General features: G+C 32.6%; 5 protein-coding genes and 2 long non-coding RNA genes across 10 annotated transcripts; 4 read left to right on the top strand and 3 right to left on the bottom strand.

The window, feature by feature from the left end:
• The first annotated feature begins 6,217 nt into the window (after positions 1 to 6,217).
• LOC114165828 (beta-glucuronosyltransferase GlcAT14C) lies at positions 6,218 to 12,925 on the top strand. Its single transcript, XM_028050422.1, has 4 exons — positions 6,218 to 6,971; positions 11,125 to 11,200; positions 11,285 to 11,400; positions 12,342 to 12,925. Exons 1-4 carry the CDS (start codon positions 6,416 to 6,418, stop codon positions 12,854 to 12,856), a joined length of 1,263 nt encoding a protein of 420 aa, XP_027906223.1. The 5' UTR covers positions 6,218 to 6,415; the 3' UTR covers positions 12,857 to 12,925.
• A 2,446-nt stretch (positions 12,926 to 15,371) lies between these two features.
• LOC114165191 (vinorine synthase-like) lies at positions 15,372 to 21,068 on the top strand. The gene is made up of 4 exons (XM_028049854.1): positions 15,372 to 15,554; positions 19,259 to 19,854; positions 19,974 to 20,756; positions 20,898 to 21,068. Exons 1-3 carry the CDS (start codon positions 15,372 to 15,374, stop codon positions 20,743 to 20,745), a joined length of 1,551 nt encoding a protein of 516 aa, XP_027905655.1. The 3' UTR covers positions 20,746 to 20,756; positions 20,898 to 21,068.
• A 21,087-nt stretch (positions 21,069 to 42,155) lies between these two features.
• On the bottom strand, positions 42,156 to 42,731 carry LOC114165190. Its single transcript, XM_028049853.1, has one exon. It carries the CDS (start codon positions 42,729 to 42,731, stop codon positions 42,156 to 42,158), a length of 576 nt encoding a protein of 191 aa, XP_027905654.1.
• An 18,714-nt stretch (positions 42,732 to 61,445) lies between these two features.
• LOC114165897 (uncharacterized protein At4g13200, chloroplastic) lies at positions 61,446 to 67,010 on the bottom strand. The gene is made up of 3 exons (XM_028050520.1): positions 66,722 to 67,010; positions 65,768 to 65,928; positions 61,446 to 61,826 (listed from the first exon to the last, which is right to left on the bottom strand). The coding sequence occupies exons 1-3, from the start codon at positions 66,909 to 66,911 to the stop codon at positions 61,620 to 61,622; spliced, it is 558 nt and encodes a 185-aa protein (XP_027906321.1). The 5' UTR covers positions 66,912 to 67,010; the 3' UTR covers positions 61,446 to 61,619.
• A 12,753-nt stretch (positions 67,011 to 79,763) lies between these two features.
• Positions 79,764 to 80,172, top strand: LOC114166553. Its single transcript, XR_003599955.1, has 3 exons — positions 79,764 to 79,844; positions 80,000 to 80,081; positions 80,163 to 80,172. It is a non-coding gene; the product is annotated as an uncharacterized LOC114166553 (long non-coding RNA).
• A 1,892-nt stretch (positions 80,173 to 82,064) lies between these two features.
• On the bottom strand, positions 82,065 to 83,657 carry LOC114165189 (vinorine synthase-like). The gene is made up of 2 exons (XM_028049852.1): positions 83,080 to 83,657; positions 82,065 to 82,984 (listed from the first exon to the last, which is right to left on the bottom strand). Exons 1-2 carry the CDS (start codon positions 83,640 to 83,642, stop codon positions 82,213 to 82,215), a joined length of 1,335 nt encoding a protein of 444 aa, XP_027905653.1. The 5' UTR covers positions 83,643 to 83,657; the 3' UTR covers positions 82,065 to 82,212.
• Positions 83,658 to 94,448: 10,791 nt separating this feature from the next.
• Positions 94,449 to 98,956, top strand: LOC114166590. 4 transcript variants are annotated; one of them, XR_003599965.1, is made up of 9 exons: positions 94,449 to 94,611; positions 95,101 to 95,213; positions 95,324 to 95,420; positions 95,558 to 95,696; positions 95,833 to 95,901; positions 95,975 to 96,121; positions 97,142 to 97,197; positions 98,587 to 98,694; positions 98,780 to 98,956. It is a non-coding gene; the product is annotated as an uncharacterized LOC114166590 (long non-coding RNA). The 4 variants fall into 4 exon arrangements; XR_003599968.1 differs by having other exon boundaries at positions 95,312 to 95,420; XR_003599966.1 differs by having other exon boundaries at positions 94,460 to 94,611; positions 94,984 to 95,213.
• The last annotated feature ends 13,833 nt before the right edge of the window (positions 98,957 to 112,789 follow it).

The raw sequence follows: 112,789 nt of genomic DNA, 5'->3' as shown, positions 1-112,789 counted from the left end.
CCTTGTTTATGTTAGGCAAAGGTTCCATTAATAAAATCTAGGTTTTGACATTATTGATTTTGACAAGAAGACTCTAGGAAGATCACACTTACAAACTGCACATACAATTTGGTATGGGCACAGGAAGTTCAACTCTTCCCATATCTTCTTTAACATAGTGAAGAATTGAGTTATGGTTCTTTCTCCTTGAGTTATGGCCCTAACCGAAACGTATTCGACCAAGTTAACTCTAACTGAATGTGATTGAGTCACCCCAATTGAAATTTAGCCTATTTCGTCGAGTCGACCCAAGTCGAAACATGATCGACTTTGCACGACTTGGCCTTGGTCGAAATATGGCCAAATTCGTCCGAGTCAACATTGGCCGAAATACGGTCGAATTCATCTGAGTCGACCCCATCGAACTTTTGTCGAATTCGGTTGAGGCGACCCTACTGAAATTTGTTCGAATTTGAGCTAGTCAGTCCTTGTTGAAATTTGGTCGAATTCAGCCTAGGTGGTTCGATTGAAACTTTGTCAAATTCAGTTTAGGCGGTGTAACATCCATACTTTTAAATAACTATATTATTTATTTTATCCTTATCTTTAAAAATAAGATTTATAAAATCTTTTATGTTTAATGTTTCATATTTTATGTAAATGTAGTTTGAACATTAAAAATAATAATAATAATAATAAATAAAGTAGCTTTAAAAAAATATTATAACTATGTAATAATGAAAATAAATGATATTAGAAAAAGAAAAAAAGAAAGAAAAGATAGAGAAAGAGATATAATTCTTCATTAATGAAAGAAATCTTATCTTAATACATGATAACATTACATTTAATGAATGCATTCATTACTTGGCACATGCATGACTTGTAAATGGATGAATGAAATGGATGATGAAGGATAGATGAGATAAGATGATATAATGCACATGCATTACATTTAATGTAATGATTACTTTACAAAATTTTGGTTTATAAATAGGTTTCATGTGATAGGAATGTGAAATAGTGAAGAGAATGTGAGAGTTACGCTAGAAAAAAAAAGATATAAGGCTTATCTCTTCATTAATGAAGAGAATCTTTGCATTAATTACATGTTATCATAAGTGTACACATGGTTTGCTTATAAAAGAATGGAGTGAAAGAGAAAAAGAAAAGAAAAAGAAAGAAGATAAAGAGATCAGAAGGAATAATGTGCATTTAAGGCAAATGTGATCATGCAATTAATGCATATGTATGCATTTTTGCACTTTGGCTTTGGCTTATAAATATAGGTGAAATGGGAAAATTTACTTTAGAAAGGTGAGAAAGAAAGAAGGAAAGAAGAGAGAGAGAGAGATGGAGAAAATATAGAGAAAAAAGAGTGAGAAAGTTTGGATCAAAAGATTCGAAGAGATCCTAGCTCTCTTAAACTATTACTCGTGTGTTCTTCAATTAATAAGGTAAGGAGGAGTGAGGTTAAACTTTTTCTAAATTAATCTTGATAAACTCATGTGTGTTATATTAACCTTTTTTATTTATTTTAAATTATATATTATTTTATTTACTTCCAATTAACTTATTTTTATTTATTATCCTCTTTATTTATTTATATTTATATTATTTAACTTATGTCCAATTAAGTACTGGTCCTATTTATTTATTTATTTCCAGTTATGCACTGGTCATATTTATTTATGACATTTAATTTTATCGATAGTTATGCATTGTGTAACACCCCATTTAAATATTAACCTAATCAAATGGAATATTACACAAGATAACATAAAGGGTCAATTTGCGGAGTATCAAGTCACTCCTTACAAATATTCAAGGTACTTAAAAATGAAATACTAGGGCACACCACGATGCCAATAACTAGACAGAGAAAATAGTTCGGACAGTGTTTAAAATAAATACTTAGAGAGCAGATAATACATGGGCCATAGCCCTAAAGTAAACTCTGAAAAGCGAGATCTGTCCAAACACGAACTAAGCAACGAAACCTCCATCACCCTGATGACCACGGGGAGTTCTCGCATCTTCTCTTGATGATCATCATAAAAAGAGAAAACCACACACATAACAATCAAACAAACAAAGGGTAAGCTAGAGTAGAAAACAGTTTATCATGCAATCACATGCTATTACACAATCCAAGTAGTATATGTCATCCAAACATGTTATGACTCCTCAAGCAATACACTAGACTCGACACGACTCATCCGGATACATATAATCTAGTCAAATTCAGTGGATGCTTGCACTTGTGGTGGAAACCTCTGCTCACCCCCGAGCTAAGTGTTACAAGTGTTACAATGTCTCAATCCCCCCCCACACAAGGTTAGTCCTTGATGAGTTTCAGGCCTCCTGCTACTCTCACCACAAGAGTCAATCCGCTCTAAGTGAGACTAACTGACTCCTTAGAGTGTCAGGATGCAACCTTACCTTGAATCCTTACCAAATTATATAGATGGGGCACCACCATGAACTCCCACTAACAGGGGTCATAGAATTACGTCCCGACCACTGAAGCACTATCATGAGGTCTCACCTAGAGGCTCATGGAATTACCCACTGACACAGACCAAACATACTCAATCAATAAAGTAATATTTATCATGCACATAACTCTCATGCCAACCTTTATAACCAAATCCTCATTCATATTCCATGTTGAATCCATTCCAACTCATCCTTCCCAATCCATGAATATAGAATTTCACCTCATACTAATACCATTCCATTTTGATACCAACCATTTCATTGAAATCACATGCCAAGATTTATCCAAGCTCATCATTCACAACTCATACACCCTCTTACTCATGCATATTCACTCATCTCATGCTTTAACATAGCAATCCAACTTAACATCACATTATGCAAACGATTTAGGGATTTTAGAAATAAAACTACAGCTTGTGTAAAGCTCAAAAGTCTTTTGTATTTATATTCAAATTAAATATGATTGAATAAAGAACCAAATGAAACAAGAACCAACTTAATTGAATAACTATAAAGAAAGTTGTAAACCAAACAAGCAACAAAGGTCAATGTTGTCAACAACTAAACTACAGTGATCTTGCGATAAAAACTGCTCTACCTATAGAGATCCGATTCAAGATCAGACCAGTCAAAGTTAAAAACTATGTGTTAAGGGTCATCTATTAAAATATCAGCTCGATCCAATGGTTAACGAAGTAGTAACTTTCATTTTACGAAAAGTGTGCAGTGTTGTCAACAACTAAACTACAGTGACCTTGAGATAAAAACTGCTCTCACTACAGAGCTCGGATTAAAGATCCGACCGGTCAAAGTCAAGAATTTTGTGTTAAAGATCAACTGTTAAAATTTCAGCTCGATCCAACGGTTAACGCAGTAGGAATCTTCAGTTTACGAAAAGTGTGCAATGTAGAAAAAGAGTAGCGCCACATCAATCAAACATACTCGCACACCATACATTTTTATTCGACCAACAACCTCATTCAAGCATCACAGCCATACAAACAGACCAAAAATCGGCAAAATAACTTTAAATACATAGACCCTAGCTTCCCTTACCTGGAAAAAGATAGCAGAATATCTCGACACCCAAGCAAGTGAGTACAACCGACCACAGAGCAGATTTACGATCTGTAAAACAGTGGAATAGATTCAAAATGGGTTACCATGGTGAACCCTAGTTAGAATCATGATGGCAGAGCTGGGAATGAAAAAGGTACGGTGGAGAATCAACTTACATGGATTGAAGAATGGGGTTGAGTTAATGCAAAGAAGGGTAAGACCCAAACCCTAGCAGAGCTTCTGTGGAAAGAAAAGGGAAGAGCGAGAGCACTGATTTCGGCAAGTGAGTGCAGAATGAGGGACCTTGGCCGCTTTAGGGGCCTTGTCACCCTATGGGTCAGCCTTTAGGCCCAACTGATCAGGGACAACCCTTAAAAATAAGAGCAGAAAATAATTGAGCCTTACACATTGGTCATGTTTATTTATTTCATTTAATTTATCTTCAGTTACACACGGATACTATTTATTTATTTCATTTAATTTATCTCCAATTACGCACAGATTCTGTTAATTTATTTCATTTTATTTTATTTCTAGTTATGCACTAGTCCTACTTAATTATTTCTCTTAATTTAGCTTGATTTATCTCTAGTTATGCACTGGTCATATTTATTTATTTCATTTAATTTATCTCTAATTAAAAATATAGATAATCTTCTATTCTGATATATAGAATTCTTAATATTATACAAAATACATATTTTTGTAATATTTCATTTAATTTCATATATATATATATATATATATATATATATATATGAAATTATGTTATTCTTAGTGTTTCTCTCAAGGAAAATCTTATTATACAAAAGAAAAAAAAATCTATCTTTTATCAAATAATAATAGTAGTCAGGGCGTCACAAGTTGCGTCGACCGAAATTTGGCCAAATTTGGCCAAGTCAGTCTCGACAGCTTCAACCAAATTCAACCAAGTCGACACCAATCGAAACTCAACCAAATTCAACTTAGTTTACTACGCTCAAAACTTGGTCGAGTTGGCACCAATCGAAACTCGGTCAAATTCAACTTAGCTATGATTAAAACTCAATTGTATTCGATCAAGCTGGCTCCAACCAAAATTTGGCTGAGTCGGTCCCTGCCAAAATTCTGTTGAAAAACGTGCAAAAGAATGATTAGCGTTTGGACAAAAACCAAGAGGAGCATGAATTGGGTTCTTAATAAAAAATGTGCTTTTAAAATTTTTTCCTTTTAATATCAAAGTTCAATTAAATTTTTTTTTATTTTAATAAACACAATAAAATAAAGAGAGTAGGGAAGCGAAATTTGCAAAAAGTATTTATTCTGGTTTAGATCAAAGGACCCTATGTCCAGTTGTTAATCTCTTAAAAGTGAGATTAACTCAATCACTAAAATAAACCAAACTTACAATCAATGATAAGAAAGATTAAGGTTTAGAAAACACATCTCTTGAATCACACAAGAGATGAAGACACCTCCCTTGAAATCCACAAGGGATGAAAATACCTTCCTTGAATCACACAAGGAATGAACACCTCCTTTGAATCACACAAAGGATGATCGACTTTTCCTAGCAACAACAATAATACTCAATCACTCAAGATCCCACTTGATGAAAGTTATCGCTCTACCCACACTAGATTTTTCAAAGCCTTCTCACAGAGAGTTCTCAAATACTTAGACTTCTCTAACTTCTGTGTTTTTCAAATGAAAGCCTACCACTTTATTTATAAAAGCCTATTTAGAAATTAGATTAAAAATATGAAAAGTTAAGTCATCTGCCATAGATAATCGATTATCATAAGTGATAATTGATTATCACAGAAACTTTTATAAAAACATTTTTCTTGTTGTGACAATCTATTATCAGCCAGGATAATCTATTATCAGCAGGTGATAATCAATTATCACAGAAGCTTTTATCAAAAAATCAGTTTTAACTAAGATAATCGATTATCACTAAGAATAATCAATTTTTCTAGTGAGTTTTGCAAATAAATACAATTCTCTTGGTGCTCTACTGCTTGGGTTTTGCCTTTTTGTTAAATAGGAAACAATTTAAATGATTTTTTTTCCTCTCAACATTTGTTTGATTTTTTTTTATAATAGGTATCACCTCTCTAGGGTCTTTAACTTCTTCTTTTGAAAGTTGTATTGTATTTTTTATTATGAGTTTGGTTAGTCCCTCATGATTCATTATTCTATTTTTTTTCTTTTAATATTATTTTTTCAATGACAAATAATAGATGTGTTTTCTAGATAAGAATATAACTTAAATGTCAAAAACATATTTATATCTAACATGAGTTTTTGACTAAAAAAATATTAATATAATGATAAAAAACTAATTTTTACTTTAAGTATTAAAATTTTTTTCAAGTTAAATGTTTAATAATTTAAAAATGTTGGTTTAAATATCTCATTTCTTTTTGTCAATTCTATTATCAATGTATCTACTATTTATAATAATAAAAAATTATTATAATAAAAAAATAGGGATCATAAAAAAATTTAAAGTTTTTTAGAAACTAGTTAAAAACAGTGAATATAATAATAAGCAATAATAGAGATGAAATAATAAAATGTTTTTCTAAGAAATTAAACTGACAAATTATAACTTATAATTTAAAAAAATTTGGATACTATTAAAAATATGAAATATGGACAATGTTTATACTTGAGTTGGCAGAGACATAAGAACGAAAAGCAGGGCGGAGACAGTACCAGTAGATAGTGGGTCTCCCTTACAATTTGACAGAAAATCCCACAACTGAACCCACCCTACCCCACCCAATTTCAAGGCCAATTTCAACCACCGTTGGAGCCGACAAAAAACATAACATAACACGAAGAAACCCAACAAACAACAGCTAAGAAGTTTCGCACACCCAAAAACATGAAACGAAACCATAATTCCCACAACAACCACCACCACCACCACTCCTTCCGACCACGCAAATGGATGATGATGATCACCGTCATCGTAACAATATGCATTATCCTCCTGCTTCTTACCCTCACCAAACCCTCTTCTTCTTCTTCCTCTTCTGCAACATGGTCTTCTTCTTCTTCATCGCTCAATTTAACGGAAGAAGTAGGAGTGGGTCTTCCGAGATTGGCGTACATGTTGACGGGCACAAAGGGGGAGGGAGCGCAGCTGAAGAGGGTTCTTCAGGCAGTGTATCATCCCAGGAACTTCTACCTGCTTCATCTCGATCTAGAAGCTTCTGATGAGGAAAGGTTCGAGCTTGCCAAGTACGTCAAGTTCGAGGCTGTGTTTGCGGCCTTTGGGAACGTCATGGTCGTGGGTAAGTCTGATTTGGTCACCTACAAGGGCCCCACCATGGTCGCTTCCACTCTCCACGGCATTGCTCTGTTGCTCAAGAGGATTCCCCAATGGGACTGGTTTCTCAATCTCAGTGCCTCTGATTATCCTCTCATCTCCCAAGATGGTGTGTTGTCACTCTTCTTTGTTCTTTAAATCTCTAGTGTTGCAGTTTTCAAAATAGATTGCACATTCACCCAAATAATCTACACACGGGAAACAACTAGAATTGACTCCTAGTACAAACCTAAATTCTAGGATTCTACTAGAATTTCTCTTGTTGGTTGCTCTCAAGCATTTCCAATTGAAGTTGTACTAACATAGGATCCTTTAAAATTGAAGAGAGTTAAAGCAACTCTATTCAATTTTGAAGAATTTATGTTTACATGGCCATATTGATAAAGAAAAACTATAGTGAACAACTGGAGATGCTCTCTTAAGCATATATGACCAGCCATTATTATGGCATTATTGAACCATCTCGAGAGGTCGAACCTCCCCGTCCCCAACATGAGGGTGTGTGTTGTTGATTGCATGTTGACCAATACTGTAGTTAAAATAGTGTATACTCCCTCCACCCCACAATGACTTCAGTCTTAGACTTTTAACGTATCACTTTTTAATAAAATATTGATCTTTATATGTCTAATTTGTCCCCAAATTAATTACCTTGTCTTTCTCAATAAAAGTAATACGTTTATTGAGAAAATTGGATTATTTTAGTAAAATTGTTTTGAAAAGTGGTATATTTATTGTTATTCTTAATATAGTGCAAAAACGAAACTTTAAATTGCAGTAAATGTGGGATGGAAGGATGAAAAATTATGGATGTATATCAATGAATAGCAGAATGGGGAACAAACTCAAAGAAGTAGTATCAGTGAGTGGAATTTAAAACTATAATTGGCTATAACGGAGTAACTATAGTGACTGTAGAATCAAGTTGTCAATGATCACAATCACACCAACAACCTGGTAGAGAAAGAATTAGAGCAATCATGGAGATTGAGAAGTATGAGCCCAGAGATGAGAGAGAAGAATCAAAGGAAATTGGGCCAAACCACATGGATACCCTCTCATTCTCCAAAGACTTCCGATATAATATTCCTCCTCCTCCTCAGTCTTGTGCTTCTTCTTGTGTCCCTTTCTCCTGGATCATTGGACATGTGTCTCCTTGGTATAACTAACTTTTCCACTTTTTCCATGTGATTTGACTGCTTAATTTCATTTTCACTTTTGGGTTATTTTGGCTCCATGTTACATAGGAGTATAAAAGTAGGAGTTAGTCCTCAACCTATAAGCTGGATTTTAGGGTTGAGTTAAGCTCAAATTTAAGTTCTAAGACGGTAATGGTAGCTATTAACTCAAGAGTGATGAATGATACATAAATTTAAATCTCAATCTCTAGTGTTGCAGTTTTCAAAATAGATTGCAGTCTCTCTTCTACTTATTCTGTTTTTGTGCATAATCCTGCATATGGAAAGGATTTTTTTCCTATTATAAACATTGATTTCACAACATTAATTTCTGTTTGTTAATATGCTTCTACAAAGTAGCAGGAAAAAGAATATTTTTCTACGTTTGGATAATCCTAGAGGAGAAGTTTATGGTCCACTGTTTTCTGTTTATGATGGATACGTATCTAACAAGCAGCCCATAGCAAGCCCTGTGGCCTAAAATGAGAATTCTGACGTTTATCCCCTATCTTCTATAAAACTCTAAAATACTGCTGCGCTGTATTAAGTTAAGCTATTTTACAATTTTTACCTTCTCTCGGGGATATTTCTTATCTTTTACTGAGCTGTAATTGTTATTGTTAGCGTTGGTTGTTAAATTCTTCCTGCATTACATTCTGATAATTAATGAATTTAGCATTCTCAAAGTAATCCCTATTTGGTAGTCGTTACCTTTGGTTCCGTTCTCCCTTGTATCCTAATTTGTGTTATGGTATCAAAACTCTCATCTGGAGCTTTGTTGATACGCCTTTATATCCATGTCTTCATCATCAAACCATTAACAATCATGAGATAAATACACCTGACCTAAGGCAAAACCCCTCGAGTCCTTGTTACATCCATTCAAGTGAGAATCCTTCTTCAGTCATTATCACACTAATCTTATACGGAAACTACTATCACTTTTAGTCACGCTCCTTCTGAATGGCACTAATCTTTAAAAGCAATAAGGTGCTGACTTCATTCCTATTACACAACCCACCAACCTGTTGTATCCAGTGTGGAAATGTTGTAACAATTTGATCATATCATGGATCTTAAACTCCTTGTCTCAATCTATCTCTCAAAGCATTCTTTACTTTGATCATGCAGATGCCATTTGGAATGACCTAAAGAAATGCTTCTCTCAAAATGACATGTTGCATATTGTTAGGCAGGGAAGTTAGGAACAAATTTAAAGATAAAAGTAGTAAAATTGTTAGTTGCTAGAAGGGTGAGACTTTCTAGGAAAGTCTATACATTTTTATCTTATGGGATGTTGAAGGGGAGATTTTGGAATTGTTGTTTGTGATAGGGAGAACCCTACGAGAAAGGAAAGCAGTTTTCCTTTGGAAACTTTGGTTTTTACTGTGTAAAGTGAATAATACAATGCAAGACTATGTCTTCTCTTCTTTTCTGTCTAGTCTCTTTTAGTTTCCTTTCTTGGGCACGTAACAATTTGGTCCGACTTGCTAGATCTGTTAAAGGACAGTCTTGGAAATTAGAGTCAGTGCTTTGGATAGATTGGCCAGTGAGAAAGGAAAGGTGATTACAAAAATGAAGATAGATCTGTCTATTATCAAAGATCCCCTAGAGGACATGAAGTAGATTAAAGACTTTCTTCAAGACATCAAGGAAGGAGAGAATTTTCAGATGGAGGAAAAAATTCAATCAATCGGGATGAGAAAAGAGAAGAGAATGTCATTGACAGTAATGGATTTAATAAAGATGAGGAATAACCACTTTGCCCTTCGGTTAAAAGGGTGGAGTTGCCCAAATTTGAAGGGAATGGCCCCCAAGGTTAGATAGCAAGGGCAACAAATGTTTTTGATTGGAACATCAAAGGATCAACAAAAGTACACCTAACTTTCGTTAGCATGGAAGTAAATGCAGGCTAGGGATTCAAAATCTGGCAGCAAAAATCCAAGAACTCTTCTTGGGAAGATCTTGCAACAACACTACTATGGATAGCGGGAGGCAACATGGGAAGCATATTATTTGATAGTTTGCTAGCAGTAACACAGTCTGGGAGTGTGAAAAATTTCATCCAAGAATTCAAGATATTGGTGTCACAAGCAAATCAAATATCGAAAAATTGGTTGAGGGAGTATTTCTTTGCAAAGCTACAGGCCCTCTGCAAGAAGAACAAGATTCAGACATGCTTAATTACATTATTATTCATAATGTTGTTTGTATTTCTAAATTATTTCTTAACCTTATTTCCATTTCTAAAGTAATTTCCATGCTTAATTACACACTCACCTTCTCTAATGATGTTTTCAAGATTCAAGAAATGAACTCTTTGAAAATGACTAGTGTGACTAAATTGAAAGAAGGGTTCTATCATCTAGTTTAGGTAGTTATTTAAGTTGATTGGTTGAAGAAAGCATTTAAATGAGAGGAAAGGTGAAGGAAGAGATTATTTCACTTACCTGTGAGGATTGAGACCTTTGGACATTGGGTGAAAGTTTACAAGCTAAGTATTATATTCAATGGAGAATCCCTTATTTTTTCTTTTAAGATGCCACGTTTCTATTAGTATATGGATAGGAAGGAAATGTTTCAAGTTCTCATTTGATCATTCTCATTTAATTTTGTTATCATGTGTAACAAGTACTTTCCTTTAGTGGTTTTTGCTTTTTATTCTTAAACGAACGGAGTTTAAGTCTAACTAAACTTGACATAACTGAATTGTAAGGTGAGGTTTTCATCCACTTACATACTATGACTTGATCATATCTCTAGTCGATATGAGATCTTCAACAGACGCTCTCATGTCAAGGACTAAACATCTTGAGGATGAGACTAGGGTGTTACCTGATAGTGGGGGATATGATAGGCCTTACAAACTTGGCTAGGATAGGCTCTTATATCATCTTAAGAAAGTGGAATTTAAACCTCACTTCACCATACCAAAACTACACTTATAAGGTAATGTTTAACCCATTTATATACTATAATTTTGTCATATATCTAGTAGATGTGAGATCTATGTGAATCCTAGTCCGTTTCACAAATGTAAATTATGTTTACTTTGCTGACTTTTTTCCATGTAACTTGCTTCAGATCTCTTGCACATCTTTTCATTCTTGCCCAGGGATCTCAATTTCATTGAGCATACAAGTAATATTGGTTGGAAAGAGTATGTACATTATCTATCCTTTGATATTTTCTCAATTTGTTGCTAAACTATTTGTTCATAATTTTGCAATAACTGTGGCATCAGGCATCAAAGAGCTAGACCGATCATTATAGATCCAGGCTTATATCATTTGAAGAAATCTGGTGTTTACTGGGCTAAAGAGAAGAGATCTGTTCCTTCATCGTTCAAATTATTCACAGGTATTAAATATGCAGCATTTCTGAAGCTTTGTCGTATTCTCTTCTAGGTCCTAACATATCCCTGTTCTTTGCTCTTCTCATTTTTCTTTATAAATATATGCTGCTTAAGTCTCTCTTATGCATCTCATATTCTATCTTTTGTGTTTTTGTTTCATTGTCTTAAACATGAATAGGGGACGAACCCTGGGGTAACAGTAATGTTCCACCTTCGCGACCAGTTGGTCATGGGCTTTAATTCAGAAACAGTCTCTTTGCATATGTTGAAGACTGCTTACAGTTACCCTCCCTCATACCTCGTTGAAAAGAGGATCTATGGCACTAGAGAACCTTAGTTTTTTTATTGTCATAAAGATGAGCATGGCAGAGTAACAATGTCTTCGGCATGCATGATTGGCTCTGCACATGCTGCTATTTCTTATTAACCGCAGCTCAATATAATAGATGATTAAGAAATCATTCTAATGAGATGTGTCATTACATGAATTTAATGTTCTAACTAGCCAAAGACATCTAAAACATTATTGGAAAAGTAGTTTGGTTAGCATAATTGTGTTGTCTTTCTATACAAAGGATTCGAATGAATGCTCGGCCATTTCATTGACCAAATGATTGAAGTTTGTTTGGGTATATTCTTATAAAATAAATTGACCCCAAGTAAATTTACTTGATACCCTATGCGAAAGCTGAGTCATCAAACATACAAGTTTCTTTAGAAGAATTGAATGGAGTTCTCTTATTAGCTTAGAGCTATATTTCTGGAAAAACATCAAAGGTTTTGCTGTTGCTCTTATTTTTGTTATTACATAGAGCATTTGTATAACATAGAACACAAATCATTTGGGTGCAGATGTTATTTTTAATTTGAGAGGAACTTCATTTTACTTGATATTTTGGTGAAGTCTTAGTTGTTTTACCTAATGGTATTTGTGTCTTTCAACCAGGTTCTCCGTGGATTGTGCTGACAAAGTCGTTTCTGGAGTTTTGTGTTTTGGGTTGGGATAATCTTCCTCGCACTCTCCTTATGTATTACACGAATTTTCTTTCATCCCCTGAGGGCTACTTCCATACGGTCATTTGCAATCATAAGGATTATCAAAACACGACCATTAACCATGATTTACGTTATATAAGGTGGGACAACCCGCCAAAACAGCATCCATTGTTCTTGAAGTTGGAGCATTTTGATGACATGGTACGTAGTGGTATTCCTTTTGCTCGGAAGTTTGCAAAGGATGACCCAGTTCTTGACAAAATTGACAAGGAACTTCTGGGAAGATCAAAGGGTCACTTTACACCTGGAGGCTGGTGTTTTGGCAGTCCTCTTTTGGGAAAAGACTCTTGCACAGTTTATGGAAATCCAATTGTAGTTAAACCTACTTTACGATCAAAGAAGCTTGAAAAACTATTGGTGAAACTGTTGGATTCTGAAAATTTTAGGCCCAAACAGTGTAAATAGTCGTCACTGCAACTTGAAATCTCTATTCACGATTCTATTGCCATTTTTATTGCATCTGTTCAAATTTAACCCTGAATTGCTGTGAAACGTGTTTTTTTTCTTGTGGCATATGAACGTAAAGTAGGTCTTATCAATTGATGCCGTAAATGAACCTTTGATTTCAAGAGAAACTTTTGCTTCTTTTGAAACATAATGCAGTGGTATTGGACAAAGGAACATTCGTAGACCTGGCAATTTGACCATCTCACATTGTTTGACCTTGGTTCATACGGATTGAGGCAAAAACACAAAAAAACTCGCAGATCAACAACTCCTCCATTGAAAAGGTTCAAAAAAATAAAAATACTCATAAAAGCTCTGTTAATAAGGACCAGTCCATGATCTTCTTTTGAACAAGAAAAAAATATTAGTTCTAAATGCAAGAGTCATGTCAATTTTTTGTGCCTCAGATATTGTAGAGGTTCCATCCTCAGCATAAGAATAGGTTATTAGAAAAACAAGAATTCAGTAAAATCTCTTTTATATCCTTATATCCTAATATCATAAAGAGATTCCATTTTGGTTCTTTAATATATTAAGGGTTAAATATGTTTTTTGTCCCTTAAGTTTTAGTGTAAATTAGAATTAATTTCTTTTTAAAACTTTCGTCCAACTTAGTTCATCAATTTAAGAATCGTATGAATTTAGTTATTGTAACTAAATTTTTCTAAATTTATTTGACATTTTCAAACACGTTTTTCACTATAGTATTTAAGTTGTTTACATTGTTTAACACATTTCTGCTTTAATGTTAGCTGAGAAAAGTTGAGAAACGTGTTTAAAACGTCAAATAAACTTAACAAAATATGGTTAAAAGGATTAAATCCACACACACATGTCTTCCTAAGATTGAGGGTTAATTGGGTCAAAGTTTAAAAAATGAATTAATTTCAATTTTCACCAAAAGTTAAAAGATAAAAACATATTTAACCCATACATTTAGAACAATAAAAAGAAAATTTCACTCAATATCAATGACATTACGTAATCTCACATAATATTACGTAAGTCACATAATATCAATCGAACAACGTTGAACACACTGAAACTAGTGTACGCATGCACGAGGAACCAAGATTTTAGAAGAATCCATTTTCTTCTTTTTCTTCCTAACTTTGTCTCATCATGTGATACGTTCCACCATGGTCTCGATGACATACAACAACACTCTAGCTCTAGCAAGAATCTGTTCCCATAATGATAATACTCTTGTAGAAGGTCAACTGTTCGTTTAACGTTGACAGAGAAAAGGGGATTCACAAGGAGTTTGGACGGTATGGATTGTTGGAGTGAAAGAATCCAAGAGTGCATGATGTGTGCTGCAATGGTTTCAAAGGAGGTGCCCTTGAGGTAAGGAACACACTGTTTCTTGAAGCGAAGGACGTAAGAAGGGGGAGGGTGAACCCTGTCCTAACCTACATAAGCCTTTTGGAGCTGAGGGGCTTTCAAAAAGCCCCCGTCAATAAAATATGTGGTTTAAAATGACAACTCTGAACATACAACACAAAAACAAGTTCTTATTTTATGGTCCATTTGTTGATCAAGGCATTTTACAAATGTAGAAATGTGTAATTTAATATTATGTCCTCTCTTTTTTAACTCACTATAAAAGATAGGTAATGATTTAAATTTACATATTGACCCAATCCTATGACCTATTATGCATAGATACTTCAATTATATTTGATACTTTAGAATACTTTATTAATACTTTCAATAAAGTATCAAATCCATAAAACAATAGAATTTTTATGATGACAATAATTTATAAATTTTATTTTGACAATGTTTAATACATATGATTTTAATTTGGATTTACATAATAACAAACATATATTTATAGAATGTATCGAAAGGTCTCTCCCTCACCCTTAACTCATTATTATTCTCCCTTCACAACCTTTATTTTAATGGCTTTAATGATTCAAACGAAATTTTCATTAACAAAGAGCTTTATGACCATTGAATTATTGTTTTATGATGGTTTTCCAGCCCTTTTGACTACCCCCTTTGACGACTAGGGTTTCTGACCTTTCTTATCCATGCCAAAAATAATTTTAACAAAAAGAAAGCCTAATTCTTGTTTAATAAGATTTGAACACACAACCATCCAATTCCAAAGCAAGTGCACAACCAATTCAACCAATTCATGTTTCATGATAATTCCTACAAATTTAGGATTATATTATCACTCATCATGATCCATCATATTATTATTAAAATAATAACCACTTAAAATAACATACAAATGGCATTCACAAGACTTGAACACAAGTCCTCTAAACACAATCAAGTACTCTCAATTATTTGAGCTAGTACTTTTCCACATCATAAAAGTCAGCATTAAGTGTCATAAAGACTCCCTCTACCCACATTTATTAATTAATTAATTATTTAATTAATTAAATTTTTCGGGTCTTATAGTGGTGGGGAAGGCCTTGCACATAACAGCATCTTCACTAGTGTACAAGCTGACATGGGTGACATAGATTTTGACGTGCTCGTTAAGGTCCATGTCACCACAATAGCATTCCAGCGTGAAGGCTTTCCATTGGCTAGGGAGAGGGGTTTTGGTGATGTCGTCGATGAAGGGATGACGGCGTTTGTGTGGGTATGTTGGTATGGGATGTCTAATAGCAGTTGGGAAGGTGGTGGTTTGGTAATTTGGGGGGATATGTGTATGGTGGGTTGGGAGGGTAGGTGTATGGTGGGTTGGTGAAGGTATGAGGGGTCAGGTTATATTCGCTTTCTTGACACACAAGAGTTTTGGACTCCACTTGGACTTCCTTTTCCTTGCCCTTTTGTGTGGCATCCATCTTTATTTTCCTTCAAAGGCGAGAATTTTCTTACTTCAAGGGCTCCATTAGCACTTCGTTTCTTGAAGTCTGCAAACTCTTGTTGCATCTTAGCTTGCCCTTCAAGGATGGCGGCTAGGTCAACCTGGTTTATGAAGACATCCTTGGATCTTGCTTTAGCCTCTTTTGAGACGCCAACTTTGTTGCGGGTGGAAACCATCTTCAGAGATTCTTTGATTGGCAAAGTGTTATTCGTGCCCACAGTTGGCGCCAATTGTTCCTGCAGAACAATAGCAGATTATCATGAGAAATAAATCTTGCCTTACCCAATCTTCGAACCTCTCAGACAGATACTCTACGATTTTGCTTGGTATGTCTTCTTATCTAGCTATCGGATGGGACATTTGGGAGGTTACCTACAGAAAGGACTCTAACGATCAAGTCAGCGAGAGCTCTCAAAGTCAAATCTCAATTTCTCAAATTTTAGTATTAATGAATTGAATACCTTTAATTATTGTAGTCCACTTATATTTATAGAGTATTAATCAAAGTTTACCTTGTTTATATGACCTTTACTTGGGTTCTTATGGACTTGGTTCAAGACCCAAGCTTCATGTTTGGCACATGGATCTGGGTGGTTTAGCTGTTTCATTTAAGTTATAGCAGGCGACCTTTTTCATAGGTATACGACTTAGAGTAAGAGTCCTAAGTAAATCCTTGAGTAGGCGGCTTTCTTTAATTAAAAGTATTGCAAGATCTATGTGTTTTAGTTGCTAATCATTAGTAACTTTAATTTACGGTCAAGTTCAAGTATTATTTCATTATTTCATGCCGATTTTTTCCGAGTTCTGTATAATACAGAAATAAACATGATTTAGAATTTAACATGCATAGGTCAGACTGGAGTAGCTTATATAAAAGTCTTAACGTTCAAACTCCTTTTCCACATTATTGTTAAAAAAAATTATTTATATTTTATATGAAGAATAATTAACGAAATTGTTTTCCATGATATTATGTACAGGTATCGACCGACAATATTGATTTATAAAATATCCAAATTATATTCTTAATATCTGAAATAGATACACAATCCTAGTTTTTATTTTATTTTGTAAAACAAAAATCTAACAAAATTTGTTATGCCTATACTTTTATCCTACGCACAAGTGGCAAATAATAATTTATTTAAAAGTTTTATATTCAAACTTCTTGTGAACATTATATTGTTTATAAAAATAGGTATATATTTATACACTAAAAAAAACTCTTAAATAATACAAATTTTAGTAATAAGAAATATGTTTAGAAGATAATTTAGAATTTTATTTTTTTAATTAGAGACCAATTCTTTTAATAACAAAAATTTTGATAGTCAAAATCTTGATAGTTCGAGTTAGTGACCAGTTTATAGATCAACTCATAATATAAAGTATTTTAATTATCAATTTATAAACTAATTATAACTTTTTGAAACTATTTTAGTTACCAACAATTTTTAATTTATAAATTAGTATATATAAATTGATAAGTATAGTGACTAATTATTTTTAATCACATTATTCAAATTTTTTTTAGTGATATATAGAGATAATTAAGAATATAATTCAAAGAAATAATTGCAATTCCTACCCTACTCCTTGTGAACATTATTTATTTCTTTTGTTTTTTAGTTTATTACTATATGATCAACATAAACTTGTATAAGTTTTTCATTTAGTCATGAAAAATGAAATTTAAATATCTTTGATAAGTTTTCTATTCCAAGTGATATAAGTAATCGTAGGTAAGTTCCCAATTTCCTACAACATTAGAATGTGTTGTGTTGTTTTCTTTAATATAAATTTAATTATAACCGTAATATCCATATAAGAGATTCAATATTTCACTACCCACTACAAAATCAACCAACATATCAACTATAGGTATTGGATATTCATCTTTAGGAGTAGTTGCGTTTAAATCTCTATAATAAAAAATTTCATCTTGCCATTTTTCTTAATTATAGGCATAATATTAGCAATTATGCAATCCTTTGAAGATTTTATTTAATTGACTTTCTTCCTTTTTCGAATAAAGAGTCAATGCTCAACTGGTTGATAGAGGACCATTTGAATTAGGCCAATAACAAGGTTTACAACTAACTGTATAAAAGAAGATAAAACTTCAAAGAAGAAGACTCTACTACTTTTGGAAGTAAAATATTAAACATTTTCTATGTTTTTCTTAGTCTCGTAAAACTTTTATAGCTGCAAATATTTCCTTATAATTTTAAGATTTTATAGAGATATCTTGGAGCCTCCATTGCCTCACATCTAAGTACAAAATAGGTGACATCTCAAAATAAGAAAAAAAAAAAAACTTAAAAGAAATCTCACATCATTTAGAGGAAACTAGTCCCACTTATTTTGAACAATCATATTCCAAGTGACATCTCTTATATGTAAGGGTAACTATATCATTTTATAAATAACATTCCTAATGTAAAAATCACTTTTAAATGGTTTAAATGGTATATATATATATATATATATATATATTCTTTTGTTAAATTTTTTTCTAATTCGATTGTTTCAAAGTTATTTAAGGAAAACTTTTTTTACTTAATTTTTTCTTCAATTAATTTTTTTTGAAAAAAGAGTAAACTAAGTTTGTTAAGGAATTTGGTGAATTTAAGATGTATTTTTTATCTTCCACGAAGTTTGTACCCTATGGATGGAAAGCAAAGTCATACACTACACAAAATATCTCATTAAAATTCAATTATAAAAAACTATTATAGTAACCGTTTTAGATACTAATTTATAAAATAAAAATAATCATTATAATAAATAAAAAGTTAAAATTGATCACTAAATTAGTCATTAATCAATTAGAAACTAATATAAAAACTAATTTTTTTGGTAACAAAAATCTTAATATTTAGCAACTAATGTTTTTTTTTTGTAGTTAAAACCTTTATAATTAAATTTTAAAAATCAATTTAGAAATCAATTATAATTTATAATTTTTTATTCATAATAATAATTATTTAAATAATTAATAATTTTGTATCTTATAAATTGATATCTAAATTAATTATTAGAGTAGCTAACAACTTTAAGATGACTAAGTTATTTTAAATCCTTTTAAACGATAAGTTATGCAAATTCGAACAAACAAAAGTTGATCATGTTCAGTTTAAGTTATACTTCTCTTGTCTAACCTGAATATTTTTCCTATTTTTTTATTAAATTTATATTATCTATAATCATAAATCATGTTAAATATTATTATATTGTGTAAGAAAAATAAAATGTACCAAAATTGATGTTCTGCCAATACACTTCTTATATTCTTGGGTCATAATACATATCTTGATTGTTTAATTTATTTTTTCACCCAGTACACAGCTTTTAAATTATTGTTTTGTTATATCGTAATATTTATTATAATTTACTAATACAATATTTTAACGTGCACGATTTCATATCTTAGATTCATACTCTCGTGAGTATTTGCTCTTAAAATACGTTATTTATACTTTACATACAGAGATGATTAAGGCAAGATTTTTCCCTATATAAAGGCAAGAAATGAATACCAGAGTCTCATATTATATTATATTATACATAGCAATAGCTTGCTTCAGTTGAGAGAAATGGAAGTGAAAGCAGAGATTGTATCTAAGAGCACAATAAAGCCATCTTCAACAACACCCAATAAGCTTCGACACTTCAAACTCTCTCTCATCGATCAATTGGCTCCTCCGTTCTACGTCCCTATTCTCCTCTTTTACTCTGCTTCCGACGCCACAAACACCAAAACAATATCTCAAAAATTGAAGGCTTCACTATCAGAAGTCCTCACTCTCTATTACCCCTTTTGCGGAACCCTCAGAGGCAACTCAACCGTCGAGTGCAACGATGAGGGCGTTGTTTTCACCGAGTGTAGAGTCCCCATGGAACTCTCAAGCCTTCTCAAAGACCCTGACCTTCATCAGATCAACCACCTTTTCCCATGCGATCCCTTCAACCCTGCAAGAGAAACTCTGACTGGGAACATGGCAGTTCAGTTGAACCAGTTCACGTGTGGAGGTCTTGCGCTTGGCGTCTGCTTCTCACACAAGATCACTGATGCTTCCACTGCATCATCCTTCCTCACTTCTTGGGCTGCAACATCAAGGTATATTGGTCATACATTTCAAATCCCAGTGATTTTATAAACTTGAGTTAAACTTATATAATCCCGTTCTTAAGATTTGAATGTTCATTTTATAATATGATTAATTTTAATTTTTGCAGAGGAGAAGGCAACAAACTGATACTACCTCAACTGGAAGAAGCGGCGCTGGTTTTTCCGCCGAGGAAGATAGAAATGAGCTTGATTCGCGGCATGATGGGCCACAAAAACATTGTGACAAAGAGGTTCGTGTTTAACAGAACCAACATATCTAGACTGAAGCAAAAGTTGGGGAGCTTCGACTTCACTCCCACCAGTGTTGAAGCCGTGACAGCACTCATATGGAAATCATCACTGGAAGCTGCGAAAGCAAATTCAGAGGAAGGAAAAATTCCGGCGTCTATGATATCCCACGCGGTGAACATTCGCAGCCGAATGGCCCAAACCTTTTCGGAGCATTCCATGGGAAATCTGTGGCAACAGGCGGTGTCTCCGGTGGTGGAGGTGGAAGGAGAAGTGGGGCTGCGCGATTTGGGTGAGAGAGTGAGGGAAACGATAAGAAAAGTTGATGGAAAATATTTGAGTATGGTTCAGGGTGATGAGTTTTATAAGGTGATGGAGTGTTTGAAGGAAGCAAGAACAATGGTCGCAGAAAAGGGTGTTCCTTGTTATAGCTTTAGCAGTTGGGTGAGGTTTGGGTTCTATGAAACGGATTTCGGATGGGGAAAACCAAGTTACGTGCGCACTATCGGAGTGCCTATAAAAAACGTGGTCATTTTTATGGCTACTAAGGTTGGTGATGGCATTGAGGCATGGATAACCTTGACTTCGCGTGACATGGTCCATTTTGAGAAAAATCCAGAACTTCTCCAGTTTGTCTCGTTTGATTCTTAATGAGAAACAAGGTTTTTTTTTTTTTTTTTCTTTTCTTTTTTCAAACACTATCTAGATTCGTATCTCTAAAATTGAATTGAGATTCTTAATATATTATAATTTCATTATTTATTTTTTATAATGATGAATTAGAGTAATTTTTTTGTATGTAGATGAACAATGGACAAAGCTTCAGCAAGTGAAGATTCTGCCGCGTCAAGGATGAAAACCAAATATCATTGATATATGAATGCAATGTTGTTATCTTTTGTTTTCTAACTGTATTTTATATTTTGTTACGTGACTCAATGTTTATTGGACTTTGTATTTAAATTTAATATTTTTATTCGAATTTTATTTAATTTAAAAACACCTTAAAGTGTATTAGAATTATTTTTAATTATATTTTGATGGCTGTAGACACTATTGTATCATCCGTGGGTTTTAGAAGAAGAGTACAATTTATTAGAATTAAAATTAATTTAAGATCCGTGGACTATTTTTAATAGAAATTAGAGCCTAGATATGGGTTTTTTATTTCAGGTTGTTTAAAACTCAGAGTCTTTTGACTTGTGAATCAGGAGGACGAAGTCAATAAGATTGATGATGACATTAAAACTCAAGTTATCATCATATAAATCGATTTTAGTGCATCAGACAAATAAAGTCGTCAGGATTTATAACGACTCCGTATTTTTTTAAACGTCCCAATTATATATATATATATATATATATATATATATATATATATATATATATATATATATATATATATATTAATTGTTTTTAACACTATAGATTTTCTTTTTTAATTTTAGTTGATTGGTAAATAAATTAACATAATTAATTGGTAAAATTTTGTAAATGGTAGATACAATTAGTTAGATTTAACAATATTTTTCATTAAATTAAATATATTAAGATCATTACATTAAAATCACATAATAAAATACATTGAAAGATTGGATAAAGCTTCATCCAATTAAGAAAATATTTAATTACACTTAAAAAAATTAATTTAAAAAAAAAACATTGAACTGAAATCGTCTTTAAGTCTTGGGCGACTCTATTTTCTTTTACACTTAGACTGGTTTGCATTATAACAACTTTACTTTTATAAAAGAAAATCGACATATATCATAACGACTTCAATCTTAATTTTATTACGAGTTCTTATGACTTCACCCTATTTAAAAATAAAAAAAATCAACTGAACTACGTTTACGACTTCGAGTTCAAAATAACCATGTATGTATGTTTAAACAAACCCCAACGGCTTATTTAGCTCTAATATTAATAAATCTGCACAAATTTTATCAAATTAATTGCATGTAAAAATCTTTAAGGCTATGTTCACTTGGTAGGATAGATTTAAGAGAGAGTCTGATGGATTTGTGTTGATTTGAGTAGATGAATATGTGTGTTTTTTTGAATGGATTTAGAGAATAACAAGAGTGGATTTGGAGATGAATTTTAAAAAAGTTAGTGAGTGATTTGATTGATGTAATAGATTAAAAAAAGTTTTAATAGATAAAAATTTGAAAATTATTAAAATATTTTTGAAGGTAAAAATAAAATTAAATGATTATTAAATGAATTAAAAATATTAAAATTTAACAATATAGTAATTATCATTAATTATTATAAATATTTATATATATTTTTTATTATTATTAATTAATTATAAAAATTATTATACATATTATTATATACAAATATATTATTAGTTAATGCATATATTATTAATTATATATAATATAAAAAGGACATAAAAGTAAAATGGGTTTATATTTGTTCAAATTCACTCAAATATGAGTGAATGGATTTTGTCAAGAATCGCGCAAATCCATCTCTGCTGTTGCGCTTGAATTATTTAATAAGAACATGAAAAATATTTTTTCATCCATCTTTGTAAATCAGTGCTTTGTTACTATCTATTCAAACGAACAGAGCCTAAATATCTAAATGATTACATTAGTAACGGTTGATCTAAAAGCATTAGTTACTTTTAGAACCAAATTCAAATTTTTATTAAATGGAAAATACTAAAAGGTTTTGGATAACAATTTTAATAGAGCTAATTTGGAGTTTCCAAAAATGTATATATCTCATGTTTAGTGAAATAGGTTTTTTCTTTTACGGGGCCACATGTTTAGGCTATCTTTGTTTCTACTTGCTGAAAGTATTACAATTGGCCTCATAAGTATTTTTGTTATTTACAATTTAGCTGTTCGTATATTAAATTGTAAAAGGTTAAACAAAGTTGTGGTTACCAGTGTTTTTCTTTAAGTTTAAAGTTGTCAAATTAATTTTTTACCTTATCAATCTGAAATTTAAATAAAATTTTCATGATATTTAAAAGAGTTGTTCAATTTTAAAATTGCTAACGGATATCATGTTTGAAAATAGATAAGAAAAGCCTGTCACATTATCGGTTTGGCGCTTTAGCCAAATTTAGCCTTACTTCCCACATGATCGGTTTGGCACTCTAGCCAAATTTAACCTTCCGTCCCAAAATTGATAAAAATAGCATAGCATTTTAAGAGAACAATTATGATATTTTGATAATTAAATTTTAATATTTTTTATAATATAAAATGATACTTTTTAAGTGATTTTAAAATATTAAAAAATAAAAAAATAAAAAGTTATTTAAAAATGTTATCTTATGTATGAGAAAATATATTTCTTAAGAGAAATAGAAATTATCGAGAGAAGTTGGACATATATTTCTGCAAATCTTCAACGCAGAAAACCTTGAAAATTTCCTCAACCGCCTACAATGTATTTTTTACAATGAGTAAGTTATATATTTTGTTTTCACAAAAATATTATTTATTAGTATTAAAATTTGAAATTTAGTTCTGATAAAACTTCTTTTAATTTTCATTTGAAAAATAAGATCTAAACTTACTATTTTTTTACAATTTATATTCACATAATCACGTATAAATGAATAAAAAATATTTTAGAGATGTTACATGTAACATCCAATTTAATAGAATAAATCTAATAAAATAAAACGTCACATGTTTATAGTATAAAATAGAGTACCGACAGAAAATATATAAGAATTAATCATTATAGTTATCCATAATATACCGGAAGGAATACCCAAAGGCACAATACAATACCTTAAACATAGACTAAACATGAAACAGTTAACAAAAAAGAGTTGCTCACAAACACCTCTACCAAGATCACGAGCACCGAAAGTCTCCATGTCTGCTCACACCAAGGATTTGGTGATCATCGCAAATATAAAAAGCCAAACAAAGAACACAAATACAGATAAAAAGGGTAAGCTAGTGAAATTAATTTTTAACACTTAAATAAACAAGTTATGAAACACAAGCAACATACAATCAAGGAATAATTCACATACTTATCTTCATCTAAACAATTAATGGACTCTCGACTCGATTATCCGGATTATGCACTTGATATAGACTTCTAAAGGAAGTATGCAGTTGTGTTGGTTTCTAAACTCTGTAGAGTCCAAACACAAGGGGTTATCACCCAACCACACATAAGGTTAATCCCATTATGCCTTGGGCCCAAACATGTCCTAAGACTAGAATCTTCTGCCACTCTCACCACATAATTTATTCTACTCTATATGAGTGTGAACGATTATTAGAGTTCATAATACATTCATTTATCTAGACATCTCCTATATCAAGACATACACTAACCACACCATCACCAAGAATTTCCCTTGAAACTCTTTCATCATCAACATTCCACATGTTATCTCAGAATAATTATCATCCCAAGCTAAACACATCAAGTACAGGTCAAAAAATGTCACATAATTCATGCATAACTTCATACATCATAATTTTAACTTTAACTCACTCAATCACAAGTTAAAATAAGAAATTAAAATTCTGCAGCAATTCTCGCTTAAGCTAGAATGATCTCACTTAAGTTAGACTAGTCTTGCTTGTTAGTTTTGAAATGGTTGAAATGTCAAGAAGGGGGGGGGTGAATTGGCTAGTTAAAAATTTAGGCTATCTTTGAAAGCTAAAAACCACCATTTATTTGAATCAATTAGATCACCAAGTTAGGATGCAAAAGCTATTTTTTTGTATACTTTCAATCGGTCAAAATCAGAGTTAATCGATTGATTTTACTAAACAGATTCTGTTATGGTATAATCAACCGATTGAAACAGAAAAACAATCGACTGAAATACTGGAAAAATGAATAAATGCATATTCGAGTTTTAAACCATGAACAATGCACAAGAATGATCAAGACAAGTTCTGAATGATTATGCAAAGATGCTTAATGCTGCAGATGTCATGAAAACATGCAAGAACACGAAAAAGATGATTAAAACACAAGTTCTTTAAACTTTAAATGATTATGCAAGAAAGAATGATTAGAGAAAAGATGAGGTTACAAGATTTTTATACTGGTTCACTCAAACCTGAGCTACATCCAGTTTGTCAAGGCAACTTGAGCTTGACTTTGCACTATTTCAAAAGATTTACAAAGTGTCCACTCTTACACTTTCAAAATATGTAAAAACCACACAAAAGACTCTTAAATCACACACGAATCACATCAGCACAGCAGGAACCCTCTTGCAGACCTGGAAAACCACCAGGCACACACACAAAGCTTGAGAAAGATCAAACCTCAGTGGTAGCATAGCTCATCCTACCACAAACCACTTTTTCCAAGCTTCAAACTCAAGCCAAAGGCTCCAAGAATTGATCCAAGATCAATCTTCAACTACTACAGTCTGAATGATCACGAAAGAGAGAGTTTCCACAAGTTTCTAGAATAATTTCGTGCTAAAAAATGATCGGAATACCTCTCCTTCGAAAATCATAGCTCTTATTATCAAACTGTTACGAAATTCAACAGGTTGATCTCCAAATCAATCGGTTAATTTCACTTGACTTAAGTGAAATCAGTCGACTAAAAAATAAATCAACTTATTGAATTAGTTACAGTTTAAGACTATTGCAGCCAACCTTTTAACCTGTTGAAAAACCATTCAATAAATTAAAAGAGACATTTTAACCTGTTGAAAAACCATTCAACAGATTAAAAAACACAACAAAGACCAAAAACATCGAATTAATGCTACAAGGTCTACAATATGAATTACAAACTTCAAATACACTTTCTAAATGATGTAACCATGTGGAGAGCACACGTTTCAGCCTTGATCACCATGAATACCATCAAATCTCGTTATCTTCATCAATGTAGGCTTCATTCCAATGGTAATGGCTTCCAAGTAGTTCAAAAAGCTTCATCAAATCTTCATTAAATCTTCAAGAAACCTACCACCTTGGCTTCACATGTCAACATTGCTTAAACTAGAAATTCTCGCTTAAGCTAAAATTCGAACAAAGAGCAAAGTGGAATTATGCTATTCTCGCTTAAGCTAGAAATTCTCGCTTAAGCTAGACTGATCTCGCTTAAACTAAACTGATATCGCTTAAGCTAAACTGATCTCGCTTAAGCTAAAATAGTAGGTTTTCACAAGTTTCAACATGCAAAAACCAAAAATATCAAACAACAAAACTAAAAAAACACAACCACGAACATCAAACCAACATTTTAAGCACGATTCAAGACCAAAATCATGCAAGAAACTTTTAAAAAAAGTTTTAAAGTCCTAGCTTCCCTTACCTTAAGAGATTAACTCAGTCAAACAAGCTCCAACAACAGAGCACCACAGCAGAACTACTACTTAAGGAGCTGAAAACCAAGATCAAGAAAGAAACAGTGAGGCCATGACCACAAACAGAATCATACCAAAACTTCGGAACAGAAACAAAATGGAAAAAGGGATGAAGGTTTAGTTCAACTTACATGGAGGAGGTTCAATGAGCTCGGAGGAGGTCGTAGCTCAAGCCTTAGCAGAACGTCTGTTTTAGGAGGGGGAGAAGGAACGTGAACTGTTTGGAATAAGAAGACAGAATAGGAAGTGAATGGTTGGAAGGGGAGTCTTAGGGATAACAAGTGGGCTGACCCTGGACCTTTTATCAACAGATTTTTTTTTCTTCCATTTGAACTCATTTCAATAATTCTTTTAGTTGCTTTAATAGGTGCAATTTTTGTGGCTCACCAATAAGAAAGTTTTCGAACTAATAAAACAATATAAATTACATTTTGTTAAAATTTATTACATTTCTTTTATGTTGAATTATATGTTAACGAAAAGGAATATTTATGTATAAAGTATAAAAGATTTTTGCAAATACTTGATTTTGTTGTAGACTTATTATGTTAGACAATAAAATCCTTTGAATTCACAATCTGATCGAAATGAATAAAATTTGGGGGACCCAAAACTTTTTTTAAATAGAGAGTGAGTCTTACATTACATGTTGGCTAGGGATGTCAACGGGGCGGGTAGGGTACGGGTAGTAGCTGCCCCGAACCCTACCCGCTGGATAAATATTCCCCATGTACCCGTACCCATATCTGTCGGGTATCCGTTATGCAGGTACCCGTCTATTTTTTTTTATATCTGCGGATATCCACATGTACCCGCAGGTATTTACAAAAATATTTTAAAAAACAAATATTTAACCATAATTAGTGTTTGGATCAACAAGCCCACTTTCTCCGATTGATTCCTGAAAAACAGACAAATAAAAAATCATTAACAATTTATATTGTAGTTTATTTTTGAATGAAATATTAAAGAAATTACTAACTTCATCAATGTCCACATCTTGCAACATTGTATAAAGTTTCATGTTGTCCAATTTTAATCTAGAAAAACTTGAAAACATAAGAAGTTCATTAAAAATTTTTAACAATCACTTAATTAAAATATCTAAGTAAAAATGTTAATTTCATTACCTTCCATGTTAGTCCATAACCAATCTTGGAGACATATCAATGCCTCCACAGTTTCTGGAAGTAATCTACTCTAATCCAATGTGGGGTAAGAATCCAACCACCATTACTAAATGAAGACTCAATGTTTTTTACTAATATATATATATATATATATATATATATATAAGGGTATTTTGGTGAATTAAAATTCAACGGGTACGGGTATCCATGAGTACGGGTATCCACAGGTACGGATACTATGATACCCATACCTGCGCCGTTAACATGCGGGTATCAAAATACCCATACTCACGAGTAACAAATATCCATTTTTAATATCTATTTCCTAACCGTTACGGATTTTATCCGCGGGTACGGATTTTTTTGACATCCGCGTTGGTATTGGATTAGATCACATAGGCTAGCGTATCAAGAATAATTACCGGACCTTATACATAAAAAACAAAAATTGGTTAATGAATTTCGTGCAATTATGAAGAAAACAATTACTCTCTTCTCCTTTTCATATAAGTAAAATCAACTAAGTTTTAGGTTAATTAAAATGTCACTTAATACTGTTTTCACCCATTAATAAATGTTGCGTAAGAGGAAAAAAGTAATTAAGTCTCAAAATAAGGCAGTTAGTTTAGCTTCTTTTTTTTTTTCATTACTAAAATAAATGTTTTTATACTGCAAGATTTATATGATATATAAAAATTTTAATTGACATTGCGCATTTTAATTTAACTTTACTATTTTCGGATACTTCCTCTAAAATATAGATATACATTAAAAAATACTTATCGATAGCAGACAATTTCTTCTATAATTTCTTTTGTCAATGCATGAACAGAAACTCAATTAAGGATATGTAGCTGAGAAATACTTGAAAAATTATTCATTCACGATGATAAAAAAATTAAACAAAGTTACATACTCTTTTTCACAAAAGAAAAATAGTTTCCTTTTTGAAAATGAGTTGTTGGTTTTTTTTTTTTTTAATGTCTCAAGAAGTTGAAAACAATAAACGATTGTTTTTGCAAAATTATTTTATCTTACATGTACAGAGACAAAACTAGAGATGACAAATAAACTCGTCCCCGTGGATATTGTTCGAACCCGTCCCTGTTTTGACGGAGAAGTCCCGCATTGACTGGGTATGGGTATGGGTATGAGGAATCCCCGACTTTTTTAATTGGGTATGGGGATGGGTACGGGGATGTATATATCCCGTCATAATACCCGTCCCCGCCATATATCTCCGTCCCTATTTAAATTATTAAAATATTCACAATTAATTAAGTAATCATATATATATATATATATATATATATATATACTTTTTATTTTTTATTTATTCTAATTAGTTGTTTTGTCATGAAACTCATTCGCATCTCCAATATATGTAATTATGTTAAAATGATGTATGTCAATTAAAAAATTGTTATACCTCACATTTGAATATTTCTATAATTTTTTAATATTTTTATTTATTATATATTTTCCTTTCACATGAGAATATGTTTAATACACTTAAATTAATATAATATAAAAAAAATTCTTTACTTATTATTATTATTATTATTATTATTATTATTATTATTATTGATTTTTGTTTAAGTTGAAGAACACTTTTGTTTTGTTAAAATAATTTTTGTTATTTTTCAACCATTGAGTATGTATGTTGAAATTTGAAAAGTTTTCTTAGATCTCTAAGATATTTTTCATCTTATTATACCATTGATTATACATTTGATTTCCTTTGTGCGATTTTTTTCAATAGTTTCTCAAATTATTTCTTAGACACACATTTGTAAACTTTAAACATTCTTTATTGTTTATTTTAATCATGTAAAATAATATTTCGATATATTCTATCTAATTATTTTTTATTTTCTAACTCATTATCAATCATATTGTAATTGTTTCACATTAATTATATAAATAACTTTTATTTACTATAATATAAAAATTTAATGTAATTGCCATGAATATACAAAAAGCTCATTAGATAAAAAATAATTTTAACCATTAAACTAATATTTCACTATCAAATAAGACAAAAAAAGTATTTATTTTAAAGAAGGGGAGAGAACATATAAGAGATAACAGTAGAGGCAACAATTATTTTTCTCTTTAAAAAAAACAGTAAAAGTAAAATATGAGAACAAACTCCCGAGACAATTAAAAAATATTTTAATAATTTTTTTTTTATTTTTTATTATATTTCATTTCAAATTTTGTTATCATTTAATATTAAATATTATGATTTATAAATCAAATAAAAAAAGATTTAATTTTATTTGATTTTTTATATACTACACATAATTTAAAAAAGTTTAAATACTATACATAATTTAAAAAGTTTCAAAATTTTTAATTATATAAATTAAAAAAAATCAAAAATTTTGAGCATACATAATATAAAAAACTTTAAAAAATTTAACTACATAAATTAAAAAAAATCAAAATTTTTGGGGGCCATGACCCCAAGTCCTATTATACTCCACCACTGTTTGTAGGTTTATTTTTCATATATATACTGCTAGGAGTGCCAAAACAAATCTTGATTTACGGGTTGATTTAGCAAGCGTTGAGGTTTTTATTTAGTAAGTTTTCCTTTTTTTTTTCTCTTGTTCCGCCAAATTAGTAAGCAAGAGGTAGATAAGACAGATTAACCCGCTAGTCTGTATTATTTTTTTAAATAAAAAATAATAAATTTTTTTTATTATATTACTTGAATATGCAAATATACAATAATTTTGTAATTTAAAATATGTTAAATATGTTTTTAGTTTATAATCATAAATGTGAAATTGAAATTCGTTTTTATTCGAAATTGTAATATATATTTGTACAATATGTGTCGAAGTATATCTCACTCATCCTAGCTTAGATGTACTCAACCCATAACATGAATACTTACCAGGATGGCTGCCTATTCACCAGGATGGCCACCTACTCACTAGCATGGTCGTCTACTCACCAAGATGGTTGCTTACTTACCATGATGGTTGTCTAATCACCAAGATGACCATCTACTCACTAGCATGGTCGCCTACTAACCAAGATGGTTGCTTACTCACCAGGATGGTTGTAAACTCACCAGGATGGTTGCCTACTCGCTAGGCAAATCTTAGGATGGTCGCCACTTATCAGACACCTCTTAGCCACCTTTACCTGGTAATACTCGGCCCCAACAACATAAGGGCGTACCTTCATGACTTGGTCGACTACTCAATGACCAAAGTCGAGTTCATAAAATACGTTGATTGTGTTGAATGAATTAGCATTATCATTAAAGCATCATTATTAGAGTTAATTAATTAAAGACTAAGCAAAGTAATTATCCACATGAACCAGGCCGGGCCAATTAACAATGAACTATAGAATGTGGTATTTATAGCACATTACACGAGGTAATTTGGTTACATTCATTGTAATAATTTATTGTTATTTAACACATTTAGCTAACTTAAATGTTCGAGTGTCTTTTATAGGCACAACCTTTACTAGGACGGAAGAGGATGAGTACCCCTTGAAATTGAAGACTTTGACTATTTGGAGTCTTTGCAGGATATATAGTCAGATTTGTAAGAATAATTTTTGTTTTCAAAATTTTAAACATGAATGGAAAGTCCTTTAAACCAATGATGTTAATTTTCTTTACATGTTAAATGTTATTCTAGACTAACATTTGAGCTAGAATGTATCAAATGTTGTAAACAATTCCAACACTAATTCAAAACGTTGTTTGACATGTCAATTTTTTTTTTAACATAATTGGGTTATAAAGATTATAGCCATTCATTTTTAAAGTTTGAGGACCAAATTGTATAAAAATTTAGGACAAAGATGAATTCCATTTTCGTGTTAAAATTTAGGAACTAAAAACATATTTAACCCTTTAAATTATTAACATTTACAAATTAAGTTTCAATTATTAACTATATTAGAGTAATTTAATGTATAAAAATAATAATTATTTTAATTTATTCGATTAGAGATATTAATTAATTATTTAAAACATAAAAAATACTTATTTAATTACTTATTTAATATATAAAAATACATAAAGCAACAAATTTTAAAAATATTAAATTAGAAATAAATAAATAAATTTTAAAAAAATTTTGGTGAGTCAAGCCCTTTAGTAAGGTGGGTTAGGATTTTTAGCTTCTCCCACCCCATTTTTAGAGGGCCAACGACCTGGCAAACCAAAACGAGATTGGTTCACCCGATTTGTCACTTTTATATGTTACTCAACTTTCTCATTTGTTATCAATGTGATACTTTCAACTCATTGATTTCTAATAGTTTGTCCCTCTAATGTGACTTTATACCACAACAAGACAAATAACTTGGCTTTAATACCACTATTGGAAATACTCTTTCTCTCTCAAGTGTATATTAGGTTTTTACTATAATGAGACATGTTTGTTCTCATTTAAGCCAATCACTCAAATAAGTCATTGACTCTGATGCCACTATTTCAATTTTTCTAGAGATAAACTTGGGAGATTGAACATTATCCGCTTAATGAGACCAAATTGCATTATTCATGGAGATCCCATAACCAAAATAACATAAAGTCATAACCAAATCAAGTTCTAACAATAAAAAATAAAATTGAAGTTCTAAAAGAATATAAACAAAATTAAGTTCTAACGACACATAATCCAATCATGTTCTAATAAAAATCCAAATTAAATTCTAATAACACAATGTAAAATTAAGTTCTTTTAACATATAATTCAAGTCAAGAACTAACCTCATATAATCTAAATCAAGTTCTAACAACACATAATCTAAAATGAATTTCTAAGAAGAGTAACCCAAATTAAGTACCAAAAACACATATTTTAAATCAAGTACTAACTTAATCCAAATCTAATTCAAACATAATCTAGATGTTTTAAAATGCAAATTAAATGATCCAAACAAAATACATAATCATTAAAGTTGAAAAAATAATTCAAAAGAAGTCCAGTTTGAAAATGTTTTAACTTTTTATAGTTGGAGTAATCAATATCTCCATGTTAGCCTTGTTCATGTGGATTTTGTTGTTTGTTGAAATGGGGTTTGTGCATATGTTGGAAGGAAATGGAGGACAAAACTAATAAGTTATTGTAATTAATGACTTAATCTCTCACCATCCTTCCTATAATGTTGGACTTGTTCTTTTAGCTGAACAATCTCTTGGAAATCATCTTAAACCTCCATGATATGTGAGTCTATCCCCATATTTGAAAGTATATGTGAGCCCTCCAACCTCATATATTCAACCTTTTTACTTTCTACTTGTAGTAAAAATCCAACCTTTAGTCCTTATTTTCTTTCCTCTATAGGCTCTAGTAGGGATGATTATGATGGTGTAACATATAAGATGTACTCTTTGATCTAACTTACATAAATGTCCTCTCAAATTCCTCTTATTATTCAATAATATAAATTATATCACATATATAGTACATGTTATAATAAAAGAAATAACATAAAAAATACCAAATTCACATGTGTTTGCTATATCATTCATCCACAAAGTGACTGTTACCCTATCATAAATAAGTTTTCTTGAAAACTTCAACAATATGTATTAGATGAAACAGTTCTTTCTCCTAGAAGAAAGATGATTAAAATAGCATGTTATAAAGAAATGAAAGCAATTTCTTTTTAGTGTACTTACCATGTTAAGGTAAAAAATATGGATTCTTTAACAACAACTACCAGTAACTTGGTTTTCAACTCATGATTAATCATAAAAATATTATTTAAATGATGATTTCTAGAATGGTATATATATTTGGATTCAAACATATAATTAATAAATGGATTATTAGAATAATTAATCTTTAGATATGGCCTTAATGATAAATGGATCTCATTTAATAGTTCTTTAGATGTCGCCTTAATGATAAATGGATTAAAAACCAAGTTAAAATTACTTTTAATGGAAAATTTATTTTTCAAATTAAATCAACCAATGTCTCTAAAGATTAATTGTGGAAACAAATAGTTCTATACGATTACACTTTATTATACTTAATTATCTATATCTACACATTTTATTTGAAAAGTTTTCTTTAATAGAGTTATTCATGAAGGTTGAGAAGATATAATCATATCTTTTTAAAATAAGCGTTCTCTATCATCAAGTCGAAAGATAAAGAACAAAATCTCTACATGAATATATTGCATGATCCGAGACTACGATATATAGAAACAATAATCAAATTCTCTAAATCTATACAAAAAGAGAATGAGTTCAAGATTTAAAATACAACCTCCAATACATCTTTAGTTTTATATACTTTTTGGTCTTTTGGGGTTGAAAGAAAGTTTATGTAATTATTCATACCGTGAAGCTTTTCCAAATGAGCTTAAATTGTGTTGTCGGTGACTTTTTCTATTTTCTAGTGAACTCCTAATCTCATATGGAGATTGAGAATGGTAAAATGGAGAGATTTATGTACTCGTTGTAACCGAATAAGTCACTACAAGAATGCGCGGTTTTAGCATCGAAATTATGGCGTCGAATCAGTATAGGACGCAAAATACGACGACCAGACCCACGCAAAACCAAGGTAACCAAAAAGTTATTTAGAAACAAAAATTATCTATTCGTAGAAATGAAAAAAAATATTAATTTTAGATTCTCGTCGGTTTGGCCGACGCAAATCAACCAATAAGTTGCGTCGGATGGCCCACGCATAACAAATTAAATTGTTTGCGTCGGCTGGCCCACGTATACACTTCTGAGATAAAAAAAAATTAAACTTTAGGTTGAAGTATAGGGGGAAAACATCAAATTTCACTTTTCCCCCTTCCGCTTTCCCCTTCCCTCGAGTCAGTCTCGACATTTCCCTCATTCTCTGTGGCGTGCGTTTTTTTTTTCATGAGTGGCGAAACTCCATCGAGGCAAGTGGGCGACAAGAACAATACTCCAATGAGGCTAGCTTCTTCAAAGACGCCACCTACTGCGAGGATGCGAGGTTCTGTTACGATGCGAGCTGCTCTCGCAAGACGAATGTCGTGACGAGCGTGGAGGCTTGGGCGAGAGAGGGTGCGCCGACGAGCTTCCTCGCAGATTTAGGGATTTTCATAAGCGTGGTTTAGGAATTTTTGTTCGAATCCAGCAGATTTTTAAAGCATCCAGGTTAGTGATTGTACTTAGACATGTCAAAGTGGGCCAACCCGGCTCACACGGGTTGGCTCACCACGAGCCGGGTTGAAAATGAGTGAACCTAACCCAGCTCACTTTCTGGTGAGCCAGAAATTCTGTAACCCGGCTCAACCCACCACGGGTTGGTAGGTTAAGTGGGTTGGCTCACCAACCCACCTAAAAAAATTATTTATTTATTTTTTTTAGTATTCAAATATTTAAATAAATTTTTAAGTAACCCATGAAATGACAATCATAGTAAAATCAAGAACCAATATTTTGATCATGCTCACCACCAATATATGAAGAATTATTTCCAAGAAAGTATCCATTAGTCTAAGGAAGCATGGCTAATATTACAAATTTTCTATCATGCTATTCAACAAAATATAAGTAAAAAAACTATATATTTTTTTCATGCTAATTTAGAAAAAATTGTTTATAAGACGGTTACTTGAGTAATTTACTATAAAGATTATAGTTAAAGAGTAAAGTATCAACATATATATAACTTGACAATCAAATTAATTAAACATTTAAACTATTCAAATATAATTAAGCAACATTCTAGCATTTAAAAATATGAAATTGTGAACAAATATAATAGGAATAGTAAATAATTATTAAAAAAATTAAAAGAAAATTTAAAAAAATTAAAAGAAATTGTAAAAAAATGTTGGTGGGTTAAGTGGGCCAACCCACCTTCAACCCGGCTCGAACCCGTTTAACCCGTGGGTTAATTGAGCCGGGTTGAGTTCAACCCACTTTTGAAAAAGTTGAATTTTTCTCAACCCAACCCGGCTCGAACCCGTGGTGAGCCGGGTTGGCTCACGGGTTAAAACTCATTTTGACATCTCTAATTGTACTCTTGTTGATTAAACTTCACTACATTGTTGATTGAATTCCTATTGATTGAGTAATTTTTTGGTTATGAGATCTAAATTAGGTTTTTAGAATAAGCTTTTTAGGTGGACTTGTCTTCTTTGGATTTTAGACTTGTAGATTTTTGTGCGACTGTAATTTGATCTAATTAAAGTCACAATTTACTTAATTTTGTGTTTGCAATTTCGCTTCTAAATGAATCAAATGATATCCTGAATTATTGTTTGAATTGTGTCTGGATGCAGGTTTTGGAATTGTTGGATGTAGATTTTGCGATGTGTCTGGAAATAAACATTTGCGTGGGCTAAGCCCACGCCAACAATTATAAGGAAAATTGTTTGTGTCGGCTAAACCCACGCAAAGCCCTCTATTTTAGATATTTTATTTCAATCATTCGTGGGCTTTGCCTACGCATAGAGAATTATTCGTGGGCTTAGCCCACACAAAATTTTGAAAAATTTTTAGGTGTTCGTGGGCTTGACCCACGCATACGAACTTATTATTATATTTTTTATGTGTTTTCGTCGATTGAGCCGACGATAAACAAGCAGCAAATGTTCGTCCCCATTTGGCCGACGCAAATGAGCTTTGCATCCAGGAAATGAGCGTGGCCCATATTGCCGTCGCTGGACCGATGAGATCATCCTCTTTTCGTCGGTTTTGCACTAGTGGCGTCCGATTTTGGTCGACGAAAAAAAACCTACATTCTTGTAGTGAGTTTATGTACTCGTAATTTGTGTTTGATTAGTGAAATTGATAATTGGCATTATCATATTTTTTATTATATTTATTTTTATCTTTTATTGATATGTTTATTATTATCTTTTTAAATAATTAAGGATTTACTGAATAACTTTATAAAAGATTAGTATTTGGATTTTATTTGTCAAATATTTTGTAAATATCGAAGATATGGAAATTGTCGCAACCTAAATCACGACGGGACGACAAACTTAAAAATAAAATTAATTTGAACTCGCCACTATAGATTATTCTGGAAAATTATGGAAAACCATAAAAATAAAATAAAGTCCGCGAAAACCAAATTTAGGGTCCTGGAGTCAGTTACGCGTAAGGAAGGTATTAGCACCCTATAATAAGAAAATATTGAACAAACATATGTTTTGAGTAAAAGGGACCCGACAAGGATTAAAACCTTGGTCCTTCGTATTCTCATTAAAAATGAGAAATCAAGACTACATAGTTCTTTATAAAAAAGGTTTGATTAAATTATTTAATTTTTGAAAGTTGTCTTTTGATATTTTTTGAAAATGAGAGTAATGTGACGCGTGCGGCCGAGTTAACATAAAGAAAAACATTTTTTATATTCGTATATTTGAAAATGAGTATCGTGTGACGCGAGCGGTCAATTATACACCCAAAACATTTATATGATTTTTTATATTTTGAAAAGGAGTGTTGTGCGACGCAAGCGACTGATTAGACACACAAATATTTATATAATTTTTTATATATTTGAAAAGAAAATGTCGTGCGACGCGAACGGTCGATTAGACAATAAAGTAAGAAAAGAGAAAATAATTTTAAATTTTTATTTATTCTTATTTTTATCATTTTTAAAAATTATTTTAATTTTCATTTCAAAAAAAATTATTATTTTAGAAAATTATGTGATTGAAATGTGAGTTTAATTAGAAAAAGGGTACACTTGAAAAAAAAAAGGGTGCATAAGTGAGTATGTGAGTGCAATGAGAAAAACTACACATATGGAAACGGGGTGCATAAAGAGAAACATGTGGTGCATAAAGTAAACACATCTTAGCATAAAACAGGAAATTAAAGGAGTGAGATGTGTGTGCTTAGTGAAAACGCAGGTACATAAGGTAAAATAAAACTTAACACCCCAAACTTCATCTTCTTCCTTCCGCTAACGGCCATCACGCAAGCACCAACGCTACCCATCTCGTACGAGCCCGCCGACGACACTGCTTACGAGACATCAACAACCATCTACGCCACCACACCATCATACGCGACCACCATTCAAAACACAACCATGCTCGCGGCAAAGCCGCCAACGGTGACGGCGACCACTCTTAAAGTTTTGTCAACGTCGGTACTAGCGCTGCTCGCCACTACACCACCACTTAGAGCTGTGTGAAACACCGTCGCACCGTTTCCTCTCCTCGTGTCTTCTTCGAACCACCAAAATCACTGTCGTTTGCCGTCACAACCACCATCAACGACTGAATAGAGCCACTACGATAGTCTTTTCTCTCGTGCAAGAACTTCACTTCTCTAACTGGACCCCAAGTTACTCCAACACCAACTCAAACTGCCTCCAACATTTCTCGCAATGTCAATGTTCACTACCGAATCCCTATTTGGTAGCGGCAAATCGGCTCCTTTCTATTTTTCTTTTATTTCAAATTACTTAAATCCAATTCTCCTTTATTTTATCAATATTCTAGTTTTAATTGAATGATTAGTGATTTCAGGCAGCATCAGATGAAGAATTTTACAATTTATACCATTACAACAATAATAAAATGAGCAATGAATCGTAGCAAAATTTTAAGATTTCATACCTTATTTTATGTCTCAATTTTGTGTTTCTATCACTGTTATCCCCTGTTCTTGGTTCTGAATGTTGTTTATATCATTTGTTGTAATTCTGGGTTTTCTGCTCCACTCGTTCATTATTGTTGTCCCGTGAACAAGGGTAGAAGATGTTTGTAAGATCATGTTTCGTAAATGGAAGGGTATTTCGTGAATGGAAAGGATACCTCCAAAAATGAGCGATCTTGTCTGACGATGAGCGATCTTGGTTTTTTCTTCTTGATGTGTCAATATGTGAAAATTTGAAGTCATGAGTAGGAGTTGAAGTAGAAGTTGAGATAGGAATAAAAAATCGTTCCCTCCAATCTTGTAACCGTTTTTATTTTCAATTTTTAATTTTTTAATTTTTGAATTTTATTAATTAATTAAAAGAATGAAATTATCTTTTTTATTTTTTATTTTAAAACACAAAAATATTATTTTACTCACACTAATTTCATTCGGGCTAAAAAGAAACCACATCAATGCAAACATTAAGAAAATCAATGACCATTCCATCGGAGAGGGTCTTTATATAAACATATGAAATCAATGACTATTCCATTGGGGAGGACCTTGATATAAACATACAAAATCAATGACCATTCCATCTGAGAGGGCCTTCATATAAACATACGAAATCCATGACCATTCCATCAAATAGGGTCTTGATATAAATATATGAAATCAATGACCATTCCATCAAAGAGGGTCTTGATATAAATATATGAAATTAATGACCATTCCATCGGAGAGGGCCTTGATATGAAATGTCGATGACCATTGCCTTGCAGAGGGTCTCGATATGAAAGCACATGAAAATCAATCCCCATTCCATTGAAGAGGGTCTTGATATAAACATATGAAATGAATAACCATTCCATAGGAGAGTGCCTTGATATAAAAAACGTAATTGAATGTATGATATCCTAGTTTAGACAATATGAATGCATGTTATGCATGAATCACCTAGAACCTTTGTCTTTTCATTTTTCTTTCCCTTTCATCCTCTATCATTCATTCTTCATCATCATTTTTCATCTCATTTTTCATTTTTTCATTCATTCATCATTTTTTTAAGAAGACACATGTCTCTGTAATCATTTGCTTTTGCAATCATCAATTTCAATGCCTACTCATAATTTGTTTTTCTCATTATCACATTACACTCTATATTAGAACCACGAGGAATTAGGCAAATCTTTGCGTGTAATGAGAGCATTGTATGCCTTACATTCTCTTCTTTGATGCACAATACACCTCAAGTATGTTTGAACCCATGGATAGATGTTGCACAACTGACTCAATTTTGTGACAATAACGTGTTTCAATGGAAAAACTTGTATCAAAAGGATTGCCCCATTTTAAAACTTTTGACTAAATTTAAGAACTGATTGAGTTTTTATTTTTTCTCTCTTTTCCTTTTTTTTCAATGATGTGTCATAAACCAACTTCTTTTTGTTTCTAAGTTATTCCCATGAACAAAATTTGACAGACATTTTTCAATCAGTGTGGACTTTTATTAGCTTATAACGTGGCTTAAGCTTAAGGGTTTTGAAAGAAATAGATATTGGAGGCCCAAATAAATTATTAGTGGCTTTTACATTTTGTAACAAAGATCATTTGTAAGATTATCACCTTGACTATCATCTAGGGTCTTGAACTTTTAAATTTCTCTTCATTCTCAACTTTTCCTTCTCAAGTTCTTTTTTCAGCCATTTAGATTTATTACTTTATGACTTTCTTTGTATTTTCAATTTTTGGCTTTTTCTATTGAAATGCTTTCTCACTTAATTTAATATGTGTAATAGCCTTGCAATTCTTGACATGTTGATCCTTATTCAGTGGTATTTTGGAAACGAATTATTATTTTTTGGCTCAAAGAGGGTACAATGGAAATATATTTTTTTCATCATTTTTTCGGATGAGGAAAAGATGACCACACATCATTTTAAAACTTGACTGCCCCATTCTCTTCAGAGAGATAACTTAGTGACAAAAACAAATGGCATCAGACACATATCATTGTTTATTTTTATTTGCGTGTCCAACTCTCTTTTGTCTTTTCTTTTTTTTAACCTTACTCAGAACAACCTTTTTAGTCAAACAGGGCTATCAAATTGTGCCCTAGCGTACTATTTATGTTCTCTTTTCTTTGGCAAATCCTTTATCTTAGGGAAATCTTGATGAATTGGAGGACTTAAACAACATGAGTGTAAATGCTTCAAAATAGGAAGTATTAATCTGCTACCCTTAATGCCACAAGACATAGACAAACCCTATCTCCTCCCTCTGATTAATTCTCTTCACTTTCTTTTGCCTCTTCTAGTGATGCACTATATTTGCAATTGCATAGTCAAACAATTTCGACTTGTGATCTTCTTGTTTATTTTGCTCACTTCCATGAGACCCTTCAAGAACCACTTTGGGCTATACTGAATGACTTGAACTTTGTGATTTAAACCCATGGTATTTTATTTCAAAAAGCTTAGTGTAATGCCAAAAGACACTTTCAAAAGAATGTAAAACAAAATTACAAAGAAATAACAATCCAAACTTGACTACAATAAAGCATAATACAATGAACCATAAAAAACAATGTCAATATTTCCCAATCATTATCAGATCATTACACATAGAACTTCTTTATAACATCTGAGTTTATAGGTAGAGGTAACTCTTCCCCATCCATTTTTGTGAGAACTAGCTTGTCGCTTGAAAATGCCTTCTTCACTACGTATGGGCCTTCATAATTTGGAATCCATTTCCATTTGTGATCTTTTTGTATAGGCGAAATCTTTTTCAAGACCAGATCACCTTCATGAAACTCTCTAGGACGAACCTTTTTATGAAATGCCCTTTTCATCCTTCTCTGATACAATTGTCCATGACAAGCTCCTATTAACCTTTTTTCTTCAATTAAGTTAAGTTGATCAAATCTAGCCTGAACCCATTCTGCTTCTTCTAACCGAGTTTCCATTAGCACCCTCAAAGATGGGATTTCTACCTCAAAAGGAAGAACCGCTTCCATCCCATATACCAAAGAGAAAGGCGTTGCACCAGTTGAGGTCAGTACTGACGTACGATATCCGTGTAGGGCAAAAAGAAGAATTTCATGCCAATCTTTATATGTAATCACCATTTTTTGCATAATCTTCTTTATATTCTTATTAGCAGCTTCAACGACCCCATTCATTTTCGAACGATAAGGAGACGAATTGTGATGTTGAATTTTGAATTCTTCACATAACTTTTTCATCATTTGATTATTCAGATTAGTTGCATTATCAGTGATAATTTTATTAGGCAGCCCATATCGACATATCAACTCCTTTTTCATTACCACTTTTCTGGTCACATTGGCATAAAAAGCTGCTTCCACCCATTTGGTGAAATAATCAATTGCAACCAGAATGAAACGATGTCCATTTGACGCCTTCAGTTTTATGGCTCCAATAACATCTATTCCCCACATCGCAAATGACCATGGTGTAGATAGAACATTTAAGGTTGTAGGAGCTATATTAATGTTATCTGCATAGGTCTGACATTTTTCACATTTTTTCACATGTATGTAACAATCATTCTCCATAGTTAACCAAAAATAACCAGCTCTCAAAATCTTTTTTGCCATAGAGTGCCCATTCATGTGTGTACCGAAAGCCCCTTCATGAATTTCTTTCAATATCAACCTTGCTTCTCTTGCATCGACACATCTGAGGAGTACCATGTCATGATTGCTTTTATACAACACATTCCCATTTAGAATAAAACATGAAGCTAACCTTCTCAGGGTTCTTTTATCATTCTTAGAAGTTGTTTCAAGATATTCTCGGGTTTTAAGATAGTGCTTTATATCAAAATACCAAGGCTTAGCATTTGATTCTTCTACAAAATAACAGTACGTCGGTTGTTCATAACTCCTCATTTTGATCATCAGCATTTCCTAATCTTGACTAATTTCAAACATTTACGACTAGGTGGCCAAAGGATCAGCTAATTGATTATCCTTTCATGGAATGTGATGGAACTCAATGGAATCGAAAGGCTCCATCAATCCTTTAATGTATGTTTGATAAGGGATTAACTTTTGGTCTCTAGTCTCCCATTCCCCTTTTAATTGATGAACCACCAATGTCGAGTCACCATAGACTTTCAACACCTTCACCTTCGACTTGATAGCTGCCAAAATACTCATAGTGTATGCTTCGTATTCTGCAACATTATTGGTACAACTAAAGCACAACCTTGTTGTCATCGAAATGTAATGATTCTCTGGCAAAATGAGCATTGCCCCTATTCCATGTCCAAGTGCATTATATGCTCCATCAAACAGTAATATCCAAGCCTTTTCATGATGGCCACCTTCCTTTTCACCAAATAGGGCAAGAATGTCCTCATTTGGGAAGTCAGGTTGCATAGATTGATAATCTTCAATGGGCTGTTGAGCCAGATATTTTGCTAAAGAACTTCCCTTAACGGCTTTTTGAATCACATAGACTATATCATATTCTGATAGCAACATTTTCCACAAAGCCAATCTGCCAATGAGAGCAGGCTTTTCGAAAATATACTTAATTGGGTCCATCTTGCATATCAACCAAGTAGTGTGACTCAACATATACTGACGTAAACGATGTGCTGCATATGTTAATGCACAACAAGTTCGTTCCAACATAGAATATCTTTGTTCACAACCTGTAAACCTTTTACTCAAATAATAAATGGCATGCTCTTTCTTCTCTGTCTCATCATGCTGCCCTAAAACACAACCCATCGATTCATCCAACATAATTAAATACAAAATGAGGGGCCTCCCCGACACTGGCGGAACTTGGACAAAAAATTTGGGGGTGCCAAATTATATTTTATATATATATATATATATATAGTTAAAAAATATCTTCATTTTCTTTTCTCATTTCTTCTACTTAAAACAGGCACACATAATAAAAGAATTCAAAAAAATATGACTATCATTCATTATTATATCATAATACCAAACAATGAATACCATTTTAGATAAGCCCTTCGTACCTCATCAATTTTATTTGGTGAGTATTGTGAAATTTGAAGATACTTTTCCCGGATTGTGTTCTAATGAATTTTTAAATTCATTATATGTAACTCTAAGAACTTTAGATATTTGTTTTTAATTGTCTTGAATTTTTGGTTCTCATGAAATTTCTCAAGTTTAATTAACGTAGATGCAATTTTTTTTCACCTTTATCAAAAACTTTCCTCCCTAAAAAAAATAATTCTTTTACTTTTTATTACAATCTTTCTAATATAAATTTATCATCTCTCCTGTATAAATTCAAAACTTTACCAAATTTACCATAGGCACAAAATCCCTAAATTTCATAATTAAAGATTATACTAATTTGGAAAAAATTATAAGTAGAGTTCGTACCAATTTCATAAAAGAATCCCTAAAATCATAATTAGGGTTTATACTAATTTGGGATAAACATCCTAAAAAGAATCATAAATCTAACATACATAAATCATTATAAGATATTAAGCTTGATATGTGAGAGATCATACATAAATGTATATTTCAATCTCAATCTATGTGTTCTCCAACATCTGTTTCCAATCTCTTCATATTTTTTTCGCCTTCACACACTTTCATAATAACTTACATGGTAGAAAAATTTTATAACAAAAACAAAATCCTAATCTTTTTTATAAATCAATATTTCCATTACATTTATTATTTTATTTATTATTATTATTTTTCATAATATAAACTTAATATAAATAATATATAATTATAATTTAAAAAATATATGTAAATATATATTAAAAAAATACAAAAAATTTTGGGGGAGCCGTGGCTCCCCCCTGTCCCTCTGCTGGTCCGCCATTGCTCCCCGATACCAGTGGACGTAGTAGGGAGGATCCTGCAAATACTGTTTGATTCTATCAAAGGCTACTAGGCAATCTTCATTCCATTCCACAACTTGATTTTTACGCAACAATCTGCCTAAAAACCCTCACACCTCTTTTTCAGTATTTGGAACTGACATTTCCATTATTGCTCGTACCTTATCTAGGTCAACCTCAATACCTTTTTCACTGACAATAAAACCCAACAATTTCCTGATTTTACACCAAAGGTACATTTAGCTAGATTCAATCTTAGTTTAAACTTCCTTAACCTCTCAAACAATTTTCTCAAATTAACGATGATCATCTTCTGATTTAGATTTAGCAATCATATCATCCACATAAGCCTCAATTTCTCTATGCATCATATCATGAAAAAAAGTCACCATCGCTCTTTGATAAGTTGCCCCAACATTTTTAAGTCCAAATGGCATCACTTTATAACAAAATGTTCCCCAAAGTGTAATAAATGTGGTTTTTTTCATATCTTTCGGCGCCATCTTAATTTGATTATAACCCGAGAATCCATCCATGAAAGAGAACAATGAAAATCTAGCAGTATTATCTACCAAGATGTCAATATGTGGTAATGGGAAATTATCCTTAGGGCTAGCTCAATTCAAATCCCTATAATCAACACACATTTGAACTTTACCATCCTTTTTTGGTACAAGGACAATGTTAGCCACCCATTGAGGATATTTTGCTACAACCAAAAATCCTACATCAAATTGCTTCTTCACCTCTTCTTCAATCTTTAGTGACATTTCACTTTTCATCTGTCTTAATTTTTGTTTAACCGGGGGACATTCTTTTTTAAGTAGAAGTTTATGTTGCACTATATCATTATCCAACCCAGGCATATCTTGGTATGAACTCTTTCAACAAATAACATAATTTTCCTCATACCTCCTTACTCATGTTGTTACCAATTTTAACCTCCTTTTTTCTCATTTTCATCCCCTAGATTAAGTATTTCAATGATTTCTTGATAGGGTTTTATTTCTCTGTCTTCTTGTTCCACTAACCTTAACAACTTAGAAGAAGGTTCCAAATTGTCTTCATGTTCATCATCCATATTATCAATAAGGTGCTCAAAATTAGGAATATTGACATCATTATTTTCAAAATATTCATCGTCACATATGCATTATTTTGAATTTATAAAAGAAAATAAATAAAGAAACAAAGTACGTAGTGAAAGCAAACATAATTGAACATCACATTGAACGAAAAAAGAAAGATAGAACCAGTCCATAAAGACATTCTATAGTGTGTTTTGGAGAAAAAACGAAAAGAACAACTAGACAAAAAGAAAAACAAGCATTACATTTGATTGAACTTAAACACCACGGGTAAATTCACGATTTTCCAATTATCGATCTACATGTCTGAAGGACATGGTTGTACCAAACTGGAACTTCCTTCCCCAGGTTCATCTTCAACAGCTGCCACTTGACTAGTATTGATCCATCCAGCACTATGAAAGCTCCTCTTTAAGTCACAAATAGAGATTTTTGCTACCCTCAGCTCCCGACCTTGCAAGTGAGCTAAGCTTTGTTCTTTCTTTTCCTCCATTAGTCTTCTTTTTTCCTCCTTAGTAGGCTTGTACCCCAGGCCATATTTATTCTTGTTCTCAACAATTTTCAGTGGACATATTAGTCATTGTAACATCCCGTGCTGATATTATGAATTTTAAATAACAAAATAGAAACGTAATAATAATACTTTTATTTATTATAAATCGTTTCCCAAAACCGCGTGAATTTAAAACTTTATTACATAAAAAAAAAACAACTCAAATCCAATTTTTTTATAAACACAATACATTATCAAAACAGTCTCATTATAAAGCCAAGTTCTATAATTCTAATGATTACAAGAAAATTCTCAAAACTCATAAAAATGATGAAACGCTGCTACAAAGTTCCCCAACTAGTCCATGCTCCAGATCTACACTCCACCAGAACCACCAGCAACATCATCTGCTCTCGTGTACCGCGTACACGATCATCGCCAAATACACGTAGATAGGGTGAACTAAAGGAAAATAAACATATGCAACAATTTATATAACACCACCACCATGTAATCCATGTTCTACTTCTTTGGTCGATAATCTCAAGGTATCACTGTTGTCCAACCTACAAGCCATCAATTGTAGAACACATGCGTAAACACTCGCTATTCTGAGCCACGACTCCAAGAATACGTTCCAAGTCATAACCCTATGACTGAATTCATCATTCACACATCCATAGTCTCACTCTTCAGTTCATACCTCTATTCACACAAGATGCAACTCATTATATCCTCATACCTTTACTCACTTAAACCATGCTATATAAACAATAATTAACCTCTCAACAAGTTCGTAATTACAATTCCAAAAATTTCTTAACCACATCACAATTAACATACTATCTTGTTTTTTACGTGCCTAACATCCCCATTAGTACCCTTTCCCATACTTATTAATTCATCTCACATGCAAGGCTCCCCTCCCACGCCTCCTACTCCAATACTCAGTATTAGGTGCCTAAAATTCCAAATAACCACACCAAAGACCAATCACGAGCCAAAACCACCTGGCTGCCTGTCCGAACGTGTCACCTGGTGGCAGAAGAACCGTCGCCAGGCGGTGCATACAATTTCTGGGAAGAAACCAGATTTTTCCAGCACCTGCGCCCACCTTCTTCTTTGCAATTCACACCAGTACTTTAATCATACACCCAATATGTCATGGTCATATACTTAGGTTCACAATTATAGATTTAGTCCACAATTCGATCCAATAAGTTTGTAGTTCACTACGCAATTGTTATACAATTCCCGAAACACCTAATTACTCCACCCTAACATTCATTCATAGCCAATTTCATTTGATTCCCTCACACTACCATGACTTTTCATAGTTAATCCCTTCCTTTTGGTCCATTCGTGTTTAACACGCCTTTTCCACCGAACCAGATCAACCCAGAACATGCAGAACCCGAAAATCAAACAAAAATGTCTACGTCGCCTGGCGAGTATTCTTCACCGCCAGGCAGTTCATGATCAACCCAGAAAACTAGGTGGCGTAGTTTGCGTCGCCTGGCAACACTAAGCTCATCGCCAAGCGATTCCTATCAGGAGCCCAAAAAATCAGGCAAAACTGCATGTGTCGCTTGGCGACTTTGAATGAGCCGCCAGGCAATTTCTGAAAATTTTCCAGAAATCTAGAACTCAAGATAATTGGCAATAAGAAATAATGCATATTCATTTCATACAACATTCATTAACCAATGACAATGGAATTACGAGTTCAGCACCCCTAACCTGGATTCCTTAGCTTGATTCCTCCTTCAGAACTCCTTCTCAACTCTCACTTCCGTCTCTTTGCACTGTGATTTTCTCTCTCCAAGTGTACCTATGACAGCCTTAGCATAAACCCTCTCTCCCCCTTAATTCTCACTAAATTTCACCTTAATTAGCAATGATGGGAGGAAAAACGAAAATGGCATTAAGCTAACTTATTTGCCATTCAAGGTCCATTAGTGGTTGTTTTTCCAGCCCCTCTTGACTGCCCATTCATCAATTAATTAACACATGAATGGCATACTTAGGACTTGAACCCAAGTCCTCTCACACAATTAAGTACTCTCAACCATTTGAGTTAGTACTTTTTCACATCACATCAATCAATATTTAATGCCATAAAGGCTCCCACTACCTACATTTATTAATTGTTTATTTATTTAATTAATTAAATTTACACGGGTCTTACAGTCCTTGTCCAACTTTGCCTAGGCCTTTTCCATATTCATAACCTTTTCTCAACATAAGCCTTGCCATCATTAGAGAGGCACATGATAAATATGCCTTTATTTAAAATGGTTCAACATATGCATTCCCCACAATCTCTAAAGCTTGAAAATTCGTCTCAAGAGCTTCCTCTATTGTTTCAATATATCGAGCAAATGAAGGACTACTCACCAAAAAATCTTCTTCCCCCGAAACTGTTACCATCTTATCCCCCATTACAAACTTCAACTTTTGATGTAAAGTGGAAGGCACCACCCGTGCAGAATGAATCCAAAGTCTACCAAGTAAACAACTGTACGCCGGTAGGATGTCCATTACTTGAAAAGTTATTTGAAATACACGCAGACAAACTTGAACTGGCAATTCTATTTCTCCCATCACTTCTTTGTTGCTACTATCAAAAGCTCTCACAATGATAGTACTTGGCTTCATAGGGAATTTATCACGTGATAACTTCTCTAGCGTCGCCTTAGGCATCACATTTAGGGAAGAACCATTATCAATCAACACACGAGCTATAACATGGTCGAGACATTTAATAGATACATGAAGAGCCTTATTGTGTCCTCTTCCTTCAACGGGTATCTCATCATCCGAAAAAGTAAGGAAATCATTAATGCTAATATTGTTAACAATCCCTTCAAATTTATGCAGCAAAATATTTTGCTCAACATGAGCCCCACTAGGTATTTTCATTAGTAATTTTCGGTGAGCTGTCAAATGCATGAGCAATTCCGAAAGTGAAATTCGAGCCGACATATGATTCAACAGCTCCACCACCTTGTATTCGCTTTGTTGGATGAATTTCAAGAATTCACAGGCCTCTTCATTTGATATTTCCTTTTGTTTATCCTTTCTGCATTCTTCCTAAACTTGTATTGTCTTTCCTTTTAATATCTCTTTCTTTTTCAATTCCATCATTTACTTTACTTTTGTAGCGTCCTTCCTTCCTTAGATATGGTAGTGTAAAGAAATGACCACTCCTTGTTATCCCACCAAGACCTGATATATTTTCAACAATTGGACCTTCATGCATAGAAGTGTTCTCAACTTGTTGTCCCTCACAAAGTTCATGTACTCCATACTTCCATGGAAAAACACTGTCACTTTTATAGTGTTTTTTATCACCATGGGTTGCCTTCCTTGTTCCATGAGAGAAGGTGCAGGTCTAGTGAAATGAATCACTAAAGGTTCTGGTGTGGTTAAATGGGACTCTTCATCAGTTTGTGCCAATACCTCCTCATCCTTCTTTCCATGAAAAACTTGCAAGAAATAATTATCAACTAGATTTTGCAGCTTTAGCTTGAACTCCACACAATCATCAATAGAATGTTCGACACCCGGATGGAATGCACAGGCATTACTTGAATCATATTCGCCCTTTACCAGCCTTTTCACCAATAGTGCTTCCACGATGAATTTCATAAGCTTCGAATTTCACTCACTTTTCTTACCAACCTCTACTCCCTTACCTCAATAGCATTTGTTGAAGTTTTCTCATGCCCCGACAAAGGGTTATCTTCAATACTAGGTTTATCTTCTTTGAATGTCAACCACCCTGAATCAATTAAAGACTGAACCTCGTATTTGATAGGAATACACCTTTTTATCGAATGCCCCTTTGCTCCCCCATGGTAGTCACATGTAGCATTTGGATCATAATTTTTGGAAAAAGGAAGCTGTTGTGGCTTCAATGGGCAAATTTCAACAAAAGATTTACGAAGAAGCATCGGTAACAACTATGTGTATGTCATAGGAATGGGAGTAAAATGAAAAAACTTCCTTTCCCTTCTTGTATTGGTTCTTTGACCAGGGTTCTGACTATCACTAACAACCGCTTTCTGAGGTTGAAACTAATTATTTGAAACAGGCTATATTTGGTAATTAACAGGTGTGCGGTTATCCCATACGGATGCGACATGAACTTCTACTTCTTTTTTCTTACTTTGATTGAAACTTGGTTTTTTGGTATTTGCATCCGCGGGCGAGCCATATGCAATTTTACCATTTTTTATCCCGGTCTCAATCCTTTCACCAATAATAATGATGTCTGCAAAATTAGAAGATATATTCCAATTCCCAATCATATGCTCTTAAAACGGAGGCTGTAGCGTATTCACAAACATTGCAATCATCTCCTTATCATATAGTGGTGGCTCGACCTAGGCAGCTATCTCTCTCCAACGCTGGGCATACTCTTTGAAAGTTTTATTTTTCTTCATTGTCATATTTTGTAATTGTATTTTGTCTGGTGTTGTATCCATATTAAATTTATATTGCTTTATGAAAGCATCTACTAGATCCACCCAAGAATGAATATGAGTTGGCTCAAGGTGCATGTACCAATTCAACACTGCCCCAGCTAGGCTATCTTGAAAAAAGTGGATAAACAATTTCTCATCATGAGTATGGCCAGCCATATTTCGATAATACATTGTTAAATGGCTCCTTGGACACGTAGTCCCCCTATATTTCTCAAACTCAGGCACTTTAAATTTAGGGCTTATCACCACATCAAGGACCAAAGATAAGCCGACAACATCACCAAATCCATAACTTTTATTCCCTTTAATAGCCCGTAGTCTCTCATCCAATATCTCTAACTTTCCCTTGTTATTCTTAGTCGATGAAATCACTTGAGCCAATGTCTTTTCTTGTGAACCCACACCTGTAGTTAAAACATGTGGTGGAATCGATACATTAGGATCTGTATATGTTGTTATTCCAACCACATTTTCTCCTGGGCGTACATGGTTCCTAAAATCAACGTCCCAGTTGACACTTGGAAGTGCTCATTAGGTAATGAAACAGGTATGCTTGTATTACCACCAGAAAACAGATTCTTAACTTGCTCTACATACTCTGCTATTGGAGGTGTGTAACCTGGGGGTAAGCCATAAGGTGGAAAAGCTTGAGATGATGTCCTTTGACTCACTTGATGATGTGGTGGGTAAATTGTATGTCCACTTGATACATGAGGATGAAAGCTTGGAGGGTAGGAAGTACCACTGTCAACCGCTGAACTTTCTCCTGAACTCTTCATAGCCCTCAATGCCTCCAAGATCTTACCCATTTGATCCTTCAGAAGTTCAAAATAACAAGAAACAGAAAGAAAGCATAATCATCAATTTCGAGCTCTAGCCACTATGTTCTTCATTTCCCCTACTAGCTTCCTATAGTAACTAAGGAAATCTTCAATTTCTTTTGATGGATTGAATATAGGCATTGCAATCTCAGCATCCGTGAACATCTTGGGTACATGTTCAATTTCTCTGTTAGCCATAGCTGCTAACTTTGAAAAACATCCTTTCCAATGCTCTACAGCTCCCTTTAACTCATCACATTCATTTCTCAATCTCTAATTTTTGTCCTCCGACTCTGCCCTGTACCAACTCTCTTCAGCCACTTTTTCTTCATAAGTCGATATTGTATCCTTCATCTGTCTCTCAAACTATCCGTTCTTGTATTTTATGTCATTTTCTAACTTCGCTCTATACCAACGCTCTTCTTCTAGCTTTGCCTTATAAGTTGTTGTCATTTTTTTCTTTCTGTTGTTCCATCTCCTTAATCCTAACTTGTGCATTATGCAGCTTGTTTAATGCCTCCCTTTTGTCTTTTTCCAATTCTTCACATAATCCAATTTTCTCACGTTCAAACAATGTCATTGTTTTCTTCTCTTTGCCTCTAAAAGCTAGATCTTTATTAGCTGCTTCGAGATCCTGTTGTACTTTGAAGTGATGGTTTCTTTCCTCTCTCTACTTCTTTATCAATACATCACAAGTTCTGGTCCTGACTTCATTATCATGTTTGAGATCTACATATTCATGATGAGCTTTTTGAAGATCATTAACAAGCTTAACATTTTTCTTTTTCATCTTTTCTATTTCTTCCTTATGGGCTTTTACTTCCTCGCTCTCTACATCTTGTTGTTCTGGTATGAAGGCAACTGGTTTGAACGGTAGCTTCACCACTTTAACCCTATTCATTACCCATTGCTGATAAGACATCTTCTCATTTACTACCCACGGCCTTAAGGCTTTTTCTGCACGCACCACGCTGCCCCAAGCACTTCTAATCCGTTGGAGTAAATCATTATATGTCCCTTCTTCGTAGCAATTCCACATTGCAACTAAAGATTCTGGATTTGGTGCACCTCGTACAGGATACCCAAATTGTCTTTATGCTAATATTAGATTATAATTAACACAATATTTGGTTCCTACAAGAGGTACATTTGGGTACTCCCCACAATGTATGATATATGATCTATGTTGCCAGGACACCTCTCGTTTGATCATTCCATTATGTAATTTAGCAAAAAAAACACACCCATTCCTGTGCTCCTTTAGCAGTTGGCTTGTAATTTTGACTGACATGAGAAATAAACCATTTATACAATACTGGCAAGCAACATGACAAATTCTTCTTCTTATATTCATAACACATATTCAAATTCCCATAAACATAAGCTAAGATTGTTGTGACTAGATTTTCTGCATTGATTTCATATGCTATTAAAACGTTAATGGCTGAGAAATCAACAAAATTGTCGATGCTTGGGAAAATCATAACGCCATAAAGAATAAGCGCCAGAACATCCATGAAGGTTTCCCCCATGTCTTTGTCAGCCAATTGGCGCAGATGCCCTCCTAGCAACCCTTGAGGAATGCCTTTGACGGTTCCTTTTGTAATCATTTTGCCTTCTAACTCTGCAAGGTGTACTTTCAAGATTCCTGCTAGTGTCGAAATAGATGTATTTTGCGTTGTAATCTTGTAAGCAACTTTGCCTTCTAATGGTAGGTCTAGAATATCCCCAAATTCCTCTACTGTCGACACTAATTGAAAATCCTTGAAGGTGAAGCACCAAAGTGGCGGATCATAGTATTGGACCAAAGCAGTAATATTTGGAACATGAGTATCAATCTCTAGAAGATTCAGTAAATTCCCATATTTCCTTCGAAAATTGTTCCTCTAGATAGTCTTCATCTTCCCCACCAACTCTCGGAGATAAGTCAAGTTGTCTTCTTTTGCTTTAATTGACTGCTTATTTTTTAGTGACTCTGAACCAGAATGTTCTCCAACTCCAGATTCCCTATTAATTTCCATTCTTCTCCAAGGAAATGACACAACTTTATAATTTTTTTACCTAGAATGAGTACAATGAAAATGTACAAGAAAAAGAAAATTACAGACTACATGATGTTATGAATAAGTTACATAACTTATTACAACCCAAAAAGAAAAACACAAAGAATGAAATACAAATAAAAATAATAAAAACAAAAAAATAGGAATTATAGGAATACACATCTCCCTTTGTGCCTTATAAGGTTTTAGCGCGTCATAGGATTAAGGTAGGTATATGCACTCATCAGGATAGTCTCCTATTTCCTAAGGATAAAAGGTCATTAGAGCTATGGCCCACTTCACGATAATTCTCACAACAGTTGGTAAACAACACGATGTGAGAGTATCAAATGAAGCATACAGACTCTAGTTGGGTTCTCACAATGACCACTTGGGAAGTACATCCACTGTGGCACTGTTGCACAATCCCCTTCTAATTCTAAGCTACTCAGACCTGGGTATAGGGTCGCACTCATGTCATGTAAAAAATATAAGGTGAGTGTGTGAAGGGAGAAAAATGCAAACCTAAACCCCCGCCTGCAAAACAAAAAAGATTCATACAAAAAAAACATGTTTTCTACTCTAAGGTTCAATATCCAAAAATATGTCATACACCAACAAGAATATATAATATACATAAATCGAGAAGGGAAAAAATAAAACATCTAAATTAAAAACATCGCTTTCACATATTTGATTAAATAGGCTTGACTCTCTAGTATCCTCAGTGAAGTCACCATCTGTCACAACCTATATCGCAACGGGACAACAAACTTAAAAATAAAATTAATTCGAAGTCGCCACCATAGTTTATTCTGGAAAACTATGGAAAACCATAAAGATAAAATAAAGTCAGCGAAAACCAAATTTAAGGTCCGGGAATCGACTACGCGTAGGAAAGGTATTAGCACCCTACAGTGTCTGCCCAAAGGCAATACCTTTAATTAAATTTGCAAAAAAGATGTGTTTATTTTATAATATATATTTTTCCCAAAAATAAGAAAATATTGAACAAACATATGTTTTGAGTGAAAGGGACCCAAGAAGGATTAAAACCTTGGTCCTACGTATTCTCATTAAAATGAGAACTTAGGGCTACGTAGTTCTTTATAAAAACGGTTTGATTAAATTAATTTTATGAAAGTTGTCTTTTGGTATTTTTTGAAAATAAATATCATGCGACGCGTGCGGCCGGGTTAACACAAAAAAAACATTTTTTATATTCGTATATTTGAAAAGGAGTGGCGTGTGACGTGAGCGGTCAATTATACCCAAAACATTTATATGATTTATTATATTTTGAAAAGGAGTGTCGTGCGACGCGAGTGGTCGATAAGACACCAAAACAATTTCTATAATTTTTTTATTTTAAAAAAGAAGTGTCATGCAACGCGAGTGGTCGATTAGACACCAAAACATTTATATAATTTTTTATATATTTGTAAAGGAAATGTCGTGCGATGCGAACGGTCAGTTAGACACTAAAAGAAAAAAAAGAGAAAATAATTTTAAATTTTTATTTATTCTTATTTTTATCATTTTTGAAAATTATTTTAATTTTTATTTCAAAAAAAACTTTCATTATTTTAGAAAATTATGTGATTGAAATGTGAGTTTAATTAGAAAAAGGGTAAACTTGAAAACAAAAGGAGTGCATAAGTGAGTATGTGAGTGCAATGAGAAAAACTACACACATGGAAATGGGGTGCATAAAGAGAAACGCGTGGTGCTTAAAGTAAACGCATCCTAGCCTAAAAAAGGAAATTAAAGGAGTGGGGTGTGTTCTTAGTTAAAACGCAAGTACATAAGGTAAAATAAAACATAATGTAATAATGTAAGTAATGTGGGGTTATTACATTGGGGAGTGCATGAAGTAAATAAATAACTAGAACCCAAATTAAAACAGGAGTGTGCAAATTAAATTATGGAAGTGCGTGAAGAAAAATGAATCTACCAACCCTAGGTCATAATGAAATGCAGCTTTTGAGACTAACACCCCAAAGTTCATCTTCTTCCTTCCGCTAACGGCCACCACGCAAGCACCAACGCTGCCCATCCCGTACGAGGCCGTCAGTTGCACTACTCATGATGGCACCGCCCACAACGACACTAACAACCATCTACGCCACCACACAATCATATGCGGCCACCATTCAAAACGCAACCATGCTCGCGGCAAAGCCGCCAACGGTGACGATGACCACTCTCGGATTTTTGTCAACGTCGGCACCGGCGCTGCTCGCCACTGCACCACTTAGAGTTGCGCGAAACATCATCGCACCGTTTCCTCTACTCGCGTCTTCTTCGGACCACCAAAATCACCACCGTTTGTCGTCACAACCACTGTCAGCAACTGAACAGAGCCACTACGATAGTCTTTTCACGATGAGAACAAAACTGTGTCTAATGATGAGCAATCTTGGTTTTTCTTTTCACGATGTGTAAATATGTGAAATTTTGAAGTCATGAGTATATGAAGGTTGCATTTTTCTAATACATAATAAGACACACATCTAAATCATCTTTCTCTCTTACAACATTGTATATGAAGGTTGCATTTTACCTGCACAAACATCTTAATATATTCCCAGTTGTAGTAGTAGCTCAAGAATCTCCACATTGTGAATCATGAAGATGTTCCCATTTGATTTGAGGAAGAGTTAAGGTTGTGAAGAAGTTTCTCAATCAGCATTTATAAGGACCAACATGGATAAGCTTATCTAGGTCACTTACATACCACCTTCTAAGAGCTTAGTGGCTTGGAAATATTTTTCGTGATAAACTGCCTTTTGATTAATGGCTGACTGCAAAATTTTAGACATGTCACTACAAGAAAATCTTCAATTAGAAACCAATTTTAGAAACCAAAAATAGTTAGTTACTATAATGACCAATTTAGATATCAATTTACAAAATTAAAAATTATTGGTTACTAAAATAGTCACTATTATAAATAAAAAATTATAATTGGTCACTAATTAATTAGTGACAAATTTAGAAACTAATTCATTTTTAGTGACCAGTTTTCTTTGGCAGCCAAAACCATAGTAGCTAATTTTAAAGACTAATTCAATGACCAATTATAATTTTTTATTCATAATAATGATTATTTTAGTTCAATAATTTTTATTTTTGTAAATTGGTATCTAAATTAATCACTATAATTACTAATAATTATTGGTCAATTTATCACTATTTAAAAATTTTCTTGTAATGTGTTTATCACATGTTGTACTTCTATGAACAATGTTATCAGTTACATGCAAGGACAATGCAATTCTCAATTGAAAGATATCAAGAAAACAACATGCATCAACATTATGTGAATTTGGAAAATGTGAAAGGATGCTCAACGTGATAACCCAATTCATTTCAATTATGCTTTGGCTATTGTGGAGACTAGTTGAACTATTGCAGGTAATTTATCTAAGGGGGCTACGAGAAATAAATTTGATTTGTCAATATGAGGGAGTTTCTTCTTTTGTCTTCATAACTTTCTCCCTCTACATCTCCATCCATTTTTCCCATTTTATCCATAGTACAATTTGAAAATTATTTACAATTTCCGGATTATACGACTGAAAGGTATTTTTTAACTTTCGAATTATGTAATCACAGTTTTTTGGATTATACAATCTCAAAATCATTCTTTTCTAAAATAAGACTTCCAAAGTATGCAATTAGAAACTCAAAACTAACTTTCAAACTATACAATACTAAAGTCAAATATGATGATCGTACAATTTTTTTTCTTAAAACAATGGCTTCTGAATTACATAATTCAAAAATTATTTTAGCTTTCTGATTGTACAATCCAATAGTTATTTTTAATTTTTAGATTGTATAATTCAAAAATAATTTTTTTTTAAAAAAAGAATAGCTTCAAATTGCATTATCTTAAAGTCATTTTTGACATCCAAATTACACAATCTAAAAAATTATTTTTTGACTTTCAAATTGTATAATCTAAAAATGACAAATGAAAAAACAAATTATGCATGTGCAAAAAGAAATCGCCCAATATGAACCTACAAAAGCAACAATAATGAGAACTCTTAAGCTTTCAACATCTAGGACAAGGATTAAAATGAGGCAATTGCTTCCTGCATCCTATTATTTTCTTCTTCCACCTTATCGCTTTCAAAATTTTTTTTGGAACACAATAAATAATTTCAGATTTTTTTTTTTAGAAATCAATCAACCCCTCCTTTTACAAAAAACATTTTCCAGAAACTTTTGATGGGTGGGAATAGAAATTTAATGGGATGCAGAAAAAAATTACCTAAAAATAATGAGGCAAGCAACTAACTTTATAGGTGTTTAAGGGTTTAGTATGTTTTTGTCCCTAAACTATTAAGCGTTTTTCATTTTAGTCCCTACATTAAAGTTTGATCTAGATAGGTCTCTCTCCTTTTGAAACTCATGGAATTAGTCAACAAAAGTGTTTTTGTTACGTAGCACACACACACACATACACACACACACAGTTTAGTACATCTTATATTTCTTATACTGTTTTAGTACATCTTATATCTACATTGTTTAGTACATCTTATATTTCCTACACTAGAAGAGGAAATAATGTTATTTATTTATTGTTTCCCCCTCATATACTAGTTTTCAAACAGGTGGAGGGAAAAGGTTATGGATAGGGTTCACTTAGACTGTTGGGGGTAAATAGAAGGTAACTCTGATTTGTCCTTCGATAACAATCGGCGCATTTGTAGCAGAGAGAAAAGTAATGGTAGAGTTTCTTGTTCCCTAAAATGTTACAGAATTATTCATTGCATTGGTTTGCCATGCATTTCTCGGAAAAGCAACCACAATGTCAGCGAAGAAGGGATCAGGCATGTTAGGGGCAGCCATCTATGATAAGGTTATAAAATTTTATTTTTTACACACAATCATAAAATAGGGAAGTGAGACAAAAATCACATAAAAAATACAACATATCATAATAAGATAAAATGAAATCAAAATTCTCTCAAACCCATAATAAGATAATGAATAATTTTGTAGTGACTAGTCAGGATAAATGAGCTTATGGCCAACAAAGTAACTCAACAACATCTCATCTTGAGTAATACTAACTCGTATAAATCTCCAAGGTCATACCTCCAACTACAATAATCAAATCTTTATTTATCATAAATTTTATTTCAATATTAAACCATATAATTATATAAATAAATAGATAGGATCAATGAATAATTAAAATAAATATAAAAAAGGACCAGTACGTAACTGGAGATAAATATAAATAAGTAAATAAGAGTAAATATAAATTGAATAAATAGGATCAGTGCACAACTGGAGATGAATATAAATAAATAAATAGGAACGAAAAATAAATATAAATTAGAATGAGGTTAGGGACACCTCACTTAAATGTAAATATAAAAATAATTATGAGATAAAAGTAAATAAAAGTCAAAAGATAGAATGATAAATGTCTCCTCCCCTTTATCTCAAAGATTGAAAAAGATAAATGCACGTTTCTCTTTTTATACATTCGCATTATTAGCACTTTCTTTTTAATTATGCCTTCGTTGTTTTTATCAGTCACTTCTCTGTATTGCTTCCTATCACTCTCACTGTCTTTTTTTTCTTTTAGCTTTTTATAAACAACTAAATCTATACATACATATATAAATATACTTTTGCATTCAATTTCTTTTAGATTTTGTTCAGATTTGGTTTATCTCCATTCTGAATTATTTTATCCAAAGCTCTAAGCATTTAATGTACTAACGTTATGTACTTAAGTTTTATCCATCGACATTCAATGTGATTAATCAAGCAGACAAGCTATTATTATATTCCCTGCATCCTAAATTCTTACGTATCAAAAGGAATAAAACTAACAAAACTTTTATATATATATATATATATATATATATATATATATATATAAATTTTACTAATAAAAATTATTTTAATTTCTTTATCCTTTATATTTTTATCATTTTATTTAAATGTTTATTATCATCCTTATAGTAGTACTTAATAATTATTATTATTATCCTATATTTTTTTCTTTATGATTGTCATTATTTATTATAAAATAAAATATTTATAAATAATGTGATTTTAATAAATTGTATATTGTTGCATTATAAAATTTATGCATGTTACACGACCAATAGGAAATTAGAATGTTGGTGAAGGATTATTTGTGACTAACAAATGTTGGAGTGCACAAATAAGTGAAGAATAAAATAGTGATGATTTTTCTTCTGATGTGATGTGAATAGTGATTTGGTGTTAGTTGTATCGAGAAGAAATTTACAAAATATAGACTTAAAGATATGAACAAAGGATTCAATTTAAATTGAGGATGGGGTTTTGTTCTTTAAAGGATTTCAAGCATGAACTTATCAAGCATAGTGTTCTAAATGGTAAGGAAGTCAAATTTTTGAAGAATGATCAATTGAGAGTAGGGGTTGTATGTAAAAGGAAGTGTGGTTTTTTAATTATGGTGAGCAAAGTTGGAGGTAGTCATACATTTAGGGTGAAGACATTGTTGGTCGTCATAGATGTGGAAAGGTATTTATTAACAAGAATACAAATAAAGATTGGATTGGAAAAGTTTTAATGGATAAGTTTGTAAATGTGGGAAACATGATAGTAAACCAAATAATTGATGAAGTCAAGAAGACATACAACATTGGCATAACACCTTGGAGGGTTGGAAAAGCAAAGCAAATTGCAATGGATTGTATGGTGAGAGATGGACAATGCCAATATGGTCTTCTATATGATTATGTTGTTGAGTTAACAAGAGTTAGGACTGGAACATTCAAAATTAAGGTGAATCAACCACGACCCACTTTGCAACCAAGGTTTGGGTATTTCTACTTGTATTTATATGGTTGTAAACAAGGGTTCTTGGTTGGTTGCAGATCCTTCATTAGTGTTGACGATTATCATCTAGAAACTTCCTTTGGTGGTTAATTACTAGTTGTAGTAGGTAGACACCTCAATACTTTCCACTAGCTTTTGTTGTTATAGAAAATGCATGTAAAGAGACATGGAAGTGGTTTCTCACATTGTTGTTGACTAATAATAAAGGAGACATTCATAGTCATCATTAGGTTTCTATTTCAAATCAACAAAAGGTTTGTTATAATTGAACTTAATACTAAAAATTCCATTTTTTGACATCCATATGATGCTAACAACTATTATATCATATGCATAGACTTATGACAATCTTTGATGATATTTTGGAAGGTGTGGAGCGTAGGTTTTGTTTGAGGCACCTCTACATCAATTACAAGAAGAAAATTGGGGGAGTTGTAGTGATAAGAGATCTTACAATGGAGGTAGCGAAGGTAATGTTCTACCAGGGGTGGGAAAAAATGTGAGTTGAAGAAAATTAATTCTAATGCTTTTGATTGTTTTATTGGAATTCCCAGAAAATCATGGTATAAACATACATTTAGTAGTTATCCTAAGTTTGATGTGTTGATGAATAACTTATCTGAATCATTCAATAGTACAATTTTAATGGCTAGAGACAAATCAATCATTACTATGCTAGAATGTATTTGGTCATATATCATGAGTAGGTTTACAACACTAAGAGAAAAATTAATTGTATATCCTAGAAGTGATATGCCTAAACCTAAAAAAAGTTTAGACAAGGAAGTTAAAAAAAGTGGGAATTGGATTGTTGTGCGAACTAGGGATGCTAAATATAGAGTCACTTAGGTATTCACAATGGAAAAATTTGTTGTTGATCTAACTTAGCATAAATGCATTTGTTATTTTTGAGATTTGGTGGACATACCTTATAGTATGTTGTGGTGCAATTCATTATAGGATAGAAAATCCCGAGGATTATGTTCATGCAAATTATAAGAGACTTGCATGCAAGGCGTGTTATAGGCCACAAATTACCCCACACCACCTTAAGCATTACAAAAACAACAATATTTTTTCACACCCACACGCTTTTGATGTTAATTCTGAAGACGACCCACATCTTCACAACAATCTCGAACCAATTCTCCTTCGTGTAGAACCAAATCCTTTGCTATCAGACTTCATCACACTGCAACATTGATTTGCAAATTAAATTACCAACTAATGACATATTTCAACCCCAATCCCACAACAATGTAAAACCCTAGATCCCAAAACCACCAATTTATTCACTCCATTCCCACAAAAACAAATTTGCTTACCAATCTTCCCCGATACAAACTCGAGAAAGCCAACGCCATCCGGTATTCGAATCCAAATTTATGGGACACATTATGAGGGCTTCCACAAATTCTTGACATTAATGTTGATGTTTCACACAAATCTAACCACGTCTAATTATTCATTTTTCATGTGCCAACTCTAGCACTCTAACCCACGTGCCAACTCTAGCAATGAATGTGGCTTAAAACGGAATGGTAACGTGACACGCCATTTGTCATGTCAGAATCATAGTCAAATCAAATTTTGTTGCAATAGAGGAACAAACAAGGGCAATCCAATTGAGAATTTAATTTTATTGGCCTCTTGAAAAAATATAATATCCAGAAGAAAAAGATGGAATAATGAAAAAGTTATGATTCATCTATCAAACATGGATAATAAAACATGAAGCAAATTCAGTATGAATCAGTCAAAAGTTGAGAGCCAAATACAAAAGGATGGATCATTCATCTGTAGATTCAATATCTGCTTCGGATGCATCAGTAGACAGAACAGAAGTGACTGGATCTACTGCAGAATTTGAAGTTTTGTAACTGTCTGAATCTGCGATTTTTGTCTCAACTGCAGACTTTGAAGTGAGTCCTCGTGCCTCCATAGCTTCACGTGCAGCTTTTTCCTTCGCTCTTTTGGCTCTTTCCAACACATCTTCCTGCATGAGCATTATTATTTTCTAACCGCTAACAGACAGGTATATATATATACATATACATCTACAGTAGAAACTAGAAAATGGAATGCAAAACAATTTCAACTTCAAAATGCAAAGAAATTTATCAACTTCAAAATATAACATTTATGTGCGAGAAGCTAGATAACACGGATTCTTTATTTACATTGAAAAGGTGGCATCAATATAAATTACTAGATATTTAATATCCTCTAATAATAAAGATATGACACGAGAATCAACTAAAATTATCCTAATAATACATCCATAATCTAAATATTCTTGATTATAAAGGATTTGCACCTTATTTCTATAATTGTAACAACACTCTCTCTCTTGAGTCGGAACATATAATATGATCAATCCTTGGTTTCTTGGCAGCTTGGTAAATATGTCAGGCAACTATTCACTAGAATTGACTAGTTTGGTGGTGATGTCTTTAGACTTGAGCTTTACTCTTATGGAATGACAGGCTATCACAATATGCTTGGTGCTCCTATAAAAGAAAAAATTATAAGCAATGTGTAAAACTTCATGGTTGTAACATCCAAGGCGCATTTGAAAATTTTCTTCAAAATTAAGCTCTGCAAGGAATTGCTTTAGCCATATATAAATTCACAAGTGACTAACGGCATTGCCATATATTTTCCTCCTACACTTAACCTTCACAACGTTTTCTTTCTTACTTTTCCACAATATTAAGTTCCCTCCAACATGAACAAAAGACCCTGAAGTGGAGCGGCTGTCATTTGATGACCCCGTCAATTAGCGTTAGAATACCCAATTCCCCGGTCCTCTTTAATCATGCATTTTTCCAGGAGCATTCTTGATATAATTAGGATGCATAAGACTGCATCCCAATGATCTTGAAAATAAGAGCTTAAAAAATTAACTTACTATGCTCACTCCAAATGCAATGTAAAGATGAGTCGCAATAAGGTAATTTAACTTACCAACTAATTGTCCATATCTCTCAAGGTCATGATATGGTTCTTCTTGGTCAAGTACAAGTTTTACACTCGAAACCATAGAGGTGTCCACAAACTAAGCATTTCAAATCTGTTTCTTCTAAAATGTGTATAACATATTTTCTGTGAGATATGACCAAACCATCCATGAATCGTGCAACTTGTATACCAAGAAAATAATACCTCAAGTGCTCAAGATCTTGTCTAGAATTGTTGAGCAAAATATTGTTTTAGTTGGTCAATGCTATCCTTATCACTACTTGTAACAATGTTACCACATACAATGAGGTGGATAAATCCTTGGGAAAATGATGGTAAATAGAGATTGATCAACATCACTATGTATCATTCCAAATTGTTGGTTGACGATCTGAAACAGCCCAAATCACACATGAGGTAATTGCCCAAGGTCATATAGGGACCAATGAAGATGTCATACCATATCAAATGACTCCTCCTGAGTAACAAATCTAGAAGGTTGCTCTAACTAAACTTCCTAATCAAGATCACCATGTAGAAACACAACAATGGGAGGCTGGAAGGCCGTCACTGCTCCACATGCTACCACACATTAGCAAGGGTGGTGGATCTATGCTCGGAAAGGACATGCATAAGGGTGCCTGAATGAGTTTTTCTGCTGGACATTTAAATGTGTAGATCGGTGTCGGGCTGTCCAAACATAGCGCTTGCTGTAAAATTTGCCAAAAGGTGTCGCAAAAAAAATAAACAAAAAATAACTCTTCACCAGGTACAGTAGATCCATTGAGCCAACACAGGTTTTCAAGAGGTTGAGACCATGTTAAACTATAGGAAAGAGAGAGAGACATTGATATGAAACTGTGTTTCTGGGACCATACATGTGCTTTATTTATGTTGATAAAATTGAATCAATACAAAAAATAGACAAGATGTGATATCTTCTAATGACAAAAGTATGATAATGGCAATTAATATAAGCATTCCTAATAATATATACATACATATATATATATATATATATATATATGTATATATATATATATGTGTGTGTGTGTGTGTGTGTATAATCTACTTATTCTTAATTATAAAGGATCTGCATCTTATTTGCATAATTATAACAATTTACAAACCTTCCTGCATCACCCCTTCACTGCAAGGTGACATTTCTATCCCCTACCTTTCTTCTCTCTCTTTTCATTATCAGCTACCACACCACATGTCACTCCCTGTTCTCATCTCATTTCAATCCTTGATCTTGGATCCCATTTCCCCAACTCACTACTCATCCATCTCCCTTCTTTCTTCTCTGATCATCCCTCTTAATTATTGGCCTATCATACTTTAAGACCGAACAGTAATTTAAATGGATTAAATATAAATATCCAATGTTTTAATCATTCCTAATTTATATCAGGATACAGCAGCTACAAAAGAAACGTGCTTTTTATCAGTAATCAAAATTTTCAGATTTTATGTGTACATAGCTGTGGTATTGATTGGTCAAAAACATTTGGTCCATATCTATAATTTTCTTTTAGTTAATATTATTAAGCCACCTAAACTCTACAATTTCTTTTTAATAATTCCAACCTTTATTTTTCATAGTTTGAAAACTTGCATAGTAATCAGTTAACTTCTAGAAGAATAGACAATTAGATGGCAAGCATGGAATTTACTGATAAAGACGTATCCAGAATTGTGGAAAACAGCACATTTTCATTGCAAAAGAATACCTTCTGACCAGTTTCAATATGATAAAAGCTTAGAGATCACAGATTTACAATATAAATGAATCACTCATCTACGCCTCATCTCTCAAGAGAACTGTGACGGGTTTGATTCTGTTCTCTTCTTTGTTTTAAAATTTAATTTCTAAAACAATTCTACAAGACTTGAACAATCAATTCCCACCCAAAATCTATTAATATTGGAAAATCGTTTTCAAAGAGTTTTAAAAAAATGAGAAAAGAACTGGGCATGCTTTTTGCTTCAACTTCTCTGCTCAGGTGCTCTGGAGACAATTTAAGAAAACCAAAATGTGCTGCACAAAAAAACACTTCTATATGGGCTAAGGAGACGAATTTTCCAAAACAGAAATTCAATTTTGAAAATAGTAAACACTCCCTCATAATTTCCACTCTAAAACCATAGACTCCTATGTTCTTCCCTTTGCATTATTTATGCCTTGTCATCTCCTTTCTCACACTACCTAAAATTACAACCAATAGAGATTAACCCCTGTTTAACAGGAGTTTACAATCTTAAATAATGTTATGCAATTGGAGACAGGAAAGGAACAGCCTTTACTTTCATATTTTATTGAGTTATTCTGTCTTCTTTGTGTTAAATTTTACAGAATGTAGCAGTGTTGGACATTCTCGGTCTAGAAAGAATACAACATTCTAGTTATTCTATATAGCAACGTTTGTCTACATCTCAATTGATTGCCACTTTCATTTTCCAACTCATCTCTCAACTCTTGATCAGCATGACTCTAATTTTGTAGCTACACAATATCCCAGTAAGTATCTTAATCTGGACAGCCCAAAACACCTTGGAGTACAAAAGTTATGGTAGACTAAGTTAAAAACAAAAATGTATTTTGGTAACAAGTGGAATTTGAAATAAGTTTATTGGGACAAGTGATAGTCCCCATTACCTATAAAATCATTTTTCAAATTCGAAATACAATAACAAATGTTTCCCTGTACCGGAAAATTAAGATCCGATAAAAGGGATGATCTATATTCTAAAAGTTGAGTTAAAAGCAGACATTAATTGTCAGAGCATCCAAAATTTATCGTTCTGGATCATGTTACCACATAAAATCTTTAAGCAGATTATCACTTTCCAATTAATAGACATAGATACAAAATAATAGGCAAGCATTACTGTTTACATAGTTATGAGGAAAACACGAGACAACATATTGCATAAATCCAGCAAAAGATATTTCCAGTTTAAACAGCTCCATACCTGAAAGTCCTGCACTTGCTTCTGTTGTTCAGCTTGCAATCTACCAACGGTGCTCAAAATCTCACCAACTGTGGATTCAATGCGCTCATTTAGTGCTTCAGCTACAGCTTTTCCCAAGAAAAATGCATCCAGGATGCTTCTGTTGCTGCTATCACTGTCACCTGCATGATTCAGTCACTTATTAACTGGAGAAAGAAAATATAATAAAACACCTCAGATAGAGTTTAAGTGGACTAATTTATCCCGCAAACTACTTGTTTACCAGTATGTAAACATAAACTACAAACTTGAATAATCCTTGAGAATTGATTATCATTAACTCAATATACTATGTGAAACATTACTACTAGAAAAGAAGTGAAGCAAACTGAATGCATACTGGTTGATTCCTATTCTTCAAAATCGTTTTCCATTTTCTAAAACCAAAAAGGCAGATTTTGAAAACTGTTTTCAAAAGGAAAGCGTTTTTCTAAGTCTAAAAAATAATCCAAAACATCTTGTTTTTGGTTTCTACTTTCAGTTTTCTAATACTCGTTTTTCCTGACAAAATTGAATCTTCTTTCCCCTCTCTTATCCACAAATTAGTTCTTGAAAACTGCTTTATGAAATAATTTCTAATATCTAAAAGGCAAAAACAGAATCGGACCCCCTACCTAAATAATGGACATTCTTGCAATTCCTAAGTCCCCATGAATCCATTCCTCAATCTAAAACGCCTTAAGCATTTGCAAAATTAAGGAATAAAAAGAAGAAGAAAAAGCATAACTCTCTAAGAACATAAGCTACTACAAACAGCAGAAAGGATGAATTTTTTTTTTCAAACAACAGCCACCCATGAAGACCAGAAGTTGATATTAAAAAAACAAAAACCCTTTTCACATCACATCATTGAAAAACACATCAGCAACATCACTAGCAGTGCAAGGGCGAGAAAGAAGAAGAACAAAAATTTACCCGAGCCAGGGCCACCGGGCCAGATGCTACATCGAAGTGCAGTGTTTTGAGAACCCCTTTTGCGGGGAAGTTCAATGCGCGATAATTTGGAAGACGAGGGAACAGCGAAATTGGAAGAAAATAAGGGACAAAAAGAAACATTGGTTTTGGACAACGCAGTAAAGGGTGAAGGTGAAAGTACAGTGTTCATTTTTTCAGAAACACGCACTATCTCTCTCTCTCTTGCTTTGCTGTGCCTCTCTTGTTCAACCCCACGAATTGGACTTGTCCAAAAGATCTGAACTGAAATTTTGTGAGATATTAAGAAACTAAAAACAAAGAGCATTATTTAATTATTTGTCTAGAAAGTGCTACCTAATACAAACAAACATTTTATATTTTTTTAAATGTACCATACTCATCATTTAATTATTAATTAAAATTTACTGATAAGATTAATGATTTTTTTTAATTCATTTTATATTGGTTGATATAAAAACCTTTTTAAATTGAAATTTATTAACTCATTTTTAAAATTATATTATTAACAAAAAGATTAAATTATGTTTTTTCATTTGGTTCATAAGAAAATATCGATTTGGTCTTTTTTTTTATTATTTGTCTTAATTTGATTTTTATCTTGAAAAAATTGATTTTGTTAATATTATACTAACAATGTTAAAGAGCTGTCATGTGTTAATTATTGATTTTTTTTTAATTTCTTTGTTAATTTTCTTTTACTTTTATTTACTTTTTAAAATTTTTTAAGAAAAATAAAAATTTGTCACGTGTCAACCTAACTTTATGTCACGTGATAGTGACTGTGTAATGTGGCAATGACAATGCCACGTGCCACTATCAAGTCATATGTCATTTTCACATTCTCAATTTGGTTCTATATTTTCATTTTTCTTAAATTTAGTCATATTTTTTTTGTAAACATTTAGCAATTTTGTTCATCTCCAAATTGAAACCAAATTTAATTTTTATATAAATGGTATACAAATAATTTTATTGAAATTAATATTTTTATTAAATATTTTTAACAAGATCAAGTTTATTTAAATTTATATTTTACATTGAATTTTACTTAAAATTGTTTTAAGGTTGTTACTAGAAAATAATATTAATAGAAAAAAGATCAAATAATAATATTAATTTTTTATTACATCATAATTTAATATATTTTTTTATTTAAATTTATATTTTAAATAATTTTATATTTTTAAAATTTGTAAATTTGTAAAATTTGTTCATCTCCAAATTGAAACCAAATTTAAACTTTATATAAATGGTATACAAATAATTTTATTGAAATTAATATTTTTATTAAATATTTTTAACAAGATCAAGTTTATTTTAATTTATATTTTACATTGAATTTTACTTAAAATTGTTTTAAGGTTGTTACTAGAAAATAATATTAATAGAAAAAAGTTCAAATAATAATATTGATTTTTTATTACATCATAATTTAATATATTTTTTTATTTAAATTTATATTTTAAATAATTTTATATTTTTAAAATTTGTAAAGTTGAATAATTTCTATATAAATGTTTGAGTTGGTTTAAAAATAACAATTATATAAATTTAAATGTAAAAATTTAAAATAATTTTAAACAATTTTATGACAATTTAAAATAAATAAATTTAAAATTTAAAAATAACTTTAAATAAAGTTGAATGTGAAATATAAATCTAAACAAACTTACTTTTGTTAAAAGTATATAATAAAAATATCAATTTGAATAAAAATATCAAATTTAATAAAAACATTTTTATAACCTTTATATAAAAATTAACTTTTGTTTTAATTTGTAGAAGGACGAAATTGCAAAAATTTTAAAAATATTAGGACTAAATTGAAATCAAATATAAATACAGGGACCAAATTGAGATGAAAATAATGACACATGACGTGGTAGTGACACGTGACACTACTGTTGTCACATTACACTATCACTACCACTTGACAAATTTTAATTTTTTTAATAATTAAAAATAAATAAATAAAAATTAAAAAAGAAAACACAAACTACACATGACACATTTTTAACGTTGTTAGTATGATACTAACAGAAAGGACTTGACTGGATCAAATTTTTCAAAATTGAGACAAAATTGAGACAAATAAAAAAAAGGTCAAACCAATATTTTCCTACGAAAATAGGACCAAAGACATAATTTAACCTTAACAAAACAATGTAATGTTGCCATTATTTATAATCATCATGTTTCCCCCACATATGCCATAATGAATTTTCCTCAGACCTTGTATTAGTAGGTGCGGATGACCCCCCACCACTATGGAAGGAATGTTTCCTCTTTTTTGTAGGACTTGGATGAAATCCTACTTCAACCAAGGGAGGCACTCCTACTTAGGCACAAAGAGCTTGATAATCAATTTTTTTTTTTTATGATCTCTCCATCCAAATAAAAAGCTAATTAGAAAAATAGTTAGTCGAAGAAAACAAGGCGTAATAGTTACCCAAGAACAACGCAAATGAGTTCTAGGAAAGAAAACACTAAGGAGCACTTTACTATTAATCGGTTGAGGTAGTTCCTTTAAAATCTCTATGTCCCTCTTATCTTCGGCAATCAGGTAGTGACCCCTAGAATTAAATTTTATGGATCTTTGCTAGTACAGAGGAAACCTTAGAGAATTGTCCAGGAGAAAATATTAAGTTATTCCTTATCATATTCAACACATCTAACTTTGAAAGATTGGTTCTTAAAACTCTTGTATGATTGAGTATCTACAATTAAAAGAAACCCATATTGGTCACCATTTAAAGAAATCTACCCAACCTCCCAACCATGAAAATACATGAATTTATTAGTAGTGAGCACTATATATAGATATTCATAAAGGATTTCAAAAGCTTTTAGATATGTTTAACTATTGGGGTGTACCTGACTCAATGCTACCCGCATCATAGATAACATATGACATTTAAAAGTAGATAAAGGAAATATCAAGGTCTTTAAACCTAAATTCATATATAAAGGTGAAGTCGACGGTATCAGATAGCAATTTTTGAAAAACTCTATCACTCCTATTGCAAGCCTTGACCTCTAAAAACTTAACCATTTCTTCATAACATATGTTATAAGACAAAATAAAATCTTTCACTGACTCGGTACTGAGGAAATCAGAAGTAAAGGTCACGAGTTCCTCATGTTAATGGGAGGAAATCTATTTCTTCTACCCTTCTTAAGGGATTCTTAAGGGACCTCTAAAGAATCCTTAACTTTGTGTTTCCCTCTTACACCCTTACAAATAAGAATAAGGGGAGGAAAAGGAGAGTTAGGTTTCGCTGAAGAACCTTCTCGGTTGACCGAGTGGGTATGACAAAAACACATCATCTCTAGTGGCAATAATCTCTTGCATGACCAAGGGATGTTGTTCATTAGAGGAATCATAAGAGGAGGAGGAAGACATGGGGATGTACCTAAAACAAGGAAGAAGAAAAACTTTGAAGCTTGGATAAAGATTAGTGTGAAACGAAGTCAAAGTGGTAGCTCAGAATAGGGAAGAAAAATGGGAGGAGACAAAAATAATTGAATGTTTGAAATAAGGGTAAGGAGAAGTCGAAACACTTTACTTAGTAGCGATAAAGTAACCCTAAACAATACGTTTTCACAAAAGTCGGAGTGTCTACCCCTTTTCGGCTTGGAACGATACCTACATCTTGGGACATATATGTTTGAAGGTTGAAGAGTGTGGAAACTATCTTCTTGTGGAGTCTTTACAATGTAATTTCGGTCCTATAAAAGCATTGTAAGAACAATATTGATTTATTTTTTTATCTTTTGTATACATCTCAATTACGCATGCATTCTTCCAGTTTTGAAAGGGTTTCTTATATATGAAACCCTAATAATGTTATTCAAGTCTGAATACTCTACACATTTTGCATTATCATGTTTGGTTCAAAATTTCCCGTTATTTTGTTCATCAACTTCCACAGAAACTAAAATTGCAAGATCTTTGTGTCTCTTTTTTATTTCTCTCTTTATTTCGCACAAGCAAATCATGTACTTCATTTTTGTTTTCACACACATTTTGACTTAGACACGTTGTTTTCACTCTACTTTGAATGATCTTTGATAACATTATTTTCTATCTTTTATTGGTGTTAAGTTTTGTGAATAAAATCAACTTCTCCATAACTTTTATCTTGTTTAATCCTCAAGTTTATCTTGTTTTTGTATTGTTTTGTATTTTAGTTATTTTATGCTTATTCACCTCTAATCTCTATTTTTTTAATGTGTGAAATAAATCAATAGGAAGCAATTCTGGTGGAGGAAAACAAGCTGGAACTCAAGGAAGCATGATTAGACAAGAAAGAATGGTTCTTAGACAAATACGCATGCCGAGGGGCACTAGAATCACATTCATGGCTGCAAGAAAGGACTCACTTGTAGGGTTATACTGCCATGGAACACCTCTGGATGGCCAAAATATTCGAGTCGTTCTCACTAGGCGAAAATGACAACTCAAACCTACAATATTTGAGTCATAAGGCAAAAATATGGTTCACCTAGCGAAGAAAAAGTTATAGAGCGTCAATTTCTAGGCCTCATTTGGGCAAGAATGTCGACCTTGATACGTGAAAATGGGTATTTAATCATGGTTCTACAAGATTTTTAGAGGATTCCTCATTTTTCACGAAAAGAAACACCTTAAGGACAATGTTGTGCATGTCTTAATCCAGACTCTTCCTAATCCTTTCTTCATTTACAATTTTATCAATTTTATCTTATATTGTTATTCTTGTCATAAGAACGATTTGACTTTATCAATCTTCATCTTTTATTATTATTATTATGATTATTATTACTATTATTTGTTATGCTAATTCTAAACATCTCAAACCTTACAAATTTTGAATTTGTGGAATTTGTGACCCTTGATATTACTAGGAAGAATTACTTATATTGGATATTAAATGTTGAAATACATTTAGATGCAATGAATCTTGATAATACCATTAAAGAAAGAAATAAAGCATATGAGCAACTAATTTGCTCCTGTGAGAACAATATTGTGAAAAAAAGATTTTAAAAATATTATGAATTTATTTCATGTCTTTGTATGGCTTAACAAAGCAATGAAGCTTTTGATGAAAAATCATGAGATTTGCCCACCTGGTCCTACTCCATTCCCATAATTGAATGTAGCAATAAATATTATGAATTTATTTCATGCCTTTGTATGGATAAACAAAGCAATGAGCTTTTGATAGAAAATTATGAAACATGTCCAATTGGTTCTACTTCATTCCCATAAGTAAATGCAACAATATCTGATTTATATTTTCATAATCATGATATTTATTATGGACATAGTTATAAATGAAATTTCAAAGACACATTTTGTCACCAAAAGTGGCACAATAATGTGAAAAAGGGAAAAGAAAAATGTGAAAATATTGACAAATAAGATGAAAGTATATATTATCATTACAGTGGTAAAAGCCATTTGAGTTGTACTTGTTGTACACCAAAGCATCTTATAAATAATGAGAAAAACATAGAAACACATTTTCCTTATGAAGATGGTGATTTTGATTATGGCCATATGGATGCTACTCATCTTGATATTATTATTTTCTTTGTAAACCAAATGGAAGCATTGATCACCTCATTGGTTATGAGAGTGTTAAAAAAAATTCTCATATTGATATTTACATTTATATGAAGAACGGATGTTGGCCCTAGTATCAATGATAAGGATATGTGTCTTATCGATAGTGCAACAACTTATACAATTCTTAAGAGTAATACATTTTTCTCTTGTTTGATAATGCGAGACAACAATGTTAGTATTATTTATAGTACTACAAATATATTTGAAGGCTCTGGAAGAGCTATTATACTTCTACCAAGAAGTTGAATAGAAATTTATTAAGTTTTAAGGATATTTGTCTAAATGGATATCATATTGAGACAAACAATGAAAAATGTATGAAATATCTTTATATCACTCAAATTTAGTCAAATATAAAATGTGTATTGGAGAACTTATTAGCCTTCTCTTATGGCTTATACTACACATATAGTAATGCAATTGAGACACATGTCATTGTAAGCTAGAAGCTTACAAATAGAAATGAATTTCTTGGTTGGCATGATCGGTTGGGTCATGTAAGATTTTTTAGTGTGGTGTATATGTTTCAATTTTCCCACCAATAGGGACTATGATGGGTCCTCAGAGATGATTTAGAATATATGTTGGATAAGATTCTCCCTCAATCATAAAATATCTTGCATGACTAACGGGAGACTTGTTTACAGTTTGACTTTTCGATTGTCACTTTGGGGAAGAAAACAATTGGAAAAGAATATTGGTTGGAATGAATTATCTTCATCTTATCTGGATCCTCGTACAAAAGAATGTGAACTGGAAGTTCAAAGGATAATTCATTTACAAAATTAGTCAATCAATTACCAAATGTTCTTACTGACAGAAAGGGTAATCACATCATATATATCAACTGTTAATGCTCCGAGTATATTTTATATTAATTCCTAACACGCCTGAAGTGTGGTAGGCTTGTTAGTTCCAAAGACACGTTTGAAGCGTGGTAGGCCTATTGGTTCCAAAGATAAAAACTCTCGAAAGATAAAGGGAGCTAAAATGCAAGATGACCTAATCGAAAAGGTGGAAATCCCAAAAGATTCATTTGACATAATTAATGATTCGGTTCCAGAAGAACCTCAGGTACCTGAAATTATTTAAAATGATGAGATCTCAATAAATTATGTCATGAATCATATAATATGGAACCAAAATGAAGTCAACATTGACGAAACCTTTACATATAATATAGTGATGAATATGGTAACATCCCGACTGGATATTACAAATTTAATTAATAAAATAAATAAATAATAAATAAATTGCATTTAATTTCATTTCCCAAAAATGCGGGGAAATTTAAAACTTTATTACATCATTAAGAAATACCTCAAGTCCAATATTATATAAAACTCAATGGAAATATCCAAGTCTGATAAACTGAAGGTTTACAACTGATTCAAAAACATAATTAAAACTATGAATAAATTCTCCCAAGCTAGCCCCCGCTCTGGCTCTATGCCTTACCAGATCTACCTGCAACATCATCTGCTCCCATGTACCGCGTACATGATCATTGCCAAACACAAACAGATAGGGTGAGCTAACAAAATAAAACATATGCATACAAATCATATAATTACAATCGCACCAAAGGAATTCATATCCTTTGATTTCACACACATGGCTGCCACCATGTCATCCGTGTTCTACGTCTTCTGATGAGTACTTCAAGGTGTCTTGTTGCCTCACCTTCCAGCCATATTTGGTAGAGCACGTGTGGGAAACCATGCTACGGATCATACATCCCAAGACTACCAAACTCGTCAGCTTATTACTAAGGAGAGCAATCTAATTGGACCCATCAGTACACGCCACAACGTGCACACTCACAGCGACAACACTCGCCAACCCGAGCCACAACTCAAGAGTTCCTCGTCTTCTTCTGCCATCCCAAGCCACAACTCAAGAGATGTCATTCCGAGCCACAACTCAAGGAATGCCACGTGCTTAAACCCTATCTTGAGCCACGACTCAAGGGATACGTTTCGAGCCACAACTTAAGGAACACCAGCAAGTCGACCTTTGAAGTATCACTAAAGCCTTGTAGACCACGCACATCAAAATAAGCAATCTGCTTTTGCCTCACCAAGATCACCTGGCGTTGCACACGAGTCACTAGGCGCAATAGGCCTCTAGTTCGTCTAGGGGGGACGCGTACCGCCAGGCGCCAAGCGCCTTTAAAGTCACTCTGCCTACAGGTGTCGCCTAACGGGTGTGATGAGTTCAAACTTTTGCCCTCAATTAATATTTAAATTTGGGAATTTAATATAATTTTTGCGCTTAAGGATTGATTTTAGTTGCATAAAATATTATTGCATATTCTAACGTTTGATAATGTAGCTAGAATTTAATTTGGGTCATTAAGAGTGTGAATTTGAAATATTCAAAGTTATAAAATAAGTAAAAAATCAGAAAATTCTGGAGAGGAATAATTCAGGAGCTAAATGCACCCCCAATTTTCATTTTACACACTCCTCCTACAAGTGGCCCGCCTAAAAACTTGTTCTGCACCCCTAATTTTTACTAATTTGCACCCCTCCTACCATTTAAACTTCACACAACCAGATCATGCCACGTGGCAATCCTCCACTAATTAATTTGTCCAACCATATGATGACTCGTGTCATGATCCTCCACTCACTAAATTGACCAATCAGAGCATGACACCTCATCACCTTCTCTTCTCCACACAACCAGAAATCCTAACCCTAATCTTCCTTCTCTCTCAGCCATCACCCTCCACGGCAGCCACCACCATCCTTCACGGCAGCCACCGCAAACTTTTGACCACCACTACAACTCGCCCTTTTCTGTCGTGCCATCAACTTCGTCACCTTCAACAACCAAAGCAGACCTTCATTGCTTCATCTTCTCGCCACCATCTTCTCCAAATCATCACGCTACCACCACCATCTGCACAGTGCTCGAGCAAGCCTCCATTCTTCACTTCTTCAGATCTGTGCGACTCTCTATCACCCTTGAACCAGCAACGCCGTCCACGGCCACTGTGACCAACAACTGCGTCTTTTCACCGAGATCTGATTTGTATCGTCTTCATCGCGACAGTGCTCATGGCAACAGAAAACACGAAGCCACCATGCTTGACACCTTCAATGGCAGCACCACCGTCAACCTACAGCAGCGAAACCTTATTGCAACCACCATCACAACTCTGGAACGCGAACCTGTCACCATTTTTTTGCAACAATCGTGGACCCAGTACCTTCATCGTTTATGTGTTCCGCAACAGTGTAGCAACTCGCAAACCTTGAGAAGTCGCAGTAGTAGAGCAGCGCCCACCAGAACCTTCGTTGCCGCAACACCACAAATCTGCACCGCAAATGCCTCCATCGCACACGCGAGTTCTCACCAATATTGCAGCACCGTAGATTGAAACGCAGCCACGAACCTTGCGATGTACGCAACAGCCATCATGAGGACCCGTTGTGGCAGCTTGGTAACGTAGTAAAAAGTCCCAGCGATAGAAACCACGATGGAGGAAGGAGGAAGAAACCCTAGTTCTGGATAGAGAAAGCGCACTACCACATGCCAGCTTCTCAATGGACAGTCAAAGAGTCAAAATTGGTCAAGTAGACTATTTGACAAGTATAGTTGGCAGGCGGTTCCTCTACAGGAACCCAGAATTGCCTAGAAAAGGGATGAGTTGCCTGGCGGCAATTCATCGCCCGCCAGGCAATTTCTGGAAATTTTCAGAAACACGAGATTAAACAGAATAAAAGAATTTCATGAATAATCATAATATATTTATCATGCAATTTAGACTTAAACACAAAATTATCGAGTAAAGCTCCCCTAACCTGAATTCCTTAGCTTAAACTTGGGGTTCTTGGCTTCTTCTTTGATCAAAATGGATCCCCTTGTTTTCCCACTTTAGCTCTCATTCTAACTCAATTATGACAATACACTCTCCAATTTCGTATTCCTCTTACTAAGCAACAATGGCCAACATAAAAACCTTTCTTCTCACCCAAATTTTGCCTTTTAATGATGCCTTAATGATATGTTAATGCACTAAAAAGGAAATGGTTTAATGTTGATGATAATTGTCATTCGTTAGGTCATTATGAATTGATTTTCTAGCCTCCATTGTTACTAGGGTTTCTCTGCCCTTTCACATTCATGCCAAAACTAATTTTAGCAAAATGAAAGTTTAATGTGGGTCTACCAAGGTTCGAACTCATAACCATGCCAATGTCAAATCAATGCACAGCCATTCAACCAATTCATGTTTCCTAATGATTCATATAATTCTATAATTATATTATCACTCAACATGATCAAACATATTGCTAAAATGATAATAAATTAAATAGCACATAAATGGCATACATAGGACTTGAACCTAAGTCCTCTCACACAATCAAATACTCTCAACTATTTAAACTAGTACTTTTCCACGTCTATCAATCAATAATTAATGCCATAAAGGCTCCCACTACCCGCATTTATTAATTATTTATTTATTTAATTAATTAAATTTCACGGGTCTTACAAATACTATGAATGACAATGAGGATCAATAACCAATGATCATTGAAGATTATCGACAAAGAAATTATTGGCCAAAATAAAAATATGCAAATAAGCATAATTAGATTTGCTTGCTAAACGAAAGGTTTCTTGACCTATAGTTCGTACATCTGAAGGTGTGAAACCCGTTGGGTACATATGGATTTTAGTGCAAAAATCAAATTAAGAATGATAAAATTATTAGATACAAAGCACAATTGGTTGCTCAAGGTTTTTCACAAAACCTGATATTGATTTGTGAAAAGATATATTCACTGATATTTGATACAACAACATTACAATATTTGATTATCCTAGTTGCACAACAATGTTTGCATTTACATCTAATGGTTGATGTTACAGACTATTTGTAAGGTTCTCTTGAGAATCATATATATAAGAAAATCTTGAAGGATTTTATTCCAACAAGGAAAATTCTAAAGAGAGTTATTCAATAAAATTGAACAAGCCCTTTTATTGATTAAAGCAATAAGGACATGTGTGGCATAACCGACTTATTGAGCACTTATTAAAAGAAGGATATAAAAATGATCCTATTTGTTCTTGTATTTATATGAAAAGATCCAAAAATGAATTTGTCATAACTATTGTTTATGTAGATGACATAAACATTGTTGGAACTCCTAATGAATTCACAAAGTCAATTGATTGCTTAAAGAAAGAATTTGAGATGAAGGATCTTGAAAAGGCAAAATTTTTGTTTGAGATTAAGAATTGAGTATTTAAGCAAAGGTGTTTTTATACATCAAGAGCCTTATATAATTAAGTTGTGTAAAATGTTCTAAATGGACAAGTTACATCCATTATGCACTCTAATAGTAGTGAGGTCTTTAGATGTTGATAAATGCTCTTCTTAGACCTCAAGAAAATGATGAAGATCTTTTTTGTCCAGAGGTACCATATCTTAGTGTTATAAGAGCATTAATGTATCTTGCTAATTATACTTGACGCGATATTACATTTGTTGTAAATTTGTTAAGCAAGATATAGTTCTTCACCTACAAGAAGACAATAAATTGGAGTAAAAAATATACTCTGTTACCTTAAGGTACTACGAATATGGAATTATTTTATCCAAATGATTCAAAATTGGATCTAATGGATTATGCATATGCATGTTATTTATTATATTCTCACAATGTCACAGTGGTTGATCACAAAAAAATATTTATTCACATGTGGTAGCATAATGATTTCATGACGACATGTGAAAGAGACCATAACAACAACATAGTCAAAATCATGCATAATTTTTTAGCATTACATGAGGTAAGTCATGAATACGTTTAGTTAAGGCACTACGCCAAAATTAGGAATAGATAGCGCTATTTAGATAACGCTTATTTAATTAAACGCTATGTATTAAAACACATGTTAAAAGACAGCGTTTTATTAAACAAATGCCATAAAAATCGTTATACATAGACAACGCTTTATTAGGAAAAACGTTATCTATGTTTGTTTTATACTTTTAAAAATAATAATATTTTAATATAAACGAATAGAAAACGTTTACAAAATTAAGCGCTATTTATGTTACGTTAATATATAGCTTTTAAGGAAAAAAACGCTATTTATTTTAGCATCTAAATGATACAGTTTCATTTATATATTTAAAAATAAATAAATTATTTTAAATAGATGAAATAGATAGCGTTTTATAATCAATGGAAAGCGTTTATGCAGAAGAGCGTCATCTATGTATCATAAAAAAATTCTCTCGCGCCATCCAATCTTTCCCATTGTGTTTTCTTTTCATCTAACCCTCACGCGAAAACAGGAAAGCCTCGTCTCCCACCAGCAGAAGCGGCTATCGTCTGCAGCCATAGTAGAAGCAGGCGCGTCTCCAACCAGAGCAACACCATTCGCATCCTCCAAGCACAACAACATTGATATTTAGAGTGGGCACTATTGATTAAGGGTTTGGGAAATTCGTTCTTCTTCTCCATCAATTTTTCCAGCAACGAACCAGTTCTCCTAGCAACCATTGCACGGTCCTTCATTGAGTACCAAATTCTCTTCCTTTCTCCTCGATTTTTTATATCTTTGTTCATCCTTTGTATTGTTTTTATCTATCTTTGCCATCAATGTGAATATATATGCACTAATCATCGATTCTGTAAACCCTCCATCTAAATGATCTATTGTTCTTCTTATACCTTGACCGGAGATGTAAATACTAAACTCCAAATACTGTTTTCTAAATTAAATATTAAAGAAAGAAGTTGGTCGATGTTTTTAAATGTACGGTGGGGTTGTGGTTGTGCGTGAGTGATTCATCCCAATCTTCCTCAATGGTGCAACTACCTCTCTTCATATATGAAATTAAAGCCTACAGAGTCACTTTCCCCAATAGAAATAGAGAAAGACATATTTGGTTTTGATGAACATAAAGAAATCATTAATGCAGAAATTATTGGAGAAATTATTGATTATGCATGGCTTGGTGCAACTACAATTTCTATATATATATCGGGTACAGTATACTACTTTTTTATAATTGACTTTAATCTTTGGTGAGTAGCTTTTATGATTTTACTAACTTTTAATTCTTATATCTTTCTTTTGTAAGGTACCTATATCAAAATTTCATTAAGCCAAATCATAAGGGGTTCTTCTTTTTATCACCCCAAATAACAACACATGAACTACCAATGAAAGAGAGAATGCAAAAAATAGTGAGTATATTTCTTGACAACGGGGTGATTAATAAGTTTGTTCTTGCTCCTATCAATACAGGGTAATACTTTTTTTCCTAACTTTATCAATAATGTATTATTTTCAAAGTTAGATGCACAAAATCTAATTTTGTTGATTCATTTTCAATTTTAGCCAACATTGGGTCTTGCTCGGAATCAATCTTAAAATGGAGATAATTTATTATCTTGACCCATTGGCGAAAGACATTAATATGAGGCAAGATTTGAAGAAGTTGTTTGACATGTAAGAATCTTCTTAATGTGATTCACATATATATATATATATATATATATATATATATATATATATATATATATATATATATTATATATATATATGTATACTTTTTGTATATATATTTTTTTACTTATGTATGCTTCATTTTTATTATTAACAAGGGTTATACAAACCTACCGAGCTCAAAGAGGGTCTATGGTTTCAAAGTCTAAGTTAAGCAATATCAAATGGACACCAATTAAGGTAGATTACAATTGTGTATTTCAAGATCAAATGATGTTGTTTTATTTGAAGGTTAATACCAATTGTATTGATGTTTTCTAGTGTCCAAAACAATCAAACGGCCATGATTGTGGGTATTACATTTGTTGATATATGAAGGAAATTGTCACATATTGTGAAGGAGGGACAATTCCAATAGATGTAAGTTATCTTAATTATATGTATTATTCATTTGTAGTAGGATTTTGATTGACTAATTTTGTTTTATTTTTCTTTGTTGTAGTATTTTTCTAGTTGCAGATGTCAACAATATTCTGACAATCAAATCATTGAAGTCAGGGAAGATTGGTGTTTTTATCTCATTAGTAAATGTTTATAGGTTAGTTGTATAATTCCTTATATAACAAAATAGGGAAGGTTAGGAATAATGTTTTGTCTAAAGTGTTTTGGCCCCACAGTCTAGCAAAAATGGAACATGATGGATGAGTACTACAAATATTAGTTTTTTTTTTGCTAATTTCTTTCATGTAATATTATACTTTTTTAAAAATATATAAACATCATTAAGTTTTTTTGTGTAACTATGTAAGAATTTCAATGCCCTTTCATTTCAGTTTTGCTTGATTTCAAGTTCGAAGTCTTTATACAGGCATGTGAGTCGAAGAATAGAATGAACAAAAAATTAAATAAATTATAATAAACAATAATCAAACCAATACACATCGCTTGTTTTAAAAAATGTTATCTATTGATGAATTGAAAAAGTGTTATCCATTAATGAAAAATAGACAATGTTTGTTTGAACAAGCGCTATCTATTAATGAATTGAAGAAGCGCTACCTATTGATGAAAAACTACTCTTATAGACAACGCTTATTCAGTCAAGTGTTGTCTATGAGAGCTTTGATAGACAACGCTTATTCAGTCAAGTGTTGTGTATGAGAGCTTTGATAGACAACGCTTATTCAGTCAAGTGTTGTCTATGAGAGCTTTGATAGACAGCATTTTCTAAAGAAAGTGCTATCTATTAAAAAATATATAGATACCGCTTGTTTAGACAAGCGCTATCTATCAAGTGTCATTAGACAGCGCTTTTTTACAAGCGCTGTCTATTAATAGATACCGCTCCAATAGATAGCGCCTAAAAAGCGCTATCTATTAAGAAAAAAAAACGCTGTCTATTGCCAAATTTGGCGTAGTGAGGTCTATAATTCAACATGTGCGAGAAACTTGTGGTCTATCCTTGAGAAGAATGGAATCAACAACCATATATGAAGACAATAGTGCATTGTTCAATTGAAAGGATGATGTAGAGATCCCAAAGATTCGTTCATGCAAAAATCTAGCAAATTTATTTACAAAGTCTTTGCCAAGAATAACTTTTGAGCAATTGGTTCACAAGATTGGACTCCATCATCTTAATAAGGTAAGTTTACGTGAGGGGGAGAAATAGAAGATGTAAAGAACAATATTATATAGAATGGTGTACTCTTTTTCCTTCACTAGGTTTTTATCCAAAGGGTTTTTTCTAGTAAGTTTTTAACACGACACATACTTTTATCAATGGACACCCAATGGGGAGTGTTATGAATTAATGGTCGTCCATTGATTTGATACAATCACTCGTATGATTAATATGATTGATAATCATATGATTCATTACTCTTTATGTAAATATTTTGTATTAACTATTTGATTTGTATCCTTTATGGATTGCTATGTTGTTTTTATAAATAGGACTTTTCCAATTAGTAATAAGACACACAAAAAAGTTGCTCCCTATTCTCTTATTTTGTATTCTTTCTTTGCTTCTTCTCTGTATTATTAGGCCTTATTTGATAACCAAAATTTTTTTTCTTTATCTTCTCTCCTTACTTAATTTTTTATCAAAATAATTCAATTTGAATTATTTATTAAAGACTATTATTTATATCTTCTCTTAAATGTATTTATAATCTAATAATAATAATAATAATAATAATAATAATAATGATTCTTACATTAAAATCTTTCAATAAATTACACCGGACATTATTAGAACGAAGTAATTCATATAAAACAATTACACAATTAAAAACAATACAAACAAATTTTTGGTACATATTCGTGTTTCCAATTCTTTTTTTGGTGTCACTAAGAAAACTTATTTAACTCATGGAGAATCAAAGGAAACAAACTGGAGAAGTTCTGGATTCTGCTCAAAATGTACCATGTCACGCGTAGTCAAGGTAATCCATGCCTCAATGCCATCACCAGCCTTAGTAGCCATAAAAATCACCACATTTTTTATAGGCACTCCAATAGTGCGCACGTAACATGGTTTTCCCCATCCGAAATCCGTTTCATAGAACCCAAACCTCACCCAACTGCTAAAGATATAACAAGGAACACCCTTTTCTGCGACCATTGTTCTTGCTTCCTTCAAACACTCCATCACCTTATAAAACTCATCACCCTGAACCATACTCAAATATTTTCCATCAACTTTTCTTATCGTTTCCCTCACTCTCTCACCCAAATCGCGCAGCCCCACTTCTCCTTCCACCTCCACCACCGGAGACACCGCCTGTTGCCACAGATTTCCCATGGAATGCTCCGAAAAGGTTTGGGCCATTCTGCTGCGAATGTTCACCGCGTGGGATATCATAGACGCCGGAATTTTTCCTTCCTCTGAATTTGCTTTCGCAGCTTCCAGTGATGATTTCCATATGAGTGCTGTCACGGCTTCAACACTGGTGGGAGTGAAGTCGAAGCTCCCCAACTTTTGCTTCAGTCTAGATATGTTGCTCCTGTTGAACACGAACCTCTTTGTCACAATGTTTTTGCGCATCATGCGACCAGTCAAGTCCATTTCTATCTTCCTCCGCGAAAAAACCAGTGCCCCTTCTTCCATTTGAGGTAGTATCAGTTTGTTGCCTTCTCCTCTGCAAAAATTCAAATTAATCATATTATAAAATGAACATTCAAATCTTAAGAACGGGATTATATAAGTTTAACTCAAGTTTATAAAATCACTAGGATTTGGAATGTGTGACCAATAATATACCTTGATGATGCAGCCCAAGCAGTGAGGAAGGATGCTGCTGCCGAAGCATCAGCGATCTTGTGTGAGAAGCAGACGCCAAGCGCAAGACCTCCACACGTGAACTGGTTCAACTGAACTGCCATGTTCCCAGTCAGAGTTTCTCTTGCAGGGTTGAAGGGATCGCATGGGAAAAGGTGGTTGATCTGATGAAGGTCAGGGTCTTTGAGAAGGCTTGAGAGTTCCATGGGGACTCTACACTCGGTGAAAACAACGCCCTCATCGTTGCACTCGACGGTTGAGTTGCCTCTGAGGGTTCCGCAAAAGGGGTAATAGAGAGTGAGGACTTCTGATAGAGAAGCCTTCAATTTTTGAGATATTGTTTTGGTGTTTGTGGCATCGGAAGCAGAGTATAAGAGGATTATAGGAACGTAAAATGGAGGAGCCAATTGATCGATGAGAGAGAGTTTGAAGTGTCGAAGCTCATTGGGTGTTGTTGAAGATGGCTTTATTGTCTCCTTTGATACAATCTCACCTTTCACTTCCATTTCTCTCAACATAAACTGTTGCTATATATGTATAATATGAGACTCTGTTACTATATATAGAGATAAAAATCTTGCCTTCATATCATAACCAAAAGTTTTCTGAGTTTTTAAATTAGACATGTGATCAATTTCTCATATAAATTAGATTCATATCTTATTATAATTATATATCTTTGATAATCCTTTTAATAATATCTATTAATATATGAACATTGTGTTTTTAGAGAAAGAGTTTGAATAATTTGAGAATTTTATATAAATTATTACTTGAATCTACTGCGCATGTTGTTGGCAAAACAATTTCCTTATATTTTCTATTTTACAAATTATAAAAAAAAACAATGATATATTAGTTATTTAAATATGGCATGAATCAAATTTATTTGTTGATATCTGTATCGTATCTTAGAAAATCTTTTATGTGTAGTTTGACTATAATACTTTTATACAATTTACTTGAATCTCATCACTGTGCATGTTAATGTTTGTTTAATATTTTATATGTGAACTTCATGGTTCATACGATATTAAATTAATTCTATTTTAATGAGAAAGTCCCCATCTGTAGCTTCTTCCGGCTACTAGAGCTTTCGTGTTGCATGATAGTACGGGTGACGCTATGTACAATGAAAAATTACACCTTAGTATGTACAAGGAGAAATTAGACATAACTAGCTTGCCAATGAAGTCTTAGGTGGTGTGGTTCTTACGTGCCAAAATAACTATTTTAGTGAATTTTTAGAAAAGTTACTAAAATAGATATAATTGAAAATTTTTGAAAGTGGATAAATTGTGAAACAATAAAACTATTTTAAAGTTAAAGTATGGTTACAATAACACGATTTTAGTTAAAACATTTTAAACCGAAATCATATTATCTTGGCCACAATTAAAGTAAAGTTGTATCACTCTAACACAATTTTAATTTAAAGTGTATTGAACTAAATTCGTGACATCTTGATATGAGTTTGGCTTAAAAATATTTTACACTAAAATTGTACTATCCTAACACAACTTTTTCACCATAATATTGTGTCCAAAACTTAATTTTATATTTGTAATTTTTTTCAAATTTTGGTATTTCGCCAAATTTTCTAAAAAATTAATCTGGAACGCTGCTTTTGTCTATTTATGGGTATGAAACAATTTATAAGAAAAGAAAAAAATTATAAACAAGTTTTATTTAGAACAATTATAATTTAAAACTCGCGAATAAGTACAGTTTTTTTTTTTGTATATTTTGTTTCTATATCACTTCATTAAATTAAAAAGAATTTGACTTATATTTATTATATTATTAGTAAAGTGCTTTTATAACTTATTTTATATATTACTCTTAATATAATTTTAATTTTATTAATAATGTATTTTAATTAATGATGTATATAGTATATCAAATGTCTCACTAGCACCAATATAAACCACAACCCAATCAACTCAGTCCATATGGTTCTCAAGACTTTGACATTTGACTCTAGTTTTGGAAGATATGTGTATTGAGTAAATTTACAAATTATATATTTGTCATATTATCTCATGCTCCCACAAACCAATAATATACTAGGACTAATGTCCCCTTCAAGTATGACAAGGTAAACTACTTAAAATTTGTGTGGTTCGTTCTTATTTCTACTAAAGCACCATATTATAGGAACCTCCCTCCACTTTCACAACTAGACATCTTTCTCAATGTGAGTTGGATAACAACGAAGTTAAGATAATCTCATCAAATCACCATTCACTACATGCTAAACACAACTTAGTATAGCAATCCCTCCCTGAAAATTATTATACTTTCATCATCCGCACAAAAAATACATATTTTATTCAAAAAAAGTAATATAAAAAATGTAATTATTTTATCCCAATTTGTATGTACACAAACGACTACATTCAATGAGTTAAGAGACCAGAAGCAATAAAACAAATATTTTATTTAGTTTGAGTGAAAATATTTTAGCTTGAGCAAAAACATTTTAGCTTAAGTGAAAATTTGCTTGCTCAAGAGAATTATGTAGAAATTTTGTTCAGTTGTAGTGTTATTTTTGCTTGAGCAAAAATGAGGATGGAAATAAGGTTACTTTCAATTTTATTTTTGCTTAAACTAAAAATATTTTGTTTTAGCTAAAATTGGACAGAGAGTAGAGTTTAAGTTCGTTCTATTTACGCTTGAGTGAAAATCATCGTCTAGAGTGAAAATATCATAATCCTTACCCTTTGCAACATAATAAGATCATCCCAAAAAATTCAACAATAGTTCAATCAAACATACATAACCCATATATCACACTCTCCTCATCCTCATCAACAATAGTTCAAAAATCTTTACTAGCTTCCCTTAGTTTTTAGCAGACTCCAAACATCACAAGTACTCCACATGGCACAACTCTCACAAGTAGCTCTAACTACACAAAGAAAACTCAAATCAAAGATCTGAACCCACTCTCATGACCACAAAAGAACAAAGATTCACTTTGAGCTACCTAGACTCACATGCAAACCCCATAGGGGCCACATGAAAACAAAACAAAATAGACTCAAGAAAAATAGTAGAAAATGAAGTTACTTTATTCACACTTTTGATCAGTTAGTTGTGTTATCCTCTACACCAAGAGTATTAATGTGGGCTTGGGTATTGATGAAGGATGGAGTTAGAAAGTTATAAAGATGGAAGAGAAAGATTTAGAGAAAAGGTTTTACAGAGATCATGGTTTTTACATAATGAAACTCAACTAATAGAAAATTTTATTTATAGTTTAACTTTTTAATAATAAAATAATCAAGTATCATTATAAAACCATTACTACACTTAAAAAAAAATGGATCCTTATACTCTATGCAATATTAATTGATCTTCTCTTCTTTAGACAACTTTCGTAATAGCTAACAATACTTATCTTCGTAGGTTACATGGTGACCTCTTACTTTAAAGAGGGATAAAGTAAATAATGTAACTTTATCTCAATTACAAAGAGATATTTGAAAGTAAAAAGCATTTGGCGTGAATCTCCTTGGAAACAATGGTCAATACATTCCTTGTGTCACTAAATTAAGCTTCAAGTATATACATTAAATTTACGTCAACTTAATATCTATTTGTATTAATCATTTGATCACCATCAATCCCTTGTTAGACAAAGTGGGAAGATCTGCATGGTATTTTATCGTTTGTCAAACGAACAATTGCACTTATGATTTTACAATGTCTATTAGATCCAACTTCTTTATGTCTTAACATTTATTGTATTTAAGTGCTTAATCAAAGTCATAGGGTGATAGAATTTTACTCTTACATAAAGAGAGAAAGTATGTTTTCTCATACCTTATACTTTAGTTTTGTAAAGACCCTAAGCTCTTACATTTGATTTAGTCCTAAAGTTACAAAACCATGTTAATATAAACACAACAAGACAAGTTATAGTTAAGGCAACAACAAAGTAAATACATTGATAATACATTTTTAAAATAAAATAAACATATCATTATTGCAAAAATAGAAAACGACAACACGTATTGACGACGACTACCAAGGTGACGTAAATAAAAGTGTGATGGTAGTTTTACAATTACACCGAACTTTGTAATGATGATTGTCATTCTAACCGTCATTATATACCATAAATGTAGAAACAATTACGGCTAGTCTAAACATCGTCGTTGAAAATTTAAAAATAACGATGGTTCAAAGTTAAATGGCCATTATAAATTTTTTAATAGCTAAATAACAAAGATTTATTGGAAAACCATTGTTGAAAAATATTCCAAGGCTAAAAGGTTTCCCTTTTCACTTTCTCGCGCATGAATAGTTTCTTCTTCTTCACTCCATGTCGTCGACGCAGTGTTGATAGCATAGTTCAAAGTTGGTTTTGGGATGCCCTTCACTGTTGTTCTTCGTCGAACCACCACCCTCTTCTTCACGCTTTGGCCATTGGTTTTCGTCCTTGGTAAGCCTTCGAGGCCGCGCCACCACCTCCGTTGTTCGCTTCCTGGGCCATCATTGTTTGCCACTATTGGAGACCATTCTTGGTCATTGTTCGACGCCACTCTTAGCCTTCACGTATCCTCCGTTTGCGCCTCTTCTCTTTATTGTTGACGTCGTCGAACCACCATTTCTTAGCCCCCTTTCGCTACCATTTTGTTACGCAAAGCCACAATCCCACATTCTTCTTATCTCATGGTCTTCTCCTTCTAGGTTAGTTTAAAATATTTTAATTTTTATTTGATTGAACTTATTATTATTATTTTTTATATAAAATGTAGTAATAATAAAATAGATAGAATAAGTTTATTGAGTAGCTTTTATAAATGCTTTATTAATGTTTTCCTAATCTCCAATTTTACACAACATAAACTTTATTTAAATCTATTGGAGGTTCTATTTACAATAATTGTGTTGAATCTTGAATGGGATAAGGCAATACCTTTAATGAGAAAAAATGAGATTTGCATGCATTGATAGAAAACTAATTTCGATCACTATCTATAGAACATAAATGGATCAGAGTTGGATTAATTTATGACGTATAAGTAATGATTACAATCGAGGGGTTGAAAAATTTTTATAGTTCGCTCAACGAAATGCTGGTAGTGTAGAAAACATAGTAAGGATGAGATGTCCTTGTGTGAGTTGTTTGAATGGGAGAAGATTGGATGTTGCCGAAATTAGAGAACATCTTTTTTTAGATGAATTTTTGAAGAACTATACAACATGGATGTGGCATGATGAATTGGTAAACATTCCAAGTGTAACTAAAAAACATGAAACCATTGATTAGACAATGGACGATAGATTAGAGGGCAAGATCCTTGATGTTGGAGTACATACCTTTGCTAAAGTTATGTATGAAAATATGACTATCGATGTAGAGACCTAGTTCTATCCTGGTTCAATTAACTTACATGATTATCAATCGTGTTAAGGTTGACAAATTTGAAGGCATTGAATGGTTGGATTGATAAAAATCTTCACATAATTGCTTCAGCTGTTGAAGGAAATGCTTCCTGAAAGTAATACATTACCTAATCGAATGTATAAGGCAAAGGAGATACTTTGTCCAATGCGTATGGAATATAAAAAGATTCATGCATGTCTTAATGATTGTATTTTATATAGAAAAGTGTATGCAAACTTAAGAAGTTGTCCCAAGGGTGGTTTGTCACGTTATAAGGTTAAAAATGGTGATCAGGGGAATACTTATGAAGTCGCAAAGCACGACCGTCCTTTGAAGACATTTGATATCTACCAATAATCCCTAGGTTTAAACATATTTTGCGAATCCAAGTGATGTTAAAAACCTTAGATAGCATGTTGATGAGCGGAAATGTGATGGACTACTTCGTCATCTTGTAGATTTTGTGCAATGAAAGAACATTGATAAAGAATTTCCTACATTCAGAAATGAATCAAGGAATTTGAGAGTTGGACTAGCTACAAATGGAATGAATCCTTGTGGAAATTTAAGTACTAATCATAGTTCATGGTCTGTTTTGCTAGTGATTTATAACTTGCCTCCAGGTTTTTTCTGTGTAGAGAAAGTACATGATGTTATCTATGATGATTTTTGGTCCACCAAAACCAAAGAATGAAATTGATGTTTATCTTAGTCCATTGATTGATGAGTTCAAGTTGTTATGGGATGATGGGATTGAAGTCTTTGATGAGTTTTTCGATGAATCTTTCAAATGCATGTGATGTTATTTTGTACTATCAATGACTTTTAAAATCATTTTTATTCATTACCTTCTTACATATTAAATGTGTGTTTTCATTGTCAAATTAGGTACTTGCATGGTTTGTGTTTAGAAGCGGAAAAGGATGACACATATGGGTTTATAGACCTTTAGTTCATGACTCAAACAGGTAACAGGAATACAAAAACAAAAAAGTACATCATTAATTACATAATGTAGCGAAAGAAACAAGTTTACCTTGCTCCATATATATATATATATATATATATATATGTTTGTATGTATATCATTATTTTTGATTCCATAATGTATAGCTTTTGCATTTTAAATATATTTCAAGTAATTTTCAATGCAGTCATCGTTGGCAACTATTAGTTTTATGAATACCGGAGTGGACTACTTTACGGTTTTGCTCTTTGCATAGACCTCTTCCCCCTTATTTGAAAAGCATAGTAGATATGTAAGTTTATTTTAAGAAACACCTTCTATTACATTCACCTTAAACATACAATGTTATGTTTTCTAACATTGATTGTCTTAATTTTAGTGCTTTTAATGGACATAGTATATTGAGTGGTAGATCGACTGCTAATACTAAAAGGACATGGATTTTCCTCTAGGTATTTATATTGTATCATTCATTTACTTTTTGTATAATTTATCCAAATAGTTTTACTATGAGTGTAGTGCAATAAACAAATTGGGAGCTAAGAATGTGACTATTACATCATGCAATGGATGACAACAATTGTCCAAGCTGGTTATCAAAGTGGTTGGGATGAGGTAATATGTTAATTTTCATATGTACTAATTTTAACTTCAACTAACTTTCATATCAAATAATATTAACTTCAACTAACTTTTGCATAATTTTAGTGACCCAAGTCCAATGGATTCAAATGCATTAACTTATGTTTAACAAGTATGGGCAAAGTATTTTTTGTCTAGATGTTAGTTAGAGTTAGAGTTAATTTATAATACTTATATATATATATATATATATATATATATATATATATATATATATATATATATATATATATATATTAGTTAGTTATGTGTAACAATTTTGAGATTTATTAATATTTTGAACTGTCTTTGGATCTCTAAATGATTTTGAACTGCCTTTTGTGTTGAAGTTTCTATAGGTTTTGTTGTAATTTGAAATTGCAAATAATTCCTTTAAAAAACCAGTCACATATAACAATGATTTTTACCTTAACCATCATTATAGATCTAATTCAATGACGGTTATGGGATACCCATCATGGTACATTAAATCTAAATTTATTTATTTTATACATTATTGTATTATAACGACGGTTAGTACAATAATGACAAGACAAGTTTTGACACAACGAGTTATAATGACGAGTTTTGAAACCATCGTCGTTGTGTATGAAAATTGACAACGGTTCTAACAATTGTCATTGATTCCCTTATACTTTTAACAATGAATGTTACAACGATGGGTCCATAATTGTTGTAACAGGTGTTTTTTAACTGTCGTGAAAAGTCGTATCTATAGTAGTGTATATCAAAAAGTTAAAGGCCACTCAACTCCAAAAAGAATGTGAGAATAAAAATTTGTATTCAAATATAGTATGTTAAATATTGTATTTTGCTTCAGTTTTACTAAAACTCTAAGGTTTTACATTAGATTTTTTCTCAAACTTACAAAAGCATGTTCTTATAAAACACCACCACGATAATGCAATATGTTTTGGAACAAAATAAACCTATATTAAAAAAATTCAAAATCATCCAATTTCAAAAGAATGTTTGATCATAAATTATATTAAAAGATAGATAACATTTCATCTTACCTTTTGCTTCAATCTTACAAAGACCTTGAGTTTTTACATTTACTTCAATACCAAAGGCACAACAACAAAGTAGTAAAGGCTTTGTTGCTCTTCGATTTTCGTGAATGACTCATGGAGGCATTTTTAGAAGAGTGGGAGAAAGGTGTCTTTTCATTGGGTGAAGGCTTCGTTGAAGAAGCCCTTGATGAGATAATGGTTGGGCTTTGGAGTCTTAGAAGGGATGACATCAATACTTTTATTTTTGTAAGCATATGCAGTTCAAAGTTACTCATGAAGAAAATCGTTGTATTGATAATTTAGTTTTTAATCATAGAGAACAATATAAGTAGTTTAATGTTTTAACTCCATATATTTATTTAGATTTTTTTCACAAGACGTATATTTTGCCTATGTTTCGTGAAGTATAATTTTTATCATAGATTTGGTGTGGTCTCTCAAGCTTTTGTATTCTTTTATTTTATTTTATTTTGATAAATTTTCATGTGATAGCAAATGATGAACTCTGAAGTGTCAGTATAATTAAAATGTCAAAATTAATCATGATGTCTAACATAACCTTGTTCAAATGTTTAAAATAAAATAAACACATAACTCAATAAAAAATAGTATAAATGAAATCAAAGTAAATATACAAACACACAAACCTTGTGTCACAAATACACAAACACTCTTTCGGTCTAGTTTATAAACAATAAGAACATTAAAAAAAACCAATGTAAATATATCATAATAATGTAGAAAACAAGAAAAAATATTATATGAACAAAAAAGGTGCCTTATTTCCAATGACGACTATCCCTCACTTATTATATTATATAAGATGATGAGCCTTTTCCTGCCGCATTTGAAGCCGAAAGCATTATATTCAAGCTGGCTCTAACATGGTAAATTGATACATTTTTTTCTCTCCAATTTTATTTTGGTTTCCATACCTACCTTGGCTTAGATCCAAGAGATTTGCAGTAGTTAAAATACAAATTGATTCAACTTCTCCCATGGACTATCCCTGAAAGTAAGCCTAAAACATAGGCAATTATAATATAAAACGATTTGAATGCCTCATATAATAAACATCGCAATATAGGATTCCAAAAATCATATTTTAATTAGAAGCAGGAAAATAAATAAAAATTAAAATAATATAATGAAAAGTAAATAAAATAAAAATTAAAAAAATTTGCAAAAAAAAAAATCTGTAATTTTTCATAGTTTTAATTGACAGGTAATTTCTTCGTGGATAATTGTTTCTCACAAACTTATAAAATTCTTAAATATTTTTTACAAAATTAGTTGTGAAAAGTATTTTAACACAAAATATTTTATAGAAAAATTGACAGCAATTTCTTGCAATTTTTTTACAACAAAATTTATAAGCATTTAAAAAAAATTAAAACAAAATTGACAAAAAAAAAATATGTAGTTTTAAATAGTGATATAGTCTGTCAAATGATATCTTTAAGAAAAATAATATAAATTTAATATTCAACAAATAGCCATTTTATAACAAATAGCATCAAATACCCATTTACAATCTTAAAATTGAACAACTCTTTAAATAAATTTTCATAACGTTTTTATTTAAATTTTTATTTCCATGATATGAGAAAAAACTAATTAATAAATGTGCCTACTAATACTAAGATTATTCACAAAATCTTATTTTAAAGGTAAGCTCAACTTAAATAGTCTTTTACAATTTAAAACATGAACAGCTGAAACATAAATGAAAGAAAATATTTCATATTCCAGTATAACACTTTCATCAACTATAAACAAATATAACCTACTCATGCAGCACGTAATAATTATGTCTTTTTGGTAATTCCAAAATTAGCTATATTAAAATTCGTGTCTCCTAAACATTTTAGTAATTATAACCCCTTGCTTTTATATAGAGAAAAAAATTTGCATTAACTATCTGTTTATATAAGTATGAATAATCCTATTTAGAACAATAATACTGAAGGAGTTTGAATGTAAGAGTTTTATATAAATTACTTGCGCACGTGAAAAGTATCGCAAAGCAATTTTGTTACTTATTCTACACAATAAATTAAACATGGTGTATCTATTTGAGATATTAAGAATATAATTTTGATATTATATAAATATATTCTATCAGGTTCATACCTATGCATAAATATCTTCGAAATTTTTTGCATTAATTATCACTTCATATAAAATATATATAATTCTTTTAATTAGAACAATAATGCAATGTGGGAGTTTCGTTGAGACTGCTATATATACATACTTGAATTTCACACTGTGCTCGTTAGATTTTATATATATATATATATATATATATATATATATATATATATATATATATATATATATATATATATATATATCTAAGACTTTATATTGCTTGAATATCACTACTGTGCACGTTAATGAAGCTTGTTGACAAAAAAAAATTTGTTATATTATTTCTTTTTCATACATGTTCTTCGATTTTATATTATACTTACTCTCTTTTATATCTCTTTGACTTTACAAGTGGATGAGTTATTCCAATATATACCTCGTTGATTGAGCTCTTTCTTTATTGAAATTCATTATTCAACTTGTAAAGTACAGGTTACCCCAATTAGTTCCTCCAAAGACTTTCATAGTTTTGGAAAGAACACTCTTCATTCACGTAAAAATTTTCCTAAGTCACAAAGGTTTATGTTATTGAAAAAATTTCAAACTATATCAAAAAATTTCGACAATTAGATAGATTCGTCCTCAATAATTAGTAACCTCAAAATTCACATAGAGGAGATGAAATAGAAGAACGATGAGAACATGGATTCAAACCATATGACCATGCATAAAAAAATGATGAAAATGTGCACACTCACCTTATGGTCTTGTCAAAGATTGTGGATGACGACATGGAGATCGTTCATAAGAAAATATAATATCAACCCTCCAAATAGTGCAAAATAAACATTAAACTATAGCTCATAAACTTCGACAATAAGTACAACAGTCAATCAAAGTTAGTTGTGATTAAACACAACCCACAGTTCGCAATACAACAATATGATAGTGGGCTTAATTCCACAAGGTCCATTAAAATGATCATTAAACCTAAAATGTCATGATATGATCTTTTTCGTTATTATATAAGGACAAGTGTCACCATTTTGGTGAATCCAACCAACATAGACATGATTTTTAAAAGACCAACCTCACTACCAAAAAATATAATTATAATAGGGGTTAATTATTGGGGGTTATAATAACCTCCACTAAGAGATATACATAGAAGAGGTTTTATAAACCCTTTTTAAATAAAAGGGATTTTTAAAGAACCCCAGTAAAAATTTATAATTTTTTAAAGTTTTAATTTGATTAAGTTACGAAACTTTTTCTCTCAAGATAGAAAGTGTTTCTAACTGAGTGGCTTGTTTTTCGTTCAAGAAAAAATATCACTGGTAAGAAGAAGAAGCAGATGCCTCTCGTCGCTCAAGGTAAACCGTGTACTCTCACTCCATCATTTTCATCTTTTTCTTTCATTTTCATTTTCAACTTAGTGGCTTTCGATTTCATTTTCGTTTTTGTGTCGATGGCTTTCGATTTCATCTTTGTCTATATGATTTCATCTTTGTCTCTATGATTTCATCTCTTTCAATTTCAATTTCAATTTCAATTTCATCTTTATAATGTGTGTGTTTAAGAAGTGGAAGTGTGACATGGTTTGAAGGCAAAAAAGTGAATATAATTATTGGCCTATAGCAGGTGTAGAAAGTCCTAGAAATCTAGTTTTCTGATTTGCGTTTCTTTATGTTCATCTACAATGACAACACACTGTTGTACATAAACTGTTCGACAAAATGTTGAAGAAGGACAAAGTACAGCTTCATTTTTGTTTTGAATTTGGGATGAGTTTCACCTATTCTCTCGCGGTTTTGGATGAGAACTACTTCAACCTCTGATTCTGGCGATAATGTGTGTTGTAGTGCGGAGGAGGTTGCAATACGCATCATTGGGGCCAATGAGAAAGAGAGTCGTTCATCGCGACATCGTTGAGGTGCCACAGTGGGGATCCAAGCTGTGAGGAGGCACACAATAGGTATTGTAATTATTAATTCTTCAATTCCTAGTAGAGAAGTCCTTATAAGATTGTAATTTCAGTCTTGTAAGATATCCTATTTCGTCATTAATCTTTAGTTACCCCTTTAGTATGCATTTGTGTGCCATCGGAGCGTATCCTTGTTCTTGTTGCGACCAATAGGCCGTTTGACCTGGATGAAGCAATAATGAGGAGATTTGAAAGGAGGTATGTCTACTAGTTCTTGACTTGCTTTTTGTTCTGGGCACGGATGGCATATATATGTTGGTCACAATCTGAATACTATGAAATTCAGTAATACTTTATCATTTGTAATTACTGTAACACTCATCTTTTGTTAACAGAATAATGGTGGGGGTGCCAAGCGCGGAGAACAGCGAAAAATTTTTTAGGACTCTTTTGCGAAAAGAAAAGGTGGACAAGAAATTTGATTTTAAGGAACTCGCAACTATGACAGAAGGATACAACGGAAGTAATCTCAAGGTTTATGCAATTTTCTAACTATTTCACTATTTATGTGACTATCGTGCTACAACCTGAAAATGCTTTTACTATTTTTAGCTTTTGATGCTCAAAGGTGCCTAACACATTTTTCACTCTCACTAATTGTTAAATGTAGAACTTGTGTACAACTGCTGCTTACAGACCTGTTAGAGAGTTAATTCAGCAAGAGAGAATAAAAATGATGGTAACTAGGCAATATCTTTGAAAGGTTTGCCCTTATATGATTATCATACCGATTTCACATTTGTTTCCTACAGGAGAAAAGGCAGAAAGGTGTTGAAGAGCAGAATAACAATGCAGGAAATACCTAAGATGGTATGGAAGCAAAAGAGGAAGTTAAGCAGGAAAAAGTAATTTCCCTTAGACCTCTGAACATGCAAGACTTCAAAGAGGCTAGGAGTCAGGTAAGACTCTGTCACCATAAAGGATTCTTTTGCTTATTCAATCCACTTTTAAGATCATATACCTTGAATTTCGTTGTCACATATGCTTGGCTTCGTTGCTTATTTGAATGAATGTAGCGACATGATAAGATTGCTTCATTTGACCATCATCTTTCTCTTGATTTTTTTGTTTAAATTTTGCTCTGTTCCTGGTATCTTGTGTGTTGGGGTTATGAAAGGGCGAAAATCCTTGAATGATTCACGATTCAGTTATTAAACCATAATTGTTCCACGATGTTTTATGTTCTAAATTCTTTTTGTTGAGAATTTATATTTCTTGTGGAGACTTTACATAACGTATACTTAGTGCTATTAAGCATTTTGTTCATAAGGCGAAGATAGTGACTTTTATTCTTGTGTTAAAAATATATGGCAATAAGCTTTTTTGCCTTAGATATCATTGAGGCAACCATTCTTTTTCATCTAACTTGATAATGTTTGTTCAATGGGGATAAAAGATAGTAAAAAAAATAACACATCTATGCATCCTATCATGTGGACTCTTTAATCTCTTAGAATCATATTTCAGAGCATTTTGTCTGATTCACTCTAGATTTTTGAGTTTGAGTTTGGTGTACCTAAATCACTATTGAAAAATTTAATTCTACCCTATTGTAAACGTTCCCAAATTAATCATAATTCAGAGAAAACGAAACAAACTTTCTTGTGTAAAGACTCACCATATCTGACAAGCAATAATTATATCATAATTTTTTGTTTTAATTTTCTAACAGTTATAACATCTATTATGTTTAACAAAAAGAGTGGCTGGGTGTTAAGAAAAATTGTAATACACATCTTTGTATTATTAGTATACGTGAAAAAAAGGTTGAACTTTTAAAATTGAATATTCATACTACACAGACATTTCGTCGTATAATTAATCTATTCTTGAAAATATTCATACTGTAGACTTTGATTGTTTTCTTAACTGGCTTATTTTTGAATATTCAAGGTTTCTGATCAATCTTGTGATTTCAGGTCTGTTGCTTACACATGTTCACTCTGGATTTTCTAAACCTGCACTTCTTTATCTGGTACTTTTGTTTATCTTTTTATTCTTGTCATTATACTGATTTCATAGCTACCTTTACTTTTTACATCATTTATTCCAGAACTTATGTTCTTGTCATATTTATTCTATTTGTGTGCTCATGAGTAGGGAAGACATTAAATACATCTTATTAAACACTTTAAGTTACTCAAGATCGTTGGCATACCTCTATTTTTTTTTCTTATTTTAATAATCTAATCTAATCTAAGCTCTTCAAATGATCATATTCTCCTTAATTGTGATTATGGATCATCTTATAGTGTGTTCAACCCTAATTCATCCCCTCTAATTAAGAACAGACTTAATCAGACCAATAACAATGTTTTTTCTTGTGCTCACTTGATATGATGTTGTATGAGCTAAACCTGCCAATTAAATTCCAGTGATGAGTATTAATAACAAAACTATTAACCGTATAGAGTAGCAGCACCAGCATGGGGAAAGTGTAAACAAAGTAGTAAGAGTGCAATTTTTGTGAAAAAGAAATTTCTTAAAGACAAAAAGAGATGAAAAAATAAACTGATACACTGTTGGAAATTGAAGGAAGCTAGACGAGGCTATCAACTAGGGTCCTAGGGAGTGTGAGGTAAATAAGAAGTGTAGGAAACTTAATTGCACCAGCAAAACCTTAGGAAGAGAGAGAGAGAGAAAGAACCTGGAAAAGAAATTAAAAACTATATAAAATATAACAGGTTTTGACATAAAAGCAATTGTGAAGTGAATGTTAATTTATGAGAGGGCATAGAAAAAGGTAATGTTTGGTAGCATTCATGAAGCAGTATAAAAATGAGCTAAAAAAAGGAACAGTGGGGTTGTTTTGCACTCACGGAGAGTGATTACTACATTGCATTTTATTAGTATATATATATATATATATATATATATATATATATATATATATATATATATATGGTAAGTATGGTTGAGATAAAAATATACAATTTCAAGCTAAAAGAAATAATAAGTGTACAAGCCAACCTTCATTGCCGAAAACTCTAAGCCCAATGCAAAGAGCAAAAAGATGACACCAAATTGAGCAACTGTCTCAACCTAGAAGCAATATGCAAGATTACTAGCAGCAAAAATAGATGACATTCAATCATCACTTCATTTCAATATGTCTTACAGAAAGAGAGAGTATCCATGACACATCGTGATTCCATTCAATCAATGATTTTATATTTGTAAAAGAATGTGGCTATATATATATATATATATATATATATATATATATATATATATATATATTTATATATATATATATAATATTTTAGGAGTGCAAAGATGTTGATATGTTTCTTTTGTTTTTTCTTATCACTATGAATGTCATATAGTAGTTTGTGTCTGAGCTTGTGATATTGTCGTGCTTTAGGAGTCTCGCGAACCCAACATATCATACATGACCTTAGGAGTGCACGAATATGTTCTGTTTTTTGCTTGGTTGCTTCTTGGCAAAGAGGTCAAGAGTAAAAAAAGAAAGGTGTGTTTGTTGAAAGCAACTCATGATTATTCTTCGTTGCAGTAACTGTTATAAAGAATTGTTTTTAAACAATCTATCTTTGCAGATGTTTGCAGAAGAAGTTATGAACTTTGTTGAGCCACAAGGTATCTGGTCAAAGAAGTGTTTGTAATATCAAGTACCGCATTAGAAGGATGTTATTTAATTTTTCATTATGTTTATTTTTCTTATTTAAAACAAATAACATTGTAATTGTTAATTTTAACTTTTACACTTTGTCATATTGTAGACTTTGTTCATTATCCCTTTTATAGATGTTATATGCATAAATTATAATTACCAAAAAATTAAAATCTTTTCCTTTTATAATTTTTCTTTTATTACAAGATTTATGTGTTATTAAAAAATACGAAACATACAAACAAACAATATTGGAGTTTTTAAATTGCAAGCATTAGCAGATGTTTTGAAAACCCCTGGCAGTAGTAGGGGTTTTGAAAACCCTTGGCAGTAGCGGGGGGTTTTCGAAACCCCTGGCAGTAGTGGGGGTTTTAGAAACCCCTGGCAGTAGCAGGGGTTTTGAAAACCTCTAGCAGTAGCGAGGGTTTTGTAAACCCTTGGCAGTAGCAGGGGTTTCAGAAACCCCAAGCAGTAGCGGGGGTTTCGAAAACCCCAAGCAGTAGCGGGGGTTTCGAAAACCCCAAGCAAGTTGTGTTTTTCCAGGGGTTGCTAAAAACCCCCGGTAATCTAATAGCGACACTGGTTCTTCCAAGGGAATTGCAAACCCCTGGTAAACCCATTAGTGGGGGTTAAAACCCCTAGAAATGTCAAATATAACCCCCACTAAAAATAATTATTTTTGTAGTGCCTACCGAATAAAATGAGGAAAGATTTTTTTTTCATTGTTTTATCTTTTATTTTCACTTCCTTATGTCAATTGGTGCTTTCATCGCCCTAACTTTATGCCTCCTAAACTAAACAAAGACCTAGAGAATACCCTCCAAACCATTCTAGAAAAATTGACCTCCCTTCAAACATAAATTGAGATCTCTCAAGACCAACATAAAGCTCATTACACCATTATCCACAACTCCATAGAACATCGCCAAACTAACCTAGAAACAAAACATGACATATGTAAGACCCGTGAAAATTAATTAATTAAATAAATAATTAATTAATAAATATGGGTAGCGAGAGCATTTATGATATTTAATATTGATTGATGTGACGTGGGAAAGAACTAGCGTACTTAATTGTGTGTTCAAGTCCTATGTATGCCAATTGTGTGTTATTTGATTTATTATTATTTTTAATAATATGCGTGATCATGTTGAGTGATAATGTAATCATAAAATTATATGAATCATAATGAAACATGAATTGGTTGAATGGTTGTGCTTTGATTTGACATTAGAATGGTTATGGGTTTGAACCTTGGTGGAACCAAATTAGGCTTTCTTTTTGTCAATTTTATTTTTGGCATGAAGGTGAAAGGGTAGATGAAACCCTAGCTGAATGGGCAGCCGAGGGTTGAAAAACCATCATAAAACAATCATTGAATGACCATTAAGCTAAGTAAATGTCAAATTTCGTTTTATGATCATTAACCTTCATTAACCCCTAATTAAGTGACCAATTAAAGAGAAAGAGAGGGTTTTTGGAGCTGCCAAAGGAAAGAGTTGTAAGAGGAGAGTATTCTGAATTTTTAGAGAGGATAGCAAGGAGTTGGCAGCAAGCTTGGAAGGAGACAAGGGTTGATTGTTTGGTAGTGCACAAGAGCTTGAAAAAAATTCCAACGCTTAAGCAAGGAAACTAGGTTAGGGGAGTTCCTTCACGTATATACATGCTTTATGATTGTTTTGTATTGTAATGTATGATCATGATGCCCTGCATAATCCTAAATCGTGGTGTTTTCGAGTTTCTGGAAAAATTCCTAGAAACCGCTTGGTGGCTTTGAATGTGCAGCCAGGCGACGCATGAGTGATAACCCAATTCTGGGTTTTTTTGTCATGAACCGCCTGGCGGCAAGGGTGACTCCGCCAGGCGATGCGAACACTCTGTAAAAATGCCATTTTTCGTACTTTTCGCGCAGCAAGAACCGCTGGGCGCAGTTTTTATACCGCCAGGCGCCAAGCTCTTGAATTTTGGGCGCTAGGCATCATAGATTTTTCTAGTTTGCGCAGTTTTCGTAAAATTGCGTTTCTCGATTCGTTAACCGTTCGATTTAGGTTAAATTTTTCCAGGCGATTCATAACATGTTGTTATTCACTTTGAACGGTGGAGATTTGCCTTGGATGTCTGCAGCTAGAGATATACATCACTCATGATTGGTTGTTTTAATTCCCTAATGGTATGAGTATTAATGGATGATTAAATGTGCTTAAGTGTTGGTGTGGACTTGATTGGTGAATGTATGTATATATATATATATATATATATATATATATATATATATATATATATATATATGTAATATAGATGTGTGATTGATGAGTATATATATGAATTCTGTGATTGATTGGATTCTTTGGAATCGTTCATGTGTAAAATGTGAAATTATGAGATGTATTATATTACGAATGTTTACCTGTGTGTATGAATCTTGGGGATTGAATGGGAAGCATTCGATTACGGTAACATGGTTAGGGTTTGGGGAATGATTCATTGAATTGATTTTATAGTGTAATAAGAACGAAATTGTGATTCTATGATTTTACTGGAAGAGAATGAAAATGGTTTAGTATGATAGCTATGGTTGAAAGGTTGGGGGTTTTGGATGACTTGAGTATAATTGTGGTTGAATTGTATTGGATTTGTGGTTGGATATATTTAAAGTTGAATAGTTGAACCTCTGTTACCATATTCACGTGCGAACTGTGAAGATAGACAAAGAATTGTGTTAGAGAATTGTTAGAAGAGGCTTGAAAGTGCTCAAAATTCTGGAATTTCGCCAGAATGACATGTACCACCTGGCGGAACGGGGCCTGCTGGTGTTATGTTTGCTATAATGTGCGTGATCTACAAGGCTTCTAGGATATCTTAAAGGTCGGCTTGTTATGTTCCTTGAGTTGTGGTGCGAAACGTGTCCCTTGAGTTGAGCTCGGATAGAGATTAAGCATGTGACATTCCTTAAATTGTGGCTCAGAATGGCATCCCTCGAGTTGAGCTCGGGATTGCAGATGAACACAAGGAACTCTTGAGTTGAGCTCGGGTTGGCGAGTGTTGCTGGTGTGAGTGTGCTAGTTGTGGCCAATACAGATGGGTCTAGATAGATTGTCCTCCTTAGTAGTTAGCTGACGAGTTTGGTAGTCTTGGAACGTTGCGAACTATGTTCGTATTTGGGAACTCCACCTGGCGTTACAATGTGTGATCCGTAGCATGGTTTCTCGCATGTGCTCTATCGGTTGTGGCCGATAGGTATGGCAGCAAGACATCTTGAGGTATTCATTACAAGACGTAGAACACGATTAACATGGTTGTGGCCATGTGGTATGGAATCAAAGGAAGGAATTCCTTTGTTGTGATTGTGTGATATATATAATTGTGCTATATACATACATACATATATATATATATATATATATATATATATATATATATATATATATATGTTTTGTTAGCTCACCCTATCTGCTTGTGTTAGGCGATGATTGTGTACGCAGTACACGGGAGCAGATGATGTTGCAGGTGGATTTAGTGAGGCTTAAAGCTGGAGCGGGGCTAGACTTGGGAAGAGTTTTTATCAGTTTTTTTATTATGTTTTGGAACAATTGTAATAATTTACATTATTAGACTTGGTTTTTATTATGGATTTTATCTCGAGTTATAATAGAGATTTTGAGAATATTTATTACTAAATAAAAGTTGAAATTTCCCGCGATTTTGGAAAATGGATTTATAATTAATGAAATTTTATTTTTCTTATTTTATTTTATTATTTAAACCCGTAATATCCGGAAGGGATGTTACACCAATCGTTCCTAACTAAACACTATCTATTACTTAAAGTTTAACCACTCTTAGCTAAATACATTGTATTGTTTAAATCTAGTCATTGTTGGCTACACATGCAGCCACTTTTGGCTAAAACATTAGTATTTCTTGGATCTTGCTACTTTTGATTTTGTCTACACAAAGGTGTGATATAAATGATCACAATTGTACTGCTTAAAAAAGGATAAGTTTGAAGACATATACAAGATTGAGAATACTCTTTTAGGTTGTCAATAAAAACAATAATGTTCTTCCTCACAAAAAAAAAAGGATTTAAGAATGTTAAAGATTACAAGGGTTTCATCATCTTGTTTTGAGTGTCATTATCAGCCTTTTATATTGAAATATGTCTTATATATATATATATATATATATATATATATATATATATATATATATATATATATATATATATGTATATATGTATATATGTATGTATATATGTATGTATGTATGTATATGTATGTATATATGTACATGTATATGTATGTATATATGTATATGTATATGTATATGTATATGTATATGTATTGTATATGTATATGTATATGTATATGTATATGTATGTATATATGTTGAGAAGAAAGAAGTCGTTTCAAATCCTTTGAGATTCATTTTGAAATCTTGTTCAGGTCTTCTTCTTCGTCTTGCATCTAACCATGACCGAACTTGAAGATGAATTAAATGTTCTTCATGCAACATTAAATGAATATTTTCCTTTTACGCAACTCTATAATACTCAATATGACTTATCAGACTTATGTTAGATAGTTTTATCCTAAAAACAATGAAAACTAGGGGACCAAATGAGGATGATTGTCTTCAGATAACTTTTATTCCTCTTTTTCATAAACGTCGTTTGATGTAGACACTTCAGTGTGATATTCTCTTGTAAGAAGCAAAGAGACAAACATTTTTTATAGGCATGGAATAATCATTTATAAGTGTTTCACGTCTACCATGAAATGCTTCAAACTATGTGTATTCATTGTTAGTCTAAGCAAAAGCTTACCAGATGAAGTATATATAAAAAAAGTTGTGTTTTTTTGTCCATATGAAGCATTTGCATATGTCAAGATATGATGCTTATGAAATAATGTTTTATACTTCTTTGTTAAGCACATAATAAAAATTTCATATAGGATTTGTTGAACTTTGTTATAAAATTTTTCCCCTTTTTGAATATGCTTAAAGGTGTATATTTTTCAAAAATGATTTCTTTTGATCAAGTTTTCATAAACAATTTTCCATAAAACATAAAGTGGAGCATAGAGTAGACGAAAAAAAAAACAAGAAAATATTTTCTTCATCTTCACCTTCTTGTTTGCTACCTCTTAAGCAAACGTCTTATATCACAATATAGCCCATGCATCTAAGCTCCTCCTTAGCTTGATACTTCTTTTTATTTTCCACCTTTCAAATTTTTATTTATCTTATAAAACTTAAATAAATATCACAAGATGATATTTGACCAAAGGTGAATGTTTTATGTAACATCCAGGTCAGATATTACGATTTTATATAAAAATAAAACAAGATGAAAATCGAAATCGCATTTATATAACTGTATTTCCCAAAATGAGGGAAAATTTCAAACTTTATTAAATATGCTAAAAATTCAAAACATAATTTAAACTCAAGGTTGTTCATACAAAGCCCAAAAAACCGGGTTGGAAAGCATACGTCGCCTAGCGGCCAACTCATGCAGCCAGGCAGTTCCTCACAATAACCCAAAAATACTCAGAAAAGGCATGAGTCGCCTAGCGGCTTTGAAGGTCAACTAGGCAGTTTCTGGAAAATTTCCTTATAAATCTTGGATTATATTATCACTCATCATGGTCAAACATATTATTAATAAAATTAATACACAGCTAATATATCACACAATTAACATACCCAAGTCCTCCCATAATAATCAAGTGCTCTCAACCATTTGATCTAGTACTTTTCCACGTCATAAACGCCAGCATTAAATGTCATAAAGGTTCCCAGTACCCGTATTTATTTAATTATTTAAATTACTCGAGTTTTACACTTTCTCCCTTTAAATTAAGATTATCTTCTCCCCCTTGGTTCAAATGTGTCTAATGACTATCATATGATAGTTTAATTTGTACATACTCAATAAGAAAATTAGTACTACAAAGACGATGACGTTATCTGGTTAGGTTGTATCAGTAACATCTATTTGATTGATGTCATTTTTGTAAGACCTGTGAAAATTAATTAATTGAATAATTAATTAATTAATAAATGCGGGTAGAAAGAGCATTTAAGGCATTAAATGTTAATTCTGTGACGTAGAAAAGTACTAGCTCAAGTGGTTGAGAGTACTTTATTGTGTGTGAGGACTTGGGTTCGAGTCTTATGTATGCCATTTGTGTGTTGTTTGAATTATTCTTGTTTTTTTTGGGTAATATAATTGTGACTAGTGAGTGATATTATAGTCATAACATTATAATGGGCTGCCCGATGTTGTTGTCTCCCTCCGCTGCCCAAAAGAGCTTTGCTAGGGTTTACACTTTCTCGATCGAATAAAGCTCAACTCCGTTCCTATATTCCACGTAAGTATCCATTTAGCTAAGACTAATCCTTCCCCAACTATTGTCCTAATATTCCAGTTAGGGTTTCATAGTAATCTTGCTTTGGTTTGTTCCATCGTGTTTCCAGTTTGGGGGTCTGTCGTAGAACTGTGGTGCTCTCGACTGCATATCGAAGTTCTGCTAGTTTTTCCAGGTAGGGAAGCTCTGGCTCATTCTCGTGCTTCGTTTCTTTCCTGTCATGCAACTGTTATTTTGAAGTTATGTAGCTGGTGTGATGCTGTGATAGCTGTGAATGTATGAATATTCTTGGTTTGGACTGGTGTGGGTAACTGTTGCAGGAAAACAGTGGCGAGACTTGCTAATCTCGCCCAAGCGAGCCAGTCTCGCCTAGGCGAGATGAACAGGGACTCCCCCAAACCCTTTGTACGTGAAAGATCGCTCAGGCGACCAGCTTAGTTCTTTTGAGCGAGCGAGTATCTCGCCTAAGCAAGAGGGGTCTCGCTTAAGCGAGATCCAGCGTTAGCTCCTATTTCCTTTTTCGAGCCCTCGCCTAGGCAAAGGGGGCTCGCCTGAGCGAGCACGTCTCGCCTGAGCGAGACCCTTCGACCTGAGCGAGGGCCTGGGCGAGGTAGTACGCTATTTGGTTGCTTGGTTGCTTTTGGATGATTGATATTTGTTTGGGTATGATTGTTATGTTGAGAAATATATATAATGGATTTCTATGTATGCGTGACATAATTCATGAATGGTGAATGATGGATATTGTGGGAACTTGGCATGTGAAATAAATGAGTGGGTTGGAATTAAAGTGACATGGTATTGATATGAGATGAGGCCCTATACTCATGGGGTGGTAATGACCAGAGGTGTGGATTCAACATGTGATACGAATGAGGATTTATTCTCAGAGGTTGGCATGGAATTGTGATCATGATTAGTGTTCTCTTATTGTTGATTTATGATTTTTGGTCCGTGTCAGTGTGTAATTCCTTGGAGTCTCTAGGTGAGACCTCCGGGGTTGCGCTTCAGTGGTCGGGACGTAATTCCATGGTGGTGCCCAATCTGTATAACTAGGTAAGGATTCAAGGTAAGGTTGCATCCTGACACTCTAAGGAGTCAGTTAGTCTCACTTAGAGCGGACTAACTCCTGTGGTGAGAGTAGCAGGAGGCCTGAAATTCATTAAGGGCTAACCTTGTGGTGAGGGAAATTGATTCATTGTAACACTTGTAACACATAGCTCGGGGGTGAGCAGCTCGGGGGTGAGCAGAGGTATCCACCACAAGTGCGAGCATCTGCTAAATCCGACCAAGTTATATGTATCCGGTTGAGTCGAGTCGTGTCTTAGTGTATTGTTTGAGAAGTCATAACATGCTTAGTTGATATGTGGGTATGGTATGGTGAATATATATTTTATTGTATGGATGAAATCTTTTGTGCCCTAGCTTACCCTACTTTCGTTGTTGTGTGTTCTGTTGTGTGGTACTCTCTTTTGCGATGATCATCAACTTGTTGGTGTGAGCAGATGCGAGGAACACCCGTGAACAACAGGGAGGTGATAGTTCCGCTACATAGTCCGCGTAAGCTGGACCTTATTTCTTGATGGGCTTTTCCTTAGGGCTATGGCCCATGTATTGCTCTATGTTGTATTATTGTACTTCGTCTGTTAGACTTTTCAACTGTGTCGGTTGGCATCGTGGTGTGCCTAGTTTTGTAGGGGTGGCGTTAAGGACCCCGAGACTGTGTTGTTATACTATTTACGTGTGGCGTTTCTTTTAATTATGCATATTAATTGAATGGGACGTTACAGCACCCAAGGGGGGCTGAAAAACCATAGTTAACATTGAATAGGAATTTAAAACCATAATTAAGCCCATTTTCGTTTCAGTTTTTGAACCCATTATTAAGGCACCTATAAAAGCCAAATTTTAGGAGAGAATGAGGGTTTCTAGAGTTGTTGATTTGGCCTCCTTTGGAAAGGAGCACAGATTGAGAGAGGGAGAGGAGAGTTTGGGTCCGCAAAGGGCTGAAGCAAAGTATTGGTGAATAAGGAACCTTCTTCTTCCCAATTTCATTCCAAAATTACAGGTTAGGGGTGTTGTCCCATGTGTGTGTAAATTTCATGATTTGAATATGGTGCGATGTCATTATAATCTCAATTGAAACCAGTGTTTATGAATTCTAGATTATGTGCACTGTGTGTAAGAATTGGGTTGGTTGGTATTGGTTGCAAAACCCTTTAGGTGATTTGTATGATGGGGAGGGGTTGAGGGTTTTGATCTTGGAGGTTTATTGTTGATTGAATGTCGATTTTTTTTTGTATTTCTGATAATTAGAAATCATGCTTCTAATGTTGCTTGCCATCACATTGTGTTAGTAATGATTGAGTGATGTTTTGGCTTTGCTTTTGGTGAATTGGGTGCGTGGACAGAGACAAAACTCTGCAATTCTTGCCTAAGCGATCCCTCTCGCCTAAGCGAGAGTTGTAGAAACTCGTTCAGGGTTTTTCGTTCGCACTGATCGCTAAGGCGATCTGGTTCAGTGTTGAGCGACAGATAGTCTCGCTTAGGCGAGAGTGGCTCGCCTAAGCGAGGTCGCAAGGAAACCTGGACGTTTTGAGTGCGACTTCTCGCTCAGGCGAGAAGTTTTGGAGTGTTGAGCGACGGATACACTCGCTTAGGCGAGAATGGCTCGCCTAAGCGAGGTCGCGATGAGACTTGGTGTTTTTGTTGATTGAATCCTCGTCCAGGCGAGGAACTTTGTGTGTATTGAGCGACTTAAGGTCTCGCTCAAGCGAGAAGAGCTCGCCTAAGCGAGATGAAGAGGTAAAGCCATTGTTTCACGCTCGCTCAGGCAAGATGGGGTGGCTTAAGCGAGGTTGACTGGCTAGCTTGGGCGAAGAGCTCTAGCTTAAGCGAGTGTACTACGAGTTTAATAGCTGTGTGCGACTTAGGACTGTTTGATTGTGAGATTTTAAAGTATTGGAATTATATGCTTGTGTTTGTGGTGTTTGGGCTTGAAGGACTATGTCCAATAGGGGTCTGGAATGTGCTTGATGGTTGGACGCATGATGGGCATGGAATTGTGTAGTTCCCGTCGGTTGCTAAGTGGTGAGGAGTCCTTAGTATGGTGATTACATGCGTCGGACGCACGATGGGCAAGGATTTGTTATGTTCCCGTCGGCTGCTATTGGGTGAGGAGTCCATAGTATGGTGATTGTGTGTGTGCCATGGTCCGAGCGAGGGAGGCTTGGATGTTTTACTACAAACGAGGAGTCTATAGGGCAAGACTATGAGCAGGATATGCTCGTAGGGTTGGACCACGAATGGGTTAGTTTCGTGGGAGCACAGTGAAGTCCCAAGACCTAGTTCATGCATATGACTCATGAAGAACTATGAGATCAGGGATGGGTAATTTGAAAATAATGAAATACTTTAGTGAGGTTAGCTTCTTTGGGATGGATGACATATTTATTTTATGTATTTATATACCTGTGCATAGCTCACCCTATCTCTGTGTGTGTGGCGATGATCAGATAACTTGTTATCCGGGAGCAGATAATTTGACAGGTGAGCCAAGAGATGCTTAGAGGCGGAAAGCAGGGGCTACCTGGGGCTTTTGAAAAGATTTTTATTTTTAGACTTTTGATGTAATTTTAATTATGTTGAACGTTGGTGGAATTGTAATCATGCAATTGCGAATTTTTGAATTATGTTACAGTTAAAGTTTTTAAATTTCCCGTGTTTTTGGGAATATGCGATTATAAATGAGGTTTTATTATCGTGTTTTAATTTATTTTATTTATTCATTTATAATTACTAAAAAGTAATATTCCTTAGGGGTGTTACAGTTTCCATGATCAAATTAGGTTAAAGTAGATCATCTAAAGGATATATATCTACTCTTGTAGTAGAATTTCTAATCCTTGATTATACTATCCAATATGCATTTAGGGATTGTCTACTCTATTAAAATTGTAAATACATATTGAGTTGTGCAACCCAAGTCGTATTCCAATGTTCAATTGGAATATAATGAGTCAGAACTTATAAGCGTCTGCAGAAAGCATAAAATTAGAAATTATAGAAAATGGGGGTTTGTTGTAATTGATATAAAAATAGATAAAGATAAATTGACTATTCAATTCATGCATAGTTGAATTCTTCATTAGTTATCATATAATTACCATTCATTCAATTTCTTGACAGATTTGAATTAATCCCAAGTGTCAAATAATTCATTAAGTTCATCATCTGTTCTAAGTGCATATGTGTGAAGTATGTTCTTTTACCTATTGAACTAAGCAAATAAAAGGTTATTTGAATTAAGCAAACTAACAAATACTCTTAATTAGAGACCAAAATTAAATTATCAATAAGCATTCTAAAACAATCCTAAAGGTAGAAATCAAAATTTAAAAAGAATAAATAAAGTAGACTCTATTTAATCAAGAAAACTCAAAATTAACTATGAATTCACAAGAGAATGAACCCAAGAAGGTTTACCCTTCCATGCAAACAACAATACAAAACATTACAAATAAGAAAATGGAACATGGTGTGATGAGTGATTGATTGGTGAGTGATGATTCATTCATCATTAATGGATGCCTATTTATAGGAAACACCGGTGAATTGAATCTATTTTTGATGGCACACCCTTTAGACATGGTCAAACACATTCAAGAAAAGTTAGAGTCATCTATGCAAGGTGAAGCAAAGCACTTTCTCTTAGGCCATTTTGGAGCATCTCTAGTAAATTAGAAATATTTACGCCTTGTATTAAAGGCCAAGTAGTGTAGGATTTATTTTTTAGGCCTTGCATCATGGGCCAAGTAGTATAAGGTTTTTGGTCAAATTGGGTGTACTCCTTATTTGCACATAGCTTAAGTTAATCTCGAGTAGTCTAAGTTTTTAACCTAACTTTGTGGACAAGGCATCATAGAGGGCATCCCACATTAGAAGAAGTGACCAAGTGTCATGATTTTAGTGGGGGAGCTTTTACGAGAGTTAGTAACCACTAAGAATGAACAATTTTTTTTCTAAAAGGTCCAATGCAATATAATTTAATAATTTAAGGAGGATAAAATAACTTCAAATAATCATTTCTTAAGTTAAATAAGTCCAATATCATATAACAATTAATGCAGAGGAAAATAGATGTAAAGGTTGAGAGACTTTTACATGTTGTCAAAAGATTTCTTTTTCTTTATTGTGCAAGTTTTTGCCAAAAATTTTTCTTTTTCTTTATTTTACAAGTTTTTTCTATGAGTTGGTGCCAACATAGATGTCCTTTCAATATTTTTATTTTTGTTGATAAAAAAATAAATACAATTTTGGTTGTTCTAAGTTGAATACCTATAACTAGATGCAGGATGATATGAACCAATATGGTTTTTTTTTGTAATCTTTCTCATATTTTCTCTATCTTTTACATGTTATTAATATATTGATTTTTTTTTTTGTGTGTGCTATCATCATAGTTTTTGATTTCACGTTTAATTGCATTCAATGTTTAACTAGAATTGTTATTAATAGAGTTTTAAAAGGATTAATCTTTTGAAAAATGTTCTCAAAACCAATACATTTCCTCTTATTAGTCTCAAATTCTTTTACAACAATTCTCATATTTAAACATTAAATGATCTCGTTGACTATCATCAATCTTGTCTTCCTCAAGCAGTTTAATACCACAACAAATGAAAATCAATAGGTATTATTGAACAATAATATAAATACAAAATAATTTACGTAAAATTATTGACAATATTAAAATAAGTATAACTATTTAAACTCGTCCATTCAAATTTTAAAACTCTGTATCATATGGACGGACGGATATTCTTTGAATTTGTGAAAAAATATCAAAATTTATTAAGTCAAATATAAATATAAATAGTACTTAATTTTTTAAATTTAATATGAAATATATATATATATATATATATATATATAACAATATCGTTAGAAAAAGTATAAAAAAATAATGATAATAATAATAAGACAGAAAAAAAATTGATAAAGTCAAATAATACTGATAACGAAAAAAATAAGAATAATATAAAATAAAATTATAGACGAGAGAATGATTAGAAAGAGTCTGAGTTAAAGCATGGAGAGCACGATCTTTATAGAAAAAAAGTTTTCACAACAAAATGCAAAACAAAATATTATGTCCTTTTGATGGATCAGCCCAAGCCCATTACATGGTCTATATTTAACTCAAGGCCCAAGCCCATCAAAAAGTCCAATAACTCGAAGTATGATAGAGCAATAAGAGCCCAATAAGCTTCATGGGCTTCACATGTTATTCTCTTGGGCTAAAGAAGATATCAAAATATGACAGGCTTCATGTAAAATCAGTAGCATAGTCTTTCTTTTGGGCCAAATGTTAGGCCTTGCTTTACAAAATTATTGGCCAAAGTACATTGATTTTAGCTTTCAAATTGGGCCAATTCAAGCCCACTTTGTAAGCTTGGCCGAGAAGCTTCTTAGAGCACCTTTTATCATTTTTCACATGGTCGAAAGCATGGAAGTCATGATTTGCCACTTGGCACATGATCCATGACTCACAGATCTAGGAGACATGTGTATCGCCCAAGCCTTAGGTTGCATTTCATTTCCACACACATTTGCATTACATTTAAGGAAGGTTTCTCTATTATAAATGGGAGCCTCCTAAGCTTGTGTAAAGGTTACTCTTAATTTTAGTGATAAATGTCTTGATGTTTAGAACACTCCACACATTTGCTTATTAAGAGTCATGAGAGCTAGAAATCTCTTTAAATCTCTTTTAGCCTCATTCCTTTAAGATAACTTCTCCTTCCTAGAATATTCGTTGCACCTATGAAGCTCCTCCTTTTCCAATCCATGTAAAGAGCTCCATCACCTTTCCTCCCAAAATATAATAATCTCATCATATCAATCGAATGTAGTAAAGGAATTATCAACCTTGTGAAATGTTTTTAAAAGACTATATAAATAAGATGTTAACTCTCATACCAAAAAAATATTATTGTCATTTCGGTTTAAAACTCCTAGTTTTTTTTACTCTTAAAATTTAATAATAAATTATGTAAAAAGTAATTATTAAATAAATTACTAAAAATTTGATATATTTAAGTTATTTAGAATAGGAGTTGTTTTCTAAAAGAAAAAGAATTAAAATTAACATGAACTTATAATTTAAATAATACTTCCTATTTACCTTACAACCTTTCATATATAACTAATTTAATAAATTAAATATTAAAATTAAAATATTATATTCAGATTATATGGATGATGATAAATTAAATTGAAATCCAAAACAATCCAAAATGATAATTAATTCATAGCCGGTGTAATAGTAGGTTAGATTTAACCCTGGTAAATTCAGTCGTCTATATTGTCAACACCAAGTCTCTCATCAAACTTTCAACGTTTAAGTTGTGCACCGTTTTCCCGAACAGATGTGCATCGAATTTCGAAATGACCTTTCCAATCAACTTTTTACACTGAACTTTCTTCCTCTTCTTCTCTTCCTTTCTCTCTGTCTACTCTAGTAATTCCAATTTTTATTTTATCTTCTTTCTCAGCCT

Source organism: Vigna unguiculata, chromosome 10 (genome assembly GCF_004118075.2).
Source record: "Vigna unguiculata cultivar IT97K-499-35 chromosome 10, ASM411807v1, whole genome shotgun sequence".
NCBI classification, from domain to species: Eukaryota; Viridiplantae; Streptophyta; class Magnoliopsida; order Fabales; family Fabaceae; genus Vigna; species Vigna unguiculata.
The sequence above is the reverse complement of the archived record's forward strand: the minus strand, read 5'-3'. Positions and strand labels throughout refer to the sequence as shown.

Coding starts and splice junctions, on each gene's coding strand:
- LOC114165828 (XM_028050422.1), top strand. CDS start 6,416: ATGAAACGAAACCATAATTCCCACAACAACCACCACCACCACCACTCC. Junction 6,972..11,124: donor TCCTCTCATCTCCCAAGATG/GTGTGTTGTCAC, acceptor AACTTGCTTCAG/ATCTCTTGCACATCTTTTCA. Junction 11,401..12,341: donor ATCGTTCAAATTATTCACAG/GTATTAAATATG, acceptor TCTTTCAACCAG/GTTCTCCGTGGATTGTGCTG.
- LOC114165191 (XM_028049854.1), top strand. CDS start 15,372: ATGGGTGACATAGATTTTGACGTGCTCGTTAAGGTCCATGTCACCACA. Junction 15,555..19,258: donor GTTGGGAAGGTGGTGGTTTG/GTAATTTGGGGG, acceptor CCCTATATAAAG/GCAAGAAATGAATACCAGAG. Junction 19,855..19,973: donor TCTTGGGCTGCAACATCAAG/GTATATTGGTCA, acceptor TAATTTTTGCAG/AGGAGAAGGCAACAAACTGA.
- LOC114165190 (XM_028049853.1), bottom strand. CDS start 42,731: ATGGACCCAATTAAGTATATTTTCGAAAAGCCTGCTCTCATTGGCAGA.
- LOC114165897 (XM_028050520.1), bottom strand. CDS start 66,911: ATGAACACTGTACTTTCACCTTCACCCTTTACTGCGTTGTCCAAAACC. Junction 65,929..66,721: donor GCCCGGTGGCCCTGGCTCGG/GTAAATTTTTGT, acceptor TGAATCATGCAG/GTGACAGTGATAGCAGCAAC. Junction 61,827..65,767: donor AGCAAGTGCAGGACTTTCAG/GTATGGAGCTGT, acceptor ATGCTCATGCAG/GAAGATGTGTTGGAAAGAGC.
- LOC114165189 (XM_028049852.1), bottom strand. CDS start 83,642: ATGTTGAGAGAAATGGAAGTGAAAGGTGAGATTGTATCAAAGGAGACA. Junction 82,985..83,079: donor ATTGGTCACACATTCCAAAT/CCTAGTGATTTT, acceptor GAATTTTTGCAG/AGGAGAAGGCAACAAACTGA.